The sequence below is a fragment of the Bos indicus x Bos taurus genome, chromosome 24 (assembly GCF_003369695.1).
Source record: "Bos indicus x Bos taurus breed Angus x Brahman F1 hybrid chromosome 24, Bos_hybrid_MaternalHap_v2.0, whole genome shotgun sequence".
Lineage (NCBI taxonomy): Eukaryota > Metazoa > Chordata > Mammalia > Artiodactyla > Bovidae > Bos > Bos indicus x Bos taurus.
Window position 1 is genome coordinate 14,573,380 of NC_040099.1, and position 144,179 is coordinate 14,717,558.

Consider the following 144,179-nt stretch of genomic DNA (forward strand, 5'->3'; position numbering starts at 1 on the left):
GCATCAGTTCTTCAGTGCTCAGCTTTCTTATGGTCCAATTCTCACATCTGTACATGACAACTGGAAAAACCATAGCTTTGACTACATGGCCCTTTGTTGGCAAAGTGATGTCTCTGCTTTTTAATACACTGTAAAGATTTGTCATAGTTTTTCTTCCAAAGAGCAAGTATCTTTTGGGGCTGCAGTCACTGTTCACAGTGACTTTGGAGCCAAAGAAAATAACACCTGCTACTGTTACCATTTTTTCTCCATCTATTAGCCATGCTCTTAGCTTCTTGAATGCAGAGTTTTAAGCCAGCTTTTTCACTCTCTTCTTTCACCTTAAGATGCTCTTCAGTTCCTCTTCACTTTTTCCCATAAGGGTGGTGTCATCTGCATATCTGATTGTTGATATTTGTCCTGGCAATCTTAATTCCAGCTTGTGATTCATCTAGCCTGACATCAGTCTGCATATAAGTTAAATAAGCAGGATATGATAATATATATCCTTAATGTATACCATTCCCAATTTTGAACCAGTTCTTTGTTCCATGTTCAGTTCTAAAGTTTGCTTCTTGACCTGCGTACAGGTTTCTCAGGAGGCAGGTAAGGTGGTCTGGTACTCCCATATCTTTAGGAATTTTCCACACTTTGCTGTGATCCACACAGTCAAAGTCTTTAGAGTAGTCACTGAAGCAGAAACAAATGTTTCTCTGGAATTCTCTTACTTTCCCCCTGACCTAACAAACGTTGGGAATTTGATCTCTGGTTCCTCTGCCTTTTCTAAATTCGGCTTGTACATCTGGAATTTCTCAGTTCACGTACTGTTGAAGCCTAACTTGAAGGATTTTTGAGCATTTCCTTGTTAGTGTGTAAAGTGAGAGCAATTGTGTGATAATTTGAACATTGTTTGGCATTGGCCTTGTTTGGGATTGGAATGAAAATTGACTTCTTGTGCCTTCTGCTGAGTTTTCCAAATTTGCTGACATATTGAATATAGCACTTTAATAGCATCATTTTTAGCATTTGAAATACCTCAGCTGGAATTCCATCAAGTCCACTAGCTTTGTTCATAGTAATGTGTTCTAAATCCCACTTGAATTCATACTCCAGGATGTCTAGTTCTTGGTGAGTGACCACACCACTGTAGTGATCTGGGTCAAGACTTTTTTTGAATAGTTCTGTGTATTCTTGCCAACTCTTCTTAATCTCTTCTGCTTCTGCTAGGTCCACACCATTTCTGTCCTTTATTGTGCCCATCTTTGCCTGAAATGTTCCCTCAATATCTCTAATTTCTTGGATAAAGCTCTGGTCTTTCCCATTCTATTGTTTCCCTCTATTTCTTTGCATTGCTCACTTAAGGAGGCTTTCTTATATCTCCTTGCTATTCTTTGGAATTCTGCATTCAGTTGGGTACACCTTTCCTTTTCTCCTTTGTCTTTTGTTTGTCTTCTTTCCCCAAGTATATGTAAGGTGTCCTCAGGCAACCATTTTGCCATCTTGTTTTTCTTTTTCTTGTGGATGGTTTTGGTCACTGCCTCCTCTACAACGTCATGAACATCTGTCCATAGTTCTTCAGGTACTCTGTCTATCAGATTTAATCCCTTGAATCTATTTGTCACTTCCACTGTATAGTCATAGGGGATTTGATTTAGGTCGTACCTGAATGGCCTAGTGTTTTTCTTTACTTTCTTCAATTTAAGTCTGAATTTGGCAATAAGGAGATCATGACCTGAGCCGTAGTCAGCTCCCAGTATTTTTTCTTTCCTTTCTTTCTTTTTTTTTTTTTTTTTTGCTGTGTAGAGCTTCTCCATGTTCAGCTGCAAAATATATAGTCTATCTGATTTTGGTATTGACCATCTGGTGATTTCCATGTATTGAGTCTTCTCTTGTGTTCTTGGAAGTGGGCCTTTGCTATGACCAGTTTGTTCTCTTGGCAAACTCCATTAGCCTTTGTCTCTTTCATCTTGTACTCCAAGGCCAAGCTTGCCTGTTACTCCAGGTATCCTTTGACTTCCTACTTTTGCCTTCCAGTCCTCTGTAATGAAAAGGACATCATTTCTGGTGTTAGTTCTAGAAGGTCTTGTAGGTCTTTGTAGAACCATTCAACTTTAGCTTCTTCGACATTAGTCATTGCGGCACAGACTTGAATTACTCTGATGTTGAATGGTTTGCCTGGGAAACGCATGGAGAGCATTCTGTCATTTTGCGATTGCACTCAAGTACTGCATTTCAGACTTTTGTTGATTATGCAGGGTATTCCATTTCTTCTAAGGGATTCTTGCCCACAGTAGTAGATATAATGGTCATCTGAATTAAGTTCTCTCTTTCCTGTCCATTTTATTTCACTGAATCCTAAAATGTTGATGCTCATTCTTGTCATTTCCTATTTGATCACATCTAATGTACCTTGATTCATGGACTTAACATTCTGTGTTCCTATACAGTATTATTCTTTTCAGCATAGAACTTTACTTTCACTACCAGGCACATCCTCACCTGGGCATCATTTCCACTTTGGCTCAGCCTCTTCATTCTCTCTGGAGTTATTTCTCCATTCCTCCCCAGTAACATATTGGACACCTGTCAACCTGGGGGGCTCATCTTCCAATGTCATATCCTTGACATTGTTTGTCAAATGTTTGTCTTTTCATACTGTTAATGTTTTGTCTTTTCATACCGTTCAGTATTCTTGTTCAAGGCAAGACTTCTGAAGTGGCTTGCCATTCCCTTCTCCAGCAGACCATATTTTGTCAACTCTTCACCATGACCTGTCTGTTCTGTGGATTGCTCTGCAGGACATGGCTCATAGTTTCATTGAGTTACACAAGGCTGTGAGCCATGTGATCATCTTGGTTAATTTTCTGTGATTACTGACATGGTTTTGAAATAATGGATTTAATATTTGGAAACATATCTGCTTAGCTTCAAAATTACTGATTTCTGCCATAATGTCTTTCCCCCTCCAACTCTGGACTCCCAAGTTATTGAGTGATGTTTATTTCCTAGCTTAAGTGCCTATAACATAATGAACACTGAATAAAGGGATGGATGGATTCATGGACAGAAGGGCAAATAGAAGGATACCTGATCAAAATCAATCCACTGTATTCCCTTTAGAGCACAGCCTGTTGGCCTTATGCCTTTCCTTAGAAAGACTGAAATCTCCATGAATTAATTTCTCATTACCCCATCTTTTTCCTTTTCCTGCATGGTTCCTGCAGTTCCTTGTCTTGAAACAGTGTGGATCATAACACATTGTGGGAATTGTCTGGCGATGAAGGTAATCCTCTATCTTTAACTACAAAGATCTGGCACTATAGACAATTCATGATTATCTTGACTAGAAAAACTTAAAAAAGTTAATCATGGTTAAGACATGTGGTATTTTTGATCAGCTAATATCCTTTAAGACAAACCCGAAGAGCAGGCCATAGGAGTAACTTTATTTTAATATATGAACAAATGGGCTTTACAGCCATACAGTGACAGCATACAGATCAATGCAATATTTTTGTTAGAATATTTAAAGTTATAAGAAGGAAAGAGAATATAAGTATAAGATATTCTAAAGTCTTTATATGTTGAATCGTGTTATAATTTTCTTATTTATTCTTTTACAACCAATGATAGAAGGTTTTATTATCCAACATCCCTAAGGTAAAAAGAACAGCTGTGATTTGCTGTCATCTACTGTACTCTTCTTGGCTATAATTGTGGCAGATGCCTTATGAACTTCTTTTCACTCAGCTGTCTAAAAAGGGAATGGTAGCAAAATATGATCTGAAAGGAGTTCCACTTCTGGTTGTACCTATGAAACTGTAAACTAAAAAACAGTATAAGAAGTATGTGATTATTATTATTATTATTTTTACTGAAATATTCACATACAATAAAATTCACCCATTTAGACTGTACAATTCAGTGACTTTTATTATATTCATATATCATGCAAAATAGTATGTCACAGGACATTTTCATCACCCTAAAAAGAAATTCTGTACCCATTAACAGATATTCCCCAATGACTCCTCCTCAGGTACTTGGTGACCACTAATCTACTTTCTGTCTCTATGGATTTTCTTCTTATGAACATTTTATATGAATGAAATCATACATCATGTGTAGGTTCATCCATGTTGTACCATGTATCAATAATAAGTCCATATTTATTGCCAAATATTATTCTGTTATATACACATACAACATTTTGTTTATCCATGCATTGATTAACAAGCATTTGTTTTTCTTTTTCCATATTGGGGCCATTATGAGTTAAGCTACTGTGAACATTTGTATACATATTTTTGTGTGAAAATGTGCTTTCAACTATCTTGGAAATACACCTGGAAGTGGAATTCCTGGGTCATAGGCTAACTCTAGATATATCTTTCTGAGTAACAGACATTCCATTTTCCATTGTGGCCACACCATTTTACATTCCTTCTGGCAACGAATGAGTGTTCCAATTTCTCCACATTTCACAAACATGTTATTGTCCATCTCTTTTGTTACAATCATACTAGTGAAAAAGTACCATATTATGCTTTTGGTATATATTTTTTTAATGATTAAAGATATTTAGCATCTTTTCATGCACTTGTTTCAATTTGCATATGTACTTTGGAAAAATGTCTTCGATTGTATTGCTAGATTTTTAGTTGGGTTATTTATCTTTTTATTGTATAAATAGTTTTAAACACTCTTTACACATTTTGGATTTAGATCATTATCAGGTATAGAATTAGTAAGTATCTTCTTAGATTCTTTGTACTGTCTTTTCACTTTATTAATGGTTTCTCTTGAGGCACAACACTTTTTCATTTTGGTGAAGTCCAGCTTATCTATAGGTTGCTTATGCTTTTAATGTCATATTTAAGAAGGTATTATACTCCAAGGTCATAAGGATTTACTCTTATATTTTCTTTTAGGAATTTTATAGTTTTAGCTCTTACATTTAGATTTACAATATATTTTGAGTTAATTTTTATGTATGCTGTGAGGTAGTAGGTCCAAGTTCATTTTGTAATTACTAAAAGCACTACTCTTTCCCAATTGAATTATCTTGAAAATCATTGGTGTTAAATGTAAGATATTATTTCTTACCATAAATGTAAGAGTTTGATTCCTTTCTGTTGATCTCTATGTGTACCTTCATGCCAGTAAAAACTCTAATTACCTTAACTTTGCAGTAAATTTTGAAATACCAAAGTGTGAGTCCTTCATTTTTTCTTCTTTATCAAAATCGTTTGAGAAATTTTGGGTCCTTGAACTTCCATGCTACTTTAAGGGCTATCTTGTTAATTTCTGCAAAGAAGTCAGCTGGGATTTTGATGAGGATTGCCTTGAAATTGTAGGTCAATTTGGGGAGTATTTTCATCTTATCAATATAAAATGATTAAATATTTCAATCCATGAACACAGGATGTCTCTTCATTTACTTAAAATTTATTTCAACATTGCTTTGCAGTTTTCAGTGTAAAAGTCTTACATTTCTTTTGATACATATTACTAAATATTTTAATGTTTTTAATGCTATTGTAAAAGGAATTTTTTTCTTAATTTATTTTTTGGTTTAGTCATTGCTAATGTACAGAAGTCCAATGGATTTTTGTATGTTTGTCTTGTGTCTGGAAAACTTGTTTAAAAAATGTTTAATTAATCTAAAAGGCACCCCCTCCACCCACTTTGGGTTCCTGAAGATTTTGTATATACAAGATTATGTCATCTCCAAATAAAGATAGTTTTGCCTCTTTCTTTCTAAACTGGATGCTCCCTCCCCCCTTTTTTTTTCTTGTCTAATTCCTCTGGCCAGTAGCTCCAATACAACATTGAACAGAGTGATGAGAGTGGACATCCTTATTTTGTTCCTGAACTTAAGGGATAAGCTGTCATGGTTCCATAATTACTATGATGTAATTGTGAGTTTTTGTACTCATACTTGATCAGATTGAGAAAGAACCCTTTTATTGTTATTTTATTGAGAGTTTTTACCACAAAAGGGTATTGGATTTTTATTAAATTCTTTTTTAGCAGTGATTGAGATTATCATGGATTGTCTTGTCTTTAACATGGTTGTATTAAACTGATTGATTTTCATATGATAAACTAATCTTACACTCTTGGGGAAAATTTCACTTGTTCATTGTGTAGGAGGCTTTCTGTAGGTTACTGGATTTGGTTTGTTAGCATTTTGTTGAAGATCTTTACATCTATATTTATAATGAATATTACTTTGTAGTTTTCTTTCTTTCTGATGTCTTTGTTTGGATTAGGTAGTAAGTAATACTAGCTTCATAGAAAGCATTGGTATGTTTTCCCTCCTCATGTTTTTGCAAGAGTTGGAATGGGCTGCTGTTAATTCTTTAAGTGAAGTGAAGTGAAAGTCGTTCAGTCATGTCTGACTTTTTGCAACCCCATGGACTACACAGTCCATGGAACTCTCCAAGGATTTGGTAGAATTCACCAGTGACACCATCTAGGCTTGGACTTAACTTACTTTGTGGGAAGTTGTTTGATTACTGATTCGATCTCTTTATTTACTATAAGTCTATTCAGATTTTTTTCTTAAATCAATTTTTATAGTTTGCTTCTTTCTATGAATTTGATCATTTATCTTCATAAAAAGATTTTTTAAATAAAATTCAACATATTATTCCATAATACATTTTTAATAATGAAATAATTCTGTCTACTTAATGAATCACAGCCTTGTTTTGGCTAAAGGCCTTGTCTAACTCAGTGAAGCTATGAGCCATGCCTTTCAGGGCCACCCAAGACACACAGGTCATAGTGAAGAGTTCTGACAAAATATGGTTCACTGAAGGAGGAAATGGCAAAAGACTCCAGTATTCTTGCCATGAGAACTCCATGAACAGTATGAAAGGCAATAAGATATGACACTGGAATAACATGCCAGGTTGGAAGGTGTCCAATATGCTACTAGGGAGGAGTGGAGGGCAATAACTAAGAGTTCCAGAAAGAATGAAGTGGTTCGGCCAAAGCAGAAATGATGGTCGGTTGTGGATGTGTTTGGTGGTGAAAATAAAGTCTGATGCTGTAAAGAACAGTATTGCATAGGAACCTTGAATAGGTCCATGCATAGGTCCATGGATCAAGGTAAACTGGATTCAGTCAAGCATGAGATGGCAAAAGTGAATATCGAAATCTTAGGAATCAGTGAACTTAAATGGACATAAATGGGCGAATGAAATTCAGATGACCATAACTACTACTGTGAACAAGAATCCTTTAGAAGAAATGGAGGAGCCCTCAGAGTTAACAAAAGCATCCAAAATGCAGTACTTGGAGGTAATCTCAAAAATGACGGAATGATCTCATTTCGCTACCAAGGCAAATCATGGAAAAACACATTAATTCAAGTCTATGCCCCAACAACTAATGTTAAAGATGCTGAAGCTGACTAATTCTATGAAGACCTACAAGACCTCATAGAACTAACACCACAAAAGATGTCCTTTTCATCATAGGGGTTTGGAATACAAAAGTAAGACAAGAAACACCTGAAGAACAGGCAAATGTGGCCTTGGAGTATGAAATGAAGCGGGGCAAAGGCTAACAGAGTTTTGTCAATAGAAAACACTGGTCATAGCAAGCACCCTTTCCAACAATACAAGAGACAATTCTACACATGGACATCACCAGATGGATTGACAGTGGCTCAAATCATGAGGTTCTTATTACAAAATTCAGGCTTCACTTAAAGAAGGTAGGGAAAAGCAATATGTCATTCACATATGACCTAAATCAAATTCCTTATGATTATACAGTGTAGTTGATGAATAGATTCAAGTGATTAGATCTGGTAGACAGAGCATCTAAAGACTAAGGATGAAGGTTCATAATTTACAAGAAGCAGTGACTGAAAATATCCTCAAGAAGAAGAAATGCAAGAAGGCAAATGGCTGTCTGAGGAGACTGTACAAGCAGGTGAGGAAAGAAGAGAAGCAAAAGGCAAGAGAGAAAGGGAAAGATACACCCAACTGAATGAAGAGTTCTTGAGAATAACAAGGAGAAATAAGACCTTTTTACAAAAACAGTTCAAGGACATAGAGGAAAACAATAGACTGAGAAAGACTAGAGATCTCTTCAAGAAAATTGGAGATATCAAGGGAACATTACGTGAAAGGATGGGCACAGCAAAGGACGGAAATGGTAAGGACCTAACAGAAGCAGAAGAGATTAAGAAGAGGTGGCAAAAATACACAGAAGAACTATACAGAAAAGGTCTCAATGACCTGGATAACTATGGTGATGTGGTCATTCACCTACAGCCAGACAATTTGAAGTGTGAACTCAAGTGAGCTGTAGAAAGCATTGCTATGAAGAAAGCTAGTGAAGGTGATGGGATTTCAGCTGAGCTATTTAAAATTCTAAAAGATGATGCTGTTAAAGTTTTGGACTCAACATGTTAGCAACTTTGAAAAACTCAACAGTCACAGGACTGGAAAAGGTCAGCTTTCATTCCAGTTTCCAAGAAGAGTAAGGCCAAACAATGTTTGAAATACATACAATTGTGCTCGTTTCACATGCTAGTAAGGTTATGTTAAAAAAAATTCTTCAAGCTAGTCCCCAGCAGAATGTGAACTGAGAACTCAGAGATGTACAACCTGGGTTTCAAAGAGGCAGAGATCAAATTGCTAGCATTCATTGATTCAGGGAGAAAGCAAGGGAATTCCAGAAAAACATCTATTTCTGTTTCACTGACTATGCTAAAGCTTCTTATTGTGTAGATCACAAAAATTATGGAAAATTCTTAAAGAGATGGGAATATCAGACCACCTTGCCTGCCTCCTGAGAAATCTGTATGCAGGTCAAAAAGCAACAGTTAAAAGTGGACATGGAACAACTGACTGTTTCCCAATTGGGAAAGGAGGATGGAAAAGCTGTATATTGTCACCCTGCTTATTTAACTTATCTGCAAAATGCTGGGCTGGATGAGTCACCAGCTGGAATTAAGATTGCTGGGAGAAATATCAATGCCTCAGATGTGCAAATAATACCACACTACACAGATGACACCACCCTTATGGCAGAAAGCAAAGAATTAAAGAGCCTCTTGATGAAGGTGAAAGAAGAGAGTGAAAAAGTTGGCTTAAAGCTCAACATTCAGAAAACTAAGATCATGGCATCTGGTCCTGTCACTTCATGGCCAATATATGTGGAAACAGTGGAAACAGTGTCAGACTTTATTTTTTTGGGCTCCAAAATCACTGCGGATGGTGATTGCAGCCATGAAATTAAAAGACACTTACTCCTTGAAAGGAAAGTTACAACCAACCTAGACAGCAAGACAGCATATTGAAAAACAGAGATATTACTTTTTCAACAAATGTCCATCTACTCAAGGCTATTTTTCCAGTGGTCATGTATGGATGTGAGAGTTGGACTATAGAGAAATCTGAGCACAGAAGAATTGATGCTTTTGAACTGTGATGTTGGAGAAGACTCTTGAGAGTCCCTTGGACTGTAAGGAGATCCAAACAGTCCATCCTAAAGGAAATCAGTCCTGAATATTCATTGGAAGGACTGATGTTGAAGCTGAAACTCTAATACTTTGGCCACCTGATGCGAAGAGCGAACTCATTTGAAAAGACCCTGATGCTGAGAAAGATTGAGGGCAGGAGGAGAAGGGGACGACAGAGAATGAGATGGTTGGATGGCATTACCGACTCAATGGACATGGGTTTGGGTGAACTCCAGGAGTTGGTGATGGACAGGGAGGTCTGGCATGCTGCGGTTCATGGAGTAGCAAAGAGTTGGATACCCCTGAGCAACTGAACTGAACCACACTAAGGGCAAAAAGTGAAGAAGAACTAAAGGACCTCTTGATGAGGGTGAAATAAGACAGTGAAAAAGCTGGCTTAAAACTCAATATTCAAAAAAACAGTAATTATGACATCTGGTCCCATCACTTCATGACAAATAAGAGGGGGAAAAAATGGAAGCAGTGACAGATTATTATTATTATTATTATTTGGTCTCCAAAATCACTTCAGATGGTGACTGAGGCCATGAAATTAAGAGATGCTTCCTCCTTAGAAGGAAAGCTATGACAAATCTAGACAGCATACTAAGAAGCAGAAACATCATTTTTCCAACAGAGATCCATATGGTAAAGCTATGCTTTTTCCAGTAGTCATGTACATATGTGAGAATTGGCCCATAAAGATGGCTGAGGGCTGAGGAATTGATGTTTTTGAATTGTGATGCTGGAGAATACTCTGGAGAGTCCCTTGTACAGCAAGAATATCTAACCATTCAATCCTAAAGGAAATCAGTACTGAATATTCATTGGAAAGCCTGATGCTGAAGTTGAAGCCCCAATACTTTGGCCACCAGATGTGAAGAGCCAACTCATTGGAACAGATCCTGATGCTGGGAAAGATTGAAGGTCAAAGGGGAAAGGGGCAGCAAAAGATAAAATGGGTAGATATCACCATCTATTCAAAGGACATGAATTTGAGCAGACTCTGGGATTTACTGAAAGACAGAGAAGCCTGGCATGCTGCAGTCCATGGGGTTGCAAAGAGTTGGTCATGACTTCACATGTTGTTGAAAAACAACAACAAACATTTTTTAAAGGTGGTAGTATCTGCTATTTTATTACTGACTTCAGCAACTTCAGTCTTCTCTCCTTATTGGTCAGTCTAAAGTTTTATCAATTTTGTTTATACTGATCATTTTTAAAGTTCATGAGCAGGAAATACAAGGACTCTGTTGAATAGTCTTTCTGACTGATAGACTCCAATATGTTGTTTTTTTTTTTAAATACAAATTTATTTATTTTAATTGGAGGCTTATTACTTACAATATTGTATTGGTTTTGCCATACATCAGCATGAATCTGCCACAGGTGTACATGTGTTCCCCATCCTGAACCCCCCTCCCACCTCCCTCCCCATACCATCCGTCTGCGTCATCCCAGTGCACCAGCCCCGAGCATCCTGTAGTTATCATCTTTAGCTAATTATTTTCCTAAAACAGCTCATTACTCATTATGGAAGCATTCTCTGGAAGTTAAGATGAAAACTTTCTAAAATGATACTTTCAATATACATTCCTTCTTTGGTGATAAACCTCAGAAAGTTCTATAAAATGGACTTCCTTATATTCATCCCCCCACAATCTAATTTTGTAAAGTATAAAATATTTTATGTCATCACAAAATGCTAACAACATGGTCTTTTCTTGATTATCTGTTATTCATAATTGGATCCACTTATGAAATGTGGAGTTGAATTACTTATTGTTTGTAGCACTAAAGACTTTAGTTGTGTTACCCTTCTGTCTTTTTTTTGTGGATTGAAGGGTCCCTAATCAGTCCAGTATCCCAGTCTATGCTATTGTATAAGGTCCTTAATCAGTTTATTAGATTATTTGAACCTTTTCCATTGATGTTTTCCCTCCTTTGAGGTGAAATGCCAGAATTTCATGCTGTATTCCAGGTGTGAATACACTACAGTTTTGTAACAAAAGAGGATAATCTTCCTTGTGTTGTGGAAAGGAGATTTCAAGCTATATGAAAATGGCAATTCATGAAGGTTTCAGGATGGTGGATTTGAAATATTTGGAAAGAAGAAATAAAAAATTTCCTATGTTATCCCAAGGACATAATGCCTCAAATAAAGACAAGAGAACACATCTTCCTCAAAATGGTTCTGTGACAAAGTTACACTTTTTTTTTGGTGGGGAGTTTCTATGGCCCACAAAGCCTCTTTCTTCTGTCTGAGATCAGAATCTATTTTGAAGTGTGCATGCTCCATCATTCATCTTAGCATTCTTATTTGTGTGACTTCTGCTGCTCAGTAGCCAAATGGAAGATTAATCACAGAATTAGCATTTTCAAATCGCCAACAACCTCTTTTGCAGATGTGCAGTTATATTACTAAAGTCTGTTGTTTTGCCCTACATTTATTGTTAATAATTAATGTACATTTCTGGGCAAAATTATGTGCTATCACCATCTGGTTAATTTAATATAAATAGTCAAATCTAAAGCACTTTATTAAATATGTTGGAAGTAATCATCATTACTATAATGTAGCAAGCATCATGTTTTTTCACTAAAAGATGTCAGAAAATAGAACAATTCACCATATGTCAGATTAGTTACTGTTACTACAAATTCATTTTTTAAAAAACCTCATTCCTTGTATTATGTAGTCAGTGTCAAAATTAAAAGAATGCAAAGTTCATAGATTAAATGGTAAGCTATATACAGTCTATTGAATTTTCAGTAAAGAGCTTGGGTAATAAAAGTAAATTATACCAAATAGGTTAAGAGAAATTATTTTCCAGGTCTTCATATTAGTCTTCCACTGAATATCAAATGAAAATTCTGGAGAGTAACAAGAATATAATTATTTGGTATTTTTCTTTTTGAAACTGTCAATGGAAAACAAATTATATGAGGCAATTGTTCCTTTCTTAATTTTCTGCCAATATAATGGAGAAAATATCATTTAGCCATTATACTGTGTGTCCCTCTTGATAAGCATTCCTCTGAAGATTGCAACTTAGAGCCCCACGTGGTTTTTAACACCACCTTGTGAATGTTCTACTTATGTAATAAACTCTCAATATTCACGTCAAAGGATACAGAGAAGTTTCGAGGGATTCCTCACCTCAAGGTTGATATCACTCACATATTGAAGACTGAGATTCTTTCAAATTGCGTGTTTCCATAATTTAAATATGCTTAAACACAGTCATCTCTTTCCCTCCCATTGGCTTCCCACTAAGGCCAGCCAAGGAGAAAACTGTGATGATGTAAGGTATTTCATTTTCGTTTGTGATATTCTTGTTTTCATATATTTCCCAGGTGAATGTCTTGCCATAAACAGTTCCCAGTTGATCATCTCTGAACTGTGAGTGGATGTGGGGTCTTCATGGTTTACATTAAGATGTTATCCTGTAGGGTCATGCATTGTAACAGTCAAAAGAATGTCCTAACTGGTCTACACTCATGACTGGAGCAGTCATTGGTTACAGGATCTCTGTGGTGAGAAATGAACACAAGTCACAGTGCCAGTCCTTGAGTAGAATGAAACAGAGATGATTTTTATTAACAGTATTGTACTCACTGTTGTTCAGTTGCTAAGTCACATACTGCTGCTGCTGCTAAGTCGATTCAGTCGTGTCCGACTCTGTGCGACCCCATAGACGGCAGCCCACCAGGCTCCCCCGTCCCTGGGATTCTCCAGGCAAGAACACTGGAGTGGGTTGCCATTTCCTTCTCCAATGCATGAAAGGGAAAAGTGAAAGTGAAGTTGCTCAGTTGTGTCCGACTCTTAGCAACCCCATGGACTGCAGCCCACCAGGCTCCTCTGTCCATGGGATTTTCCAGGCAACAGTACTGGAGTGGGGTGCCAACTCTTTGCAACCCCATGGAATGCAGCATGCCAGGCTCCTCTGTCCTCCACTATCTCCCTGAGTCTGCTTAAATTCATGTCCATTGAGTTGGTGATATTATCTAAACATTTCATCCTCTGCCACCTCCTTCTCCTTTGGCCTTCAACCTTTCCCAGGATCAGGGTCTTTCCCAATGAACTGGCACTTCACATCATGTAGCCAAATTACTGGAGCTTTAGCTTCAGCATCAGTCCTTCCAATGAATATTCAGGACTGATTTCTTTTAGGATTGACTGATTTAAATTCCTTGCTGTCCAAGAAACTCTGAAGAGTCTTCTCCAGCACCACAATTCAAAAATATCAATTATTTGGCACTCAAACTTCTTCATGGGGGCTCCCTGCTGGCTCAGCTGGTAAAGAATCCACCTGCATTGCAGGAGATCTGGGTTCCATCCCTGGGTCAGAAAGATCCTCTGGAGAAGGGAATGGCTACCCACTGCAATATTCTTGCCTGGAGAATTACATGGACAGAGGAGAGGATACTGCTGAACAGTCCATGGGGTCGCAAACAGCTGGACACGAATGAGTGAATGACACTTTCACTCTCACTTCACTATTATTTCTGGCCCAATTCTTGTGTCAATTGATTTTTTTCTCAGTTCACATACTGTTGAAGCCTAGCTTGAGGAATTATGAGCATAAACTTATTAGCGTATGAAATGCATGCAATTGTATGGTAGTTTGAACATTCTTTGGCATTGCTTTTCTTTGGGATTGAAATGAAAACTTACCTTTTCCAGTCCTGTGGCCACTGCTGAGTTTCCCAAGTTTGCTGGCATATTCAGTGCAGCACTTTCACAGCACCATCTTTTAGGATTTGAAATAGCTCAACTGGAATTCCATCACCTCCACTGGCTTTGTTTGTAGTGATGTTTCCTAAGGCCCACCTGACTTTACATTCCACGATGTCTGGCTCTAGTGAGAGATCACACCATTGTGGTTATCTGGATCATGAAGATCTTTTTTTGTATAGTACTTCTGTGTATTCTTGCCACCTCTTCTTAATAGCTTCTGCTTCTGTTAGGTCCATACAATTTCTGTCCTGTCCAAACAATTATTGTTCCCATCTTTGCATGAAATATTCCCTTGGTATCTCTAATTTTCTTGAAGAGATCTCTAGTCTTTCCCATTCTATTGTTTTCCTTTATTTCTTTGCATTGATCACTGAGGAAGGCTTTCTTATCTCTCCTTGCTTTTCTTTGGAACTCTGAATTCAAATGGGTATATCTTTCCTTTTCTCCTTTGCCTTTAGCTTCTTTTATTTTCTCAGCGATTTGTAAGGCCTCCTCAGGCAACTATTTTACATTCATTTTTCTTGGGGATGTTCTTGATCACTGCCTCTTGTACAATGTCACAAACTTCCATCCATAGTTCTTCAGGCACTCTATTAGATTGAATCCCTTGAATCTATTTGTCACTTCCACTGAATAATCATAAGGTATTTCATCTCCACCAGCTTTGTTCATCGTAATGCTTTCTGAGGCCCAAGTGAGTTCACATTCCAGGATGTCTGGCTTTATGTGAATGACCACATCATCATGGTTATCCAGGTCATTAAGACTTTCTTTTCTTTTTTAGTTCTTCTGTGTATTTTTGCCACCTCTTCTTAATCTCTTCTGTTTCTGCTAGGTCCTTACATTTTCTGTCCTTTATCTTGCCCATCCTTGCATTGAATGTTCCTTGGTATCTTCAATTTTCTTGAAGAGATCTCTAGTCTTTCTCATTCTATTATTTCCTCTATGTCTTTGCATTGTGGATTTTAGAAGGCCTTTTTATCTGTCTTTGCTATTCTCTGGAATATACCCAACTCTGCATTCAGTTGGGTATATCTTTCCCTTTCTACTTTGTCTTTCACTTCTCTCCTTTCTTCAGCTATTAATTAATATTTGTATAGCTTCCTCAGAAAGCCACTTTGCCTTCTTTCATTTCTTTTTCTTAGGGATAGTTTTGGTCATTGCCGCTATACAGTGTTATGAGCCTCCCCCCATAGTTCTTCTACCCGATCTAATCTCTTGAATCTATTCATCACCTCTACTGTATAATCACAAGGGATTTGATTTATGTCATATCTGAATGGCCTAATGGTTTTCCCTATTCTTTCAATGTGAGCCTGAAGTTTGCAATATGGAGCTCATCATCTGAGTCACTGTCATCTCCAGGTCTTGTTTTTGTTGACTGTAAAGAGCTTCTCCATCTTTGGCTGCAAAGAATGTAATTGATCTCATTTTGGGCTGTTGGAAAAGGGGATTTGCTATGACCAGTGGTTTCTCTTGAAAGTTCTGTTAGCCTTTGTCCTGCTTCATTTTATATTCCAAGATCATACCTGTCTGTTACTTTCACCACCAGAAATATGCACAATTGACTGTCATTTCTGCTTTAGCCCAGTTGTTTCATTCTTTCTGGAGCTATTAGTAATTGTCCTCCACTTTTCCCCAGTTGCTTATTGGACAGTTTTCAACTTGGGTGGGGGGGTTCATCTTCCAGCATCATATTTTCTTGCCTTTTCATACTGTTCATTTGATTTCAAGGTGAGAATCCTGGAATGAGTTGCCATTTCCTCCTCCAGTGGGCCACATTCTGTCAGAACTTTTTACTATGACCAGTCCATCTTGGGTTGCCTAGCATTGAATTACAGAAACCCTTTCGCCATGACAAGGCTGTGATCCATGACTGGGGTTAATAGTGTTAGCTCTAATCTTTTGAGCTTTAAGCATGAAGTCAGTGATATTTTAAGGATTTTCCATGGCTTATTCTTTTGAATGCTCATGACAAACCTGTGAGGAAGGTACCATTAATAATTCCAGTTTAAGTATTGGAGACTAAAGTCTAGAGGTACTAATTTACTTGTCCAAAGTCACAGAACATGGGATCTGAATTTAGGCAGATTGACTTCAGCACTGTCATTCATTACTCTCACCCTTAGTTGTAGGTTAGAATCACCTGGGTAGCTTTTAGAAATTACCTAACACTTGATTCTCTTCTAAGAATCAAATCAGTCTGAGGTGGGATCAGAAAACCGGTGCTTTGTGAAATCTGTTCAGTGTTTCTCCCACATGGCCAAAGTTGAGAACTCAGACTCCAGAGGCTATAATCTTAGGGGAGATTAACTTAGATCCAGATGCAGCTGGCAGCTGAGATGTTTATAATGTATGAGGTGCGGTGCTATGGGCATCACATGAATGACCTCTTCTACGTCTCACTGAGCACTGTGAATGAAGACAGACGTCGTTATCTCAGTGATTACGAGAAATTCTAAATGTAGGGAGATTAAGCTGCCTGAGATTGCCCAGCTAATAAGAAGTACACCCTGGATGTGAATGGAGTTCCTTTAACTTCTAAATCCAGATCTGTTTAAAGAATACTTAGTGATATAAAAAGTATATAATTAGTTATTAGTATTAGGACTATTAATTGTGTGGTACTGACTAGAGTGATGAGGAGTTCAGAGGAGCAACTGATGGTGACTCCATCAATCAGCAATGCTTGGTCGTAGGATGACTCAGAGAAAAGAAAAGGAAATGTTCACTTGCAAAGAGAGTCAGACTTCAGAACAGCTTACTAAATTAAAACAAAACAAGTATTTTAAAGATAAAAGCAACATGAAAAATTAGCGGTAATCACCACATTTACCTTGGAGTGATGTTGAAGAAACAGAACTCACCTCATATAATCATCATATTCACAAAGATATTCACTTACCTTTACACATCAGCATAGGGAAAGCAGGTTTTCTTTTTCTTTTATCTTGCTATAGAGTCACATTTATGGAAAATCTCAAAGACTTCTTTTATTTTGACCGTAACTGGATACCTTTTTTTCCCCTGACTATGGTATGTGAAATGCTAGGCCAAACAGGGTGCAGGGAGACATAACCAGTTTTTGCTTCCATTTTCACTCACTTCATGAGTGAGATTTTATGTTTTTCCTGGACTTTTAATATTTATAAATGAAATTCAAACTCCAAAAGCATTCAATTTAAGATTCTTCTTGGGCTCAGAACTTGCTCCATATACCTCAAATTATACCACTGATATCTTGACTAATAATTTGAGCACCAATTCCCATGGCTGTTTTCAGCATTTACTATCAAGCAGCCATGTTCTTTTCAAGGTCAAATTAGCATTCAGTTAATTCAGTGTTTTATTTATTCAAACAGTGTTTTATTTATTCAATTTTTTATTAAGTATCCATTATGTTTCAGGCACTATTTTAGGTACTGGGGACTATCAATAAACAAAATAAATTTCATGATTATATAGAACTTGCCTTTTGGTAGAACGAGGAAAGACATATTAAATAAATAAATAGACAATAAATCAGATGATAAGTTCAATGGAAATAAATGTAGCAGAAAAATAAGCATATGAATAAACAGAAATTGGGAGATAATATTTTGGGGATCATGATGTGAGTGGGATTCATTTTGATTTGGAGACAAGCCTGTGTGATTCCATTGTCTATGCCCCTAACTTCATAGTTTGTTTCTTTCTGTGTGTGCAGAGGATGGTGTCAAAAAACTGTCTTAGACTCGAACTAAGCAAGCATATCTCTGAATCAAGTTTTTATCCCTTTGGATACCTGATTCCATTCCATATTCTCTTTCCACACCTAAGGATGATTGCCTGCTTTGTTTCTCCATAAAGGCAGTTATTACTGGTCATTTGATTTAAATTTCTTATTCCAGAATTTTTGTGTTGGAAGGAATCTTTTAACTTTTCTAAACCTTAGTTTCAGCCTTTTAAAATCACAGTTTGGGTTAGCTGATCCAGATGGCTCCTTCAGGTTCTGAAAAATTATACATTTTATAGGTATACATTAATAAACATGAAATCATGCTATTAAATGTGAAGAGTGACGCAAAGTGCTTTTTTTCCCCAATAAGGGCAAGAATAGCTAGGCATTGGTGCTCAGTCATGTTAGAAGAGGAGGAGAAAAGGTTACACAGTATCTCATAATTCTGAGATGTGGTGTGTAATTATCCATTTGCAAAAGGCTTTCTTTATGTTCTCCTTCACTGGGAAAGTTAGAATAAAGTGAAAATAAAGTTCTGCAATTATGAAATCTGCTCACTTGGCTCTTTCTGCTCTTCAAAGTAAATTCTATGTTAATAGAGAAAAGTTAGTTAGTGTAACAAACCCCTAATTTGTTACCATTGCAATTGCTTTTTTGTTTCAGACCCATTAACATTTGTGTATGAATTTAACTGCTCAGTAAAATGTCAATCTCAGCCATGGTCTATCAAGTCATGGCACCAGCCTCCTGGGATAAGAATCTTTTAAATTGCCTCCAATATACTTAATTTTCTCTTAAAGGTTGCCCTCCTTTAAACCTTTAGAGATTTGTTTACCTGAGATTAAATGCTCTGGATATCATCTAGTAACTGTTCAATCAGTATTTACTAAGCACTATGTGCCTGTGTGGTTTATTCTAGGAGCAGAGCAGGGCACGCGTGAGGGGCTTGTGCTCCTACGAGGAAGACAGTCATTTTAAAAAGTTACTATAAAATATGCTACATATTATGATGGAAAAAATTGGATGCTATGGAAAATGGGTCTGTACTTAGCCTAGGGTCTGGGAAACTCTGGAGGAAGTGAAATTTAAGCTGGAATCTGGAGATGAATAGGAGCTAGCTAGATGAAGCCAGCATGTCTGTATTGCCTCCATGTATGCCTGTGTGACTTAGTGTGAGACAGGTCCAGTAGGGATGGATGCAAATAGGGAAACAGCCTGTGCAAAGGGAACAAAACATGGCAATATGAAGGAATCCAGCAGAACCAGCTACTGATGGGAGTTAAGATTGGAGAGTATAAAGGGAAGGAAAATAGGTGGGAGACGAGTTTGGGGAGGTGAGTGGGAGGAAAATGGGGAAAACTTTTTTAACATTTAAGTAGTTTTGTACTTAATCCTAAGAGCAACCATAAGAGGAAGGATACAATTAGATGTGAATTAAAGAACAGTCATTTAAGTTCTAACGTATATCGTGTTTTTGAAGGGAGAAGTTAAGGAGACAAGACACTGGTGTTATAGTTCAGGAGGTAATGGCATTTTTGAGGTAATGGCATTTTTGACTAGGGCATCGGCAGGAAATCTTGAGAGGAAAGAGTCAAGAATGACTCCCAGTTTTCTGGCTTGAGGTACTGGATAGATGGTGTGTCTATGGTGTTGCCACTTACTAATATGGGAAGCTGAGTCTGGATGAAATTTGACAGTCATTAGTATGTAGATACTCACCGTCTGCCAAGCACTCTGATTGTTCTGTTATGGGGTTCATCTTTGAATTGTTGATGTTTGTAGTATTTCTTATCTCTTTACTCTGGAAAGGGTTTCTTGAAGGCAGAAACCGCATTACTTACCTATTTATTGCTTCCCTCACAGTTGTCTTGGGCTTCCCTGGTGGCTCAGATGGTAAAGAATCTGCCTGCAACCCAGGGGTTTGATACCTGGATTGGAAAGATGCCCTGGAGAAGGGAATGGTCACCCAGTCCAGTATTCTTGCCTGGAGAATCCCACAGACAATGGAGCCTGGCTGGCTAGAGTGCATGGGTTCGCGAAGAGTCAGACACGACTGAGCAGCTAAGCATGCATGCACAGCATCTTACACGGTGCTTCGTGAAGGGACCACACTTGACTGTTTGCCTGGTGGAGTCTTCTACAATCATCTGACTCCCCTCACAGCCGAGTTGGTTGCAGCCCACTGAGTGGCCCCCTTGTTCTTCCTCCTGTCCTGAAGGGGCTCTCCTCTTTCCTTTCCTAGTTTAAACCCTGATTTCTTCTCAAAGTCTCCTTCTTCATAGTTTAAATAAAGCAGCATGATGTACAGAAGGATACTAAATTGGAGGAAGGGAAACATATGTGTCGGTAGCAGTTAAGTGTTTTTTGACTTGGGCAACCTTTAGTGTATCACATTCTTTCTCTGGGCCTCTACTTACCCATCCGATAAAGAAATAGTACCTAAGATTAAACAGACATAGAGAATAGACTTATGGACATGGGGAGAGGGGAGAAGAGGGTGAGCTGTATGGAAAGAGTAACATGGAAACTTATGTTATCATATGTAAAATGGATAGCCAACAGGAATTTTTCTGTATGGCTCAGGAAACTCAAACAGGAGCTGGGTTGGAATGGGGAGGGAGTTTCAAAAAGGAGGGGATATATGTATACCTATGGCTGATTCCTGTTGAGGTTTGACAGAAAGCAGCAAAATTCTGTAAAGCAATTATTCTTCAAATAAATTAAATTTTTTTAAAAAGAAATAGTACGTAAGATTGCTTCCAAGTACAATGAGTTTCAGGTTTTTCATATATTCACCTAATTTATCTTGTGGTTATTCTCTTATGTTCTGAACTGTGCATAGTGATGCTTATGTTCCTAAATGTATAGTTATTTATGCATGTTATGGATTTCCTCTGCTCAAATATCATTCAAAGCTCATCAAGAGTTTATTTTCTGGTACTACACACAGCCTTCCTTTCAATACAATGATAACCATAACAAGAGGTTCAATAAACACTTATTGAATGGAATAAGATAGGCATAAAGGTGTCAGAAACACACATATAATCATTCTGCACTGTTTGGTCACTGCTTTGCCTCACACAACCAAAACTCTATAAGGTGAAATGGAACAGGAGTTAAATTCTGCTGTTTTTCTCACACTTGCTCAAGGGAGAAAGTTAGATGATAATATCTTGAGGGTGCTACAGGAAGATTTCTCTAAGTCTTTTTTTTTAAATTAAGCAATGGAGGACTTTTTTCAAAAACAATAACTTCATGTCATATAATCTTGCAAAATATTTAACAATTAATGAAAGATAATTTGGTTGAAATAGTGATGGAAATTGGAGCCCTCTTACATAATTTCTCTTTTGTGTACCCCCTTTCTGGACATTTGGGCAGAATGCTTGGATTTCTGAATAGACTAGGTGGTCTATCTTTAAGTTTCTATTTGACTCCATACTTCATATCAGACAATGGCATGGCTTATTATTTTTCTCTTATCCCCAGGCTTATGCCAGAAGCTGTGAAAGCTTTCAGAGATGAAGAAAATGTATCCTTTGTCATCACTGAGAAAGATGACCTGCCCCACATGCATGAAGCAAGTAAAGGGCCTCAATATAACAGCCCTGTACATTTTTCTGTCTATGGAGGAGCTGAAGCAGGTGGTCCTCATAGTCTCCTCCAGTTTTCACATTCTATGATTCTAAGTGTTAATGATGTAGCCATGTGTGTTAAGTGATCTGAGCTCAGGAGTAATGCACTATATAAATTCAAGGACCATTACATGCATAATCACAGCTGCTAAGCAGGGACAAATTCCCTGTTTGCATGATAACCTCAAGAAATCCCAAGGGGAACACTTGAGACCAAAACACTAGTATATATATATTTTTTAAATATAAGAAAAGAAAGAAATGCTAATCCCAATGGCTCCCTAAGTTCTTCCTCAACATGTTGTTGCAAGCAAATCATTCATTTGTCATTTAGGAAAATATCCCAAATAACATTCTCCCCTGATTAAAATAAAACTTCCAGTGCTGGGCTGTGATGGTTGCCAGAAGTGTGTCTGGGTTAATTGCACACCTGCATTTTATTTCAAGTAAATTGCATGGAGCTCCCCTCTCTGTGCCTCTTACAAAGCAGGAGCCCACCTGTCTGGAGGCTCTTTGGGCAATGAAGGGCTGCAGAAAAAAAAAAAAAAAATTAGTCATCCTCTTTTCTTCCTTGTGACTTCTTTGACCTTGAGACTTCTAATGGCATTTCAGACAAAATGAACATAATCTAATGGACAGCGGGGAAGAGGGAATGGCTGGGTACATCTGTCGTATTACTGGGCTGTCTGAACAGTCAATGAAGCAGGGCCAAACCATAAGAGGCCTGTTCAGTTTAGCTCCAGGGTCTGCAGAGAAGGAGCACAATCATTTATCTTTATTTACTGAACTCTGCTTTCTGTTTAAGAAAAAAAAAATTGACAGGTTGACAAAAACCCACATTGGCGCTGCCTGCTGCCCAGAGATAAATGCTATTTGTGCTCTGGAGAGTCAAGGACAGCTCACGATGCCCTTTAGCTGGTTTCAGTGGGTGCCTATTACATGGAAACAAAAAATGCCAAGGCACCTGGATCTTCCTTCCCTATCAGCACACACACATCTTCCCGTCGAGGGATCCAGTAGATGAATCCACAAGAAAGAAGAAATAATGCGACCCATGATTCTCCCAAGCAAGCAATCTAAATTGGAAGAATTTAGGCAAGAGAACCAGGGACAAAGATGAGTGGGAAATGTTGACTATCTCACAGATTTCTATATGAGGAAATGGTTACAGACTGTCCATGGCAGCCATAGCAGATGCATTCTGACTTATATCAATAAAGGGAGATACAAACAATGTATATTCCAGCTGCAGAGAAAACTTTACTCTGAGCAGGAATTTAAGAATAGGATCTGAAAGTCCTATCCACCAATACCTACTCCTTGCTGGATTATGCTGATCATGTCACTGACACTTTTAAGGTAACACCTACTGCTTGCTGCTGCTACTGCTGCTGCTAAGTCGCTTCAGTTGTGTCAGACTCTGTGCGACACCATAGATGGCAGCCCACCAGGCTCCCCTGTCCCTGGGATTCTCCAGGCAAGAACACTGGAGTGGGTTGCCATTTCCTCCTCCAATGCATGAAAGTGAAAAGTCAAAGTGAAGTCGCTCAGTCGTGTCCGACTCCTAGCGACCCCATGGACTGCAGCCTACCAGGCTCCTCCATCCATGGGATTTTCCAGGCAAGAGTACTGGAGTGGGGTGCCATTGTCTCTATACTTTTATTAGAATAGTCATCACCAAAGTCAAATTCTTTTTCCTCAAGGAGTATCTAAAACTCTATTAGGAGTAAAAAAAATGTGAGAGCTTATTTTATTTTCCTTCTTTCTCTTATCTCATCTTTTAAAATTTCTATTTGTAAAGGTTTTATAATGTTCATGATGTAATCATGCAATAATATACAGATATAATTTATAAATATAAAAAAGAGATATGTGCTTGAAACTTTTATTTACAATTGGGAAGTGCAATTTTAAAAATCTGAGATCATTTTTTAAAATGCAATATGATCATTTACAGTAATTCCCATGCTAATTGCCCAGACTTGAGATGCCCTAACATACATGGAGTTATTTTTTCCAGAAATTCTGGAAAACAGTGAACTCATTATCTCCCCTAGTTCTTAAAATAAATAATGCTGCACATTGCAATTATTACGCCATTGGTAAACATCACTCTTAGTCTTTCTACCAAATAGTTGGAAGAGAGAGCAGTGCTATTAATATTATCAATAGTCAAGCTTTGAGATAGTTTCTGCACTTGTCACTTGTCTCATGATATTTACATAAACCCAATAAGTCCCTTAGGGCAGGAGTCCACAGTCAGTCCCCTGTTAGGAACTGGGTCTCAGAGCTGGAGGTAAGTGGCTGGTGAAGCTTCATCTGTGTTTACAGCAGCTCCCCATTGTTTGTATTATTAACACTGCCTGAGCTCCACTTCCTGTCAGATCAGCAGCAGGATTGGATTCTCACAGAAGCTTGAACCCTACTGTGAACTGGACGTGTGAGGGATCTATGTTGTGTACACTTTATAATAATCTAATGCTTGAAGATCTGATTCTGCATTGTTGTCAGTTGCAAGATTATTTCATTATATATCACAATGAAATAATAATAGAAATAAAGGGCACAATATATGTAATGTGCTTAAATCATCCTGAAACCATTCCTCCCTTCCACCCTGGTTCATGGATTTATTGTCTTCCACAAAACTGGTCCCTGGTGCCAAAAAGGTCAGGGACCACTGCCTTATGGGACAGGATTTGGGAGTATGATTGGAGGGCATATGGAGGAAAATATAGCAAAGACTTTGAGGCTGTGATTTCCTGCATTTGGGCCCAGAAGAGTGTCTAGGAGAGTAGCAGAGACCCTGCAAGCCACAGTAAAGCAGTTTGGGGAATTGAAAAGGGCAGTCCAAGAATAGACTCATCAGTTTTCATGCTCTTGACTAACTTCATTGCTCCATATTCTATGGGTTTGCTTTGACTACATCCAAAAAAAGCAAATGAGATGCAGATGTGTGCCTGTGAAGGGTCCTAATGTTTGGAAAGGAAGTGAAAATTTGACCAGAGGTAGAGCCAGTATTTTGGAGCCCACGCTAGCCAGGCTGCAAACTCCAGGGGGCCACAGTACTGAGGAGCCAAGGCACATTATTGGAGAGCTGGGATGTATGCAGGCAGGTGAGGATGGAAACTAGTGTCAGAGTAGGAAAGCTTGAAGAAGCTAGAAGAGACCCTACTGACAAAAAGCCATGATCTCATTACAGGAATGTTAATAATACAGACATCAGGGTATGGTTAGAATGAGAAGAGGCCACTCAGAAGGTGTGAATGGCAAGAGGTTAAATGACAGTGACGAGGAATACATTAGTTTTGGTTTCATACAACTGATCCTTGAATTCTCAGCAGTAGGACTTGAAGAAGAAAGCTGATACACTTGGCTCAAGACAAAATTGGAAGCTGTGGAGGCCAGCAGAGTGAGGAAAGCTCTCTTTCTGAAAGTCACGTTAATAATTTGTGAACTGTGGTGTCTGCTGGCCTGTAACATGTCCCTGTGTCAGGTTTTGTCATGTTCAGATAACTCTCCTTGACTGACGCAGCAGGATGGGGCCCCCAGAACCCGACCCTGCAAACCAGAGTCATTGAAGAAACAGTTTAATGAATCCAGTCTCAGATGCTGTGGATGTCACAAACTCCAGCAAGCCTGACTTCTCTTGCTCTGAGTTGTTTGCTAACATTGTTTACTAATTAATATTTTTACCCCCTTAATAAATAACTGCCAGGATATTTTTATTGCATTAACTAAAAAAGCAGTAAATTTGTTACAAAGAATGTAGCTTATATACATTTCATCCATTTATTTAATGATTTACATAAAAACAATTTGGGAGAATTGTAAAGAATATTTTCAGAAAATGTCTTAAGTCATTATTGTTTTCTATTCACTTTGTTATAATTGAATAATTCAATTCATAGCTGTTAAGAATAATTATTTTGAGATATTAAACATAATTATAATTTTCTTCCTTGCTGTTTATTTCTTATATTATTTATGTTGTTTTGTGCACTAGTATCCATAATGGCTGTCTACTTTTTATTCATTGAAATCAGTTCATGATATGAGTTTTTGTTTCTATTTAATTTAATAAGCACTGAACATTTAGCTCTATCATAGCATGCTATTAGATGCTGTAATAAAAGATGCTGGCATTGCAAGCTTTCAAACAGGATGGTCTAGAATACACCTTGGTATCAAACAAACAGCAATATCTCAGGGTTAAACAAACAACATGTTGTTTTCCTTTCATTTTAGAGCCCAATGCATGGCTTGGCAATTTTCCTTGGAGACAAGTTCTCCAGCACTTTTTGGGGTCTAGGATCTTTCCATCTCAAGGTTTCGCCGTCTTCTAACATAAGGTTTCTAAGGTCCATTTGGAGGGAAAGAAAGCTAAAGGATTGCATAGGATGGATTTTAGGAACAGACCTAGCGGTGGCTTTATCACTTCTACTGACACCTTATCAACTAGAAACTAATCACCTTTTCAACACATACTTCTAACTTTAAGTTTACCAACCTCTTTCTCCAGTGCAGTAAGTTCATTAGGTATGTCATCTGCATTCCCAAGTTATATAACAGATGACAGTTCTGTCAAGAGTTTTCCGTTGCATATCAGGCATAGCCATCTTCCAGCTTCTTATTTCATTTTTATCTCCTGTTATTAATTGGTTGCTATCTCAATGGCATATACTTTAGGTGTTTGTTACAGCAGTATCCATACCCATCTTCAATGAACCCTTTTCTATACTATTAAATATAGCTAAACTATGATGTAGTAATAAATAAAGTCTAGAATTAGAAAGCGAAGAAGAGTAAAAGTTAAAACCAGAAATGTCTGTAGGATCTAGATCATAGGTAAGTGAGAATAGATGTTATGTAGGATCTTAATCTGAGAGGGGCATGAGGGCATGAAAGAAGAAGAAACAGAGGCAGAGTACTCTCCTTTAGGAGATGACTGCTATCACCTAAGAAGGAATAGCAAGGCTCTAAACCAAGGTTCGGAGAAGGCAATGGCACCCCCCTCCAGTACTCTTGCCTGGAAAATCCCATGGATGGAGGAGCCTGGTAGGCTGCAGTCCATGGGGTCGCTAGAGTGGGACACGACTGAGCGACTTCCCTTTAACTTTTCACTTTCATGCATTGGAGAAGGAAATGGCAACCCACTCCAGTGTTCTTGCCTGGAGAATCCCAGGGATGGGGGAGCCTGGTGGGCTGCCGTCTATGGAGTCTCACAGAGTCGGACATGACTGAAGCGACTTAGCAGCAGCAGCAGCAAACCAAGGTTGTGTGGAAGAAATAGAAAAAATAAAAAAGGAAGCATCTGAGAGATGTCCTGAAGGAAGAACATCTGGCTTTGTAGAAAAGTAGTCAATCAAAGTCAAAGGCACATGTTCTCATTCCAGTTACTCAATTTACTACCTATTTAATTTCCTGTATCCTTTGTTGCCTCACTCTAAGACTAAATATGATCAAATCTGACCTATTTTATTTTGAAAATAATTTTTGAAAATAAAATGCTACTAAATACATGAGAATGTTTTACAAACTATAAAACTGAATGTAAATGTCAATTCATTAACTAAAAAGAAACAATAGAAATGGCTTTAAAAAGCAGTGTGCCTGGGTAACTATGAGAATGTTGCATCTCTAACAGAAACGACAGGAGGAAGAGACAAGTGAGGCATGATGATACCCTGGCTTTGCCTATGATAAAGTGCAGTTTTCATCCAGACCTTCAGTTACATACATCCAGCAACAGTCTAGCTTAGTTGGGTTCCCCAAAAGAATGTCCTAAGATGATGAATTCAATGCAAATGATTTATAAGGAAGAATCTAGTAAGGAAGTGTGTGCATTCTCAGTTGCTTAAGTTGTGTCTGACTCTTTGCAACCACATGGATCATAGCCCACCAGGCTCCTCTGTCCATGGGATTCTCCAGGCAAGAATACTGGAGTGGGTTGCCATGCCCTCTTCCAGGGGATCTTCCCTACCCAAGGATTGGACCGGAATCTCCTGCATTGCAGGTGGATTCTTTACTGCTGAGCCACAGGAGAAGCCCAGTAAGAAAGTGGAGGAAACAATTGAGGAAAAGGGAAAAAGCCATGCACAGCTGAGATTAGAGGCAGGGACATGTGAAGGGCAACCTCAGCCTGACCCAAGAAAGTTCTGCAGTGTAAGTCATGCCTCAGGGTTCATTCCACCTGAGGGTAGGAGGCTTTCATACTCCAGCAGGACCAAATGTCAGTTGTTGACTAAGAGCCTGGTAACAGCAACTTCCAGGCACTTCCTATGCTTACCTAGGCTGGTAATCTGCTCCAGGAGCCAAGGGTAGAAATCTGGCTAGAGAAGAGCTACAGATTTGGGCAATCAGAACCAAAAATAAAAAAGAGAGGAACCTAGAATCAGCAAAAGACTTCCAATAGGACTTGAGGGAAGCTTTCCAAGGGTAGATTTCAATTTTAGGAGAAAGGGTGAAATAAGAAATCTGTTTGTTTTGTTAGCATCCTATAAGCAATTAAAGTTAAGGGCTTTACATGTTAATGGGTTTTAAAGTATCTCTGAGCTTTTAATTATTATCTTTCTTTGCAATTTTTTTTTCTTTTTGTAAATTCTAATATTACTCCCAACCCCTGTTTTCTTCTCTTGTCCTTGGGGATCTGTGATGAAGAAATGGAATTGGGGAGATGCTGGAGAAAGGGTACAGACTTGCAATTAGAAGATGAGTACATTCTGGAGCTCTGGAGACAGCATGGTTCTCACAGTCGACAGCACTGTGCTGTATACATCAAAGCTGCCAAGAGTTTAAGACTTTAAATGATCTCACCACAAAAAACGAAATGATAACTATGTGAGGTGATAAAGGTGTTAGCTGTAGGACTATGGTGGTAAGCTTCTTGTGATAAATAAATGTATCAAATCAATACACTGTACACCCTAAACAATGTTATGTGCCAATTATATCTCAATAAAAAATAATAAAATACACAGTCACCCCCCCAAAAAACAAAACAAAACAAAACTGTGACTTGGGCAAAGCTATCTTCATTGCCTTACCTAACCTTTGGAAAGACCCTTCACCAACACTCAACTATTATGGGATGCCCCACTAGCCCATGTTCTCTTGAACACCCTGTCTTCTCTATTTGTGAGATTCTAATCATGAAGTTGTATGTACCTAACAGAGATTATGGAGAGGGCAATGGTACCCCACTCCAATACTCTTGCCTGGAAAATCCCATGGACGGAGGAGCCTGGTAGGCTGCAGACCATGGGGTTGCTAGAGTGGGACATGACAGAGCGACTTCACTTTCACTTTTTCCTTTCATGCATTGGAGAAGGAAATGGCAACCCACTCCAGTGTTCTTGCCTGGAGAATCCCAGGGACAGGGGAGCCTGGTGGGCCGCTGTCTATGGGGTCGCACAGAGTGGGACACGACTGAAGCGACTTAGCAGCAAGCAGCAGCAGCAACAGAGATTAAGCTCTTTTTATCCTCTCCTACCCCTCCTCCCTTTCCCTGCCCCTCTGAGGATATTACCATTTAATAGCAAATTTATTTCTCATGGTGAAATTCTAGGTAATATCAAAAGGCAAGTAGATTTTCAAAATTCTTATGTCTTTATTAGGTCATGACTTTTTATAGAATATCAGGATTGGAGGAGATTTAGCTTATTTCACCCTACACCCGCCTTGATTTATTTTATACATTTGATCCTCTAATAGTTTATTTTTAGGGAGTTTTTGTCGCTTCCCCATAACTTGGTACTAAAGAGCACTAAGTGAAGATTCTACTGAATTTTGAGAATAAATGTGAGGATGCTGATAAAGAGGGTACAGGGCTGAGCATGAAGAAGTGAACCTCAACTTTGCAGGAACTCCAGTTTCCTCACTGATAACACAGACTTCTTTGCTGTGCATTGCAAGCAGATCTTCTTCCATAGGCTGCTCTCTAAGCTCACAAATGAGGTTACATTTTTTTCCCCTCCCTGGGAAGTGAGGATTTATGTGGCAGAATTTTTACTTAGTAATTAATTTGGACCCCAACAGCGTGGAGATGGTGAGAAAGGGACCCTATTAAGACTTGATATTAAGTTAATAGCAGGTGACAGTGACTTCATCAAAACCCCTGTGCAAAACATCAAGTAGATGGAAATTTCAGTTCTGGTACATTACTCAGCTGAGTATCGTCAGACCTGCTTACAAGGGTCATAAAGATTATTTGTACATTAAAGAAGGGCCTGTCCATCAAGCTCAGTATGAAAGAGAAACAGGAAAATTACCATCACATAAACCACAGAAAATATAGTGGTACTTTTCCACTAATGAAACATTCAATACTTTGGAAATTCTCACTATTTTTTCCTTTGTTGAGATACACACACACACACACACACACACACACACACACACCCCCCCATACATTCTTGCCACAAGAATGAGTGAGAGTGTGCTAGAACAGATCATTTATGTATCTTACCTATGCACAGAAACCATTACAGGAAGATAGGGGACGACATCAGGGATTATGCCTTTGTGATTTAGACAATTGATAGCTAAACAGACGGCAAGGGTCACTTGATGAAATGTTAGCAAGGCTAAACAGCCTCTTTGGAATATTAACCTCCCTGTTTTTGTTTTGGCTGTGCTGCACGGCTTGTGGTATCTTATTAATAGTTCCTCAAACAAGGATTGAATGTGGCCCAAGGCAGCGAAGGTGCCAAATTCTAACCACTGGACCACCTAACTTCTCTGTTTTATCATTGGATAAAGTCATTGCATATAGGTCAGGGGTCAACAGACAAAGCAATTAGAAAAGATGTTTCGATATAGTTATCACAACATAGCAACCTTTTCCTTCAAATGAAGTTAAAGGACAAAAAGGTTATTTATTTATGTGTCCTGATACTGAGGATTTGGGGCAGTCACAGGATACTCTTTTCACTTTAAATTCTGAGCAGTTGCTTAGTGAGAAGACTGGACTATCTTCTACTCACTGAGGGTGAAAAGCCTTCCATTCAGCAACACTTCCATACTTTGTGAACAGGAAGCTTGGAAGTTTCTTGCAAGTGGTTTGCAACGGGAATATCTTTGTTTCTTACCTCTGTCCCTTGATACTTTCTACAAGCCAAAAGGATATTTCTGATTAATATGGTAATTAGATAGTTATTAAAAACAGTAATCATCTAGAAATTATTTGGTACCATAAACATCTCATATACAGAAAATATTCGAACATTTAAAATTTGAACATTACAATTGGCTTCATATGCAAGAAGCCAAAGGGGATATAAAGAATTTTTAAGTTCCCAAGAAAGCACTCACATTAAGAACAAGTTGTCTTCTTGATCAGGTTGGAAGTTAGTGCCACACACCCAATAGATTCCCCTTGTGGCCAGTAGCAATGAACCAATTTCTGTTAATGAAGAGCTCATGTTTATGGTTAATATAGAAGAAAATGTACTGAAGAGGGGAGCTCAGTCATTCACTGGAGATAGCTTAATTCTGGTAATTTCCAATTTCCAAGCTTGTTTTAATTTGTTATCAAAGTAATCACTCATTCCTGCTGGAGTCAGAAATAGCTTTTTGTTGCCTATAGCCTGGCAGATTATTCAGATGGAACCCCATTTTTTTAAAGCTCACCTGCTCAGCATCTGTGATATGTTCATAACTTCCAACAGGTATGTTTTCAGCATCAGACCCAGGCTGAAAAGAACTGAAGATACTTTACTGCAGTTTCTGAGCCAGGAAAAAATGTTCCATGACTCTAAATTCTGATTGAAGCTTACATACAAATAGCAGACCATGATGGGGAGGAGAGATGGGAGAATGGAGTACTCATGGGACTTCATCTTCTTTGCCAGCCTAATCCTGCATGCTTTCTCTCCACTTTGCCACAGGGCAAGTTTATCTGGATTTTGCTTCAAGCATGAGACTACTCTTGGGGGATTGCCCTTGGGTTTTCTGGTACTGGTTCATATTTCCTTTGATTCGCAGTATTCATTTACTCACAATGTCCAGGAGAGTGGTCAGCTAAGTGTGTTTGGCCAGCTGCAGACAAGCTTAGCAAATGATGCTGTGCAAATACTAAACACTATTTAGAAATTTAATGTTGAGGTCCACCCCAGATTATTCAGTTTACAAAGATGATTCCACCACCAGAAACATGGATATTATTTTACATTGTTTTATCAGAGCTAAACTAATGAAATAAATGTTCCTACTTGTCATAGTTTTCATAGACTGGGTTTGGGTACTGGAGTTGATGAGAAGAAGGATGCAGGGGACCTAAGTCTCGAGTGAAACAAGGGTACTTTATTTGCAGAAATGCATACTTCAGTTCAGTTCAGTTCAGTCGCTCAGTCGTGTCTGACTCTTTGCAACCCCATGAATCACAGCACGCCAGGCCTCTCTGTCCATCACCATCTCCGGAGTTCATTCAAACTCACATCCATCAAGTCAGTGATGCCATCCAGCCATCTCATCCTCTGTCGTCCCCTTTTCCTCCTGCCCCCAATCCCTCCCAGCATCAGAGTCTTTTCCAATGAGTCAACTCTTCGCATGAGGTGGCCAAAGTACTGGAGTTTCAGCTTTGGCATCACTCCTTCCAAAGAACACCCAGGGCTGATCTCCTTTAGAATGGACTGGTTGGATATCCTTGCAGTCCAAGGGACTCTCAAGAGTCTTCTCCAATACCACAGTCCCAAAGCATCTATTCTTGGGCTTATATATCTTCAATAAAATGATTACTCAGCCATTACAAAGAATGAAATTCCACCAGTTGCAACAAAATGGATAGTCCTAAAAGGTCACTGAAGGGAGTCACTGAAGGGAATCCAAGCAGGTGCTCTTTCCCATGATCTCAGTCCTGAGAACTGCGTGCAGCTCTGCTCATTCCTGTTCCAGGAACTGATAAGGAACAGAGAGTCCTTGAGAAACGGCACACAAAGGAAGAAAACAACATATTGGATCCCTTAAAGTTGAACATCCCCTGACACCTACTCAGTGCCTTAATTGTTTCTAAAACTATGGAGATAGAGGGCATGCAGGAATCATATGAAATTTTAGCTTCATACTGCATAGAGGGGCTCAGGGGCACTTCCACAGGGGGCCAAAAGCAGCCTTGCTTGATCTACTTAGCCACGCTTATACAGCTTGCTAAGATCACCATGAGGATTAGAACCATGATGTGTAACCAGGATTTCCTCTGGAGAAAAATGACAGCTGCAACAGAGATGGAGGGTGAGAGGAGACAAGGAATAGAAGGTTATCAGGGATGTGGCAGGAATTAAAGAGGAAGAGGGAAGGAAGGGAGAGGACATATTTGTCTCAAAGACTTCCCTTCGCAAGTTAGTCATCTTTGTCTAACTCTTGGAAGTGCCAAGTTTTAAATCAAAGTAGAAGAGTAAGATGGAGAAGGCAATGGCACCCCACTCCAGTACTCCTGCCTGGAAAATCCCATGGACGGAGGAGCCTGGAAGGCTGCAGTCCATGGGGTCGCTGAGGGTCAGACACGACTGAGTGACTTCACTTTCACTTTTCACTTTCATGCATTGGAGAAGGAAATGGCAACCCACTCTAGTGTTCTTGTCTGGAGAATCCCAGGGACGGGGAAGCCTTGTGGGCTGCCGTCTATGGGGTCACACAGAGTTGGACACGACTGAAGTGACTTAGCAAAGCAAAGAGGAGTAAGATAGTTAAAGGAGATAAAGCTAATTGTCCCTAAAACCACAACTTCAGGACACGTGTTCTGAATATATACAGAAACACAAACAATCCCAAACCACAGTTCCCTCATTGTCACTGAGTAGCTTCCAGGGATGATAATGAAGAATTGTCTCCTCTTTATTGCTTTGGCTGATGCTTGAGTCTGTGGCGCCAAGAATCTGGATCTCCCAGAGCCAGGCAGTAGAAAAACAATACATTAGCCTTAAATAATGGGATCTCTGATGCCCGGATTGCCACAGAGGAAGGGTTAACTGAGCCAGGGCTTTGTACAGCAGGAGCCTCCATATATAATCTCTTGTTTCTCTAGGCTGGGAGGGAGAGAAAGCAGCCTTAGGGGAGGAACACACAGAGGGCCCTAATCTTATGATAAAAATAATATGATTCCTCTACCTGCTATCTCTCCCCACCAGGTTTCTGCTTCCTTTGCAGAACACTAGTAATGCCCATAAATGTCGGTTAAAATAAAAATTTCTGTTCCATTAAACATATGAAAAATATGTTGCATTGAATACAGTTGGTTTGGGAAATCTGTTTTTATCCCTCCTAACCAATCGTCCATACTAACTGCTGCTGCCACAAGTGGCCGTGCTGGGTCTGGGGCTGGCTCTGATGCACGGTCAAGCTGACCACACACACAGTGTCCTGCGACTCCACAGGGCTCCACAGAGCTCTACAGTGAGCCCTGTGACTCTCACACTGGACTGACCCCGCCAGTGTTAGAGTACAGAGTATGGCCAACTGCTCTGAGAACATAGGTGAATTTATGCTCTGGAGGAAAAATATGGTCTGCTTCTATTTTCATTCTGAGAATCTTGAACTACAGTGGCGTGTCCTAAGCCAGGCCGGGACTCTCACAGCAGACTCTAGGGCTTCAAGGTTAGTTTGTGCTGGCTTATAATCCACATGCAGCCAAGTTGGCTGAGCTAATTCACTTGAGTGTAGCAGGTGATATGGGAATCTTTGCCTACCAACCATTTAAGAAATATTTCTTGTCTACCCACCACATGCAAAAGTCTGTCCTAAGGATACTGCTTAGTTACGAAGCATCTTCCAGGTGCCAGGAGCTTGCCGATGTGACCTCCTTCATGAGACAGTTATTATCTTTTCCTCCGTTTTTACAGCAAGGAATCTGAATCAGAACAGACACCTGGCTAGGGGCATGTCTTTTAATAAATGATGCTTTTCTCATTGAATGTCTCACCCCACTCCCAGACATGGCCCCTCAGCTATGGCAGTTCTACATTTTTCTGTCTTTTTGCTTCAGACCTGAGTACAAAGCATTTTCTTTCCATGGAATTCCTTTGGGCATACTCTCCCTCTTCTCTTTTCCTTAACTCTGATTCATTCTTTAAGATAAGATACCAAATTTAAGGCAACTTATTTCATTCAGGTTATTGTAATAGGGAGAACATGTCAGGCCTGAAGATGGAGGCATCTCAGCAGAGGCTTTGTCTTAGACTTTGAGAAAAAAAGGGTGGACAAATTCCAGATGGGATGATTTTACAGTTGGAATTGTTTTTGAAATCAGAAGTTCAAGTCAACTGAACATGAAATGTATCTAACTAATTTTGGGAGGATAATTTCTAATTTCAGCTACGAATTCATGAACAAAAGATGGGGAGTTGGAAAGTCTTTTTCAGCAGGTTCAGGTAAAAGAGGCAAGATTTGAATCTGACTTTGTCACAGGTAAAGAAGTGACTCACGTGCAGGTCTTATAGGGAGTTGTGATAAAGAGTGAACTGACCCATCGTATCTAAGCCCAGAGAGCATGCTTCTCCACGGTAAACCACTTACAAGAACACAGAAAAGTGGGGTGGGGGAGGAAGGGCATGAAAGGAGGAACAGCATGAAACATGCTGTTTTCATGACACATGGTCACATTTCAGGAACTGTCACCCCCAGGGTACCAGTCTGAATCAGGAACTTCCTCTCTTTCTTGCTTGAGGACACCGGATCACTGTTTATTATCTCACTCATCATTTTGTACTTTCTTACGTGTTTGCTTGACTGATTTTCCAGTTAACCATCAGCCTGAAGACAATGACTGTCTCCTTGCCTTTGTATCCTCATCCTGAGCCAGCTCAGTGCCTGGGCTACAGGAGGCACTGACTTCATTAACTGTGGACATAGAATGGGGAGACACCAACTGGGGCTGAGGGTTGTCTTCCAATATAAGAGGAAAGTATGAACAGAGACTCTGTGAATCAACCTGAATAGTGCAGAGGGGTCTAGTGAGAGATGAGCCCAGGATGCCCCAGAGCCCACAGTTTCTACCAGGGCCTCTCCAATTCATTCCAGAGTTGGGCAGAGGGTGCCCTTCAACACCCTTGGTGGCTCTTCCTGAAGCTCAGTCTTAAGTGATCTTGGGCTGTCACCTTCACCCTTCTCCTGTGGCTGATCTTCCTGCAATTCTGATGGCGTTGCTATCAGAAAAATTTTCCTGGCAATTCAGCAAAGGGAAGCGAAGGGCACTGTATTCTATCGGTAGCACAAGAGTCCCTTCTCTTCTTACTGCTTCCGCCTACAAATATTTATAGAGATCATTATGCCTCCCTTAGCTATCATTTATCCAAGCAGTAACAGCACTAGTCTTTCCATCTTGCTCATAAATCAACCCCTCCAGCCCCTGTAATCATCTCCCTGCTCCTCTATGAACTCTCCAAGGTCTGTTGACATCTTAATAAGATACCCAAAACTGAAGGCTCCTCTCCACCAGGGTACCAAAGCAGTTGCTTGCCTATTAGAGGGATGGCATATTCTAAAAAGACACCTTGGCCTTGTGGATGGAATTGTGGAGTTAAGCTCATTTCTCACATATGGCCACGTCTCCCCTTCACACTGTTTTCTGTATGATTGTTGCCTGTGCGCCCCTCTCCCAAACTTCAGTCTGGATGATCCAGCTCAGGTAGGCTTTGCTTTCAGCCTTTGCTACTCTGCTTCAGGACTCTACTTTCCAAATCTTATTTTCGCATTCTTTGGGCTTTTATAATGACCCCTAAAGTCTTCATTATGGTGTTCTAGCTCAACTCAAGCTTTCCTTCTCCTGCCCCCCATCAAAATATATCAACTGGGCTCTTTGTTGTTGTTCAGTTGCCCAGTAGTCTCTGACTCTTCATATACCACATGCCAGGCTTCCCTGTCCTTCACCATCTCTCAGAGTTTGCTAAAACTCATAGCCATTGAGTTGGTGATGCCATCCAACTATCTTGCCCTCTGTCATCCCCTTCTCCCCCTGTTCTCAATCTTTCCTAGCATCAGGGTCTTTTCTAATGAGTCAGTTCTTCGCATCAGGTGGCCAAAGTACTGGAGCTTCAGCTTCAGCATCAGTCCTTCCAGTGAATATTCAGGACTGATTTCCTTTAGGATTTAGTGATTTGATCTCTGTGCAGTCCAAGGGACTCTCAAGAGTCTTCTCCAACATCATAGTTCAAAACTATCAATTCTTCGATGCTCAGCCTTCTTTATGGCCCAACTCTTACATCCATACATGACCACTGGAAAAACCATAGCTTTGACTATTTGGAACTCTGTCAGCAAAGTAGTGTCTCTGTTTTTAAATATGCTGTCTAGGTTGGTCATAACTTTTCTTCCAAGGAGCAAGCATCTTTTAATTTCATGGCTGCAGTCATCATCTGCAGGGATTTGGAGCCCCAAGGAATAAAGTCTTTCACTGTTTCCATTGTTTCCTCATCTATTTGCCAGAAAGTGATGGGACTGGATGCCATGAATGTTTTTTGAACGGATGCCATGAGTTTTTTGCATGTTGAGTTTAAGACAACTTTTTCACTCTCTTCTTTCACCTTCATCAAGAGGCTCCATAATTCCTCTTCACTTTCTGCCATAAGGGTGGTGTCATCTGCGTATCTAAGGTTATTGATATTTCTCCCAGCAATCTTGATTCCAGCATGTGCTTCATCCAGCCCAGCATTTCACATTATGTACTCTGCATATGGGGCTTCGTTAGTGAGTCAGCTGGTAAAGAATTTTCCTGCAGTGTGGGAGACATGAGTTCAATCCCTGGGTCGGGAAGATCCCCTGGAGAAGAGAACGGCTGCCCACTCCAGTATTCTGGCCTAGAGAATTCCATGGACTGTATAGTCCGTGGGGTCACAAAGAGTCAAACACAACTGAGCAACTTTCACTTTCACTTTCAATCTGCATATAAGTTAAATAAGCAGGATGGCATTATACAGCCTGACGTACTCCTTTCCCAATTTGGAACCAGTCCATTGTTCCCTGTACAGTTCTAACTGTTGCTCCTTGACCTGCACACATGTTTCTTGGGAGTCAGCTAGAGTTGTTGTGTATTCCCATCTCTTTAAGAATTTTCCACAGTTTGTTGTGATCCACACAATCCAAGATTTTAGCATAGTCAATGAAACACAAGTGGATGTTTTTCTGGAATTCTCTTGCTATTTCTATGATCCAACGGATGTTGGCAATATGATTTCTGTTTCCTCTGCCTTTTCTAAATCCAGTTTGAACATTTGAGAGTTCTCAGTTCATATACTGCTGAAGCCTAGCTTAGAGATTTTGAGTATTACTTTGCTAGCTTGTGAAATGAGTGCAATTGTGTAGCAGTTTGAACGTTCGTTGGCACTGCCTTTCTTTGGGATTGAAATGAAAATTGTTTCCAGTCCTATGGCCACTGCTGAGTGCATATTGAGTGCAGCATTTTAACAGCGTCATCTTTAAGGATTTGAAATAGCTCAGCTGGAATTCCATCACCTCCACTAACTTTTTTTTGTAGTGATGCTTCCTAATGCACTTGACTTTGCATTCCAGGATGTCTGGCTCTAGATGAGTGATCATACCATCATGGTTATCTGTGTCATTAAGCTGTTTTTTGTATAGTTCTTCTGTGTATTCTTGCCACCTCCTCTTAATATCTTTTGCTTCTGTTAGTTCCTTATCATTTCTGTCCTTTATGGTAACCACCATTCATGAAATGTTTCCCTGGTATCTCTAATTTTCTTGAAGAGATCTCTAGTCTTTTTCATTTTTTGTTTTCCTCTATTTCTTTGTATTGTTCACTTAAGAAGGCTTTCTTATCTCTCCTTGCTATTCTTTGAAAGTCTGCATTCAGATGGGCATATCTTTCCAGTTTGGACAAACTTGATTCAAATCCTAGGCCTATCACAGTGGCTTGGTGAGTGACTTTGAACAAGTGGTTTAACTTCTCTGACCCTTAGCTATTTAATCTGTTATTAAAATAGGGATACATATTATATACAACTCATGGACTATTTTGAGAATTAAAGAAAAAGTATATGTTAATAATGGGCTTCCCAGGTGTCTCAATGGTAAAGAATTCAATTGCAAATGTAGGAGATGAAGGTTCAATCACTGGGTTGTGAAGATCCCCTGGAGGAAGAAACGGCAACCTACTCCATATTCTTGCCTGGGTAATCGACGAAAAGAAGAGCCTGGTGGACTATAGTTCATGAAGTCACAAAAGGATTGGACATGACTTAATGACTAAACAGCAAAGTGTTAACAATATCCAATTAATAGACACTGTTGTTATTGTCCTCTCTCTTCTGTTATCCTCTTTCTTTTTCAGGTCCTCCTGTTCTTATTTTCACATCCAATGGGGAAGAAAGGCTGATTGGACTTATTACTTTCTCATATTCATGATTTTTTAAAAATAATTAGGAAGACGGTGACAGAAAACCCACAGGAGGCATGTACTCAATGAGGAATTAAGTGACATTCCTTCTGAAGCAGCCATGATACTGTCCAGGAAAATTAAGGAAGAAATAGAATGTATTTGATGATATTAGAGAGCATTCAGCTATATGAATTAAGGAAGGTTATGTGAGAGGAGGGCTTCCCAGGTAATGCTAGTGGTAAACAACCTGCCTGCTAATATAAGAGACAGAATAGGTGTGGTTTTGACCCTTGGGTCTGGAAGATCCCTGGAGGAAGGCATGTTGGTCCAGTCCAGTAATCTGTCTGGAGAATACCGTGGACAGAGGAGCCTGGCTGGCCACAGTCCATGGGGCCACACAGAGTTGGACACAACTGAAGCAACTTAGCACACACGCACGCACTTGTGAGAGGTATATTTTAGGTATATCTGAATCTTATCAGTAAAACAGCTACCACAAGGTTGTTCAATTGTAGAAAATTATTTTGAGCAGCTAGTTAAAAAGATCTTGAAAAAACTCCAAAGCCAGGTATTAGCAGCTGTGCTAAGTCGCTTCAGTCATGTCCGACTCTCTGTGACCCTTTGGACTGTGTCCCGTAAGGTTCATATTTTCATGGGATTCTCCAAGCAAGAATACTGGAGTGGGTTGCTATTCCCTTCTCCAGGGGATCTTGCTGATCCCTAGATAGAACTTCCCTCTGTCTCCTGCATTGGCAGGCAGTTCTATACCACTAGCGCCATCTGCAGGTCAAAAAGCAATAGTTAGAACCGGACATGGAACAACGAACTGATTCAAAATTGGGAAAGAAGTACATCAAGGCTGTATATTGTCTTTCTGGTAATTTAACTTCTCTGCAGAGTGCATCATGGGAAATGCCGAGCTGGATGAATCACAAGCTGGAATCAAGATTGCCAGGAGAAATATCAACAACCTCAGATATGCAGATGACACCACCCTTATGGCAGAAAGTGAAGAGGAACTAAAGAGCCTCTTGATGAAGGTGAACGAGGAGAGTGAATAAGCTGGCCTAAAACTCAACATTCAAAAATCTAAGATCACGGCATCTGGTTCCACCACTTCATGGCAAATAGATGGGGGGGGGGGGGGGGAGGAAATGGAAACAGTGACAGAATTTATTTTCTTGGGCTCCAAAATCACTGTGGATGGTGACTGCAGTCACAAAATTAAAAGACATTTGTTCCTCGGAAGAAAAGCTATGACAAACCTAGACAATGTATTAAAAAGCAGAGACATCACTTTGCTGACAAAGTTCTGTTTAATCAAAGCTATGGTTTTTCCAGTAGTCATGCAAGGATGTGAGAGTTGGACCATAAAGAAGGCTGAGTGCTGGAGAAATGACTCTCTTAAACTGTGGTGCTGGAGAAGACTCTTGAGAGTTCCTTGGAATGAGAGGAAATCAAACCAGTCAATCTTAAAGAAAATCAACCCTGAATATTCATTGGAGGGACTGATACTGCAGCTGAAGCTCCAATATTTTGGCCACCTGATGTGAAGAGCCGTCTCATTGGAAAAGACCCTGATGCTAACAAAGATTGAAGGCAGGAAGAGAAGAGGTCAACAGGGGATGAGATGGTTGGATGGCATCATTGACTCTAGGGACATGAATTTGAGCAAACTCAAGGAGATAGTGAAGGAACATCAAACTCCAGGACTAGTGAAGGAGATAGGGAAGCCTTGTGTGCTGCAGCCTATGGGGTCTCAAAGAGTTGGACACAACTGAACAAGTGCCATCTGGAAAGCCCTATGAGCAACTGTAGGAAGATCCCATTACTCCAGGATTGGAGAGATCAAAGGAAATAATGTGTTAATAGAGTCCGGGGGCCAAGACTGCCTGGAAAGAATTGAAACTTTGAGAGATTCAATCATAAAGGAATAGGCAGCACTGCTCAAGATGCTTGACATAATAAGAGAGAAAGGATGCTTCTCCCAATTTCCTACTCTCCAGTTTCCCACCACTGGCTGAACTTAACCACAAACCATTTGGCAAAAACTGTGAATCAAACTCCATAATACAAAGCAAAGAAGCGTAAGGGCAGAGAATGGATCTGAGAGCAAACAGGTTAGTTGATAGCACAGCAAGAATCATTAACACATTATCTATAATGGAAGTTGATAAAAGCTGCCTAAAGGGTTCAGAAGACTAGACTAATGACTAAAGGTATCTCAAGCTCCATCTCCATCTCTGCTTCTGCCTCTGTGTCTATCACTGTCTTGCAGATTAAAGGAAATTTGCTCTCCCCTAAGGAAAAACAAGTCTTGCTTCTTAGTCTCAGGGGCCCAGTTAGGAGACAGAAACCATTTCAATTATTTTGAACTGGGTATTTTTATCCAGTTTTACTGAGCTATAATTGACACATTACATTGTATAAATTTAAGGTGTACAGAATGATGCTGTGATGCACATATATATTGCTAAACCAGTATCTCAGTATGTTTAGTTAAAATCCATCAACTCACAGAGTTGATTGTTTTTTCCTTGTGATGAGATCTTTTAGGATCTACTCCCAGAAACTTTCAAATGCACAATACATATTATTAAGGTGTGTGTGAATAGTTGATACTAAGTTAACTACTAAAAGAGATAAACAAGAGCTTAGAGGTAACAAAAGTAGCAGTACAGAAAATAGCTACAGCCAAAGATTGAAAAAAAAGTAAGCAAGAAGAAATTCAGAAGCACAAAGGAGGGCCCTTGAATCTAAGATCCAGCTCTAGAATCATTGTGCGTGTGTGTTAAATCACTTCAGTCATGTCTGACTCTGTGTGACCCTATGGACTGTAGCCTGCTAGGCTCCTTTGTCTCCATGGGATTCTCCAGGCAAGAATACTGGAGTGGGTTGTTATGCCCATGTAGTATTTATTCAGTTCAGTTAAGTCTCTAAGCCATGGCTGACTCTTTGTGACCCCATGGACTGCAGCACAGCAGGCTTCTCTGTCCTTCACCATTTCCCAGAGTTTGCTTAAACTCATGTCCATCGAGTCAACGATGCCATCCAACCATCTTATCCTCTGTAGTCCCCTTTTCCTTCAGTCTTCAATCTTTCCCAGCATCCGGGTCTTTTCTAATGAGTCAGTTCTTCGCATCAGGTGGCCAAAGTACAGTATCCGTCCTTCCAAAGAATATTCAGGACTGATTTCCTTCAGGATTGACTGGTTTGATCTCCTTGCAGTCCAAGGAACTCTCAAGAGTCTTCTCCAATACCACAGTTCAAAAGCATCAATTCTTTGACGTTCAGCTTTCTTTATGGTCCAACTCTAACATCCATAAATGACAACTGGAAAAACCCTAGCTCTGATTAGACAGACCTTGTCAGTGAAGTAATGTCTCTGCTTTTTTTTTTTTTTATTGAACTAAAAGAAAATTTATTTTTAGTTTTTTATGTCTTTGCTTTTTAATATGCTGTCTAGGTTTGTCATAGCTTTTCTTCCAAGGAGCAAATGTCTTTAAATTTCATGGCTATAGTCACCATCTTCACTGATTTTGGAGCCCAAGAAAATAAAGTCTTTCACTGTTTCCAATGTTTCCCCATCAATTTGCTATGAAGTGGTGGAACCAGAGGCCATGATCTTTGATTTCTGAATGCTGAGTTTTAAGCCAGCTTTTTCACTCTCCTCTTTTACTTTCATCAAGAGGCTCTTTAGTTCCTCTTTGCTTTCTGCCATGTGGATGGTGTCATCTGCATGTCTGAGGTTGTTGATATTTCTCCTGGCAATCTTGATTACACTTTGTGCTTCATCCAGCCTGGTATTTCACATGATATGCTCTGAATATAAGTTAAATAAACAGGGTGACAACATATAGCCTTGATGTACCCCTTTCCCAATTTGGAACCAGTTCCTTGTTCTATGTCTGGTTCTAACTGTTGCTTCTTGACCTGCATACAGATTTCTCAGAAGGAAGGTAAGGTGATCTGGTATTCCCATCTCTTTAAGAATTTTCCACAGTTTGTTGTGATCTACACAGTCAAAGGCTTCCAGTATCATAAAATAGAGCAAAAAGTTGTGCTTGAAGTCAAGAAGAAATTAGTTAATAATTGGCACACCTGTTATACCTTGGTGATACAGATTTTCATTGATGAAGTCCATGATTTTCCATTTTGCCATTTAAGCCCATATGCTAAGAGTTAAATTCAGGACACTTTCAAATCCATATGTTTGATTAAGGTTGGAAACATGGAAGCCCCAAGAGTGATTCTGGATATTCTATATGAACCTTGAAAGCCTCTACCAGATATGATCCACTACACTGAAAGGCTGCTAAATATGGAGTCTATCTTGACTGAATCAATAAAGGATCTTTGCTTCTGTAGGCAGATTGCTCTAGTAGGAATGTAAGGAATTGCTTCCTTCTCTTTGCTTATCTAAGTCAGAGCCTTACTTTAAGCTTCAATTGAAGTCACATCCCTCTCCCCAGTCTGACATCATCTTTTTCTTAATACAACTGTTTTTTTATGGTATTTTTTTCTTTTTTTCCATATCTCTCATTTAGGAAAACAAACAAAGACTAATTGTATGTGAGTGTGTCGTTTGGTTATGGTGGTGAGGTGGGTCTCATTTCTAAACAATGAGAGCGAAGTGGGTCACGGGGAAGACAGGAGCTATATCTACAGGACTGAAGATCAGCAAACCAACAGGAAGCAGACAGGAGAATGTGAGGTAAAAAATGGGGCACTGGAGAAATATTCTTGTCCCCTGTTCTGTCCCGGAATTGTTTGCATGTTGACCTCAAGAATGCACACAGTGCACCCACTGATTAGCAGTAAACTCCATTCAGGAAATTCTCCTTATTCCCAGCATCCCGTGAAATGCTAGTTCTCTTTGTACGGTTTGTTCTTGCTGAATGAGTATGGAAGATCTCTCAGGGCATCTCTTCACCATCTTTTCAGAGTTGCATTGTTCCCAGCACAATGCAATCTTTCCTTGCTTTTGTTCATTCCAGGTTTTCATTTTGAGAGCAGAAGCTGCTTCACTTTGTTGGACAGATTGTCTCTGACTAATACGTCTCAGCATCAGGATCAGCTTCTTTGTACTCACCCAGAATTTTAGGCTTTATTTTTCCAAAACTGAATGTACCAAGATGTACTTTCTCCAGTGCTGTTCATTATCTTTGCTATTTTGGTTTTTGCTCAGGATTATTCTTTGGAACAGTAGGTGGCAGTGATTGCCCCAGGCACTGTGTTACAGCACCCAGCACTACTATAACTTAGGGACGATGTGTTTAAAAATTAAAGAAAGCAAAGAATCCAGCTTGTACACTCTTAGTTTTCCTTGGCTCTCATATTTTCAGAGTTAACTATTATGTGACATTTATTAAAGAAACAACAGTAACAAATTCAACCTTAAGCTTTGGGTAAACAGGGACTATTTCTTATTGAATATCTACTATATTCTAGGAACTTTTTATATATTGACTGCATTTCATAAAAACTGGGCCAAATAGAAACTATCTGCTTCCATTCTACAGAAGAAGCTCAAAAGGTAAAATGATTGGCTCGATCACAAAAACTGTAAGAGAATAAGCACGTGGTCACTGTAGGAAGATAAGGGCCACAGGGAACAGAGTATTGGGAGACCATCCAGGAGGCAGATGGGCTCTGCATTCCATTCCTGAGTCCTGTTACCTCATGGCTGTTCTTGGTGATGTTTTTCCTTTGGGGAAAAGATTGGGAAGAGGGTCGTACAATGGAAACCAAGTAGCTAGTTATAGACAGGTGCTGGCCTATCATTTGAAGGAAGGATAGATCCTTTCCTTGTACTTCCAGAGGTCAGACAGGACCAAAGAATGCCTATCAAAGGAAGATTGATGTTGATATAGAATCAGCAAGTTCATTTGATAATTAGATCTGCTCTAAAATGGAACTGGTGTGTGGGGAACACCCAGCTCCCTGCCACTAGGAGTGCTGAGCAGAGTCCACACCTCTATGCCCCTTCCAGCTCTGACTGTGATAAATAATTCTGTATTCTCTCTTTAGCTCCATAATTCGGCTCTCAATGGGCAGCAATCACTGCTTTTAGTCATCAATTTTTTTCTTTTAGCTTACGGTCGAAACCCAGAGTGGAAACTCTAGGAGCCTCAATTCCTAGATGGATTTTGAATAGCTGAGTTTAAGAAAATCAATACACTAACGTGTGTTTCAGCAGAGCAAATACTCAAGGAAAGCACTACCAAGCTAGCATTTGTTAAATGAGTTGATAGTGTGTTTCTGGTCATGTTTGTGTCAAGTGGATGAAGAAATTATACAGGGTAAGTGATTTTAAACACTACAAATGGGCTAACACATGAGGCCGCATCTAAGGAGTACTAGCTATTGAAAAATGCAAGTAGCTTGTTGGGTAATTCCAGGCATCTTGAAATTTTTATTAATTTAAAAAAAATCAGTATTTTACTTTGCTGACTCAACCTGAATTTAGATTTCAATTAGTTTACAAACACTCAATTACTATAGCCAATCTAGAATTTAATTCCAAAGGATTTGGTCACAAGGAAACAAAATCCTGAGGGAAGATTCTAGAGTGACATTTTTCCCTCTCATCACTGAGGCAAAATTCTTTTTATTAATACCATTGGCTTTTGGTTATTTCTGACAGAAATAAATTTCACCAACTAAGACTTAAAAGACTGAAAAAGTGTGGTCATTTATTGCTTAAATTAACCCACCACTCTTCCCCGATTCCTTTCAACTCCATTTTCTGGGGAGTAGTCAAGGATTTATTCAAAATCATGCAATGCCTAAAATAATCATTATTCCCTCTATTATAGGTGGTATTATATCCGGGGCCCTCTCACTTCTAGGCATGTCTGTCAAAAGGACCATTTTTCAGGCTCACAGTTCCCAAGACTCTGTCACTTTCTTACTTACAGAGGCCCAAAATGGAAACTATTTTTCTTTTCATTATGAGCTGTCACTTTTTCATCTTGGCACTGCAGTGATAGACTTTCATTCATCTTCTATATTACCTTTCCTGAAACCTCTGACACGGACTGACACAATGCAAAATGCAGGAGATCTTGGAGCATACGTTGGCAATTTTGAGGGAAGGCAGCAGCTTGTCTCACTCCGTTATTTTAAATATATATTGAAAACGCTGAGATCCCTGATGTGGTAGACTGGAAATGCTAATGGGCCATGCTCTGTTTTTACCTGTCCTTATAATGCCTGCTCCCTCACCCCAAATCAAAGTGACGAGCTGGCAGAGGGCAGACGAGTTGCCAATACTTTACCATAGTGGAGGGCAAGAGTAGAAAGTTTGCTCTAAATCCATGAGGACATGAGACAGAGGAGGGAACAAGAGTTACATTTTCTCAATTTCTTCTGAGATTACTGAAGAGACCACTGATTGCGTGTCCATTTGGGCTATTCCAAAGACAAAATAAGTCTCTAGACAGATTCGCTTTGTTAGGTGAGATGACATAGGTTGTGAAAGTATTCACAGAAGAAGAAAAGAAAGTTTCTATTCACTTTCCAAGGGAGGAAATGGGCCCCACACATGGAGTTGGTGTCGACACTGAAGGGCTGGAGTTTGAGTCTTTTACTGAATTTCAAAGGGCGAGGTGTGGGGAAAGGGGTGGGTTCATGTCTGATCTGGCCCACAGCAGTATCCAGGCTGGTTGTTTCTCTATAGGATGTGACTTTTTGGAGAACAGACTCACAGTCTTCAGGAATTTTCCAGTTCTTGGGTGTCTTTTTTTTTTTTTTTTTTAAACTTTACATAATTGTATTAGTTTTGCCAAATATCAAAATGAATCCACCACAGGTATACATGTGTTCCCCATCCTGAACCCTCCTCCCTCCTCCCTCCCCATACCATCCCTCTGGGTCGTCCCAGTGCACTAGCCCCAAGCATCCGGTATCGTGCATCGAACCTGGACTGGCAACTCGTTTCTTACATGATATTTTACATGTTTCAATGCCATTCTCCCAAATCTTCCCACCCTCTCCCTCTCCCACAGAGTCCATAAGACTGTTCTATACATCAGTGTCTCTTTTGCTGTCTCGTACACAGGGTTATTGTTACCATCTTTCTAAATTCCATATATATGCGTTAGTATACTGTATTGGTGTTTTTCCTTCTGGCTTACTTCACTCTGTATAATAGGCTCCAGTTTCATCCACCTCATTAGAACTGATTCAAATGTATTCTTTTTAATGGCTGAGATACTCCATTGTGTATATGTACCATAGCTTTCTTATCCATTCATCTGCTGATGGACATCTAGGTTGCTTCCATGTCCTGGCTATTATAAACAGTGCTGCGATGAACATTGGGGTACACGTGTCTCTTTCCCTTCTGGTTTCCTCAGTGTGTATGCCCAGCAGTGGGATTGCTGGATCATAAGGCAGTTCTATTTCCAGTTTTTTGAGGAATCTCCACACTGTTCTCCATAGTGGCTGTACTAGTTTGCATTCCCACCAACAGTGTAAGAGGGTTCCCTTTTCTCCACACCCTCTCCAGCATTTATTATTTGTAGCCTTTTGGATCACAGCCATTCTGACTGGTGTGAAATGGTACCTCATAGTGGTTTAGTGGCCCTTATCAGATGCTCCTCTATTTTGAACAATGTTGAGTTTACACACTCCTTCTCACAACCCCAGATACTGAGCAGAAAGGCAGTGACATCTCACTGTTTTTCTGGGTCTCTGTTCTCAGTGGGATGGTTCCAGAAGCATTCCTCATATCACGGGAGACCCAAGACAGAGAGGGATGGAAAGAATAAGAGAAAGCCAGATCCCACTTATTCCTACTGCCCTCAAACCATGCTGAATTTTGATTCTGCATCTTATTCAGAAATATAAATATATAACATACCAACAAATTCTTGCCACGGTTGGATTCTGGAGAGTGTCAAAGGAAAAATACCTCACATTCTTGATATTCACATTTGTAAGGGGACATGGAGCTGGCTATAAGTGAAACTGTGAAAAAGACAGTTTTATATTCCCATTACATTTCCAGTTGGGCTTAGATATTTAGTGGATCAAAATGTTCATTGCTCAGCATTTTTCTGTAGCAAAACAAGCTGGATAGGAAACTCTTATGCTTTGTTTCAGGACCATGTCATCACAGCCCAGCACTGGTGAAGTGGGTCTCACATCTGCTCTTTGATTCTATGCTCTGTTTGACCATGCCCCTGTTACATAAAATCTCATTTGGGAGTCTCACTTTACTTTCTCAAACAGATGTTTTGTCCTCTAAGTAGATTACAAACTATTTCTAATTAGGGGTTGGGTCTTATTTAACATTATATTACCAGTGTTTGACATACTTCTTGCTTAATAAATGTCTGCTAATCAAATGCGTGTGTAGTAATAAATTCTGACCAGATTTATTGCTCGTTTATGTCTAGTTCTGACCTCAGCTATGAACTATTAGAGGTGTCTTCTTTTCACAGGTGAATGCTTTAAAACTATGAATTGGGTGGCGCTTTTTAATTCTCCATAGCTCTCTTCCTATGTTTAGTATTACCTAGCTGACTCACCTGAGCTTAGAGTTTGGGATTCTTCCATTCTGCCTTGGACTAACATTTTAACACCCCTTTTTTTCCTAGTGTCTTTTGGTCTCTTCTCATTGCTTTTACTTAAGGTACATTTGTTCTGAGCCTGACCAAGATTATTGACATTCTCCCACTCATATGAGGTTACAGTCAATGAGACCTGTCTTCAGTTAACTGTCACAGCCTCACCTAGAGAACCGAACCCACTCTACGCCTGAATGGGCAACCATCCTTTGTCTGTTTCTCAATCCAACTCTTAGGGTTAAGTATTGGTGCATTATGAATGTGAAGATAAGAGAGAGATTAATAATTAGAAGGGGACAGAAAAATTGCAGAAAGCTAAGTTTTACCTGGAATACTAAAGAACTGAAAATTTATTTTTAACGGGCAAGAGAACTTAATAAGATGGCTGAATACCAAATAATATACAGGAACTAACAATTCTTATATGTTTGATCAAGAATACGTATAACACCAAGTTAGAATATGCAGTGGAAGAAAAAATGTATAAGACCAATTTTTAAAACAATTTTATTGAGATATAATGATATACAATAAACACATATTTAAAGTATATAATTCGATATGATTGACATATGTGTATATATAAATAATTAAGATAATGAGCATATCTATCACTCCCAAAGGTTTTATCAGGAACATATCTATATAGTCAACATAATAGAACAAAATGGAATTCTATATAAAAACATAAGATATTTGTAAGGAAAAAGATAAGCTAATTAGAAAATTCAATTTATATGATAGATGAAAAGGCATATTACTTAATATATAAAGAGCATCTATAGATTAATAAGAAAAAATATAGTAATAAATATAAAAAGTGGGAAAACAGACCAATACATATTTTATAAAGAAAGAAATAGCTTTTTAACAAATATGCTCAACCTCATTAAAATAAGGAAAGTAAAAATAAAGCTATAACCGTTACAATTTTCCATCTAATAGGTTAAAAAACTAAAAAATATAAATAGTCCAGAATATTAATTATTATGAAGATAAAGCACCCTGATTCCATTATGAATGGCATAGGGCCTTTATGGAAGATATTTGTGAAATATCATTTAGTGAAAAGTCACATTCCATTTAAGCCAGAATGGAATTTCTTGGTGTTTATTCCACAGATATACTAGCACTTGTGCTAAATGATATAAATGCAAGAATATTTCTGCAAAATTGTTTTAAGTACAATATATTAAAACCTGATGCCCAAAATATTGGATTTGTTACATAAATGGTGGTATATCAGAAAGCAATTCCTTGAAGTTATTGACAGGCTAATACATGTATATGATACAAAATTCAAAAAATATGAAAGAATATACAGTATAAAAGAAACCTTTTTCATTTATACCCAAATCATATTGCTATTTTTCTCAGTGCAACTATTGCAACTGATTATATCCACTACTGGGGGCTTCCAGCAAGTGTCCTAGTGCCTCGCTATTTTTCCCCGTGAAGGACTCCTCTACTGGGCCATCTTGGTTCTCAGCTTCCCATCAGTATAGTTGAGGATTTGTTAGATCTATGTCATCATCTGAGTCTCTCCCTGCCCAATCCTACATTCTTTACTTTCTTCTGTCAGTGGTTTCTGTTCTCCACAGAAGCTAAGACTTCCCCTGCCTAATTTTCTTCTCTCCTCACTTTAAAAAAAAAAAAAATTCCAGAGAGTTAGTTTCATAATAAAATAATTTGTACTCCTAAGCCTATCAGCTTCCAAGAAGATTCCACTGTTACATATGGAAATTACAAAAAAGGAAGGAGATGTGATTTACCAATAATAGCTGAGAAATGGGAGAAAAGTGTGACATAAATGAGAGGGAAATTTCAAAGTACAGATGACAGTAACACTGACTACAACAGTTTCTTCTTCAAAGGTTGCTAGTGGCTCACAGTGACAGACTTTATTTTCTTGGGCTCCAAAATCACTGCAGATGTTGGCTGCAGTCATGAAATTAAAAGATGTTTGCTCCTTGGAAGAAAAGTTATGTCCAAACTAGACAGCATATTAAAAAGCAGAGACATTACTTTGCCAACAAAGGTCCATCTAGTCAAAGCCATGATTTTTCCAGTAGTCATGTGTGGATGTGAGAATTGGACTATAAAGAAAGCTGAGCACTGAAGAATTGATGCTTTTGAACTGTGGTGTTGGAGAAGACTCTTGAGAGTCCCTTGGACTGCCAGGAGACCCAACCAGTCAATCTTAAAGGAAATCAGTCCTGAATATTCATTGGAAGAACTGATGCTGAAGCTGAAGCTCCAAAACTTTGGCCACCTGATGAGAAGATCCAATTCATTGGAAAAGACCTGATACTGGGAAAGATGGCAGGCAGGAGGAGAAGGGGATGACAGAGGATAAGATGGTTGGATGGCATCACCGACTCAATAGACATGAGTTTGAGTAAACTCCAGGAGTTGGTGATGAACGTGGAAGCCTGATGTGCTGCAGTCCATGGGGTCTCAAAGAGTCGGACACGATTTAGTGGCTGAACTGAACTGAACTGAATTGAAGTGGCTCACTATCACCCACAAAATGGGAACAAACTCTTTTAAGTCTTCTCTATTATCTCTTTCTAAAATTTCTCTTTCACTTTCCTATATACAAACTAGTTGCATTACTGACTATACTATGTAGACATATAATTTTAGAATTGGAGAAATGTAGTTTATATTGTGTCCTTCCTCATTTTAGAGGTAAGAAAATGGATTTATAGTAAGTCAATTGGCCAAACTTTCCACCCTCTAAACATACACACACACACACACACACACTCACCAGATGAGCAAAAACTCATGTACATACATGCACACAATGCCTTTCCAAGAGTCTAAGACAATGCTAATTAGTGGAGATGTCTATGATGCTGGATGTGTTCTACATGGGCTCAGTTCATTATGGTCACCACCAGCCACATACGGCGTCTGAGCATTTGAAATGTGGCTAGTGAATTAGCCATGTGCGACTAGTGGCTATGATACTGAACAGTGTAAGTCTAAGATTTTATCTTATTCCGTCTATGATGCTTATTCCATTCCTTTTTGTCTTTCTAAATTCAACACATTATAAAGGTGTTTGTCCTAAGTCTAAGCAATTTTCCTTAATGAATCCTCCATTGGCTATTTTAGCTTACTTATAAATTTATATCCTCTATACTATCAGACTTGCCTCATAACTCACTTGCTAAAGAATCTGCCTGCAATGCAGGAGACCCGGGTTCAATTCCTGAGTTGGGAAGATCCCCCTGGAGAATGAAATGGCAACCCACTACAGTATTTTTGCCTGGAGAGTCCCATGGACAGAGGAGCCTGGCAGGCTACTATCCATGGGGTGACAAGTGTCAGACGTGACGTAGTGATGAAATCATCATATACTATTATCTTTGTTGATATAGTTTATCATTCAACACATGTTTAATGAGTACACATTGTGTTCAAAGTCTTACACAAGATGATTTTAAAAAGCTACTTGTATTGTCACTTACTTTTTAAAATTTATAATATAACTTCAGTTCAATTCAGTCACTCAGTCCTGCCCAACTCTTTGCGACCCCATGGACTGCAGCACACCAGGCTTCCCTGTCCATCACTAACTTCCAAGCTAGCTCAAACTCATTCTGTCGAGTTGGTGATACCATACAATCATCTCATCCTTTATCGTCCCCCTTCTCCTCCTGCCATCAATCTTTCCCAGCATCAGATCTTTTCCAATGAGTCAGTTCTTTGCATCAGGTGGCCAATTGGAGTTTCAGCTTCAGCATCAGTCCTTCCAAAAAATATTCAGGACTGATTTCCTTTAGGATTCACTGGTTGGGTCTCCTTGCAGTTCAAGGGACTCTCAAGAGTCTTTTCCAACACAGCAGTTTAAAAGCATCACTAATACAATTATGTAAAGTTTAAAAATAAAATAAAATTAAAAAAAAAAAAAAGCATCAATTCTTCAGTGTGCAACTTTCTTTATGGTCCAACTCTCACATCCATACATGACTACTGGAAAAAACATATCTTTGACTAGATGGACCTTTGTTGGCAAAGTAATGTCTCTGCTTTTTAATATAGTGTCTAGATTTGTCATAGCTTTTCTCCCAAAGAGCAAGCATGTTTTAATTTCATGGCTGCAGTCACTATCCACAGTGTCACTATTTCAATTTTTTCCCCATCTCTTTGCCATGAAGTAATGAAGTAATGGGACTGGATGCCATGATCTTAGTTTTTTAAATGTTGAGATTTAAGCCAGGTTTTTCACTCTCCTTTTTCATTTTCATCAAGAAGCTCTTTAGTTCCTCTTCACTTTATGCCATAAGAGTGGTGTCATCTGCATATCTGAGGTTATTGATATTTCTCCTGACAGTCTTGATTCCAGCTTGTGTTTAATCCAGCCTGGGATTTCGCATGATGTACTCTGCATATAAGTTAAATAAGCAGGGTGACAATACTCAGCCTTGACATAGTGCTTTCCCCATTTGTAGCCAGTCTGTATTTCCATATTCAGTTTTGACTGTTGCTTCTTGACCTTCATACATACATCTCAGGAGGCTAGAAAGGTGGTCTGGTATGCCCATCTCTTTAAGAATCTTCCAGTTTGTTGTGATGCACACAGTGAAAGTCTTTGGTATAGTCAGTAAAGCAGAAGTGAGTATATGTTTTTCTGGAACTCTCTTGCTTTTTCTATGATCCAATGGATATAGGCAATTTGATCTCTGGTTCCTCTGCCTTTTCTAAATCCAGCTTGAACACCTGAAGTTTTGGGTTCATGTACTGTTGAAGCCTCCTTCCTTGCAGAATTTTGAACATTACTTTATTAGTGTGTGAGATGAGTGCAATTTTGTGGTAGTTTGAACATTTTTTGGCATTGCCTTTATTTGGGATTGGAATGAAAACTGACCTTTTCCAGTCCTCAGTGGCCACTGCTGAGTTTTCCAAAATTGCTGGCATTTTGAGTGCAGCACTTTCACAGCATCATCTTTTAGGATTTGGTTACTGAATCTTGTTTTGATTTGTAATATGTCTCATAGGTATTCACCTTTCTTACACTACCAGGTTTTAGATCCCATTCAGATGGATATTGTGTCTAATGACAACCTGATTTACTAAAAAATATGCGTCTAGTATTAAATAACTATGTAAGTTTATGTGATAGATAATTATGCCCAGGGATATTAGTAACTTATTAACCAGGTAGGGAGGTAAGAGTGACTTTATAATGAATTGGAATAGAGAGAAGAACTATAATATTGACCAATTTATGGTCAAAAGTTTCAAGTTAAACTTTTACAGTAGATAGTTCAGAAGTCGAATTTACTAAATTTTATTTCAAAAGATCTTGGAAATACTAAAACATCTGTTTCTTTAAAATACATATTCCAGTTCCCTACCACTATTGAAAGGAAAGATTTTTCACTTAATTTCTTATTTGTAATTTCTTTCTACCTTAGAATTGTTAAGAAGATACAGTTTTCTCGCAGGCCCAACTGAGTCTGCGCCTCTGAGGACTACCCGAGTGCCTGAACCTGAGCGGCTTGGACCTGGGAGGTGCATGCAGCCCAGGGCCAGCCTCGGATTGTTCCCGGCGGAACAACCTAGAGTCCGAGCAGTGTGGACAGGGAGGCTACACGCGCCGTGAGCAGGGGCAGACCCAGGGTGGCTGAGGCACTGCGAGCCCACGCCAGTGTTATTTCTTTGCAGCATCCCTCCCTCCCTCCCCACAGCGCGACTGAACAAGTAAGCCTAAAAAAAAAAAAAAAAAAAAAAAAAGTGTCCTCCACCGTGCCCTTTGAGTCAGGGCGGAAACCAGATACTGAAGAGACTAGCAAACAGAAGAAGATATAACAGAGGGAAACGCCTTGGAAGCTATAGGCAATAGATCAAAACCCTGTGGTTACTACGGACTACATAGGAAGGGGCCTATAGATCTTGAGAAATATAAATCTGACCAAGGAACTAGCCAAAAATGAACTGAACCCACTCACCCACAAAAAAAAAAAAAAAAAAAAAAGTCCTAGATATATTTTTATTATTTTTACAATCATTCTTTCTTTTTTTTTTTTAATTAAAAAAAAAAAATTTTAAGTCCTCTATTGTTCCTTTAATTTTCACTTTTATAACCTATTACTTTGCCAAAAAAAAAAAAAAAAAAGACCCTATTTTTTTCTTCTTCAGCAAACTTCATATATATATATTTTATAATTTTTTGACCTTGTTTTTTTTGTTTGTTTGTTTTTGTTTTTTTCTTCTTTTCTTTAACATTGTATTTTTGAAATTCCAAACTCTACTCTAGATTTTTAATTTTTGCTTTTTGGTATATGTTATCAATTTTGTACCTATAGTTTTTTTTTTTATATAATTTCTGTGACTTTTTTTTTTTCTTCTTCTTCTCTGTTTCTTTCTCTTCTTCTTTTATATAACATTGTATATCTGAAATTCCAAACTTTACTCTAGATTTTTAATTTATGCTTTTTGGTATTTGATATCAATTTTGTACCTGTATTTTCTTTATAATTTTTGTGACATTGTTCGTATTTGTTTGTTTGTTTTCTCTCTTTATTTTTCTTCTTCTTCTTCTTCTTTTTTTTTTTTTTTTAAACATTGTATTTTTGAAATTCCAAACTCTACTCTAGATTCTTAATTTTTGCTTTCTGGTATTAGTTATCAATTTTGTACCTGTACTTTCTTTATAATTTTCGCGACCTTGTTTGTTTTTGTTTGTTCGTTTTTTCTCTCTTTCTTTTCCTTCTTCTTTTCTTTAACATCGTATTTTTGAAATTCCAAACTCTACTCCAGATTTTTAATTTTCGCTTTCTGGTATTAGTTATCAAATTTGTACCTGTACTTTCTTTATAATTTTCGCGACCTTGTTTGTTTTTGTTTGTTCGTTCTTTCTCTCTTTCTTTTCCTTCTTCTTTTCTTTAACATCGTATTTTTGAAATTCCAAACTCTACTCTAGATTTTTAATTTTTGCTTTTATGTATTTGTTACCAATTTTGTACCTTTAAGGACCCAATCTTCAGGACCCATTTTTCACTAGGGAGTGAGATTACTGGCTTGACTGCTCTCTCTCCCTTTGGACCCTCCTTTTTCTCCACCAGGTCGCCTGTGTCTCCTCCCTAACCCCTCTCTACTCTACCCAACTCTGTGAATTTCTGTGTGTTCCAGACGGTGGAGAACACTTAGGGAACTGATTACTGGCTGGATCTGTCTCCCTCCTTTTCATTTCCCCCTTTTATCCTTCTGGCCACCTCTGTTACCTTCCTCCTTCTTCTCTTCTCTGTATAACCCCGTGAACATCTCTGAGTGGTCCAGTTGTGGAGTGCACATAAGGAAGTGACTACTGGCTAGCCCACTCTCTCCACTATTGATTCACCTCATCTCATTTGGGTCACCTCTAACTCCCTCCTCCCTCTTCTCTTCTCCATGTAACCCTGTGAACCTCTCTGAGTGACCCTCACTGTAGAGAAACTTATCATCTTTAATGTAGATGTTTTATCAATGGTGCTGTATAGAAGGAGAAGTTTTGAAACTACTGTAAAAATAAGACCGATAATCGGAAGCAGGAGACTTAAGTCCAAACCCTGACTCCAGGGAACTCCTGACTCCAGGAACATTCATTCACAGGAGCTCATCAAATGCCTCCATACCGACACTGAAACCAAGCACCACACAAGGGCCAATAAGTTCCAGGGCAAGACATACCAAGCAAATTCTCCAGCAACAAAGGAACACAGCCCTGAGCTTCAAGATACAGGCTGCCCAAAGTCACCCCAAAACTATAGACATCTCATAACTCATTACTGGACATTTCATTGCACTCCAGAGAGAAGAAATACAACTCCACCCACCAGAACACCGACACAAGCTTTCCTAACCAGGAAACCTTGACAAGCCACCTGTACAAACCCACACACAGCGAGGAAACACCACAATAAAGAGAACTCCACAAACTGCCAGAATACAGAAAGGACACCCCAAACTCAGCAATTTAAACAAGATGAAGAGACAGAGGAATACTCAGCAGATAAAGGAACAGGATAAATGCCCACCAAACCAAACAAAAGAGGAAGAGATAGGGAATCTACCTGATAAAGAATTCCGAATAATGATAGTGAAATTGATCCAAAATCTTGAAACTAAAATGGAATCACAGATAAATAGCCTGGAGACAAGGATTGAGAAGATGCAAGAAAGGTTTAACAAGGACCTAGAAGAAATAAAAAAGAGTCAATATATAATGAATAATGCAATAAGTGAAATTAAAAACACTCTGGAGGCAACAAATAGTAGAATAACAGAGGCAGAAGACAGGATTAGTGAATTAGAAGATAGAATGGTAGAAATAAATGAATCAGAGAGGATAAAAGAAAAACGAATTAAAAGAAATGAGGACAATCTCAGAGACCTCCAGGACAATATTAAACGCTACAACATTCGAATCATAGGGGTTCCAGAAGAAGAAGACAAAAAGAAAGACCATGAGAAAATACTTGAGGAGATAATAGTGGAAAACTTCCCTAAAATGGGGAAGGAAATAATCACCCAAGTCCAAGAAACCCAGAGAGTCCCAAACAGGATAAACCCAAGGCGAAACACCCCAAGACACATATTAATCAAATTAACAAAGATCAAACACAAAGAACAAATATTAAAAGCAGCAAGGGAAAAACAACAAATAACACACAAGGGAATTCCCATAAGGATAACAGCTGATCTTTCAATAGAAACTCTTCAAGCCAGGAGGGAATGGCAAGACATACTTAAAATGATGAAAGAAAATAACCTACAGCCCAGATTATTGTACCCAGCAAGGATCTCATTCAAGTATGAAGGAGAAATCAAAAGCTTTTCAGACAAGCAAAAGCTGAGAGAATTCTGCACCACCAAACCAGCTCTCCAACAAATACTAAAGGATATTCTCTAGACAGGAAACACAAAAACGGTGTATAAACTCGAACCCAAAACAATAAAGTAAATGGCAACGGGAACATACTTATCAGTAATTACCTTAAACGTAAATGGGTTGAATGCCCCAACCAAAAGACAAAGACTGGCTGAATGGATACAAAAACAAGACCCCTACATATGTTGTCTACAAGAGACCCACCTCAAAACAGGAGACACATACAGACTGAAAGTGAAGGGCTGGAAAAAGATTTTCCATGCAAATAGGGACCAAAAGAAAGCAGGAGTAGCAATACTCATATCAGATAAAATAGACTTTAAAACAAAGGCTGTGAAAAGAGACAAAGAAGGTCACTACATAATGATCAAAGGATCAATCCAAGAAGAAGATATAACAATTATAAATATATATGCACCCAACACGGGAGCACCACAGTACGTAAGACAAGTGCTAACAAGTATGAAAGGAGAAATTAATAATAACACAATAATAGTGGGAGACTTTAATACCCCACTCACACCTATGGATAGATCAACTAAACAGAAAATTAACAAGGAAACACAAACTTTAAACGATACAATAGACCAGTTAGACCTAATTGATATCTATAGGTCATTTCATCCCAAAACAATGAATTTCACCTTTTTCTCAAGCGCACATGGAACCTTCTCCAGGATAGATCACATCCTGGGCCATAAAGCTAGCCTTGGTAAATTCAAAAAGATAGAAATCATTCCAAGCATTTTTTCTGACCACAATGCAGTAAGATTAGATCTCAATTACAGGAGAAAAACTATTAAAAATTCCAACATATGGAGGATGAACAACACGCTGCTGAATAACCAACAAATCACAGAAGAAATCAAAAAAGAAATCAAAATTTGCATAGAAACGAATGAAAATGAAAACACAACAACCCAAAACCTGTGGGACACGGTAAAAGCAGTCCTAAGGGGAAAGTTCATAGCAATACAGGCACACCTCAAGAAACAAGAAAAAAGTCAAATAAATAACCTAACTCTACACCTAAAGCAACTAGAAAAGGAAGAAATGAAGAACCCCAGGGTTAGTAGAAGGAAAGAAATCTTAAAAATTAGAGCAGAAATAAATGCAAAAGAAACAAAAGAGACCATAGCAAAAATCAACAAAGCCAAAAGCTGGTTCTTTGAAAGGATAAATAAAATTGACAAACCATTAGCCAGACTCATCAAGAAACAAAGGGAGAAAAATCAAATCAACAAAATTAGAAACGAAAATGGAGAGATCACAACAGACAACACAGAAATACAAAGGATCATAAGAGACTACTATCAACAATTATATGCCAATAAAATGGACAACGTGGAAGAAATGGACAAATTCTTAGAAAAGTACAACTTTCCAAAACTGGACCAGGAAGAAATAGAAAATCTTAACAGACCCATCACAAGCATGGAAATTGAAACTGTAATCAAAAATCTTCCAGCAAACAAAAGCCCCGGTCCAGACGGCTTCACAGCTGAATTCTACCAAAAATTTAGAGAAGAGCTAACACCTATCCTGCTCAAACTCTTCCAGAAAATTGCAGAGGAAGGTAAACTTCCAAACTCATTCTATGAGGCCACCATCACCCTAATACCAAAACCTGACAAAGATCCCACAAAAAAAGAAAACTACAGGCCAATATCACTGATGAACATAGATGCAAAAATCCTTAACAAAATTCTAGCAATCAGAATCCAACAACACATTAAAAAGATCATACACCATGATCAAGTGGGCTTTATCCCAGGGATGCAAGGATTCTTCAATATCCGCAAATCAATCAATGTAATACACCACATTAACAAATTGAAAAATAAAAACCATATGATTATCTCAATAGATGCAGAGAAAGCCTTTGACAAAATTCAACATCCATTTATGATAAAAACTCTCCAGAAAGCAGGAATAGAAGGAACATACCTCAACATAATAAAAGCTATATATGACAAACCCACTGCAAACATTATCCTCAATGGTGAAAAATTGAAAACATTTCCTCTAAAGTCAGGAACAAGACAAGGGTGCCCACTTTCACCATTACTATTCAACATAGTTTTGGAAGTTTTGGCCACAGCAATCAGAGCAGAAAAAGAAATAAAAGGAATCCAAATTGGAAAAGAAGAAGTAAAACTCTCACTATTTGCAGATGACATGATCCTCTACATAGAAAACCCTAAAGAGTCCACCAGAAAATTACTAGAAATAATCAATGACTACAGTAAAGTTGCAGGATATAAAATCAACACACAGAAATCCCTTGCATTCCTATACACTAATAATGAGAAAACAGAAAGAGAAATTAAGGAAACAATTCCATTCACCATTGCAACAGAAAGAATAAAATACTTAGGAATATATCTACCTAAAGAAACTAAAGACCTATATATAGAAAACTATAAAACACTGGTGAAAGAAATCAAAGAGGACACTAATAGATGGAGAAATATACCATGTTCATGGATTGGAAGAATCAATATAGTGAAAATGAGTATACTACCCAAAGCGATTTATAGATTCAACGCAATCCCTATCAAGCTACCAACAGTATTCTTCACAGAGCTAGAACAAATAATTTCACAATTTGTATGGAAATACAAAAAACCTCGAATAGCCAAAGCGATCTTGAGAAAGAAGAATGGAACTGGAGGAATCAACCTACCTGACTTCAGGCTCTACTACAAAGCCACAGTTATCAAGACAGTATGGTACTGGCACAAAGACAGAAATATTGATCAATGGAATAAAATAGAAAGCCCAGAGATAAATCCACGCACATATGGACACCTTATCTTCGACAAAGGAGGCAAGAATATACAATGGATTAAAGACAATCTCTTTAACAAGTGGTGCTGGGAAATCTGGTCAGCCACTTGTAAAAGAATGAAACTGGACCACTTTCTAACACCATACACAAAAATAAACTCAAAATGGACTAAAGATCTAAACGTAAGACCAGAAACTATAAAACTCCTAGAGGAGAACATAGGCAAAACACTCTCCGACATACATCACAGCAGGATCCTCTATGACCCACCTCCCAGAATATTGGAAATAAAAGCAAAAATAAACAAATGGGACCTAATTAACCTTAAAAGCTTCTGCACATCAAAGGAAACTATTAGCAAGGTGAAAAGACAGCCTTCAGAATGGGAGAAAATAATAGCAAATGAAGCAACCGACAAACAACTAATCTCAAAAATATACAAGCAACTCCTACAGCTCAACTCCAGAAAAATAAACGACCCAATCAAAAAATGGGCCAAAGAACTAAATAGACATTTCTCCAAAAAAGACATACAGATGGCTAACAAACACATGAAAAGATGCTCAACATCACTCATTATCAGAGAAATGCAAATCAAAACCACTATGAGGTACCATTTCACACCAGTCAGAATGGCTGCGATCCAAAAGTCTACAAATAATAAATGCTGGAGAGGGTGTGGAGAAAAGGGAAACCTCTTACACTGTTGGTGGGAATGCAAACTAGTACAGCCACTATGGAGAACAGTGTGGAGATTCCTTAAAAAACTGGAAATAGAACTGCCTTATGACCCAGCAATCCCACTGCTGGGCATACACACTGAGGAAACCAGAAGGGAAAGAGACACGTGTACCCCAATGTTCATCGCAGCACTGTTTATAATAGCCAAGACATGGAAGCAACCTAGATGTCCATCAGCAGATGAATGGATAAGAAAGCTGTGGTACATATACACAATGGAGTATTACTCAGCCATTAAAAAGAATACATTTGAATCAGTTCTAATGAGGTGGATGAAACTGGAGCCTATTATACAGAGTGAAGTAAGCCAGAAGGAAAAACACCAATACAGTATACTAACGCATATATATGGAATTTAGAAAGATGGTAACAATAACCCTGTGTACGAGACAGCAAAAGAGACACTGATGTATAGAACAGTCTTATGGACTCTGTGGGAGAGGGAGAGGGTGGGAAGATTTGGGAGAATGACATTGTAACATGTAAAATATCATGTAAGAAACGAGTTGCCAGTCCAGGTTCGATGCACGATACTGGATGCTTGGGGCTAGTGCACTGGGACGACCCAGAGGGAGGGTATGGGGAGGGAGGAGGGAGGAGGGGTCAGGATGGGGAACACATGTATACCTGTGGTGGATTCATTTTGATATTTGGCAAAACTAATACAATTATGTAAAGTTTAAAAATAAAATAAAATTAAAAAAAGAAAAAATAAAAAAAAAATAAAAAAAATAAAAAAAAAAATAAAAAGAAAAAAAAAAAAGAAGATACAGTTTTCTTATTGACTGTATAGTGTTCCAATTATTGTATTTTTAGTGGAAATCAGTGGATGAATGGTTTCAATTCCAAAAAGTGTCTGCAGTCTGTCTGATTCCACAAAATTGGAGGGATCTAGTTAACTTAGTTAGGCCCTGTGCTTTGTATTCATTAATATTTCTTTCTTTTTCAGTCTGAGCTCCATAATTACAGTCTGATGAGTTTTAAGTGTTCAGCTCTATTTTTGAATTTAACACATGATTTGGCAGTTTGCACAGGGATTGACAGACACTTTAAATATATCAATAGAAATCTATTTTTTTAAAGGAATAGATTAATTTGCCTGCAGTAAAAATGTCCTTTCTGCAGTATCAAAAGCCACTGGAAGATTGAGGATAAGTGGCTAAATAATTTATCTGTTCACTGACAGGAGTTAAATAGTTAGGATGCTTTAAATAAAAGAGGCCTGCATCTGCTCTTCTCATTATCTGGCCGAGTCAGAAGAGAATGAACTCCGAGAGAAGTCCCTGTTTGGCAGGAAACATTCTTTCCTTTACCATGCATTCTTCCTTTAGGGCAACTCAAGTCTCACTTCTTTAGGAATCTTTATTTGTTCATTCACTTCATACAAACTTATTTCTCTGAATTCCTATATTGTATATGGTTCTTTCTATACAGTCAGGTGCCACCTTTAATTTCCTTTTCATCCTCCCATTCTCCTTCCTGCCTTTTCTCCTTCCCTCCTTCCATTTCTCTCTTCCTCCTTCTGTCCTCTCTCCCTTCCCTGTTCCCTCTTTCTTTCTTTCTTCCATTCCTTTACCTGAAATTCCAGTTTAATGGTTTTCTCCCAAAGAGGCAGGAAAGCATGCATCTGTTGTCTGCCTAATATGGTATAAGTAGAGAAGAGATACTAACATTTTGTACTGATTTAAAGAATGCTCAAACTACCACACAATTGCACTCATCTCACATGCTAGTAAAGTATGCTCAAAATTCTCCAAGCCAGGCTTCAGCAATATGTGAACCGTGAACTTCCAGATGTTCAAGCTGGTTTTAGAAAAGGCAAAGGAACCAGAGGTCAAATTGCCAACATCTGCTGGATCATCAAAAAAGAAAGAGAGTTCCAGAAAAACATCTATTTCTGCTTTAATGACTATGCCAAAGCCTTTGACTGTGTGGATCATAATAAACTGTGGAAAATTCTGAAAGAGATGGGAATACCAGACCACCTGACCTGCCTCTTGAGAAACCTATATGCATGTCAGGAAGCAACAGTTAGAACTGGACATGGAACAACAGACCGGTTCCAAATAGGAAAAGGAGTACATTGAGGTTGCATATTGTCACCCTGCTTATTTAACTTATATGCAGAGTACAACATGAGAAACGCTGGGCTGGAATCAAGCTGGGCACAAGCTGGAATCAAGATTGCCAGAAGAAATATCAATAACCTCAGATATACAGATGATACCACCCTTATGGCAGAAAGTGAAGAAAAACTAAAAAGAGCCAGTTGATGAAAGTGAAAGAGGAGAGTGAAAAAGTTGGCTTAAAGCTCAACATTCAGAAAACAAAGATCATGGCATTCAGTCCCATCACTTCATGGCAAATAGATGGGGAAACAGTGTCAGATTTTATTTTTTGGGCTCCAAAATCACTGCAGATGGTGATTGCATCCATGAAATTAAAACACTCTTACTGCTTGGAAGGAAAGTTATGACCAACCTAGATAGCATATTGAAAAGCAGAGATATTACTTTGCCAACAAAGGTCTGTCTAGTCAAGGCTATGGTTTTTCCAGTGGTCATGTATGGATGTGAGAGTTGGACTGTGAAGAAAGCTGAGTGCCGAAGAACTGATGCTTTTGAACTGTGGTGTTGGAGAAGACTCTTGAGAGTCCCTTGGACTGCAAGGAGATCCAACCAATCCATCCTAAAGGAGATCTGTCCTTGGTGTTCACTGGAAGATCTGATGTTGAAGCTGAAACTCCAATACTTTGGCCACCTCATGTGAAGAGTTGACTCATTTGAAAGACCCTGATGCTGGGAAAGATTGAGGGAAAGAGGAGAAGGGGACGACAGGGGATGAGACGGTTGGATGGCATCACCGACTCGATGGACATGGGTTTGGGTGAACTCCGGGGGTTGGTGATGGACAGGGAGGCCTGGTGTGCTGCAGTTTCTGGAGTCACAAAGAGTCGGACACAACTGAGCAACTAAACTGAACTGAATGAATGAATTGGTTGTTCTTAGAAATCTCTCAAGGGCTTCTCTGGTGGCCCAGTGGTAAAGAATCCACCTGCCAATGCAGAAGATGCGAGAGAAACGAGTTCAATCCCTGGGTCGAGAAGATTCCCTGGAGAAAGAAATGGCAACCCACTCCATTATTCTTGCCTAGGAAAGCCGTGGACAGAGAAGCCTGGCAGGCTACAGTCCACGGGGTTACAAAGAATTGGCCATGACTAAGCAACTGAGCACAGGAACCTCTCAAATCTTTGGAGTGTCTGTGCCTCATCATGTCCATGTATATGCATCACTTTAAGTAAAAATTCATATTCTGATGGTGTATCTACTCTTGTATTGGTTAGCAAGGCCAAAAGGTCTGTTATTTTTTTTTTTCCTGTAACATGTCTCTAGTAGTGCTTAGTTATCTTTAACTTCATTGAAACAATTTTGTTAGATTGTATTATGACAGCTGTTGTATCAGCATGCATTTAAAAAGTAAAAATTGGTGAGTTTTTGTGTATCATTTTAATATTGAAGATAGAAAAAAGCAACTTTTCCCACATATTATGCTTTATTATTTCAAGAAAAGTAAAAACACAACTGAAGCACAAAGATTTGTGCAGTGTGTGGAGAAGGTGCTGTGGCTGATTGCATGTGTCAAAGTGGTTTACAAAGTTTCATGCTGGAGATTTCTTGCTGGGTGATGCTCCACAGTTTGGTAGACCAGTTGAAGTTGATAGCGGTCAAATCAAGAAATTAATTGAGAACAATCAATGTTATACAATGCTGGAGATAGCTGACATACTCAAAATATTCAAAGCAAGCACTGAAAATCATTTGCACCAGATTGGTTATGTTTATCACATTGATGTTTGCATTCCACATAACCTTCTTGACTGCATTTCCATGTGGTAGTCTCTATTTAAATATAGCAAAAATGATCTGTTTTTAAAACAAATTGACATGTGGTGAAAATTGGATACTGTTTAAAAATGTGGAATAGAAGAGATCATGGGGCAAGCAAAATGAACCACCACCAGCTTACACCAAAGGCTGGTCTTCATCTAGAGAAAGTAATGTTGTATATATGGTGGAGTTGCTGCTGCTGCTGCTATGTAGCCTTCTATTATGAGCTCCTCTGGAAAGTTAAGCAATTAATTCTAAAAAGTACCACTCACAATTAGACGAACTTAAAGCAGCACTTGACAAAAAGTATTTGGAATTAGACAACAGAAAACACATGATTTTCCTTCAGGATAATGTGATCACATTTTTTGATGATAGGTAAAAACTCATACAGCTTGGCTTGGAAGTTCTGAATCATCTGCCATTTTCACCAGACACTGTACCTTTGGATGTCCATTTATTTTGGTCTTTATAAAATTCTCTTAATGGAAAAATTTTGCATTCCCTGGAAGACTGTAAAAGGCATGAGAAATAGTGCTTTGCTTAAAAAAATAAAAAGTTTTGGAAAAGCGGAATTATGAAGTTACCTGAAAAAGTGGCAGAAGATTGTGGAACAAAATGGTGAATACATTGTTCAATCAAGTTCTTGGTGAAAATTAAAAATGTCTTTTATTTTTATTTATAAACTGACAAACTTTTAAGCCAATTCAATAAATACGTGACTCACAGGTAAACAGCTGAAGGCAATTGCTTCCAGATGGTTACCAGACGAAAGCATTACCTGTTAGTAAACCAGTGACAGATCAAGGCTAATTTCTCAGAAAAAGTGATTAACTCCCAGGAATCTTGGTGAAGTATTTTAAGAGAATAAATATTCCTCTTCATTCTCTCCTATAATAATCTTTGTCCATGCACAAACACACACACTAACAGAAGCCCACATCTTTTCAGGGCCTCTGTGGAATCATATTCACTTTTCAGGGTTACTGATTGAAGCAACACATATCCAAAGATTCACCAGCAGAAACCAGATTATCTGTACTTTAAAGCAGTAAGAATAAAAATAAGCAAGTAAAATAAAGCAATAAAGGTTACATACAGTCCTCCATTTGAATGGATATAGAGAATCCAATATTTTCATCCTATGGGTATTGATCATATATAAGGATTTTTCATAGGCTAGCACACGAAGTGCAAGATGGCAGAGTAGAGGAATGTGTACTCATCTTCTGTGAGTACACCAAAATTGCAACTAGCTGCTGAGCAATGATTGACAGGATAATTTTGGAACCCACCACAAAAAGATACTCCATGACCAAGGGCAAAGGAGAAGCCACAAAAAGACAGTAAGAGGGCTGCAATTACATTTAAAACCAAACCTCATTCCCACCAGAGGTGCTTGGAGGGCACTAAACAAAACCGTGTGCACACCAGGACTGAGGGAAAGGAGCAGTGACCCCCACAAGAGACTGAGTCAGACCTGCCTTTGAGTGTCTGAGGGTCTCCTGAGGAGGCATGAGTCTGCCATGGCCTGCCACGTGGAGACAGGCTCTGACAACAGCAGACCTGGGAGGTTTAGTGTGTGGCACGAGTCCTCTTGAAGGAGGTTGCCATTAGCTCCACTATAGAGCCTCCGGTGGGTGACTCACAAACTGGAGAACAATTATACCAAAGAAGTTCACACACTGCTGTGGAAGTTCTAGGCCCCACGACAGACTTCACAACCTGGGAATACAGCGAATGGACTGAGAACCCCCAGGCAATCTGACTTTGAAAGTTAGCAGGATTTGATTGCAGAACATCCACAGAACTGAGGAAACAGACTCTTGGAGGGCACAAACAAAACCTTGTGTGCACCAGAATCCAGGAGAAAGGAGCAGTGACCCCACAAGAGACTGAGCCAGACTTGCCTGTGTGCGCTTAGGGAGTCTCTGGGGAAGGTATGGGTTGACAGTGGCCTGCTGTGGGGTCAGCAGCGCTGACTATGACAGTCCTGTGAGGCCCAGTGTGTTGAAGGAGGCTGTCATTACTGCCATTGCCCCTACCATAGATTGGCCTCAGGCCAAACTACACAGACGGAACACAGCCCCACCCATCAGCAGAAAAGAAACAATTAACACAGTTAATACAATCACCAAGGACATAGAAGAAATAAAGAATAAGCAGAGACGAATAACACAATTACTGAAATTAAAAATGCTCTGAAGTGAAAGTGTTAGTCACTCAGTTGTGTCCAACTCTGTGATTCCATTGTCTGTAGCCCATCAGGCTCCTCTGTCTGTGGAATTCTCCAGGCAAGAATACTGGAGTGGTAGCCATTCCCTTCTCCAGGGGATCGAACCCAGGTGTCCCACACTGCAGGTGGAGTCTTTACTGACTGAGCCACCAGGGAGGTGTGTGTATGTGTCCTATTATTTCTGTAATTATCTGCTTGATCTCCTCCCTCTAGAACACAGACACAAGGCACCCCTAATAAGAATCAATACAAACCACTCAACCAACCTCTCCCTCCAAGGGCAAAAACCAAAAATGCTCTAGAAGAAACCAATAGCAGAATAACTGAGGCAGAATAATGGATAAGTGAGCTGGAATATAGAATGATGGAAATAACTGCTGAAGAGCAGAATAAAGGGAAAAGAATTGAGGATAGCCTCAGAGGCCTTTGGGACAATATTAAACATACCAACATTCGAGTTATAGGGATCCCAGAGGAAGAAGAAAAAAACAAAGTCATTGAGAAAATTTTTGAAGAAATTATAATTGAAAACTTCCCCCATATGGGAAAGGAAATAGTCAACCTAGTCCAACAAGTAAAAAGAGTCCCTTGCAGGATAAACCCAAGGAGAAACACATTAAGACACATATTAATCAAGCTAACAGAGATTAAACAGAGAGAAAGAATACTAAAAGATGATGCTGTAAAAGTGCTGCACTCAATATGCCAGTAAATTTGGAAAACTTAGCAGTGGCCACAGGACTGGAAAAAGTCAGTTTTCATTCCAATTCCAAAGAAAAGCAATGCCAAAGAATGCTGAAACTACTGCACAATTGCACTAATTTCACATGCTAGCGAAGTAATGCTCAAATCCTTCAAGATAGGCTTCAATAATATATGAAATGAGAACTTCTAGATGTACAAGTTGGATTTAGAAAAGGCAGAGGAAACAGAGATCAAATTGACAACATTTGTTGGATCATAGAAAAACACAAGGGGAGGAGCCAGGATGGCGGAGGAGTAGGACGGGGAGAACACTTTCTCCCCCACAAATTCATCAAAAGAGCATTTAAACGTCGAGTAGATTCCACAAAACAACTTCTGGATGCCGGCAGAGGACATCGGGCACCCAGAAAAGCAATCCAACTCTTCGAAAGGAGGTAGGAAAAAATATAAAAGACAAAAAAAGAGTCAAAAGAGGGAGGGACGGAGTTCCGTCCCGGGAAGGGAGTCTTAAAAAGAGAGAAGTTTCCAAACACCAGGAAACCTTCTCACTGCCGAATCTGTGCCGAGCTTTGGAAGCACAGAGGGCAACATAACAGGAAGTAAAAATAAATAAACAATTAAAACTTGAAGATTGCGAGTCCTACGGTAACTCCCCCAGCGGAGAAGCAGCGCAGACGCCTGCACGCGCCATTAGCAAGCGGGGGCTGGGCAGGGAGGCACAGCGCGGGCTGCATTGCTTAGAGTAAGAATCTGGCCTGAATACCCTGAACACTATCTGAGCGAAATAATTTGGGCTAGCAAACCAGACTGTGGGATATCTACCATGCGAAAAGCCAGCCCTAACCTAAGACCGCCAGGCCCGCGCACGGAACAAAGAATTGAACAGAGATAGCCGGCTGCAGACCTTCCCCCTCCGGTGACAGGCAGCCAGAGCCGGAAGGGGGCAATCGCAGCCCCAGAGAGACATTGTCTATAAAACTGTAAGCAGGCTTCTTTACTAACTAAAACTTTTTGGGGGTCTGGACGGTTAACATCTGCCTGAGAAGGTGCGCCGGTTTTACACCCAGATAACCGAGTGGCAGGGAGGCGATAAGTCGCAGCATTGGCGCTCGCCAAACACCTCATCACTTGAGCTGCTCGGACCTGGGAAGAGCACAAAACTCAGGCCCAACTGAGTCTGCGCCTCTGAGGACTACCCGAGTGCCTGAACCTGAGTGGCTTGGACCTGGGAGGTACATGCAACCCAGGGCCAGCCTCGGATTGTTCCAGGCGGAACAACCTAGAGCCCGAGCAGTGTGGGCAGGGAGGCTACACGCGCCGTGAGCGGGGGCAGACCCAGTGTGGCTGAGGCACTGCGAGCGCACGCCAGTGTTATTTGTTTGCAGCATCCCTCCCTCCCTCCCCACAGCGCGACTGAACAAAGAGAAGAAATACAGCTCCACCCATCAGAACACCGACACAAGCTTCCCTAACCAGGAAACCTTGACAAGCCACCTGTACAAACCCACACACAGCGAGGAAAAGCCAATAAAGAGAACTCCACAAACTGCCAGAATACAGAAAGGACACCCCAAACTCAGCAATTTAAACAAGATGAAGAGACAGAGGAATAGCCAGCAGATAAAGGAACAGGATAAATGCCCACCAAACCAAACAAAAGAGGAAGAGATAGGGAATCTACCTGATAAAGAATTCCGAATAATGATAGTGAAATTGATCAAAAATCTTGAAATTAAAATGGAATCACAGATGAATAGCTTGGAGATGGGGATTGAGAGGATGCAAGAAAGGTTTAACAAGGACCTAGAAGAAATAAAAAAGAGTCAATATATAATGAATAATGCAATAAATGAAATTAAAAACACTCTGGAGGCAACAAATAGTAGAATAATAGAGGCAGAAGATAGGATTAGTGAATTAGAAGATAGAATGGTAGAAATACATGAATCAGAGAGAATAAAAGAAAAACGAATTAAAAGAAATGAGGACAATCTCAGAGACCTCCAGGACAATATTAAACACTACAACATTCGAATCATAGGGGTTCCAGAAGAAGAAGACAAAAAGAAAGACCATGAGAAAATACTTGAGGAGATAATAGTTGAAAACTTCCCTAAACTGGAGAAGGAAATAATCACCCAAGTCCAAGAAACCCAGAGAATCCCAAACAGGATAAACCCAAGGCGAAACACCCCAAGACACATATTAATCAAATTAACAAAGATCAAACACAAAGAACAAATATTAAAAGCAGCAAGGGAAAAACAACAAATAACACACAAGGGAATTCCCATAAGGATAACAGCTGATCTTTCAATAGAAACTCTTCAAGCCAGGAGGGAATGGCAAGACATATTTAAAATGATGAAAGAAAATAACCTACAGCCCAGATTATTGTACCCAGCAAGGATTTCATTCAAGTATGAAGGAGAAATCAAAAGCTTCTCAGACAAGCAAAAGCTGAGAGAATTCTGCACCACCAAACCAGCTCTCCAACAAATACTAAAGGATATTCTCTAGACAGGAAACACAAAAATGGTGTATAAATTCGAACCCCAAACAATAAAGTAAATGGCAACAGGATCATACTTATCAGTAATTACCTTAAACGTAAATGGGTTGAATGCCCCAACCAAAAGACAAAGACTGGCTGAATGGATACAAAAACAAGACCCCTACATATGTTGTCTACAGGAGACCCACCTCAAAACAGGGGACACATACAGACTGAAAGTGAAGGGCTGGAAAAAGATTTTCCATGCAAATAGGGACCAAAAGAAAGCAGGAGTAGCAATACTCATATCAGATAAAATAGACTTTAAAACAAAGGCTGTGAAAAGAGACAAAGAAGGTCACTACATAATGATCAAAGGATCGATCCAAGAAGAAGATATAACAATTATAAATATATATGCACCCAACACGGGAGCACCGCAGTATGTAAGACAAATGCTAACAAGTATGAAAGGAGAAATTAACAATAACACAATAATAGTGGGAGACTTTAATACCCCACTCACACCTATGGATAGATCAACTAAACAGAAAATTAACAAGGAAACACAAACTTTAAATGATACAATAGACCAGTTAGACCTAATTGATATCTATAGGACATTTCATCCCAAAACAATGAATTTCACCTTTTTCTCAAGCGCACATGGAACCTTCTCCAGGATAGATCACATCCTGGGCCATAAAGCTAGCCTTGGTAAATTCAAAAAAATAGAAATCATTCCAAGCATCTTTTCTGACCACAATGCAGTAAGATTAGATCTCAATTACAGGATAAAAACTATTAAAAATTCCAACATATGGAGGATGAACAACACCCTGCTGAATAACCAACAAATCACAGAAGAAATAAAAAAAGAAATCAAAATTTGCATAGAAACGAATGAAAATGAAAACACAACAACCCAAAACCTGTGGGACACAGTAAAAGCAGTCCTAAGGGGAAAGTTCATAGCAATACAGGCACACCTCAAGAAACAAGAAAAAAGTCAAATAAATAACCTAACTCTACACCTAAATCAACTAGAAAAGGAAGAAATGAAGAACCCTAGGGTTAGTAGAAGGAAAGAAATCTTAAAAATTAGAGCAGAAATAAATGCAAAAGAAACAAAAGAGACCATAGCAAAAATCAACAAAGCCAAAAGCTGGTTCTTTGAAAGGATAAATAAAATTGATAAACCATTAGCCAGACTCATCAAGAAACAAAGGGAGAAAAATCAAATCAATAAAATTAGAAACGAAAATGGAGAGATCACAACAGACAACACAGAAATACAAAGGATCATAAGAGACTATTATCAACAATTATATGCCAATAAAATGGACAACGAGGAAGAAATGGACAAATTCTTAGAAAAGTACAACTTTCTAAAACTCGACCAGGAAGAAATAGAAAACCTTAGCAGACCCATCACAAGCACGGAAATTGAAACTGTAATCAAAAATCTTCCAGCAAACAAAAGCCCAGGTCCAGATGGCTTCACAGCTGAATTCTACCAAAAATTTAGAGAAGAGCTAACACCTATCCTACTCAAACTCTTCCAGAAAATTGCAGAGGAAGGTAAACTTCCAAACTCATTCTATGAGGCCACCATCACCCTAATACCAAAACCTGACAAAGATCCCACAAAAAAAGAAAACTACAGGCCAATATCACTGATGAATATAGATGCAAAAATCCTAAACAAAATTCTAGCAATCAGAATCCAACAACACATTAAAAAGATCATACACCATGACCAAGTGGGCTTTATCCCAGGGATGCAAGGATTCTTCAATATCCACAAATCAATCAATGTAATACACCACATTAACAAATTGAAAAACAAAAACCATATGATTATCTCAATAGATGCAGAGAAAGCCTTTGACAAAATTCAACACCCATTTATGATAAAAACTCTCCAGAAAGCAGGAATAGAAGGAACATACCTCAACATAATAAAAGCTATATATGACAAACCCACAGCAAACATTATCCTCAATGGTGAAAAATTGAAAGCATTTCCTCTAAAGTCAGGAACAAGACAAGGGTGCCCACTTTCACCATTACTATTCAACATAGTTTTGGAAGTTTTGGCCACAGCAATCAGAGCAGAAAAAGAAATAAAAGGAATCCAAATTGGAAAAGAAGAAGTAAAACTCTCACTATTTGCAGATGACATGATCCTCTACATAGAAAACCCGAAAGATTCCACCAGAAAATTACTAGAACTAATCAATGATTATAGTAAAGTTGCAGGATATAAAATCAACACACAGAAATCCCTTGCATTCCTATACACTAATAATGAGAAAACAGAAAGAGAAATTAAGGAAACAATTCCATTCACCATTGCAACGGAAAGAATAAAATACTTAGGAATATATCTACCTAAAGAAACTAAAGACCTATATATAGAAAACTATAAAACACTGGTGAAAGAAATCAAAGAGGACACTAATAGATGGAGAAATATACCATGTTCATGGATTGGAAGAATCAATATAGTGAAAATGAGTATACTACCCAAAGCAATTTATAGATTCAATGCAATCCCTATCAAGCTACCAACAGTATTCTTCACAGAGCTAGAACAAATAATTTCACAATTTGTATGGAAATACAAAAAACCTCGAATAGCCAAAGCGATCTTGAGAAAGAAAAATGGAACTGGAGGAATCAACCTACCTGACTTCAGGCTCTACTACAAAGCCACAGTTATCCAGACAGTATGGTACTGGCACAAAGACAGAAATATAGATCAATGGAACAAAATAGAAAGCCCAGAGATAAATCCACGCACATATGGACACCTTATCTTTGACAAAGGAGGCAAGAATATACAATGGATTAAAGACAATCTCTTTAACAAGTGGTGCTGGGAAATCTGGTCAACCACTTGTAAAAGAATGAAACTAGAACACTTTCTAACACCATATACAAAAATAAACTCAAAATGGATTAAAGATCTCAATGTAAGACCAGAAACTATAAAACTCCTAGAGGAGAACATAGGCAAAACACTCGCTGACATACATCACAGCAGGATCCTCTATGACCCACCTCCCTGAATATTGGAAATAAAACCAAAAATAAACAAATGGGACCTAATTAAACTTAAAAGCTTCTGCACATCAAAGGAAACTATTAGCAAGGTGAAAAGACAGCCTTCAGAATGGGAGAAAATAATAGCAAATGAAGCAACCGACAAACAACTAATCTCAAAAATATACAAGCAACTCCTACAGCTCAACTCCAGAAAAATAAATGACCCAATCAAAAAATGGGCCAAAGAACTAAATAGACATTTCTCCAAAGAAGACATACAGATGGCTAACAAACACATGAAAAGATGCTCAACATCACTCATTATCAGAGAAATGCAAATCAAAACCACTATGAGATACCATTTCACACCAGTCAGAATGGCTGCGATCCAAAAGTCTACAAATAATAAATGCTGGAGAGGGTGTGGAGAAAAGGGAACCCTCTTACACTGTTGGTGGAAAGGCAAACTAGTACAGCCACTATGGAGAACAGTGTGGAGATTCCTTAAAAAACTGGAAATAGAACTGCCTTATGATCCAGCAATCCCACTGCTGGGCATACACACTGAGGAAACCAGAAGGGAAAGAGACATGTGTACCCCAATGTTCATTGCAGCACTGTTTATAATAGCCAGGACATGGAAGCAACCTAGATGTCCATCAGCAGATGAATGGATAAGAAAGCTATGGTACATATACACAATGGAGTATTACTCAGCCATTAAAAAGAATACATTTGAATCAGTTCTAATGAGGTGGATGAAACTGGAGCCTATTATACAGAGTGAAGTAAGCCAGAAGGACAAACACCAATACAGTATACTAACGCATATATATGGAATTTAGAAAGATGGTAACGATAACCCTGTATACGAGACAGCAAAAGAGACACTGATGTATAGAACAGGCTTATGGACTCTGTGGGAGAGGGAGAGGGTGGGAAGATTTGGGAGAATGGCATTGAAACATGTGAAATGTCATGTATGAAACGAGATGCCAGTCCAGGTTCAATGCATGATGCTGGATGCTTGGGGCTGGTACACTGGGACGACCCAGAGGGATGGTATGGGGAGGGAGGAGGGAGGAGGGTTCAGGATGGGTTCTTATATTTGTAAGGAATATATTAAATTTAAAAAAAAAAAAAACAAGCACACACACACACACAAAAATTATTTTGGTTCCTAATAATGCCATTTTTCTCATCTCATGGCTACTGAGAGTCTGCAGCAGCAGGAGACACTCATAAGCTGTAGATGAGTCAAGGGAAGAAGCAAAAACATTATTTACTCTGAAAAAACCAGAATGGTGATGTATCTGCTTAAAGATTATTATTTTTTTTTTCTTCACATGTCAACTAGCTTATCACTGTGACTAGAAAACCCTTTCTCTTTTCATTATGAGACACTGCCTTCTCATTTGGAGAGAAGACTTAGGCCAGAGACCTGGTAATGCTCCTAGAATGTAGCATTAGCCTAATTAATGACCATTATTTTCTCACCTTAAACAAATATACTGCATTTCATCTTTTGGGAAGAGACAAAGACTTATTTTACATGCAAATCTTGATGGATTTAAAATACTTTTCCCAAATGTATACTCAACTTTTATCTCTTCAATAAGACTAAATCTCTTTAAAGAAGATAAAAAGCATGGGGATATTCTGTAGAAAAGAATGAGATTGGAGGTAAAGGGAAAAAATGCCAAGTAAATCTGTGGATTCTTTGCCTCCCACAAGAATGCAAAGATATAGCTTTTCCTATGATTACAATTAATGTACATTGTATCATTAACTGTGTGGCAATTCACTGAATTTATTCCATCTTTTCACCATGCAGTTGGGTGGGTAAAATAAAAGAAACACCAAAGTATAGTCATTTATTCAAAGAACTTAAGGAATAAACAAACAATTTTTTTAATATAAAATTAAGCTAAGTTTGAGTAGATGAGCACAAGGGAAGAGTTCTAACAAATTCCCAGATCACAGAGACTATAAAATTTTCCAGAGTTACATAGTAAAGGAGACCTGAAGGATGAATAGGAGTAATCTGCAAGCGAAGCAGGAAAAATTCATCCAAACAGAAGATTGGCATGTGCAAAACCCAACAATAAGAGTATAGTGTAGTCTTCCAGGATTTCTTGATGCAAATGTACAAAGACATGTAAACTTCTTGTTTCCTCAAAAGGTAGCAACATGTGCACATCATTCTCACCCTTCCTTTGTTAAATTAACCATATATTCTGGACATCTGCCTGTACAGGTTCATTAATTTCCAACTTCTTAGGAGCCCACTGTGTGGATACAGCTGAATCTAAGTAGCTAACTACCCCGATTGATCACTTGCATGATTTCGGATTTTTGCTATTGCAAACATGTTACTCTGAATAAAATAACAATGCTTTCCCAGTTCCTCACTATCTTTACATGCTTATTCAACACCATATAAAATTGTTCCTTTACATTTAGCCAAATTGTAATTTTCTGGCTTGAGATACCTTGTATGTTACCTTGTATGTAAAATTTTCATAAATATTTGGGTCTCTTTGTGAACTTTCTATCTTGTTTCCTTACTTTGGTTTTCTATTCATTTGCCAGCATTACATTTTAAAATTGTTGAGTCTTTATAGTACTTTAATATCTCTTAAATTGTATGTCCTTCTTTCCTTTTTACTTCCAGTAGTATTAAAGCCATACTTACTTGTTCATATATTATATAAAATTAGAGGGATGGTATGGGGAGGGAGGAGGGAGGAGGGTTCAGGATGGGGAGCACACATATACCTGTGATGGATTCATTTTGATATTTGGCAAAACTAATACAATTATGTAAAGTTTAAAAATAAAATAAAATTTAAAAAAAAAGAAAAAAAAGAAAAAGAAAAACACAAGAGAATTCTTGAGAAACATCTACTTTTGCTTTATTGACTACGCTAAACCTTTTGACTGTGTGGATCACAACAACGTTTGGAAAGTTCTTCAAGAGATGAGAACACCAGCTCACCTTACCTGCTTCCTGAGAAACCTATATGCAGGTCAAGAAGCAACAGTTATAATAAGACATGGAACAACAAACTGGTTCAAAATTGGGAATGGAGTACATCAAGACTGTATATTGTCACTTTAATTATTTAACTTCTATGTAGAGTACATCACGTGAAATGCTGGGCTGGGTGAATCACAAGCTGGAATCAAGATTGCTGGGAGAAATGTCAATAACCTAAGATATGCAGATGACACCATCCATGTGCAGAAAATGAAGAGGAATTAAGGAGCCTCTTGATGAAGGTGAAAGAGGAAAGTGGAAAAAGTTGGCTTAAATTTCAACATTCAAAAAACGAAGATCATGGCATCTGTTCCATCACGTCATGCAAATATTTGGGGAAACAGTGGAAACAGTGACAGACCTTATTCTCCTGGGCTTCAAAATCACTGCAGATGGTGACTGCAGCCATGAAATTAAAAGACACTTGCTCCCTGGAAGTAAAGCTATGACAAACCTAGAGAGTGTATTGAAAAGCAGAGTCATTACTTTGCCTACCAAGGTCCATATAGTCAAAACTATGGTTTTTCTAGTAGTCATGTATGGATGTGAGATCTGGACAATTAAAAAGGCTGAACATCAAAGAATTGATGCCTTTGAATTGTGGTGCTGGAGAAGACTCTTGAAAGTCCCTTGAACAGCAAGGAAATCAAACCAGTCAATCCTAAAGGAAATCAAACCTGAATTGAGATTGGAAGGACTGATGCTCTAGCTGAAGCTCCAATAATTTGGCCAGCTGATGTGAAGAACTGACTCATTGGATAAGACCCTGATGATGAGAAAGAGTGAAGGCAGGAGGAGAAGGGGACAATAGAGGGTGAGATAGTTGGATGGCATCACCAACTCAACGGACATGAGTTTAAGGAAACCCCGGGAGTTGGTGAAGGACAGTGAAGCCTGATGTGCTGCAGCTGATGAGGGTGCAAAGAATTAGACATCTATTTCTGCTTTATTGACTATGCCAAAGTCTTTGTATGGATCACAATAAACTGTGGAAAATTCTGAAAGAGATGGAAATACCAGACCACCTGACCTGCCTCTTGAGAAACCTGTATGCAAGTCAGGAAGCAACAGTTAGAACTGGACATGGAACAACAGACTGGTTCCAAATACGAAAAGGAGTACATCAAGGCTGTATATTGTCACCCTGCTTATTTAACTTATATGCAGAGTACATCATGAGAAATGCTGGGCTGGAAGAAGCACAAGCTGGAATCAAGATTGCTAGGAGAAATATCAATAACAGATATGCAGATGACACCACCCTTATGGCAGAAAGTGAAGAGGAACTAAAAAGACTCTTGATGAGAGTGAAAGAGGAGAGTGAAAAAGTTGGCTTAAAGCTCAACATTCAGAAAACAAAGATCATGGGGTTCTGGTCCCATCACTTCATGGCAAATAGATGGGGAAACAGTGGAAACAGTGTCAGACTTTATTTTTGGGGGGCTCCAAAATCACTGCAAATGGTGACTGCAACCATGAAATTAAAAGACGCTTACTCCTTGGAAGGAAAGTTATGACCAACCTAGACAGCATATTGGAAAGCAGAGACATTACTTTGCCAAAAAAGGTCCGTCTAGTCAAGGCTGTGGTTTTTCCAGTGGTCATGTATGGATGTGAGAGTTGGACTGTGAAGAAAGCTGAGTGCCGAAGAATTGATGCTTTTGAACTGTGGTGTTGGAGAAGACTCTTGAGAGTCCCTTGGACTGCAAGGAGATCCAACCAGTCCATCCTAAAGGAGGTCAGTCCTGGGTGTTCATTGGAAATACTGATGCTGAAGCTGAAACTCCAATCCTTTGGCCACCTGATGCCAAGAGTTGACTCATTTGAAAAGACCCTGATGCTGGGAGGGATTGGGGGTAGGAGGAGAAGGGGATGGCAGAGGATGAGATTGTTGGATGGCATCAGTGACTCGATGGACATGAGTTTGGGTGAACTCTGGGAGTTGATGATGGACAGGGAAGCCTGGCATGCTTCGATTCATGGAGTCACAAAGAGTCGGACATGACTGAGGGACTGAACTGAACTGAACTGAACTGAGTGACTAAACATGTGCTGTCTTCTGTCTAGAATGTCCAGTTTGTGGAATCTTCAGGAGTAGAAGGAGAGGAAGGCATATCTATCACCTCAGCTAAAGCAGTGGAACCAGCCCCAGTGTCCATGCAGTGACTGACAGGATAGCCTCAGATCCCAGTGCTTTAACCACATTTAAGTGACTAAAAGTTAGCTTACAGTAAGATGATAATATTAGTAATGTTTTTCATTTATCAAAGTCCATGAACATTTTCTTTGGAAAACCCCCACTCATGCCTGCTGCTGCTGCTGCTGCTGCGAAGTTGCTTCAGTTGTGTCCAACTCTGTGCGACCCCATAGATGGCAGCCCACCAGGCTCCCCCGTCCCTGGGATTCTCCAGGGAAGAACACTGGAGTGGGCTGCCATTTCCTTCTCCAATGCATGAAAGTGAAAAGTGAAAGTGAAGTCACTCAGTCGTGTTCAACTCTTAGCGACCCCATGGACTGCAGCCTAACAGGCTCCTCCGTCCATGGGATTTTCCAAGCAAGAGTACTGGAGTGGGGTGCCATTGCCTTCTCCGACCTGTATCTTTAGGGATTTGGAAATCAGTCTGTGACTGTGATTCTCAAATATTAGTGTAAATCGGAATCACCTGTGACTGTAGCTTTGTAGTATAGTCTTAAGTCAGGTAGCCTAATTCCTCCAGCTCTGTCTTTCTTTCTCAAGATTGCTTTGGCTATCCAGGGTCTTTTGTGTCTCCATACACATTTTAAAATAATTTGTTCTAGTTATGTGAAAAACATCGTTAGTAATTTGTTAGGTTTTGCATTGAATCTGTGGATTGCCTTGGGTTAGTATAGTCATTTTGACAATATTGATTCTTCCAATCTATGATTGTGGTGTATCTTTCCACCTGTGCCTTCAACTTCTTTCATCAGCATCTTATAGTTTTCAAAATACAGGTCTTTTGTCTCTTTAGGTTTATTCCTAGGTATTCTATACTATAGAGCTATAGTCATCAATATATTATGGGATTGCACAAAATAGATATATAGAACAATATAGAAGGCTCAGAAATAAACCAATTATTTATCTATGATAAAAAGATCTATATATAAATACAAATATATATTTGTGAAAAATAAATATCTATGATAAAAATTAAATATCATTTATAAATTATTTATCTAAATAAATCAGTTATTTATCTACAACAAAGGAGGCAAGACTACACAACTGGAAAGAGTCTCTTCAACAAATGCTGTTGGGAAAATTGGAGAGCTACATGTAAAATATAAAGTTAGATCATTCTTTAACACCATACACAGAAATAAGCCCCAAATGGATTAAAGACATAAATGTGAGACAGGACACTAAAAAAGTCCTAGAGGACAACATAGAACACTCTCTGATATAGATTGGAGCAATATCCTTTTCGATATATCTCGCAGAATGGAAATGCAACCATAAATAAACAAATGGGACCTATTTAAATTCAAAAGCTTTTTCTCAGCAAAGCATATGATAAACAAAACTAAAAGACAACCCTCAGAGTGGGAGAAAATATTTGCAAATGATGTGACCAACAAGTAATAGTGTCCAAAACTTGCAAACAGCTCATGAGGCTTAGCATCATTAAAAAAAATGCAACCCAATCAAAACAATGGGCAGATCAAAATAGACATTTCTTCAAAGAAGACAGATGGCCAAAAGGCACATGAAAAGATGCTCAACATCATTAATTATTAGAGAAATGCAAATCAAAACTACAGTGAGATATCACCTCATGCCAATCAAAATGGTCATCATAAAAAATGCACAAACAATAAATGCTGGAGAGGGGATGGAGAGAAATGAATCCTTCTACACTGTTGATGGGAATGTAAATTGGTGCAGTCACTATGGATAACAAGTATGGCGGCTCCTTTAAAAAAAAAAAAGAAGAAAACAACTAAAAATAGAGCTACCATATGACCCTGCAATCTCACTCTTGGGCATATAACCAGAGAAAAGTATGGCCCAAAAGGATACATGCACCCTAATTTTCATTGAAGCACTGTTTACAATAGCCAAGATATGGAAGCAACCTAAATGTCCATCAACAGAGGAATGAATAAATAAAATGTGGTACATATATTGTTGGAATATATTAGAATATTATTCAGCAATTTAAAAGAATGAAATAATGTCATTTTCAGCAAAAAAAATAGACCTAGAGATTGTTATACTAAGTGAAGTAAGCCAGATAGAGAAGGAGAGATATCATATGACATCTCTTATAGGTAGAATATAAAAAGAAATTATACAAATGAACTTATTTATGAAACATAAACAGATTCACAGACTTAAAGAGAGAACTTACACTTGCCAGGGGGCAAAGAGTGAGGGGAAGATATAGAGAGTTTGGGATCAACGTGTATACTTTGCTGTATTTAAAACGGATAACCAACAAGGATCTACTGTATAGCACATGAAACTCTGGTTGATGTTATATGGCAGCCTGGATGGGAGGGAAGTCTGGGGGAGAATGGACACATGTATATGTACAGCGAAGTCCCTTCAGCTGTCCACCTGGAACTATAACTACATTGTTAATTGTTAATCAGCTATAGTCCAATATAAAATTGAAAGTTTTTTTTTTCCAGAATCACCTGTAAGGATCCTTGAACCACAGAAAGCTGGGTCACATGGCTGTAATCTCTGTTTCTTTAAGTCTGGGATGCAGCCTGATAATTCTGCTTTCCAAGGGACCCCAGATGATGCTGATGTTTCTGGCTTAGGAACTCCACTTTCAGAACAATATGGACCAAAATTCATCTGTGATTATTATTTCCAGGTGATAGAAGTTACAAACCATCCAAATATTCATTGATAACTTACTATTTCCGAAGTAGAAGTAGTACGGCAAATTTAGTTTTCAATGGCCACATTATCTTGTTGAGAAAACATATTTTTAAAGACAAGAAATTTTTTTTTTTAAATCAGGAATTAAGTCACATGGCACATGTTCTCCTGCTGTAAATGAGAGCATGGAGTTCTTGAAGGCTAGAAATCAGAGTGGCGACAGGCCAGAGAATCATCAGACTTGCACAGTGAACAGAACATGTGCGTCCTGAGGAGTAGGGGACACAAGGAGTGTTAATGCTCAGAAGTAGTGTCCAAGGAACACAGCAAACTCCCTCTATGTACAAACTCTCTATGGAAAAAAAGGGAACATTTCTTAACTTCAGGAGAATCTAGGAGAGCAAAGGCAGTGAAGGAAAATTAGTGAACTTTTGGAAAATGGATAGTTATATGTCCCTTGAAAATAGTGTTTAACTTTCTTGAAAGCAAAGTCCCACTGACCAAAGATAAAACTTTTAAATCAAAATATCTTTAGAATATTGACCATGTTAACTGCTAAGTCGCTGCTCTTTAGAGAAGCACCTTAGTAAATGAAGACCAACTGGGTTTTCTCCTCAATTCCCTTCACAACCACTGAATAAATGAAAGAATGAGTGAATCTCCTCATGGATGAGGGCAAATATCTGCTGATTCCAGCATGTTCTTGCCTATGATTAGGTAGGGAAAATAAGTGAGCATGGAGGTCAGTGGGATCACAGAGGCAATGTTTCCACAGAAAATATTAACAAAAATTGAAAGGTGCTGGGTGGTTATTCATTTGTTTCCAGAATATTAGAACTTAAGGAGACCTTAGGAATGACCTAGACTAAAAAGTTTCTCTTGCAAGTTCAGTTCAGTTGCTCAGTTGTGTCCGACTCTTTGCAACCCCACGGACTGCAGCACACCAAGGCCTCCCTGTCCATCACCAGCTCCCGGAGTTTACTCAAACTCATGTCCATTGAGTCGGTGACGCCATCCAACCATCTCATCCTGTCACCCCCTTTACCTCCTGCCCTCAATCTTTCCCAGCATCAGTGTCTTTTTCAGTGAGTCAGTTCTTCATATCAGGTGACCAAAGTATTGAAATTCCAGCTTCAGCATCAGTCCTTCAAGTGAATATTCAGGACTGATTTCCTTTAGGATGAACTGGTTGGATCTCCTTGCTGTCCAAAGGACTCTCTTGCAAGTTAGGGAAATAGAATTTTAAAGAAGTGAATGATTTGTCAAAGATGTTGCAACTCATTTATGATCTGAGTTCTGTTCATGTTTATCCTGGTACTATTCTCACCACTGCCTTGAGTCTTAAAATCAACTCCAGTTCAAACATTTTTCCATCCATAATGTGATTTGTATTCTCTTACAATTTTTTAAAAATGAGGGCTTTTGTAGAGTTGAACAATTAACTGTTTTATTTACATAATTATCCTTAACTATAATTCTTTCAAACATATTCCTGAGGAGCCCAACTGAGAAAGGTGCTGCTGGTAGGCAGCTTTTGAAGCTGGACAGTTATTCAGAAATTCATGCTGAAAGCTCCTGTAGTTATTACCTGGCATGTTCAAGCAGAAAAGCATTCTGGGTTACCAAGGCTCCCTGCATGTTTATAGCTTCAGCTACAGCAGAGCGGGTCCTTGTAAATGTCACAGGAGATAATAATTGCAATGGAAAAGAAAGAAAATGTTTGGAGCTTATGAGGAAAGACCAAACCGTTCCCAATCACAGGACTGGAGAGGTCAAGAAAACATCCCTAGGGCAAGGGAGATGAAACTTCCCCACAGTCAAGAAATTAATGCTGACACCTAGTCAGCTAAGTAAAGTGCATAGCGGAAAGAGCTGGCCTGGCTGTGTTTTGGCTTATGGATAGAGCTGTGTGTGTACAGTCCAAAGAGAAACAAGTGTAAAGATCATCTTGTCACTGTAAATAAAAATCACCCTGCTGCCCAAGGGACCCAGAGCTCAGTTACCGTCTGGTCAATCCCAGCCAGGCCATCATTGTGTGTTATTGATGATAAAACAGGAAGAGGGTCATTCTCGCTGTAGAGCGGGAAGGGGTGGCTATGGCACTAATGTCCAATTAAGCTAATGAACATAAAATTTGGCTCTGTGAGGGCATTTCTTACCATGCTCTGAATTAGATTTTGAGGGTAAAATAAAATATAATAAAAATCTTTTCTTCATCACCATTTTTCTTTGGCTATGGTTTTAGGAATAAGCATGACAGAACCATAAGTATTCTGTTTTATTAAGCAACCCATATGCACTGAATCTATGTTAAAAACAAGGTTGAAATTCTGGAAGGACATAAGGTCACTGTGATCCCTGTCCTTTAGGGAGGTTACAATCTCAGATGGAGAAATTCAGAATGTGTTTACCCGATTTTAGGCTGACTCTATAAAGCTAGGATGAAGAGCAACCCAGCTAGGGTCTAAAGAGAAGAAAACCTCTGAAAAGTGTCAGCCCAGACCATGCTATCAATGTCCTCTTTCAAGTGTCCTTAGAGTATTTCCCTCACTAGGTAAGCAGCTCTGCCCCATGGTGAGAGTTATTTCAAAACTGGTATGATGTCTCTGAGGTCCAGCAACAATGCAGGGCTGGGAAGGGAAGAAATAGAAAACAAACAGAACAAAGTCCAAAGCCCAGTGACATGCTGGGCTGGGGCAAGAATAAAACAGAAAACAAAACAGATCAAAACTGTTTGGTAGGCAGAATAATAGTCCTCCCATTATTGGTCCTATGAAAAGATGTTCATATATATATATTTTAAACAAACATTTATCTGTTAAGAGTCAGTAGGGAAAACTAGTTAATCCCTAGAATATGTGGATATATAATATTATAATGGAAAATCCCATGGATGAAAGAGCCTGGTGGGCTGCAGTCCATGGGGTCGCTAAGAGTCAGACATGACTGAGTGACTTCACTTTCACTTTTCACTTGCATGCATTGGAGAAGGAAATGGCAACCCACTCCAGTGTTCTTTCCTGGAGAATCCCAGGGACGGGGGAGCCTGGTGGGCTGCCGTCTATGGGGTTGCGCAGAGTCGGACATGACTGAAGCAACTTGGCAGTAGCAGCAGTACATTATGTGAAGTAAAGTCTCTCAGTTGTGTCTGACTCTTTGCAACGCCATGGATGGTAGCCCACCAGGCTCCTATGTCCATGGGATTTTCCAGGCAAGAATATTGGAGTGGGTTGCCATTTCCTTCTCTGGGATATCTTCCCAATCCAGGGACTGAACCCATGTCTCTTCAGCCTCCTTCATTGGGAGGTGGATTCTTTACCATGAGCCACCTGGGAAGCTTCAAGCAAACATAAATGCCTATGGAAGAAATGTATGTCTAGACTTATGGCATCAATTCAATTGTCATTTCATGTAACCTCATCTAAATTAATTCTAAAACTTTATGTTAATGCTTCCCTAAAAACTCATTCCTCTCTTCTCCAGTGGACCCAGAAACAGGAAGCAAGAGTAGGGGAAGGGTTGGCTCATTCGTTCTTTTGACTCTATTAAAAGTTGACAAAGGATAATTCATCCCAATGATAAAACAGCTACAGACAGGTGTGTCTGGAATTATACTGAGCCCCCATAACCTGGCTCTGTAGTCTGAGGAAATGTGAGACAGACAAGTTTTTAGAAACAGCTTAAACTGAACTGCATATTGACCACTGGTTAGAAACAAATGTGCACATACAAAAGCTTGTAATTTAATGTTTAAATGTGTCAATGTTTAATGTTTTTTTGTACTTTAATGTTTAAAAAATTCTTTCATCTACAGCACCTCATTTGAACTCTATCAAATGGGCTTCCCAGGTGGTGCTAGTGGTAAAGAACCTGCCTGCCAATGCAGAAGATGCAAGAGACACCAATTCCATCTCTGGGTCAGGAAGACCCTAGGAGTAGGAAATGGCAGCCCACTCCAGTATTCATGTCTGGAGAATTCCATGGATAGAGGAGCCTGGCAGGCTACAGTCCAGGGGCTGCAAAGAGTCAGACATGACTGAGCGACTGAGCACTGATCCATTATATGGATGCTCTTGTCTCCACTTTAGAGATGAAGAAATGGGATTAGAGCATTGGAATACCTTGAACATGGCCTCTCAGACACTAAGACTTAGAGGGGGATTTGCTTTGGTGTTAAAGTTTATGTTCTTCCTTTGCCACATTGCCTCAAGTCTTCTAATTCCCAATACAGTGAACCTGAATGGTTTATAAGCACTAAGTATTAATACTCCTCAATATGACTAGATTAATGCCGCTTTTCGAAAAACCTAAAGTTCGTATTTTCCTAGAAAGATACAGGGAGTTAAAAATTACTTGGAAAGAGCAGAAAGGACCCTCAAGGATGAAGGTGACTTTTGGAACTACATTTTCCAACTAAGGTATCTTTATAACCACAAAGAGCAGATAAATGTTTTTCCTTTCCTTGGCTTATGCAGACCAACCTCAGATCACTCTACAGCTCCACTCTTCCACTAGTTGCAGAATACTTTTATTAGTTCAGTGTGAGAAAATATTCTGATTCTGCAGGCAGAAGAGGAGGCAGTTTCACACATCTCAAGTGCTCCCTAGGACTAATTCTACCTCCCTTTCCACCTATCCAGGCCATTTGCAGTTTATTTCATGTCTCTTATAACTGCACAGTGAGTGCCAGGCACGAATGCCACACACCACAGCCATCATAATGGATGGTCAGCTCTTGATGACTGTTGCCTAACAGCAGTACCTGCAAGCTGTCTTTGCACTTCTTGTAGGCTTCATTGTGACAAAACAAACTAGCAACACACTATGTTCTCCTGATGTAGTAGAAATCTGACCCAAACAAACAGTTCCTGTATTACAATTGAGAATATAACAACTAAGGCTATAACTTGGTCCAGTGAGTTGTGTTTAATGTCATCTGTCATCTAATAATGAGAGAAAAAGTATAATGTATTGTTCTTAAGGATATGATGGTACTCATTTATTTTTAATAGTCTTTTTTTTGGTCATGAAGCAATAGAGAAAACTAGTTAAGACTTTGTTCTGCGTCCTTGTTCTATTATGAAAAATTGTGTGACTTTGGTTAAGTTTTTTACTTAAATGCTTCATCTTTTTTTCCAGATTATTAATTTTATTTTATTTTAAAAAATATTTATTTTTTATTGAAGGATAATTGCTTTACAGAATTTTGTTGTTTTCTGTCAAACCTCAACATGAATCAGCCATATTTATACATATATCCCCCGCACCTTTTGAACCTCCCTCCCATCTCCCTCCCCATCCCATCCCTCTAGATTGATACAGAGACCCTGTTTGAGTTTCCTGAGCCACACAGCAAATTCCCATTGGCTCTCTATTTTACATATGGTAAGTAGGCTGCAGTCCATGGGGTCGCAGAGTCGGACACTACCGAAGCGACTTAGCAGCAGCAGCAATGTAAGTTTCCGTGTTACTCTTTCCATACATCTCACCCTCCCCTCCCCTCTCCCCATGTCAATAAGTCTATCCTCTATGTCTGTTTCTCCATTGCTGACCTGTAAATAAATTCTTCAGTATCACATTTCTAGATTTTCTGTATATGTGTTAGAATACAATATTTATCTTTCTCTTTCTGACTTACTTCAGTCTGTATAATAGGCTCTAGGTTCATCTACCTCATTAGAACTGACTCAAAGATGTTCCTTTTTATGGCTGAGTATTGTGTATATATACCAAAATTTCTTTATCCATTCATCTGTTGATGGACATCTAGGTTGCTTTCATGTTCTAGCTCTTGTAAATAGTGCTTCAGTGAACAATGGAATACATGTAGTCTTTTTCAGTTTTGATTTCCTCAGGATATATGCCTAGGAGTGGGATTTCTGGATCATGAGGTGGTTTTATTCCTAGTTTTTTTAAGGAATCTCCATACTGTCTTCCATAGTGGCTGTATCAATTTACATTCCCACCAATAAGGCAAGAGCGTTCCCTTTTCTCCACACCCCTTCCAGCATTTATTGTTTGTAGACTTTTTGATGATGGCCATTCTGACCAGTGTGAGGTGATATCTCATTGTAGTTCTGATTTGCATTTCTCTAATAACAAGCAATGTTGAGCATCTTTTCATGTGTTTGTTAGTCATCTGTATGTCTTCTTTGGAGAAATGTCTGCTTAGGTCTTTTGTCCATTTTCTGATTGACCTGTTTGCTTTTCTGGTATTGAGTTGTATGAGCTGCTTGTCTATTTTGGAGATTAATCCTTTGTCAATTGTTTAATTTGCTATTATTTTCTGCCATTCTGAAGGTTGTCTTTTCACCTTGCTTATAGTTTCCTTTGTCGTACAAAAGCTTTTATGTTTAATCAGGTCCCACTTCTTTATTTTTGTTTTTATTTCCATTACTCTAGGAGGTGGGTCATAGAGGATCTTGCTTTGATTTATGTCATTGAGTGTTCTGCCTATGTTTTCCTCTAAGAGTTTTATAGTTTTTGGTCTTACATTTAGATCTTTAATCCATTTTGAGTTTGTTAGTGTGTATGGTGTTAGGAAGTGTTCTAATTTCATTCTTTTACATGTAGCTGTCCAGTTTATCCAGCACCATTTATTGAAGAGACTGTCTTTGCCCCATTGTATATTATTTCTTCTTTTGTAAAAATAAGGTATCCATAGGTGCATGGATTTATTTCTAGGCTTTCTATCTTGTTCCATTGGTCTATACTTCTGTTTTTGTGCCAGTACCATATTGTCTTGATGACTGTAGCTATGTAGTATATTCTGAAGTCAGGAAGGTTGATTCCTCCAGCTCCACTCTTCTTTCTCAAGACTTCTTTGGCTATTTGGGATCTTTTGTGTTTCCAAATGAATTGTGAATTTTTTTGTTCTAGTTCTGTGAAAAATGCCATTGGTAATTGAATCTGTAGATTGCATTTGGTAGCGTAGTCATTTTCACAATATCAATTCTTCCTACCCAGGAACATGGAATATTTCTCCATCTGTTTATGTCATCTTTAATTTCTTTCATTAGCATCTTATAATTTTCTGTGTACAGTTCTTTTGTCTCCTTAGGTAAGTTTATTCCTAGATACTTTATTCTTTTTGTTGCAACAATGGTGAATGGGATTGATTCATTAATTTCTCTCTCTGAGTTTTCATTGTTAGTATATAGAAATGCAAGTGATTTCTGTGTATTGATTTTTTATCTTGCAACTGTTAAATTCACCAACTAGCTCTAGTAATTTTCTGATACTGTCTTTAGGGTTTTCTATGTACAGTATCATGTCATCTGCAAACAGTGAGAGCTTTACTTCTTCTCTTCAAATCTGGATTCCTTTGATTTATTTATTTATTTTTCTTCTCTGATTTCTGTAGCTAGGACTTCCAAAACTACGTTGAATAATATTGGTGACAGTGGACACTCTTGTCTTATTCCTCATCTTAGGGAGAATGCTTTCAGTTTTTCACCATTCAGAATAACGTTTGCTGTAGGCTTATCATATATGACCTTTATTATGTTGAAGTAGTTTCCTCCTATGCCCATTTTTGGAAGAGTTTTAATCATAAATTGGTGCTGAATTTTGTCAAAGGCTTTTGCTGCATCTATTGAAATTTTCATATTGGTTTTAATTTATCAATTTGTTAATATGGTGTATCACATTGACTGATTTGTGTATATTGAAGAATCCTTGCATTCCTGGAATAAACCCAACTTGATCATGGTGTATGAGCTTTTTGATGTGTTACTGAATTATGTTTGCTAAAATTTTGTTGAGGATTTTTGCATCTATGTTCATTGGTGATATTGGCCTGTGGTTTTCTGTTTTGTGAGTTGTCTTTGTCTGGTTTTGGTATTAGGGTGATGGTGGCCTCATAGAATGAATTTGGAAGTGTTCCTATCTCTGCAATTTTTTGAAAGAGTTTTAGAAGGATAGTCATTAGCTCTTCACTAAATGTTTGATAGAATTCTCCTGTGAAGTGATCTGGTCCTTGGCTTTTGTTTTTGGAGAGATTTTTTAATCACAGCTTCAATTTCAGTGCTTGTAATTGGGTTGGTCATAATTTCTATTTCTTACTGGTTCTGTCTTGGAAAATGGAACTTTTCTAAGAATCTGTCCCATTCTTCTAGGTAATCCAATTTTTGCCATATAGTTGTTCATAATAGTCCCTTATAATCCTTTGTATTTCTGCATTGTCTGTTAGAATCTCTCCTTTTTTTATTTCTAATTTTGTTGATTGATTTTTCTTTCATTTTTTCTTGATGAGTCTGGCTAAATGTTTGTCAATTTTGTTTATCTTCTCAAAGAACCAGCTTTTAGTTTTATTAATCTTTACTATTCTTTATTTGCATTTATTTCTGCTTGTATCTATGATTTCTTTCCTTCTATTAATTCATTGTTGTTGCCGTTCTTCTTACAGTTGTTTTAGGTGTAAAGTTAGGTTGTCTATTCGACCTTTTTCTTGTTTCTTGAGGTAGGATTGTACTGCTATAAACTTCCCTCTTAGAACTGCTTTTGCTACATCCCATAGGTTTTGAGTTGTTGTGTTTTCATTGTCATTTTTTTCTAGAATTTTTTTGATTTCCCTTTTGATTTATTCAGTAACCTGTTGGTTATTTAGAAATGTATTATTTAATCTCCAAGTGTTTGTGTTTTTTACAGCTTTTTTTCTTGTAATTGATTTCTAGTCTTGTAGTGTTGTGGTTAGAGAAGACTCTTGATATGATTTCAATTTTCTTAAATTTACTGAGACTTGATTTGTGACCCAACGTATGGTCTATCCTGGAGAATGTTCCATGTGCACTTGAGAAGAAGGTGTATTCTTCTGCATTTGGATGGAATGTCCTGAAGATATCAGTGAGATCCATCTCATCTGATGTATCTTTTAAGACTTGGGTTTCCTTATTAATTTTGTTTTGATGATCTGTCCATTGGTCTGAGTGGGCTGTTTAATCCTCCTGCTATTATTGTGTTACTGTCAATTTCCCCTTATGTCTGTTAGTGTTTGTCTTATGTACTGAGGTCTTATGTATTCTATGTTGGGTGCATAGATATTTACAATTGTTATATCTTCCTCTTGGATTGATCCCTTGATCATTATATAGTGTCCTTCCTTATCTCTTATAATATTATTTATTTTAATATCTATTTTGTCAATATGAAGATTGCTACTCCAGCTTTCTTTTGCTTCCCATTTGCATGGAAAATATTTTTCCATCCTCTCACTTTCAGTTTGTTTGTGTCTTAAGGTCTGAACAGCATATGTATGGGTCTTGTTTTTTTATCCATTCAGCCAGTCTGTCTTTTGGTTGGAGCATTTAATCCATTTACGCTTAAAGTAATTATTGATATATATGTTCCTGTTGTCATTTTCTTAATTGTTTGGGATTGATTTTGTAGATCTTTTTCTTCTCTTGTTATTTCTTACTATATAAGTCCTTTTAATATTTGTTGCAAAGCTGGTTTGGTGGTTCTGAATTCTCTTAACTTTTGCTTGTCTGAAAAGCTTTGTATTTCTCCATCAATCTTGAATGAGATCTTTTCCAGGTACAGTAATCTTGGTTGTAGATTTTTCCCTTTCAGTACTTTAAATATATCTTGCCATTCCTTTCTGGCCTGCAGTTTCTACTGGAAGATCAGCTGTTAAGCATGTGGGATTTCCCTTGTATGTTACTTGTTGCTTCTCCCTTGCTGCTTTTAATATTCTTTCTTTGTGTTTAGTCTTTGTTAGTTTGATTAGTATGTGTCTTGGCGTGTTTCTCCTTGGGTTTATTCTGTATGGGACTATTTGCACCTCTTAGAATTGATTGACTATTTCCTTTTCTATGTTAGGGAAATTTTCAAGTATAATCTCTTCAAAATTTTTCTCGTACTCTTTTTCTCTTCTTCTTCTGAGATTCCAATAATTCGAATGTGATGTGGTGTGGTGATATTGTCCCAGAGGTCTCTGAGATTATCCTCAGTTCTTTTCATTCTTTTTACTTTATTCTGCTCTTCAGAAGTTATTTCCACCATTTTATCTTACAGTTCACTGATTGATTCTTCCATTTCAGATATTTTGCTATAGATCCCTTCTAGAGTGTTTTTCATTTAAGTAATTGTGTTGTTTGTCTCTGTATGTTTGTTTATTCTTTAATTCTTCTAGGTGTTTGTTAGTTGATTCTTGCATTTTCTCCATTTTGCTTTCAAAGTTTTTGATCATGTTTACTATGATTACTCTGATTTCTTTTCAGGTAGTTGGCCTATTTCCTCTTCATTTATTTGGACTTCCATGTTTCTAGTTTGTTCCTTCATTCGTGTAATATATGTCTTCCTTTTCATTATTTTTTTTAACTTATTGTGTGTGAGGTCTCCTTTTCCCAACTTTTTCAAGGTTGAATTCTTTCTTCCTTTTGCTTTCTGCCCTCCTAAGGTTGGTCCAGTGCTTTGTGTAAGCTTTGTATAGGGTGAGATTTGTGCTGAGTTCCCCTCACTCTCCCAATGGGCAAGGCTGAGTGAGGTGATAATTCTCTCTGCTAATGATTGGTTTTGTATTTTTGTTTTGTTTGTTGTTTAGATGAGGTGTCCTGCACAGGGTGCTATTTGTGGTTGGGTGATGCTGGGTCTTGTGTTCAAGTGGTTTCCTTTGTGGGAGTTCTCACTATTTGATACTCCCCAGGGTTAGTTCTAACTGTTGCAACAGTTAGAACTGGACATGGAACAACAGACTGATTCCAAATAGGAAAAGGAGTACGTCAAGGCTGTATATTGTCACCCTGCTTATTTAACTTCTATGCAGAGTACATCATGAGAAATGCTGGGCTGGAAGAAGCACAAGCTGGAATCAAGATTCCTGGGAGAAATATCAATAACCTCAGATATGCAGATGACACAACTTTTATGGCAGAAAGTGAAGAGGAACTAAAAAGCCTCTTGATGAAAGCTCAACATTCAGAAAATGAAGATCATGGCACCTGGTCCCATCACTTCATGGCAAATAGATGGGGAAACAGTGGAAACAGTGGCAGACTTTATTTTTTTTTGGGGGGGGGCTCCAAAATCACTGCAAATGGTGACTGCAGCCATGAAATTAAAAGATGCTTACTTCTTGGAAGAAAAGTTATGACCAACCTAGATAACATATTCAAAAGCAGAGACATTACTTTGCCAACAAAGGTCCGTCTAGTCAAGGCTATGGTTTTTCCAGTGGTCATGTATGGATGTGAGAGTTGGACTGTGAAGAAAGCTGAGCACCGAAGAATTGACACTTTTGAACTGTGGTGTTGGAGAAGACTCTTGAGAGTCCTTTGGACTGCAAGGAGATCCAACCAGTCCATTCTGAAGGAGATCGGTCCTGGGTGTTCTTTGGAAGGAATGATGCTAAAGCTGAAACTCCAGTACTTTGGCCACCTCATGCGAAGAGTTGACTGATCGGAAAAGCCTCTGATGCTGGGAGGGATTGGGGGCAGGAGGAGAAGGGGACGACGGAGGATGAGATGGCGGGATGGCATCACTGACTCAATGGACGTGAGTCTTGAGTGAACTCCGGGAGTTGGTGATGGACAGGGAGGCCTGGTGTGCTGTGATTCATGGGGTCACAAAGAGTCGGACATGACAGCCACTGAACTGAACTGAACTGAACTGAGGGTTAGTTCTTTGGTAGTCCAGGGTCTTGGAGTCAGTGCTTCCACTCCAAAGGCTCAAGGCTTGATCTCTTCACCTAGGACTGATGAGATGAAAATGATCTCTTTGTTTTTCAGACCTCCTGTTGTAGTTATTCCAAAATCTGGTCGACTACATCTTCAGTTTCTCTGCATCCATCATGCCTCAGGAGCCACAGTTCCTCTATAAATGTTTGATCTTGAATTACTTCAGCTATAGAAGAGAGATAATTATGTCAAAAACCTTATCAGGTTAAGGTGAGGGTTAAATGATCTCCTATGTATCAAGTATTTAGAAGAGAATCAGGCATATAGTAAGTGCTCAGTAAATGTAAGCCATAAACAGCATTTTTCACTGGGTCTCCACTAAGTACTCAGGTCTCTGATGGACATTGAGGAGAAATGAATGAAGGAGACAAGAAACTTATATCTCAGTTCTTATTTCTGTACACACATTCTTTGAAAAGCTCCCCAGTGACCATTACATTTATTCTGAATCCCTGTAGCCCAGGTTCCATCTCTAGCACTCTTCATCACCAGGACTCTCTTATTACCTTATGCTCTACCTAAATTAGACAAATCTACATGCTTTATAATGCTTCTTATCCTCTTATTTCTAGAGCACTGTACCTGCAATTCGCTTTAATGTAAATGTTGTCTTTACCAGCTGCCCTTATTGAAATATTATCAGAATGGGCCATTTCAAAAATATCTCTTCCTGGAGGCATTTCCAGATGTCTCTCCTTTATATTCTACACCCTCAGAATTAGTCTCCCCTCTCAGACTCCTTTGACAGGTTTTATTTGCCTTTTTGTGGTATATGTCACTTTCTACTTGGAAATAACATTTTTGAGCCCTTGGTTTTTCTCTGTTCCTGGGTTCTATGCCACTTAGGGAAGAATCTATGACTAATCCTTCTTTAGAGCTCCCACAGTGTCTAATTCATAGCCTGGTACATCAAGGTGCTCCATAAATATTTAGTCATTAAATATTTATTGAAATAATAAATGATGAAAATATTCATAACACTAAACTCTCTCTCTATATGTGATTACATGTGTGTACTAACACTAAACGATATGATAGATTTTTAGATATGGTTTATACAAATCACACAGATATACACATACGTACCTAAATTGACACATTGTATTTTAACAATGACTAAACACTTCCTGAATAACTACATTTCTATAACATAGAATTAATGTTAATGTTTTCAAGCATCTTCAGCTCTGACCAACCTCTTGCTGGCCTATAACCATTCGGATTGCCATGGCTATATAACTGGAGGAAAGGAGATTTCTGAAGATAAGGAGTCCCTTCTGTGACTGAATCCCAAGTTATATGGATCTGTATCTCCACCAGAGAGTAGGAATAAGGAAAAATAATCCAGGTCTGAAATTTTGAAGTGTGAGCTGGGGAAAAGAAAAGGACAAATCCAAGCAAGGTATAAACCAACAAATAAGTTAGAAGAGAAGACTAGATGAACAAGGGCCGGTGAAGTTGATAGTTTACACAGCTTCTCAGCCTATGTCAGCTGTCTGAAGCATTTTGTTTTGTTTATTCTTCAACAGTCATCAAGATCCCAGCTTCTCCTTCTTGCTGAAAATAATTTTAGAAGATGAAATCTGTCCCCAGGCTCTGCTTATGACAGAGTTACCATAGAGTAATCAACAAATACTGCTGTTTTTTGAAGCAACTTGGAATATTATTCATGTCACTGTAATGTCTCCACTTAGCCAGGATGGCAATTCATTTTAATACTTTTGTCTGAAAAGAAAAATGATTTTGATTTTTCTGATCACACATGAGTTCAACTATGTATCAATTTATTTTTAAGTTCTATATTTGTATTCCCGATATAAGTGCTAACATAAAATCAAAGAGAGAAAAAATATCCAAGCAAAAGAGCAAGTGGCAAATAGAGGCAGAAATGAAAAGTTCAAGTCTAAACAACTTATCTTCAGAATCTGAGCAAATGGTTGGATATTATAATGAATCATTAAATGCATCACCGACTCGATGGAAGTGAGTCTGAGTGAACTCCAGGAGTTGGTGATGGACAGGGAGGCCTGATGTGCTGCGATTCATGGGGTCACAAAGAGTCGGACACGACTGAGCGACTGAACTGAACTGAACTGAACTGAATATTTATAATATTGATTGCTTTATGAATACCCCCACATTCTTTCATTCCCTTTTCATTGTTACAGCTATTATTAGACTTTTTTCCTCTCTTTAGAATGGGTAGAATTTCATGAATATGAAGTCTGTAGGAAGGTAATTCAGAATTGGAACAGAGAGTCAATAAAGTGCACAAGGCCAGCTTCCTTCCAAGTCGTGACTCTGTCTTCCAGAGAGACCGAAGAAGAACTCTCTGGATTCTCATTAGTCAATCAGTTTGCCCTTGTGTTTGCAGATAATTATTTCACACATTCCCCATTGCTTTGTTGAATTGACACTGATCATTATGAAATGTTCCTCTTTACTGTTAATGATACTCCTGTCTGGATGTATACTTTGATATTAATAGAACAACATTTGCTTTACAAATTTAAAAACAAAAAGTTTAAAAATTAAAGCATCACAATTAAATTTTGAGGCCTCCTGTGTGCCCTGCCTTCAAGACATTCTCATCCCACCTGCCCAGAACCACCAATTTGATTGTTTTTTTATTCTCTCTTGTGGTTCTCTGTGTTGTTGTGTGGCAATTTTAGATTATTACTAAATAATATATTGTTTCAGTCAGTTCACTTGTTCAATCTTTCCCAGCATCAGGGTCTTTTTCAAATGAGTCAGTTCTTAACATCAGGTGGCCAAAGTATTGGAGTTTCAGTATCAGCATCAGTCCTTCCAGTGAACATTCTGGACTGATTTCCTTTAGGATGGACTGGTTGGATCTCCTTGCAGTCCAAGGGACTCTCAAGAGTCTTCTCCAACATCACAGTTCAAAAGCATCAATTCTTTGGTGCTCAGCTTTCTTTATATTTCAACTCTCACATCCATACATGACTACTGGAAAAACCATAGATTTGACTAGATGGACCTTTGTTGGCAAAGTAATGTCTCTGCTTTTTAATATGTTGTCTAGGTTGGGCCTAACTTTTCTTCCAAGGAGCAAGTGTCTTTTAATTTCATAGCTGCAGTCACCATCTGCAGTCATTCTGGAGCCCCCAAAATTAAAGTCTGTCACTGTTTCCATTGTTTACCCCTCTGTTTGCCATGAAGTGACGGGATCAGTTGCCATGATCTTAGCTTTCTGAATGTTGAGTTTTAAGCCAATTTTTTCACTCTCCTTTTTCAGTTTCATCAAGAGGCTCTTTAGTTCTTCTTCGCTATCTGACATAAGTGTGGTGTCATCTCCATATCTGAGGTTACTGATGTTTCTTCTGGCAGTCTTGATTCAAGCTTGTGCTTCATCCAGTCCAGCATTTCTCATGATGTACTCTGCATATAAGTTAAATAAGCAAGGTGACAATATACAGCCTTTATGTATTCTTTTCCCGATTTAGAACCAGTCTGTTGTTACATGTCCAGTTCTCACTGTTGCTTCTTGACCTGCACACAGATTTCGCAGGAGGCAGGTCAGGTGGTCTGGTATTCCCATCTCTTTAAGAATTTTCTAGTTTGTTTAGTTTTCTATAATTTTGATTTTTATAACTGTAATAATATTATTGATTACACATCTACAATTTGCTATTGTTAATCATACATACCTTCTAAAGTTTCATACATGTTTTTCAATTTTATTGCTATATGCTTATAGACATTCTAATAGGGATGTAGTAATATCCCATTGTGGTTTGAATTTGTATTTCCTTAATGATTATTAGGGCTTCCCTGGTAGCTATCAATTTAATAAAAATATTTTTTCTGCTTTACTGCTAGGCAATTTTATTGCTTAGATTTTTGCTTTTTGAAGCAGTGCTACTATTAGCATTCTTTCATAAAAAAACATTTTTTTCCCATTTTACTTTTTAATTGAAGAATAATTGCTTTACAGAATCTTGTTATTTTCTGTCAAACACCAACAAGAATCAGCCATAGGTACACCCATATCACCTCTCTCCCTAACCTCCCTCTCATCTCCCTCCCCATCCCAAACTTCTAGATTGTCACAGAACCCCTGTTTGAGTACCCTGAGTCATACAGCAAATTCCCACTGGGAATCTATTTTACATATGGTATTGTAAGTTCTCATGTTACTCTCTCCATACTTGATATAAGATAAATATTTTATGCACATATTTAAAGCTTACAGTTTCATATATTTTGGTAAATGTTTACATTCATAAAGCCATCATCACAGTCAAGATTAGGAAACTATTTTACCACTCTCAATAGCTTTCTAGTGCCCCTTGGCAGGCTTTTCCTTCTATCCCGTCTTTTAACACCCCCCTGTCATGAGAGAAGCTCTTGTCTGCTTTCTATCACAATAGATTAGTTTACATTTTCTAGAATTTTGTATAAATGGGATCATAAATTACATACCTTTTTTTTTGTCTATCTTCTTTCACTGTGCCTTACTATTTTGAAGTTCATTCATGCTGTCATGTGTAACAACAGCTCACTTCTTTTATATTGCTGAGTAATGTTCCATTAGCATAAGTCACAATTCGTTTATCCATTCACCTTTGATGAGCGTTTGTGTCATTTCCGGTTTTTGGTTATTACTCATATATCCACTATGAATGCTTATATTCAAGTCTTTCTGTAGACATGTGTATTGTTTTTTTATGTGGTAAATATCTATAAATGAAATAGAGATATCATATAGTAGGTGTATATTTCACTTCTTTTGAAATCATAAACTCTTTCCAAAGTGGTTTTTATTATTTTACATTCTCCTCAGAAGTATTTTATGGTTACTCTGCCTTCTCAGCAAAACTTGCTATATGAAATATTTTTAATTATAGACATTCTAATAGGGATGCAATAATAAATCATTTTGGTTTGAATTTGTATTTCCTTAATGACTAATAGGACTTCCCTGGTAGATCAGCTGGTAGGGAATCCGCCTGCAGTACAGGAGACCCCAGTTTGATTCCTGAGTTGGGAAGATCTACTGGAGAAGGGATAGGCTACTCACTCCAGTGTTCTTGGGCTTCCCTGGTGTCTCAGATGGTAAAAAATCCACCTGTAATGTGGGAGACCTGGGTTCGATCCCTGGGTTGGAAAGATTCCCTGGAGGAGGGCATCCCAACCCACTCCAGTATTCTTGCCTGTAGAATCCACATGGACAGAGGAACCTGACAGGCTGCAGTCCATGGGGTCACAAAGAGTCAGACACGACTAAGTGACTAAGCACAGCGCAGATTAATAATATAGAGTGTCTTTTCATGTGATTTTTCTTTCTTTCTTTTTGACAATAGATGTATCTTTGGTGAAATATTTGTTGAAATCATTTGCCTTACATTTTTATTGAGTTTTTTTTTTTTATTATTGAACTTTGAGAGTTCTTTATAAATTCTGGATTTAAATGTTTTGTCAGATATGTGATATGCAGGTACTCTCTTTGTAGCTTGTTTTTTTCATTTTCTTAATAGTGTATTTCACAGAGGAGAAAATTGAATTTTGATAAAGTCAAATTAATCCTTTTTTTTTTTTTTTAATGAATAGTACAATCGTGGTTGTAAACAAAGATATCATTGTTTAAATCAAGGTCACAAAGACTCTTCTCTTATGTCTCTTATAGACATTTTTAGATTTTACCTGTAGGCCCATGATTCATTTTCAGTTAATTTTTATGCATGGTGTGATACCTTTTTAGTTTTTTAAAAAGTTTTTATGCAAATGAATATCCAATTGTTTCAATACCATTTGTTAAGAAGCTTCCCCTGTTCACAATAGCTAGGACATGGAAGCAACCTAGATGTCCATTGGCAGGTGAATGGATAAAGAAATTGTGGTACGTATACACAATGGAATATTACTCAGGTATAAAAATATTACTCATTCGTTTGAGTCAGTCTAATGAGGTGGATGAAACTGGAGCCTATTATACAGAGTGAAGTAGGTCAGAAAGAGAAACACCAATACACTATACTAACAATATAGTACACAGTATACTAACGCGTATATATGGTGTTTATAGAGACAGTAACAATGACCTTATACACAAGACAACGAAAGAGACACAGATGTAAAGAACAGACTTTTGGACTCTGTAGGAGAAGGTAAGGGTGGGATGATCTGAGAGAATAGCATTGAAACATGCATATTACCATATGTAAAATAGATGACTGGTGCAAGTTCAATACATGATTCAGGGCACTCAAAGCCTGTGCTCTGGGACAACCCAGAGGGATGGGGGTGATAACGAGCTGAGATGGGGGTTCAGGATGGGAGGACATATGTGCAGCCGTTGCTGACTCATGTCAATGTATGGCAAAACCCACCACAATATTGTAAAGTAATTATCCTCCAGTTGAAATAAATAAATTAATTTAAAAAAGATATTTCCCCTAAAATGTCTTTGAGACTGTTGAGAACTGATTAAACGGACGTGTGAGAGTCTAATACATTACACTCCATGTAATCATGGATTTACTTTTTAGCTATATCTCTTTGTATGTTTTGTTTCTTTGGATGTTTTTAATTTGATGGGGATTACAATATATTTCCTTAACTAGTCAGAATCTACTTAGGGTTATCATTACACCACCACAAGAAAAACATAGGAATCTTACAATTTTATTATTTAATTTATTCCATCCCTCACTCCATGCTGTGGTAATGGTGGTGGTCTAGTCAGTGAATTGTATTTGACTCTTTGAAACCCCATGGACTGTAACCTGCCAGGCTCCTCTGTACATGGGCTTGCCCAGACAAGAATACTGGAGTGGATTGCCATTTCCTTCTCCAGGGGATCTTAGCAAGAAACTTCTCTGTTTGATCTCTTCCTCCCTAAACTGCAATAGAGAAAGATCTCACAATTCAAAACCCTAATGAATGTGGGACTCCTCTCTTGTGTTCTCTTTCTCTTAAGTATTACCATCTGCCTTTTCTTTTACCTATTACTTGAAAACAATGGACTTATATATTTTGATGAATTTTATAATAGTTTATGATAGGTGGACATACTTTCATTTTTAAGGAAATGTTAGTTGAAAGCTAGAAAGAAATGTTTCAGCATAATGATATTTAAGGCTATTCAGGGAGGTAAATAAGGGGGAAAATTTTATTGTAAAGATTTCTTTGCATAACATTAAGAAGACAATTGTTTAAGGGTGACTGATGGCAAAAATATTACAAATAGTTGAATGATAACTATTCATGCCTGTTTGTGGCTGTCAAATTATAAAAGGGGGAAAGGGTTAAAAAAAAAAAAAACCTAGGAGTAGGGAAATTTGTACAATTATGACTTTAATAATTTTTGGCAGTGACAAAAGAAAACAGAATTAATCAGAAAACCTGGTTTGCAGTCCCTGTTGGTCTAATAACCCTGGGTGAGGCAATTAACTTCTCTAAGTTTTGTCTCCCAAACTCAGATATACTAATACTTATTTACACCATTAGGAATTGTGAAAGAGTCAAAGGAGGTAGGGAATGTAGACACTTCAAATTCTGAAATTGTCTAGAAATAAATTCTCATCTTATTATCAGTAGTCTGCAGAAATCACCACACATTGATTTTTCCATTGGTTTCATTACAATATGGATATGATCACTGCTATATGGATTATTAAAGGATTAGAAATAGTTTGTCCATCAGAACCCTAGGGACACACTAGAGTCCTTTTTATAAATTAAAGCTTGTTAGGGTTATCCATTTGAACATTATTCTGAACCATTTTTGACCTTTTTAAAGGAATTTATTTTTGGAGATCATACACACACACACACACACACACACACACACACACATATATATATATAGCTTGGGCTTCCCTGGTAGTTCAGCTGGCAGAGAATCTGCCTGCAATTCAGGAGACCCTGGTTCAATTCCTGGGTCTGGAAGACCCTCTGGAGAAGGGATAGGCTATCCACTTTCTTGGGCTTCCCTGGTGGCTCAGATGGTAAAGAATCCACCTGCAATGCAGGAGACCTGGGTTCAATCCCTGGGTTGGGAAGATTCCCTGGAGGGGTGCATGTCAACCCACTCCAGTATTCTTGCCTGGACAACCCCATGGATGGAGGAGCCCCATGGAAAGGACTGAGTGACTAAGCACAGCACAGCATGTGTATAGTTTAGTTGCTAAGTGGTGTCTGACTCTTTGCATCGTGATGGATGCAGGGCTCCTTTGCCCATGGGATTTCCCAGGCAAGAATCCTGGAGTGAGTTGCCATTTCTAGAAATGTCTTCAGCTATAGGTTTGTGTAAAAATCGGCCTATTGTTCTGTGTGTGGGAAACATTTTGAAACGTTAGCTTTTGCCTGTGTCATACATGGCAAACAGCTGGAAGTAGTCAGTTGTCTACTTGACACCTCTGGTTTCATCATTTATTTTTATTAGACTTTTTGTTTGAGGTGCATTGAGTACATACTTTATCTCAAATATGTTTAGACAGACAAGAGAGAAAAGCCAGGAGCTAATTCCCTGGTTTGTGAAAGTTAATCAGCCAACCTGAGTGGTGACTGATAGAGATTCCGGGTATAGGTGATACAGGCTAGATGCCTGTCACTTTACCTTTTCAGTAAGATGTAATTTTATAAATCCTTGTGTAGGGTTTATGTATTTCATTTATCTTTGATTCCACTAACTCTGAAGCAAAAGGAGAGTTATTCCTAGTCTATAGGAGAATATGCAGAAGCAGTTGCTACTAAGTCTTTAGGAAAACTATAAAAATATTAATACTTATTTTATAAAGAAGGAAGATTTTTTTGAAGTAGGAAGTGGCAACCCACTCCAGTGTTCTTGCCTGAAAAATTCCAAGGACAGAGGAGCCGGGTGGGATACAGTGTATGGGGTCACAAAGAGTCAGATATTACCAAGCGACTAAGCACACACACAGAGTTGTCTTACCAGCAGCACATGCCCAGAGAGTTCCCCTAGCAAATATCTTGCAAATAGCTGGTGCTCAAAACATGTTTCATGGTTGAGAAAAGATGCTCAACACCACTATTTATTAGAGAAATGCAAGTCAAAACTATAATGAGTTATCACCTTACACTGGTTAGACTGGCCATCATCAAAAACTACACACAACAAATGCTGTAGATGGCGTGGAAAAAAGGGACCCTCCTTCATTCTTGGTGGGAAAGGGTTGATACAACCACTATGGACAGTAGTATGGGGGTTCCTTAAAAAGCTAAAAATAGAGCTACTATATGACGCAGAAATCCACTACTGGGTATATACCCAGAGAAAACCATAACTCAAAAAGAAACATGCACCTCAGTGCTCACTGCAGCACTATCTACAGCAGCTAGGACATGGAGACAGCCTAAATGTCCATCAGCAGAGGAATGAATAAAGAAAATGTGGAATATTACTCAGCCATAAAAGGAAACTGTGTCATTTGCAGAGATGTGCATGGACCCAGAGACTGTCAAACAGAGTGAGGTAAGTCAGAAAGAAGAAAATATTGTATATTAATGCATATATGTGGAATCTAGTAAATGGTAAAGATGGTCTTATTTGCAAAGTAGAAATATACACACAAACATAGTGAAAAAATGTGTGGATGCCAAGAAGGGAAGAAGCGGTGGGATGAACTGGGAGATTGGGATGGACATATACACAATACTGGGAGAAGGCGATGGCACCCCACTCCAGTACTCTTGCCTGGAAAAATCCCATGGACGGAGGAGCCTGGTAGGCTGTAGTCCATGGGGTCGCTAAGAGTTGGACACGACTGAGCGCCTTCACTTTCACTTTTCACTTTCATGCATTGGAGAAGGAAATGGCAATCCACTCCAGTATTCTTTCCTGGAGGGCTGCCGTCTTTGGGGTCGCACAGAGTCGGACAGGACTGACGCGACTTAGCAGCATACACAATACCATGTATAAAATAGATAACTAGTGAGAACCTACTGTGTAGCAAAGGGAACTCTATTTCGTGCTCAGTAGTGACCTAAGTGGGGAGGAAATCCAAAACAGAGGGGGTGTATATATACATACAGCTGCTTCACTTTGCTGTATGGCAGAAACTGACACAGCAGTGTAACGTTAACTCTACTCCAATAAATAAGTAAACAATATTTCATGATTGAGATAGGTTCAGTTCACGTTGTCTATACAAAATTTAGAATAAATAGATTTTCTTTATCTTTTTTAAAATTTTATTTTAATTTTTAACTTTACAATATTGTACTGGTTTTGCCATATATCAAAATGAATCCACCACAGGTATACATGTGTTCCCCATCCTGAACCCTCCTCCCTCTTCCCTCCCCATACCATCCCTCTGGGTCATCCCAGTGCACCAGCCCCAAACATCCAGTATCGTGCATCGAACCTGGATGGCGACTTGTTTCATATATGATATTATACATGTTTCAATGCCATTCTCCCAAATCATCCTACCCTCTCCCTGTCCCACAGAGTCCAAAAGACTGTTCTATACATCAGTGTCTCTTTTGCTATCTCGTATACATGGTTATTGTTACCATCTTTCTAAATTCCATATATATGCGTTAGTATACTGTATTGGTGTTTTTCTTTCTGGCTTACTTCACTGTTGGGGGCCAGAGTGAGGTACTCCGTGCGTGACAAAGGTCATGAGGAAGGAGGCTCGACATACGCAAAGGCGGGATCGAGCCTCAGGAGTCCCCCTGGAAATCCTCGAGCGTCTACCCCCATAACCAGAGCCTGCCTACTTTACTACTTTGTGCTCTTACCTACACCTCTGACTTTACGGGGGGCTGTCCCCCACGACCTTTTTCGGAGAAGGAGTTAACCTAGAGATCCAGTTAATAATAATTCCTGGGCGTGATAAGACTGTTTTAACCTACAAACTCCTCTGAAGGTTCTCTAGCCTGCCTGACAGGCTTGTCCGGCCACATGTGATTGCTCACAGCCTCCCAACCGTGAGAGGCACGAGATGCTTTAAACCTTCTAAAAACAGGTTCCTTAGAAAAGTTAGAAAACTATTAGTATAAGTATAATGGGCTGATTAGAAATTGTATTGGTGAAGGGTTTTTCATTTGTTGAGCCAATGTTTGTTGCTAAGTCTCCATATCCCCTGCCCTTACACACATTAATGAATATATAGAATTAACCTTTAATATTAATCACGTTAGACCTTAGGCTAAGTAAATTCTTTCCTTAACTAAAACCCACTACACCCTCACCCTGTAGGAATGTAACTTTATTTGGGTGGCGTCTGTTTTGAGAATAATCAGCCCTGGAGAAATAAGTGTCCTGATTGACTGACCGCTGTCACAAGGAGAGGGTCGTAAATTGTTAGCAGGCCCCCCTGGCCAGAAGATGATGTAACACCCCTAAGACCTCTGTATACCTTTGTATGAAGCACCTGACTTTGATAAAAGTCAGGACTGCTGACCCCGCGTGACTTTTGCATAACATCTCAGTGTATAAAAGTAGACCATGGAAAATAAAGAATTGGGATCAGTTTCTCGAAATACTGGTCTCCCCATGTCGCTCTCTCTCCCACTCTGGCTGAGTCTCCATCTGGAGCATGGAACCCGCCATGCTTACTAATTATGCCCGGGCTTCTAAGATCCAACCGGGGAGGCCTCAGCGTCTCCTCTCCTTCGGGAGAACGGAAGGACGCCTGTGGCCTACGTAAGTGGTGCAAACTTCTTGTCTTGAAGTTTTATTGGTCTCCAGCGTAAACCAAGCCACTCAGCCTCTTTTCTCCACTGAATTTTCCTACTGAGCTATCCTCATCCTATTACTCTTTATATCTTTAATTAATATCTAATTGAAGCTATTGTATCCTGATCCTCGCCTATGCCATCTCTCCTTCGAATACCCTGGATCAGCCGGGGCTGGTCCCCAGCAGGTGGCGCCTGTATAATAGGCTCCAGTTTCATCCACCTCATTAGAACTGATGCAAATGTATTCTTTTTAAGGGCTGAGTAATACTCCATTTTAAGACCAGAAACTATAAAACTCCTAGAGGAGAACATAGGCAAAAAACTCTCCAACATACATCACGGCAGGATCCTCTATGACCCACCTCCCAGAATATTGGAAATAAAAGCAAAAATAAACAAATGGGATCTAATTAAACTTAAAAAGCTTCTGCACAACAAAGGAAATTATAAGCAAGGTGAAAAGACATCCTTCATAATGGGAGAAAATAATAGCAAATGAAGCAACTGACAAACAACTAATCTCAAAAATATACAAGCAACTCCTACAGCTCAATTCCAGAAAAATAAATGACCCAATCAAAAAATGGGCCAAAGAACTAAATAGACATTTCTCCAAAGAAGACATACAGATGACTAACAAGCACATGAAAAGATGCTCAACATCACTCATTATCAGAGAAATGCAAATCAAAACCACTATGAGGTACCATTTCACACCAGTCAGAATGGCTGCGATCCAAAAGTCTACAAGCAATAAATGCTGGAGACGGTGTGGAGAAAAGGGAACCCTCTTACACTGTTGGTGGAAATGCAAACTAATACAGCCACTATGGAGAAGAGTGTGGAGATTCCTTAAAAAACTGGAAATAGAACTGCCTTATGGAATTGCTGGGCATACATACTGAGGAAACCAGAAGGGAAAGAGACACGTGTACCCTGATGTTCATTGTAGCACTGTTTGTAATAGCCAGGACATGGAAGCAACCTAGATATCCATCAGCAGATGAATGGATAAGAAAGCTGTGGTACATATACACAATGGATTTTCTTTATTTTGACAGAAAATATTTGGCATAAATTAACCAATGTCTAAATATTATAACATAGTATGAAAATTGTCACATCTACACAGAAGGTGACAATTTGCTTTCTTGTGTAAGGTAGCGTGGTTAAGATTTGGTGGACTGAAGTGAAATTTGGATGTGTAGCAGCAGGTTACGCCTGTTCCCCCACTCCTAGCTCTCAGTGTAGCCATCTGTTTTCATGCATTGATATTCTTGAGGGCATGTGCTTTGGGGACTGAGAAGGAAGCTGGAATGAGGGCACCCTGCTGTCTATTGGGATGCTTTAGCAAAAGATGCTTCAAACTAGGGCACCAGCTTTGCTACCTCATTCCCTTGTGGTTCAGATGGTAAACAATCAGCCTTCACTGCAGGAGACCCAGGTTCAATCCCTAGGTTAGGAAGATCCTCTAGAGAAGGGAATGGCAACCCACTCCAGTATTCTTGCCTGGAGAATCCCATGGACAGAGGAGCCTGACCGGCTACAGTCCATGGGGTTGCGAAGAGTTGCATGTGACTGAATGACTAACACTTTTGTGAGGTTAGGGTGAGCAAACTGGGCTGCGGAGAGAAACAGTCTTTCCCTGTTTCAGGGGATGACATGGTCACGTTCAGGAGGACCTGGGGATAAGTGAGGCAGTGTGGCAGGGAGTCAGCAGTCTCTGAAGACATCATCAGCTGTGGTGGTGGAGAAACGCTGTTCCCAATGTCCAGGTCAGTGAACCCCTTCAAAGAGCCGAGAGAGAAAGGGCAGTGTGCATTCATTCCTGAACAAACATGAGCTGAGGCTCACCCTGGGGCCTCTGAGAAGTAACTGAGATGATTGTAGACCTTGGGGTGTGGGCCAGGGGAATGAAGAATGCGAATGCAGTTTTCAGGTATGGCTGCAGGCCAAAAAATTTGTATTATTAATATTAATATGACCTCATTTTATCCACAGACTGCAGAGACTAAGAAATTCAGGTTACACATAGTGTATTTATTTTCAAAGCATTTTCCTCATTATATTCTTCTCTGAGCCTTGTGAGTAGGGCCATCCTGTAGGTATATGGAGCCAAGACCAAATCTCACCGTGTTAGTCTTTTGTCTCCAAGTGTCTCAAGATAAATCAGGTTACAGTGGATATCAAGAGAATCCTTGAGAGAATAAAAGTTACAACAGGCACATTATGGAAGAGGTGGGCACTCAGTCTTCTGCTTGCTCTGCTCAGATAGTGCTTGCAAGGGTTGCGAAGGGTAAGAGTGTGTGGGAAACATGGGTTCAGTCTGAGTGTCAGCTGTGTGAACTGCTGGATCCAGGCATGTGGGGTGTGATTGAAAAACTATGGAGGGTTCCTCCAGGAAGTTTTTAGGAGGGTGTTTTCACCACAATAATATCATTCTGTGATACATCTCCCCTACATTCATATGCTGAACTCCCAACACCTAGTACCTCAGACAATATATGGACATTAGGTCTTCGAAGAGGCAATTAAGTTAAAATGAGGGTATTAAGTTACAGTCCTGCTCCAATAGGATGAAGTCCTTACAAGAAGAGTAGGAGACACTTGGAGTGTATGTGCAGCTGAGGGATGAGGCAGCAAAAGGGTGGCCATCTCAAGAAAAAGAGGGAAGCCTCAGAGGGAAATATCTCTACCAACACCCTGATCTTGGATGTCCTAGACTCTGGAACTGTGAAGAATGAATTTCTGTTCTTTAAGCCATTAGACTAGGGCTTCCCAGATGGTTCTAGTAGTAAAGAATCCTCCTGCCAATGCAGGAGACACAAGAGATGTGGGTTCGATCCCCTGGGTTGGGAAAATCCCCTGGAGGAGGAAATGGGAACCATCCCAGTATTTTTGCTTGGAAAATTCCATGGACAAAGGAGCCTAGAGGTCTACAGTCCATGGGGACTCAAAGAGTCAGACATGGTTGAGCACACATGCATTCAGGCCATTAGTCTATGTTATTTTTCTGTGGTTGCCCTTGTGAATTAATGCACTCCATAATGAGAAAGATGTTTTCTGTCCTGTTTCCTGCTGTATGCCTGACACCTATGAAAGTCCCTGGCACATGTTAAGCACACAAGATCCCTTTGCTGAGTGGATGAATGAAAGACGGGATGAAGCACCTGCTGGTAATCTTTCATATCAAGAAGTTATTAGTGCCAGGACGAGGTGCCTGTTTTGAATGTCTGTTTCTTAATTTTTTCTAGCCTGAAATCAAAGTTAGTACTGCTCAATTTAAAGTCTTCCTGACCTGAATTTTCACTTATACAGTGTTAACTTTCAATGTCCTTCTCTATAAGTACTTCACGTCAGTGATTTGCCTGATTATTCCCAACACACAGTGATGGTCACATCATTGCCCAGATACACATGCCTTAATTCACGTTCCACCAGCTTCCTCATAATCTTGGTGTCTCTTCTGATTATAACCTTCCTGTTCTGGAATCCTGTGACACTTACTACCTATATTCTTCACCTGAAGACAGCACCTGCTACCTATGTTAACATTTATCTTATTATATCACTCTACTTCTTAATATGCATAAGACCTAACATAATCAACATTTAGATTCAGAAGTAATCATGACGATGTTAGATTCTGAAGCAATCATGATAGTGATGGTGGTGGCGACAAAGAAGAAAAGTCTCCTGACACAGCTCTGAGAACAAAATAGCCCTGACCACACTATTCTACCATGTCATCTGCAAGAGGAGGTTGAGCTAAATTTTTCAATAATAGCAATGGTGGCCACATGACCATCAGATATCATTATGAGCCTCCATACCGGCCTCGTACACTGGTACAGCATCTTTAACCATCTCCAGGCAACCCAAAGGAGTCAAAAAACCATTTCCCCATGGAGAAGGCACCTGAAAGTCCTAAATTAGGGCTTATGGTGAAAGGGACCTCTGTCTGGCAGTAAACCAACAGTGAATATACAAAGCTGGGCTTGCAGGCTATTAAGATGATAATTGCTCATAGAACTGCTAGAGCATGGCATCTTTTCAGACGAGTCTACCTGAGAAATCAGCTCCAGCACACTTGAAGAGTGACTGAAATAAATTAGGAGATGGGAAAGATTCAGACTGCATGTAGCTTAGACGAGTCAGGGGAAGTGAATCAGATAAATACATTAACACACACACTTAGTGATGGATGAGGCAGATGACATTTTATCCTCCTTTAAACTGACTGATGAAGATCAGACAAATTAGAAATAGCTGTGGACAAGTTCAAGAATGTCCTTTTAGTGTGTACTGAAAAGGAATCTTAAGGAGTAGAGATGTGAAGTAGTTCTGGAAAATGGGGTAATGGAAAGAATATTTCAAGAGTCACATCCCCATGCCCAAGTGTTATGAACTTTAAGAAGTTTTAAGTGCAATGTCTTGAAATATGATATAATATTTTCAAAGGCTGTCAGGGCAAAAAAAAAGAGCAAAATTAAAAGCTATTTTTATGGAACTTGAACATTGTAGATACTAAGTAATAGTGTATAGCCTTACAGATGCTAGTGTCCTTAGTCTAATCATAAAATACAAAGTTACTAATTTAAGCCATAAATTTAAATCATGAACCACAATCCCCCTAGGTACTATGGATACTAACATTCACTCACTGTTTTTAGTCTATATTTTTGATGTGGCCAGTGATTATTAGATGTCAATATTTGCAGAAAAAATTGTGTATTATTTACTTAGATTTTGACTATATTTAGATCATAGAGGGATTCTTTTTTTTTTTTTTTTTTTTACGATTTATTTATCAATGCTGTTGTGGGTCCTTGTTGCTGCATGAGGGCTTTCTATAGTTGCAGTGAGTGGGGGGCTGCTCTCTACTGTGGTGCACAGGCATCTCATTGCAGTGGTTTCTCTTGTTGTGGAGCACAGACTCTACCTGTGCAGGCTTCAGTAGCTGCAGGGTGTAGACTCAGTAGTTGTAGTCACAGGCTTTAGAGCACAGGCTCTGTAGTTGTGGCACATGGGCTTAATTCCTTCAAGGCATGTGGGATCTTCCTGAACCAGGGATTGAACCAGCAGATTCTTAACCACTGGACCACTGGGGAAGTCTCAGAGGGCTTTTGATTCTAATTTCAGTTTTCACATCCAGTAGACAAAAATCCACCCCTTGGCTTGGGTGGTGCCTATAAGGGGGAAGAAGGGCTTTCCTCCAGGTAGATATAGGTGAATTTATGTTTTTCTGATGTATGTTTGTTTCATCTTATCCTGGAAATTTGGAAAGCTGAGAGATGCAATAAGGCAGCCAACAGGGAAAGAAGTGAACTTGAAATATGAGCTCATGGCAGTGTGCATTTTGAAAGTGAATTAATTTTGAGAAACTAATGGTAATGTAAGTTAACCTTTAAGTGGAGAGGGGAAAAGTGTGAACGTTGGAGGGCACTGGCATTTCCTCTTCTCTGATTTGTTATGGCTTGATGAAGAAGATCTTTGCATTGCTTAGTCATAATGAACTTTACTATTATGGATAGTCAGATAAAAGAGGGTCATTAGCAATGAACATGCATTCTGTCCAGCCTAAACAATCACATTCATATGGGAAAGTGATTTTTAAGTTCAAAGATGGAAAAAGTAGAATCACAAATCATCTTGAATGTACTGCTGTATAATATAAAAATATGTGGAGACTGTGCATGAAATAAACAGAAGCAATCCTATCTCTGCTTTCCAAACTTACCATACCATTTTCCAAAACAAGCCCTCTGTTAGATTAATTAAAATCTGAAACTTATGTCCTTCAGTTGCAGCTTTGTTGAAAAAGGCTACCAGGAAATGCTTCTGAATGTGTGACAGTATCATTCTCCCATTCTACAGAATTACAATGTCCAAATTCCTTTGTATTTCTTCCAGCCAACATTTAACAATGTGATAATTAATGGAGATTTCATTAGCTTGACTGTAAGATTTTTGAGCGTATACATCATAACTGGACACTGTAATTTATTTACTAAAATAAATTTATTAGACAGAAAAAATAATTGTTTAATGTTCTTCCATCTAAGTTTTTTTTTTTTTTTTTTTTTTAACTTTTAAACAACTATTTCTACCAGCTGTGATTGGAGAAAATTTGTTTAGAGTTTTACAATAGGAAAACTTTTACTAGGGAGGTAAGTTTATTTCTTGACTCACAAATTCATGTGATATAGACACTTCTTCTTTATACAAAATCCAAATTCTTAATGAACATCTCATGGCGTTATGTATCAGTTTTGTCTGGCAAGGAGTCATAAATCAGAAAATAAACTATGGATTATTACTACTTATCTGGAACAAATTCAGAGCATACCAGATTGAAAAAAGGGTTCAACATTGCAGAGATGTAGATGTGAGCAGTGACATGATGAGTGTGGAGGGTACTGTTGAGTGTTTAGGGGTGTTGGAGGAGCAGTGAATTCCATGCAGTTTTGTGTTCCTGCTACACAAGAGTAGTGTCAGGGAAACTTGAACCATGAGACTTGAATGTAAGCAGGAGTCAAATCCTGAGGGGCCAGGGTGGCCCACTGAGCAGAGAATTCACGGTAGCAGTAGGGAAGAGGGTCAGTGTCAGGTTGGCATTTTATTAAGACTGCCACTCTCTGTGATGGAGATTTGGGTCTTGTTTTCTCAGTGGAGGAATATACCCACAATGCATTAGCTGTAAATCCACTTAGATACAAAGTCCATTCACCTAGGCTATTAGGACTTGTGACTAATATTATATATCCTGGGCAGACCTATGACTACATGATAAAAGATGATATATTCTCGAATCATTCAAATTGATCGACTAATTACTGAAGATCATCTTGATGTTTTCTCTGTCACAAGTTTGGGAGAAAAGGAATAGATATACTTGGGAGAACTGCTAAAAACCATAAAAGAAACTTGTATCTCAAATGCATTTGAGGCTCATATTTTGAAGATGAAGAGATAATGGGCAGTAAGACAAAGAAACAATCAAAAAATGTCTCCCTCTTTTTTTGTATTCATTAGCAAATACATCGATAAATAGATCAACCAATCAATTAATCAATCTATCCTTATTGCTTTTCTAATTAAAAGTTAATTTTGATTTACTTATGTATCTATCACTATTATTTAGGCAGGAGGCGTATGAAAGAAATTTAAAATATTGACCAGAAATGTGAGATGTGGCAGCTGGCTTGGAAATAAATCAATTAAAGCTTCATAACTATGTAGCCAGTGGCACCTGTCCTAAGCCACAGTAATCCTCTGGATGTCAAAGTGGGAGACTGGAAGAAATAGTTGTTACAACTTGCTGCAGGAGTTTTCTTTCATTGGTTGGCCAGAAAATACTCTCTGATACTAATGATTATAAAGTGTTTGAGAAAACAGGGAAGTACAAGAGAGGTCTGAGACACAGCAAAGCTGATTCAGACCCATGATCTGGAGTCTGGGCTTGGGATAATCTACAGAGTACAGACATGATTTTGCTCAAATGTCATATTGACAATTTGGGGATTCATCAACTGGGGAGGTCATTAGATGTTCCCTTTACTGTGCTATTCTCTTTTAGACATGCAGTGGGTGACCAGCTTTACAGAACAGAGATGCTTGGTCATATTGTTGAGATACAGGCCTGGGAACAGGAGCTATAGCTCACCTTTTGACCACCAAGGTTGGTAATTGCTTCCAGAGGGGCCTGTTCTTCTCCGGTGAGTTGGAAGGCAGCAACACAGTTACTCATCAACCATCTGTATTCTAAGGTGAGCGAACCATGCTGTCCATACCAGTGTCCAGCATTTGGATGACAGATGAACCCTCTTATCTGGAAGTGATTTAGCAGGTAGGATATAAGGTGGAAATCAAAGCTAGCCCAAACCCAGATTCCTGAGTGATAACAGCCTGAAGGGCCATTTTGGCATTCTAATGTTTCCTGCCAGATGCTGTGCGGTATTACACGATGTCTCAGCCTGTGCTCTACCACATGCCAGCTGATGTGTTGCGTGTTGTGGGGGGTGGGGAGGGGGCTGGACAGTATGAGACAGGATCAGGTTCCAAACACAAATTTCCTAGATTGCCTAGCTGGTGTGAATAGAGCAAAGATAAAACTACCTGTGATTCATTCATATATTCTTTCATTCACTCCTTCATTTAGGTTGGTATCTTTGTTTTACTGGAATTTGCAGTGCTGAATTTCAAGTTAAAAAAGTAATATAAATGAAAGAATCAATAGCCAACTTCTATTGTTCTAATCATCATGTACTGTCCTATGTACTCTTATTTTTAATCTTTGACATTATTTCTATTTAACATGTAAAGATTCATTACTAAGTGGGAATGTTTATTTAATTGGTGATAGGCTACACAGCCTATCATCTCATCATTATTTTTTCTTATTTGCCAAACATCATTCTTTTTCTTATTCTCTAAAGCATGGTGGGAGTCAAAGAAGAAAGATTGCTGCCACTACCACTAAAACAAAAATAACTGTTGTGTGTTCTGAGTGTCACGATACCAAAGACTTGGAATTGTGCACTTCGGCTGATATTTGAGTTTTTTTTCCCCTGAATAAATTTCAAGAATCTGTTGGAACTAATTAAAGTCACCTAATTACAGGTAGTGACAGTCCACGCTTGTTCCAATATTGGCCAAAACGTATTTATATAAAGGAGTCTTAAAGAGTACATATCCTTCTGAATATCTTCTTGCTTCTGAGAAAACTGGAGATGACACATCCACACCCTGCTCTTAGCTGGCTCCCTGTGACAGGTGCAGTCCACTTACTTTGACTATGAAGTGCCATGCATGCTCGCTCTCTCTCCCCTCTCTCTGTGCTGTGGTCAGTATATGGTGGCTATTTAAATTTTTGTAGAGATGGCATCTGAAATATACAAGTATTTATTTCTCTGTAGAAATGGATGTGTGGATAGTTTTCTATCCTGTACCTACAACTTCATAGAGCTATCTGAGAGAGACTTTCAAATCCTGCCTCTGTTTCACTGTATGCTTCATCCATCTAACCTCGGTAAGTGATGACAGATAGTATTTAAAAAAAAATCTCCCAAATGTTTCAACAGAAAAATCAAACAATTATTTGTTTGGGCTTCACTGTTGATTTCTGGAAGGTGGCATGAACCTCACTTGTCGACTTTTCATTTCAGATTTGTTTTTGTTAACTCTTAATGCCATTGTTTCATCTCTGTCTTACTCTGTTTGGCCACACGCTTTCTGCTTGAATTCAAACTGTTTATCAAATGTGATAACGGGCAGAAAGACACAGCATGAGACGTTAGCCTCCTTGTCTTTCAGCATTTTCCCTTGGATGTAATTTTCCTAATACTAATGCAACCATACATTTGACCCACAAATCCCAAAGCCCTTCAGAAAGGGCAGCTGTATCTTCATCACAAGCATGTCATCTCATTCTGTGGTTCCAGTAATCTTCATTTTAGGGGCACAGGTTCATTCTAAGGATGCAGAACTGGAAAAAGCTTGACCATATATTTCTAAGAGGAGAAACTTGCATTTCACTTATGACCTTTTCTGCTAACCCTGGGCTGCCGTGGGATGAGCCTGGACCTTGCCCCAAATGCCTCTGAGGAATCAGGCTATGTCACTTTGCATCTCTCAAACCATCTCTTCTTTTGTGCTGTTACATCTAGCAGCTCTTTTCCCAGCACTGTCATCAACCACCTTCATCCTCTCTTTTCCAATTTTTTACAAGTCAAACTTTCTTTAAAGAGTGTGGATCATCCAGAAGTTGGAGGACAAACGTGGAGTGCCTGAGGTTTCAGGCCCTTCCTGTGTCTGGCAGACACCCTCTTTGGCCTTGTGCAGGTCATTCCTGTTCTCTCCACTTCTGTTTTCCCATCTGTTAAAAGGTGGATAATAATATTTGCCTCACTGGGGTGTATTTATGCTTAATTACTGTAATTGCTTGTAAACAATTTGCTATCCCGGGATAAAACATATGACTGAAGAACAAAACTCACAGGAGAAAATTTAATTTCTCTTTATTTTTAAACGTTATTAGGCAGTTATTTCAACAGTGCACACAGCAACCCCTCAAGACAAGAAATAATATGGTGACACGAAAAGATGTCTGGTTCTGGAGGTCAGCTTTCTTCTCTACTTCCAGCCCAAAATTCTGTGTGATTTTCAAGCATCTCTGGGCTTAAGACATTTATTTCCAAAGGTTTGGTAACATTTTCCAAATTTATCTTAGATAGATGTGAAGAGTATCACAGTTAACAACTGCTGTGAAGAAAGATTTAGAAAAGTAAAAGATGTACAGAAAGCACTTACACTCAACCATTTCATAGCAAAATAAATCCTAGGACTAATGTTGTAATGAGAAAAAAGGGTGCTAGGCATATGAGATATTTTATACAAAAATATTATATGTGCAATTGTCCCTCCATATCTGTGATTCCACATTCACAGATTATTGAAAATAATTTTGAAAAAAAATTACAGAAAGTTCCATAGAACAGTACTTGAATTTTCTCTGCACAGGCAACTATTTTCATAGCATTCTCATTGTCTTTATAACTACTTAATAACAGTCACGTTGTATTCAGTATTATAAGTAATGTAGAGACGATTTAAAGTACAGGAGGAGGATGTTCTCAAGTTATATGCAAATACTACACCATTTTATATAAGGGACTTAACTATCTGTGGATTTTGGCATCTGTGGGGATCCTGAAACCAATCCCCTACAAACACAGAGCAGTGATTATACATATATAAACATTTTCCTAAAAGAAAATGGAAGTTATTAGGAAAAACTGAAAAACAGAAAGCTTCATGTATGCCACTGGATCCAGTGTTACCATAAGCTATAGGGTATGAATCCCTTGAATCTGTCTCTCCCACTCACATAGGACAAACTCAGCTTTGAACACAGCAACACAAACTATGTCAAAAGATGTCTGAACACCCTATTCCAGGCCCCTGTTATCTCCCCTATTCAACTTGAATTTTTCATGAAACTCTACCATCAGAAATCTCCTTTTGGTATCCTCACAATGCAGAATTTACTCTAAAAAGTTCATTGAATTTACTACTTTCAGGTTCTTAACTCCAAGGGGCATGAATGGGCTAGAATGCATGACTATACACATGGGAAGTTCTGGGGAAGGATGAGGGAAAGAAGATCCCAAAGGGTAGATGGAGATAGGGTGGAACTGGGAAGGGTAAGTAGAGGGCAGAATGCTGCAGGATAGAAATATTCTAACACTAATCCTATGATGATATATAAATAGATAAATAGATACTCTTTTCACTGTATATTGTTCATGCTAGAGTTAATGGAGTTTAACTCATCATGTCAAATGAGTTTGATTTAACATTGTATCGGAAAAGAGGGCAGGTGGTGGTTTGGGGAACAAATTATTACAACTGTTTAAAAATTTCATCCTGTATTGTTGTTGATGTAGTTCAGTCACTAAGTCTGTCCAATTTCTTGCAACCCCATGGACTGCAGCTTGGCAGGCTCTTCTCCCAGTGTTTGCTCAAAATCAAGTCCACTGAATCAGTGATGCTATCTAACCATCTTATCCTCTGCTGCCCCTTTCTCCTTTTGTCTTCAATCTTTCCCAACATTAGGGTCGTTTCCAAGGAGTCAGCTCTTTGCATTGGGTGATCAAAGTATTGGAGTTTCAGCTTCAGCATCAGATCTTCCAATGAATATTCAGAACCAATTTTCTTCCCAGAGCGTACTCAAACTCATGTCCATTGAGTCGGTGATGCCATCCAACCCTCTAATCCTCTGTCGTCCCCTTCTCCTCCTTCCTTCAATCTTTCCCAGCATCGGGTTTTTTTTTTTTTTTTCCAGTGAATCATTTCTTCATATCAGGTGGCCAAAGTATTGGAGGTTCAGCTTCAGCATCAGTCCTTCCAATGAGTATTGAGGACTGATTTCCTCCAGGATGGACTAGTTGGATCCCCTTGCTGGCCAAAGGACTCTCAAGAGTCTTCTCCAAAACCACAGTTCAAAAGTATCAATTCTTTGGTGCTCAGCTTTCTTTATAGTCCAACTCTCACATCCATACATGACTACTGGAAAAACCATAGCTTTTACTAGATGGACCTTTGTTGATGAAGTAATGTCTCTGCTTTTTAATATGCTGTCTAAGTTGGTCATAGCTTTTCTTCCAAGGAGCAAGCGTCTTTTAATTCCATGGCTGCTGTCATCATCTGCAGTGATCTTGGAGCACCCTCCCCCAAATAAAGTCTCTCACTGTTTCCATTATCTCCCCATCTAATTGCCATGATGTGATGGGACCAGATGCCATGATCTTAGTTTTCTGAATGTTGAGTTTTAAGCCAGCTTTTTCACTCTCCTATTTCAGTTTCATCAAGAGGCTCTTTACTTCTTCACTTTCTGCTATAAGGGTGGTGTCATCTGCATATCTGAGTTATTGATATTTCTCCCAGAAATCTTGATTCCCGCTTGTACTTCATCCAGCTTGGCATTTCCCATGATGTACTCAAGTTAAATAAGCAGGGTGACAATAAACAGCTTTGACATATTCCTTTCCCAATTTGGAACCAGTATGCCTTTCCATGTCCAGTTCTAACTGTTGCTTCCTGACCTGCATACAGTTTTCTCAGGAGGCAGGTAAGGTGGTCTGGTATTCCCATCATTTTAAGAATTTTCCATAGTTTGTTGTAATCTATGCAGTCAAAGGTATTGGCATACTCAATAAAGCAAAAGTAGATATATTTCTGGAACTCTCCTGCTTTTTTGATTATCCAGCAGATGTTGGCAATTTGATCTCTGGTTCCTCTGCCTTTTCTAAATCTAGCTTGAATATCTGGAAGTTCATGATTCACATACTGTTGAAGCCTGGCTTGGAGAATTTTGAGCATTACTTTGCTAGTATGTGAGATGAGTGCAATTGTGTGGTAGTTAGAACATTCTTTGGTATTGGAATGAAAACTGTTCTTTTCCAGTCCTGTGGCCACTGCTGAGTTTTCCAACTTCACTTGCATTTTGAGTGCAACACTTTCACAGCATCATCTTTCAGGATTTTAAATAGCTCAACTGGAATTTCATCACCTCCTCTAACTTTGTTCATAGTGATACTTCTGAAGGCCCACTTGACTTTGCATTCCAGGATATCTGTGACTGAGACACTCAAACACAGTTCTGGCTCAGTCTTTGTGGGGTGTCTGGGTCCTTGGGTACGCAAGGTTTGTTTGAGCCCTCCGAGCCTTCCCATCAGGAAGCTTCCATAAGCTTCTTATCTTTATCCATAAGAGGGCCAACAGAATGAAAACCACAATCACAGAAAACTAATCAATCTGATCACATGGACCATAGCCTTGTCTAACTCAATGAAACGATAAGCCTTGCCTTGTAGAGCCACCCAAGACAGGTGGGTCATGGTGGAGAGTTCTGACAAAATACTGTCCACTGGAGAAGGGAATGGAAAACCACTTCAGTATTCTTGCCTTGAGAATCCTATGAACATTATGAAAAGGCAAACAGATAGGACACTGAAAGAGGAACTCCCCAGGTTGGTAGGTGCCCAAGATGCTACTAGAGATAAGTGAAGAAATAACTCCAGAAAGAATGAAGAGATGGAGCCAAAGCAACAACACCCAGTTGTGGATGTGACTGGTGATGATAGTAAAGTCCGATGCTGTAAAGAACAATATTGCATAGGAACCTGGAATGTTAGGTCCGTGAATCGAGGCAAATTGGAAGTGGTCAAACAGGTGATGACAAGAGTGAATATTGACATTTTAGGAATAAGTGAACTAAAATGGACTGGGATGGGTGAATTTAACTCAGATGACCATTGTATCTACTACTGTGGGCAAGAATCCCTTAGAAGAAATGGAGTAGCCATCATAGTAAAAAAAAAAAAAAAAAAAAGAGTCTGAAATGCAGTACTTGGATGCAATCTCACATTCATACATGACTACTGAAAAAATGATAGCTTTGATTATACTGACATTGTCAGAAAAGTGATGTGCTGTTTAAGTATATCATAGCTTTCCTTCCAAGAAACAAGTGTCTTTTAATTTCATGGCTGCAGGTACTGTCGGCAGTGATTTTGGAGCTTAAGAGAAGATTTGTCACCGCTTCCACTTTTTTGCCTTCTATTTGCCATGAAGTGATGGGATTGGATGTCATGGTCTTAGTTTTGTGAATGATGAGTTTTCAGCCTGCTTTTTCACTCCCCTCCTTCACGCTCATCAAGACTCTTTAGTTTCTCTTCACTTTCTGCTATTAGAGTAGTATCATCTGCAAATCTGAAGTTGCTGATATTTCTCCCAACCATCTTTATTTCAGCTTGTGATGCATTCAGCCCAGCATTTCACATGATATACTCTACATAAAAGCTAAAGTTAAATAAACAGGGTGACAATATACAGCCTTGTGGTACTTTCTCAATTTTGAACCAGTCTGTTGTTCCATGTCCAATTCTAACTGCTGTTTCTTGACCCACATACAGGTTCTCAGGAGACAGGTAAGGTGGTCTGGTATCCCTATCTCTTTAAGAATTTTCCACAGTTTGTTGTGATCCACACAGTCAAAAGCTTTAGTGTAGTCACTGAAACAGAAGTGGATGGTTTTCTGGAATTCTCTTGTTTTTTCTATGATCCAGAGGATGTTGGCAATTTGATATCTGGTTCCTCTGCCTTTTCTAAATACAGCTTGTACATCTGAAAGTACTCAGTGCACATACTGTTGAAGCCTGGCTTGAAGGATTTTGAGCATAAACTTGCTAGCATGTGAAATGAGTGCAAATGTATGGTAGTTTAAACATTCTTTGACATTAACCTTCTTTGGGATTGGAATGAAGACTAACCTTTTCCAGTCTTGTGGGCACTTCTGAGTTTTCCAAATTTTCTGGCATATTGAGTGTAGCACTTCCACAGCATCGTCTTTAAGACTTGAAATAGCTCAGCTGGAATTCCATCACATCCACTAGCTTTGTTCATAGTAACTCTTTCTAAGATCTCTTGACTTCACACTCCAGGATGTCTGTGAGTGGCCACACCATCCTGGTTCAGTTCAGTTTTGTCTCTCAGCCATGTCCAACTCTTTGTGATCTCATGGACTGCAGCATGCCAGGCTTCCCTGTCCATCACAAACTCCAGGAGCTTGTGCAAACTCATGTCCATCAAGTCAGTGATGCCATTTGTTAATTCTTGCCACCTCTTCTTAATCTCTTCTGATTCTGTTAGGTCTTTACACTTTCTGTCCTTTATCCCACCCATCCTTGCATGAAATTGATACCTCCGATTTTATTGAAAAGACTTATAGTCTTTCCCATTCTATTATTTTCTTCTATGTCTTTGCACTGTTCATGTAAGAAGGCCTTCTTGTCTCTCCTTCATGTTCTTTGGAACTCTGCTTTAAGTTGGATATATTTTTCCTTTTCTCCTTTGCCTTTAGCTTATCGTCTTTTCTCAGCTATTTGCAAAGACTCCTCAGATAACCATTTTGCCTTCTTGCATTTCTTTTTTGGGGGATGGTTTTGGTCACCACTGGCTCAGAGGGTAAAGCGTCTGCCTGCAGTGAGGGAGACCTAGGTTCAATCCTGAGTCAGAAAAATCCCTTGGAGAAGGAAATGGCAACCCACTCCAGTACTCTTGCATTGAAAATTTCATGGGCGGAGGAGGCTGGTACCCTATAGTCCATGGGATCGCAAAGTGTCACACACAACTGAGAAACTTCATTTCATTTTTCTTATACAATGTCACAAAGTTCTGTCCCTAGTTCTTCAGGCTCTCTATCAGATCTAATCCCTTTAATCTATTTGTCACCTCCACTATATAATAATAAGGGATTTAAATTAGGTCATAACTGAGTGACCTATTGGTGACCTATTGGTTTTCCCTACTTTTTTCAATTTTGGCTTGAATTTTGCAATACAGAGCTCATGATCTGAGCCACAGTCCACTCTAGGTCTTATTTTTGTTGACTGCAGAGCTTGTCCATCTTCAATTTCAAAGAATATAATCAGTCTTATTTTGGTATTGATGATATTTTGGTATTTGGTGATATTCTTGTGTAGAGTCATTTCTTGTATTGTTGGAAGTGGGTATTTGTTATGACCAGTGTGCCCTTCACAAAACTCTGTTAGCCTTTTCCCTGTTTCATTTTGTACTCTAAGGCCAAATTTGCCTGTTACTCCAGGTATCTCTTGACTTCCTACTTTTGCATTCCAATCCCCTATGATGAAATGCACATCATTTTTGGTGTTAGTGGACTGCAGCCTACCAGGCTCCTCCATCCATGGGATTTTCCAGGCAAGAGTACTGGAGTGGGGTGCCATTGCTTTCTCTGAAAAGGTCTTTTAGGTCTTCATAAACTTGGTCAACTTCAGCTTCTTTGACATCGTTGTTTGGGGCATAGACTTGGATTACTGTGATATTGAATGATTTGCCTTGGAAAGAATTCGAGATCATTCTGTTGTTTTTGAGACTGTAGACAAATACTGCATTTCAAACTCTTTTGTTGACTATGAAGGCTACTCCATTTCTTCTAAGGGATTCTTGCCCACAGAAGTAGATATAATGTCATCTGAATTAAATTCTTTCATTTAAGAATTTAGATGTCAGTGTCCACTCTTGCCGTGTCATGCTTGGCCAAACCAATTTACCTTGATTCATCGACCTAACATTTCAGGTTCCTATGCAATATTGTTCTTTAGAGCATCAGACTTTACGTTCACCACTACTGAGCATTATTTCCACTTTGGCCCGGTTGCTTAATTTATTCTGGAGATATTAGTAATTGCCCTCCACCCTTCCCCAGCAGCATATTGAACAATTTCCATTCTGAGGAGGCTCACCTTCCAGTGTCATATCTTTTTGCTTTCTCGTACTGTTCATGGGATTCTCCTGGCAATAATATTGGAGTGGTTTGCTATTTCCTCCTCCAGTGAACCACGTTTTGTCAGAATATTTCTCCATGACCTATCCATCTTGGGTGGTCCTGCAAAGCATAGTCCATAGCTTCATTGAGTTCAGTTCAGTTCAGTCGCTCAGTCATGTCCAACTCTTTGTGACCCCATGAATCGCAGCACGCCAGGCCTCCCTGTCCATCACCAACTCCCAGAGTTCACTCAGACTCACGTGCATTGAGTCAGTGATGCCATCTAGCCATCTCATCCTCTGTCGTCCCCTTCTCCTCCTGCCCCCAATCCTTTCCAACATCAGAGTCTTTTCCAATGAGTCAGCTCTTCGCATGAGGTGGCCAAAGTACTGGAGTTTCAGCTTTAGCATCATTCCTTCCAAAGAAATCCCAGGGCTGATCTCCTTCAGAATGGACTGGTTGGATCTCCTTGCAGTCTAAGGGACTCTCAAAAGTCTTCTCCAACACCACAGTTCAGAATCATCAATTCTTCTGTGCTCAGCTTTCTTCACAGTCCAACTCTCACATCCATACATGACCACAGGAAAAACCATACCCTTGACTAGATGAACCTTTGTTGGCAAAGTAATGTCTCTGCTTTTGAATATGCTATCTAGGTTGGTCATAACTTTCCTTCCAAGGAGTAAGCGTCTTTTAATTTCAAGGCTGCAGTCACCATCTGCAGTGATTTTGGAGCCCCCAAAAATGAAGTCTGACACTGTTTCCCCATCTATTTCCCATGAAGTGGTGGGACCGGAGGCCATGATCTTCGTTTTCTGAATGTTGAGCTTTAAGCCAATTTTTTCAATCTCCACTTTCCTTTCATCAAGAGGCTTTTTAGTTCCTCTTCACTTTCTGCCATATGAGTGGTGTCATCTGCATATCTGAGGTTACTGATATTTCTCCCAGCAATCTTGATTCCATCTTGTGCTTCTTCCAGCCCAGCATTTCTCATGATGTACTCTGCAGATACTCGATGTACTCTTTTTCCTATTTAGCAAGCCCCTTCACCACGACAAATCTGTGGTCCAAGAAATGTATCTTAGTAATTGTATATTAATGGATACCCCACTCTGTTAAGTACATACATACTTCAGATGCTATCTCTATGAGAGAAGAAATTAGACCACATTGGACAAGATTTAGTCTTATTTCTTATCTAGTAAAGCTGTCTACATTGTCCAGAATTGGAAGAATGTATTGATATAAGGCTGTTGGCTTGTAGAGAATGCTTCTTCACTGAAATGAGTTTGTCACTAGGAGACAGAGAATCTTGGAATGTGATCCTGAAAATACTCTTCATTGCATCCAGGAGAGGGATTCAAAGTCTTATGGAGAAAAAGAGAGGTGTAGCTTACCCATGGTGTATGTGGTCTGTGGATGGTAGAAGTGTTCCTGAAGTGCTTTAGTTTATTTCTACCATGTGAACAAAGGTTAGCACCAAACAGTATGAGCATGGCCAAGGTGAGCCCTGTGAAAGCCAACCTGGATGAGCAGAGTAAATCAGCATGGAGTTCATTTCTTCTACCGATTGTGTGTTTTACTGTATAACTGAAAGCTTCTGGTGAGGCCCAGACAAAGCCTATATCGATTCCTCACTCCTCTTCTCTATTTTGCATGCTCTTCCCTGAGACCATTATCTAAAACACTGTCTGCAATTAATCTTCAAGGCAGCATGTAATCAGCCAAACACTACAAGACCAGGGTTTCAAACAGTCCCAAATTCTGAGGTTTGGGACACATGATAGGGGAGACTAGGTCAAGAGTTAGCTAAGTGGTCAAGCTTCTTGGGCAAAGTAGATTATTATGCGTGATGAGTCTGGACATGAAAACATGAGGACGTGGGATATGAGTGAATGTATTTCTTTATAATGTATCTGTCCGCGGAGGCGGGGGAAGGAGGAGGGGCTGGAAGGTGAAAGCGTCCAGATGCTGGCGCGCAGTAAAGCATTTCTGGCTGTTAGTTCCAGTAGGTCATTACTGCATTAATTTGGTGTTTAATTAAATGCCTGTGCAACAGACCATTTATTTGTTATCTAATATTAGCTTTAGTTCTTATCAATTAAATGCTAGCTGAGGGCTTGATTCACTTACATTTTATGTTCCCTTATACTCCTTTTAGAAACAACAGCCAAACCCAACAAAGCCTCACTGTGTCTGCAAAGATTTATACACACAGATTTCAGTGTGAGGAATACAATATGCTGGTGAATTAGGTGAGGGTAAAGGAAATAAAAGGAAGATGTCATTTCATTTTGAGAAAGCAATTACCCAAATGCATAGGCTATGGTCTCGCTTTCCCCTCCCTCTGTCTTCTGTGTGATAGGAGATATTAAGGGGTGGGTGGGGGGGCAGAAGCTGAAAGGAAATATTCCCTATCCTGTGTTGACATGTTTTCTCCTCCACCTGCATTCTACCTTCCCTTGTACTGAAGGCAAAAGTCGCTGGCTTTCCTGTGGCTAGATTTCTCATTCCCTTGTGTATACCTGAGCTTTTAGTGATATTTGTTTATACCATGAAAGGCTCCAATGCTAGGGGCTTGTGTACTTACTGTCAAGTCAATCAAGGTGTGCTTCAACTGAAACATTATTTTGGACAAAAGGAGAGCAAAAAGGCCAGAAAAGGTGAAAAAGAGAGAAATTCTGCAGCACAAGGGAAATGTTGGAATATTACTTAAGCCAGTTTTTCCCATCGGTGTGTCATTTGCATATCACCATCAACATTTTTCCCATGCCTACTGCCCCATACCATGCATCTATCATTTATTTTGGAGAAGGCAATGGCACCCCACTCCAGTAGTCTTGCCTGGAAAATCCCATGGATGGAGGAGCCTGGTAGGCTGCAGTCCATGGGGTCACTAAGAGTCGGACACGACGGAGTGACTTCACTTTCACTTTTCACTTTCATGCATTGGAGAAGGAAATGGCAACCCACTCCAGTGTTCTTGCCTGGAGAATCCCAAGGATGGCAGAGCCTGGCGATCTGCCGTCTATGGGGTCGCACAGAGTCGGACCCAACCTAAGCAACTTAGCAGCTGCAGCATCATTTATTTAACTTTTTCTCCAAGCCTATCCATTCTTTTTAAGTTAGAAGTTTAAAAGAAAACTTGACTTCACTATCTCAATTACATGACTGGTGTTACTTTCTATAAGAAGGCAATGAGTATGAAAATAAATACAATTAAATAATGTTACTACTTAATGGGAAAATAGCACTACCTGTCGAAAGCTCTGAGCTTCAAGTCTGACTTTTTTTGCCAAAAAAGGAAAAAAAAAAGTGTTAAAGAGATGTTAAAAATGTAAAGTTCCAGACAGAATTTATCCTTGGCATTATCAGAAGGATGAAAGGAAAATTGAAAAGGGAATAACTTTCTCATTATGTTGTTTAATTTTATTTGCCAAACTTGTGCATTATCTAAAATTATCTGCAACATTCCATACTTGAAGAAATACAGCTCTAAGTCACAGAGTTCCATTCTAAATTTATTAGAAGTTTTTGGAAAAACTTAAGAATGATTTGGGATGGAGCAACTGGAGGGGATGAATAGGAGACTTTGGGAACCGATAGACCTTTTTTCAGGAGCCTGTCAAACAGTGGTACTGCACAATGGGGTTTCTAGTGGTTCAGTCCAGTAACTCAGTCGTGTCCTGCTCTTCACAACCCCATGGACTGCAGCATCCCAGGCCTCACTGTCCATCATCAATTCCTGGACTTTACTCAAACTCATGTTCTTTGAGTCAGTCATACCATCCAACCATCTCATCCTCTGTCATCCTCTTCTCATCCCGACTTTCCCAGCATCAGGGTCTTTTCAAATGAGTCAGTACTTTGCATCAGGTGGCCTCCCTCAGTGACCAGCTCTCCATCCCCAGGCCCTCTTGCCCCATCTGGGAGAATCCCTCCTTTATCTTCTGTCTTCAGCCTATTCATCGTAGGGGACTGAGATGCAAAAGTAGGAAGTCAAGAGATACCTGGAGTTACAAGCAAGTTTGGCCTTGGAGTACAAAATGAAGCAAGGCAAGGTTAATAGAGTTTTGCCAAGAGAATACACTGGTCACAGCAAACACCGTCTGCCAACAACACAAGAGCTGATTCTACACATGGACAATACCAGATGGTCAATAATAAAATCAGATTGGTTATATTTTTTGCAGCTGAAGATGGACAAGCTCTATACAGTCAGGAAAAACAAGACCAGGAGTTGACTGTGGCTCAGATCATGAACTTCTTATTACAAAATTCAGACTTGAACTGAAGAAAGTAGGGACGACAGCTAAGCCATTTAGGTATGACCTAAATTGAAACCCTTATGATTATACACTGGAAATGACAAATAGATTTAAGGGATTAGATCTGATGGAGTGCCTGAAGAACTACGGATGGAGGTTTGTAACATTGTACAGGAGGTGGTGATCAAAACCATCCCCAAGGAAAAAAAACACAAAAAGGCAAAATAGTGGTATGAGGAGGCCTTACAAATAGCTGAGAACAGAAGAGAAGTGAAAGGCAAAGATGAGAAGGAAAGACATACTCATCTGAATGCAGAGTTTCAAAGAATGACAAGGAGAGCTAAGAAAGCCTTTTTAAGTGAATAATGCAAAGAAATAGAGGGAAGCAATAGAATGGGAAAGACTATCAATCTGTTCAAGAAAACTAGAGATATCAAGGGAACATTTCATGCAAAGATGGGCACAATGAAGGACAGAAATGATATGAACCTAATAGAAGCATAAGATATTAAGAAGAGGTGGCAAGAATACACAGAACTGTACACAAAATACCTTCATGACCCAGAAAACCATGATGGTGTGATCACTCACCCAGAGCCAGACATCCTGGAATGGAAGTAATATGGATCTTAAAAGGCATTACTATGAATAAAGCTAGTGGAGGTGATGGAATTCCAGTTGAGCTATTTCAAATCCCAAAAGATGATGCTGTAAAAGTGATGCACTCAATATACCAGCAAATTTGGAAAACTCAGCAGTGCCCACAGGATGGGAAAAGGTCAGTTTTTGTTCCAGTTCCAAAGAAAGGCAATGCCAAAGAATGTTCAAACTGCCAAACAATTGCACTCAGTTCACATGCTAGCAAGGTTATGCTCAGAATCCTTCCAGCTAGGCTTCAACAGTATGTGAACCGAGAACTTCCAGATGTACAAGTTGGATTTAGAAAAGGGAGAGGAACCAGAGGTCAAATTGCCAACATCTGCTTCATCATAGAAAAAGCAAGAGAATTCCAGAAAAAAAAAATTTATTTCTGCTTCACTGACTACGCTGAAGTCTCCATTTAAACATCATTCCTTTTGGTGTCCTTTCTGTGAAAATTTGTCTATCTTTATCATCAAAGGTAATTCAAGCCACAGTTAGTCATACATTTTATTATTCACAACTGGTTGAGATCATGTATGATAACAGAATCAGTGCATTTTGAAGAAGGAACACGTGTAGAGCATAAAGAAGTCTTGAGAGTGTAGGCATTTTGGGGCATCCCAGGAGGCCCCATGTAGGGCTCTGTTCCCCTCCTACCCATCTGCACTTGAAAGACAGCTTCCCAAGTCTCCGTGTACATGGATCCCTAATGGGTCTCTTCTTAGGTCTTGATTGTCTATGTCTCATGACCTAATCTACTCTGAGGCACATTGTTGGCAAGATACAACTGACATGTGAGTTATCTTCTAATCTGTCATTCTGACTTCTAATTTTTATATCACATGACAAAGTTTCAGTTCAGGAGACTGAAGGGGTCCTAGAAGGTAGAGCCAGAAACATGTCCCCAGTTCCCATTTAAGTGGCATAAACACTAGTCAGAATGACTCTACTGAAAACTAGATACCAAAGGAAAACAGCAACAGGTTATAATCCAAACATGACATCCACTTTAGAGAGATTTGAAACAAACAAAAAGGTCTCCCAACAGGCCATAAGAGCACAACTTTGGATAAGGACAAGCAGATACAGGTAAAATTTGGGTGAAGAAACTGATTGGTAAGTAGTGAGCATCAAGAAATCATTTCTCAGCAGTGTGCAAATCTGTAGTCCTTGGGTTAGAGTTTCAAATGGCTGCTCTTGTGAGTAAGAGAAATTGTCCAGAAACTGTGGTCCTAAAGGAGTCAGAGGAATGGATATGCAATCATGCCTGAGGTTCACTGATGAGAACCAGGCACAAGACTTGATAGCAAATATTATACATGTTTGGAATTCCCACTGGGCACTGGAACAGGATGTGTCCACGGGGAGGGGCAATAAAAGGAGGAGAGTGTCAAGACTGAGATGAGGCAAGACACTGAACCAACCACCCAACGTCAAATCCTGCACTGACATGGATCTCCTCCCCTTGGGATGGAACAAGAGCATGTATTTAGGAGAACTATGACTGAGACCCTGGAAAAAAACTCTGATGCTGGGAAAGATTGAGGGAAGGAGGAGAAGGGGGCAACAGAGGACGGCATCATTGACTCAATGGACATGATTTTGAGCAAACTCCGGGAGATAGTGAAGGACAGGAAAGCCTGACATGCTACAGTCCATAGGTTCACAGAGAGTCCCACAAGACTGAGTGACTGTACAACAACATATGACTGAGACAGAGGTAAGTTTTAAAGGAGAACAGGAAGAGAGGTATCTGTAAGCCTATAACTGATTGGTTAGGTTCCAGACTGAAGGACTAGACTCTTAGAAACGTCATCAAGAAAGAATAAGCTTGGCCAGTTCCCTGCCACCAACTTCTTCTCCTTTCCCACAATGCACAGCTTAAAGGATTTCCCAATAATGTGTTTTGCTTTGTTTTTATTGAAGTATAGTCAGTTTATAATGTGTTATTTTCAAGTGTACAGCAAAATGATTCAGTTATATATGTGTGTGTGTGTATGTATATATATATATATATATGACTGAATATATATGTCTGGGTTTCCCAGGTGGTGGTAGTAGTAAAGAATCCATCTGCCAATGCAGGAGACACAGACATGGGTTTGATCCCTGAGTCAGGAAGAAACCCTGGAGGAGGGCATGGTGACCCACTGCAGTATTCTTGCCTGGAGAATCACGGCCCCTAGGGTCACAAAGAGTTGGACATGATTGAAGTGACTTAGCAGACAGGCAGGCATATATATATTCTTTCCTTGCACATCTTTGGATTGAATTCTCCATCACTGACTCAGTGACTCCATTGATTATCCTTAGCTACATCCCCCAGTCTGGCGATTTCCAGTTGCAACAGATACAGAAAGCTTGATCTCCACACAAAGTACAAACAGGCCTAATTGTTCCAGCTCTGCTGTCTTACAGGCTGCTCTGAAGATCTAGTGAAACAGAAGTGGGAAAGTACTTCGTAAAGTTAAAAGTGCTTTACAATTCCAAGGATGTTCCTCCCTGGGAGTTACTTAATCATCAAATGTCTGCCTCGCTCTGCATATGTGGACTTAACTGCAGGCGTGGTTTCCTCTGCACGGGACGAGCTTCTCTGCTGCCCTGGGAGGAAGCTCTCTCCTCCTGAACTACTGACAGGGCCTCAGTGGCACTGGGGGTAGCAGGTGGCTCTCTGATAATGTCGGCTCCAGTAGAGGTACAGGAAAACAGAGCAGCTGAAGACTGAAATCTGAGCGATAACAGGAAATGAAAAATGAGGCAAAGTTATATCTTCTGTTCCCTCATAAAGGCTCCTGTGACAAATGGAATCACAGGCATCACACAAACTGCCTTGCTGAGCTGCTGAATGCCCAGCTATCTTGACGGCAAATATCCTTCCTCTAGCTATCTGTGGGAAAATAATAAGCAAATGGTGTATGGGGTGGGGTGGAAAGAGAGAGAGGGAGAGTGGGGTTTTGCTGTTAATCAACAACTATCTCTACTACCTACAGCATTAAAAAATGGCAATCTGTACCTCTACAGTGAAATTTAGATATTTAACTAACATTTGTGATCTTGTTAAAATAGTGCTACTAATGCATGTCAGTATTTGCCAAATTGGTTTTTCTGGGTGAAATACAAAATGCAAGAGTGTGAATTCAACCATAAGTGACCATACAAACACATTTTCATGTCCCAAAGTCCATTGTCAAAGCCAGCACTTAGCTAAAGAGGCTAATGTTTAGTCTTCTGAATAATGGTATGAACATGTACTTCGTTCATATATTTCACAGTTAACACAAGGTTTGAAATTTATCTTTTCCATCCACATGATACAAATAAAAATGCATAAATGTTCAGCCAAGAAAAAATAATCTCTTTAGCTTTCAATTAATTTGAAACTAAATCATGATGCAATTGTTTGCCTGACAGATGCTAGATGTTCAATAAATATTTGTTATATAGCTGAATGAATATACTCTAAGAAGGGCATGAAATCAAAGTAAATTCTGTTCACCCCTTATATCTGTATCCAGAAAAATCATGTCAAAGTGAATACTTAGAATTTTGAAAGAGAGACACATGTATAAGCAGGACTGTAATTGAGGGAGGTAGAAATAAAAGGGCAGGAAGCCATTCCATGCCTTTGCCAAGGGAGTGAGGAGGGTTACTATCAGACCTCTTCAAGCATCACTTAGTAAACTGCTTACCCAGCTGGATGTGTACCTGAATTGACATACAGGAATTTGGGTTATGGAACACTTCCAAAAGAGCCTATATGATGCATTGATCCTCTGTCCTGCAGAGCGGAAACACATCTGGGTCTCTGCAGGGATAACTCCATCTGAGCTCAGTAAAGCACCTGAAATACAGAGCTGCTCCAGTTTATCATAGTTCATTATCAGCTCCACAACTGTCTGAATCAGAAGGCTCTGAGTCACAGAACAATTGAAAGGGCTGGAAAAATAGACCAACAATTTGGAATATAGAATATTTAGACTGAATAAAATTCTCACGTCTTTGGGGAGATTTAACAAACTCCAGTCTAGTTAGTCCCTAATTTGTCTACAACTGTTAAACAGAAGGCAAAAGAAACAGACAAAAAAAAAAAAAAAAAAAAACTGATTGCCTCATTTTATACATTTTTCAACTTTTCAAGTGTCCTTCTTTGCTTTTTGAAAGAAGGCACACATATATTTTAAAGATGCTCCCTCAGTACCTTGCCTTAAACAAGATTAGACCTCCATTTTATGTTTCAGGAAAAGAAAGGTAGTTATTTCAGGAAAAAATATTAGGACGATATCTCCCATAGCTTAATTGGACCAATGGAGAAGGAAATGGCAACCCACTCCAGTGTTCTTGCCTGGAGAATCCCAGGGACGGCAGAGCCTGGTGGGCTGCCGTCTATGGGGTCGCACAGAGTCGGACACGACTGAAGTGACTTAGCAGCAGCAAGTTTCTCAAAGACAGACACTTGAAAAGGCATATGAGGCTGTGTCCACTCACATGAGCAAATAAAAGAATGTGTTTGGATGAATGATTCATGTACTATCCTCTACCTAATAGTACAAAATATATCATTACAGTTTTTGGAAGCTGTGCCGCTCTCTGTCTTGCATGTGGTATTTATTTAAAAGCTTCAGGGATCTCAAAAAGTGTTGAAAAGAATGCATTCTTATTGATTATTCTTTGGAAGAAATTAAGCAAGTCTTCAGTGTGTCTCCAAAGAAATAAGTGCTGTGGGTGCCTGAAAGACACCAGACTGAGAGCCTCTTCAGATTCTGCTCAGTACCCAAATCCTTGCCTACTAAAGAGCAAGCTAGAACCTTGACACAGCATTTATTTTAAAGCAAAAGACTGGACCTCATTTCTAGAAATCTCTATCTGATTCTGGCTTGGGTTTTTCTCTTGTACCCTGTCCACAAAGTGTGGATTATCCTTTAGGTATTGTTATGATGCACAAATGCATGGCAGATAATTATGAAATTGAAATCTCTGGATATGAGGTCCAACAATCAAGACTAAACAAGCTCCCTAAATGATACCTTGCACAATGCAGTATGAGAGTCGGTAATAGCTTCTGAAAGTGAATCTGGATTTTAGTAGGTTCAGCAGTTATTTCTGACAATGTGGACAACTGAGGAAAAGGAATGCAGTACCTCCCTGATAACCAGCCTTACAAGGCAGATGGACTCCTCCTTCCAGTGGGCTGAATAGTGACTCTGAAAAGGTGTGTCCTGTCCGAATCCCCAGAATCTGTAAACAGTATCACATATGGGCAAAGATATAATTAAGGATCTTGAAATGACAATATTATTTGGATTATCCAGATGGGCCCTAAATGCCATCACATGCCTTTTTTTTTTTTATTTTATTTTATTTTTAAACTTTACATAATTGTATTAGTTTTGCCAAATATCAAAATGAATCCATAACAGGTATACATGTGCTCCCCATCCTGAACCCTCCTGCCTCCCCATACCATCCCTCTGGGTCGTCCCAGTGCACTAGCCCCAAGCATCCATATCGTGCATTGAACCTGGACTGGCATCTCGTTTCATACATGATATTTTACATGTTTCAATGCCATTCTCCCAAATCTTCCCACCCTCTCCCTCTCCCACAGAGTCCATAAAACTATTCCATACATCAGTGTCTCTTTTGCTGTCTCGTACACAGCATAATCTTTCTAAATTCCATATATATGCGTTAGTATACTGTATTGGTGTTTTTCCTTCTGGCTTACTTCACTCTGTTACCATATTTCTAAATTCCATATATATGCGTTAGTATACTGTATTGGTGTTTTTCCTTCTGGCTTACTTCACTCTGTATAATAGGCTCCAGTTTCATCCACCTCATTAGAACTGATTCAAATGTATTCTTTTTAATGGCTGAGTAATACTCCATTGTGTATATGTACCACAGCTTTCTTATCCATTCACCTGCTGATGGACATCTAGGTTGCTTCCATGTCCTGGCTATTATAAACAGCACTGCGATGAACATTGGGGTACACGTGTCTCTTTCCCTTGTCCTTAGAGAGAGAGGAAAAAGGAAATAATACAAATAACACAGATACATATAAGAGAGGGTGATATGAAGGCAGAGGAAAGAGAGAAATGGCCACTAACCAAGAAATGTTGACAGCTGCCAGAAACTGGAAGAGGCAAGGGACAAATTCTTCTCTGCAGTCTCCAATAGACATGCAGCTCTGTTGAAGCCTTGAGTCAGGCTCCAGAGTTGGTCTCCAGAACTGGGAGAACAAATTCTACCACTTTAACCCCCCAGTTTGTGGTAGTTTGTTTAGGCAGCCACAGGAGACTAAGACATAATTCTTGCTATTTAAATCAAATTGCTATTAAAACAAAAATTCCTTAGAACTCACATTTCAATTTTTAAAAATGCCATTAAGCACCTATCAAATACCAGTGTTGTGACATTGTTTGAAAGCATATACCTGGCCTTGTGGGATCAAGTTTCCCCACTTGAACACAGTCCCACAAGGTGGAAAATCTTGTTTTTTTTTTTCCCCCAACACATATGAGGCCCTTATAAATTTTATCTGTATGAATAGATGAAGCAAAAAAAGCAATTAATACTTAACTACACATTATAAAAAGTAGGGAATAAGAGGATAAAATGTAAATTATTATATTCTTGGCTGGAAAATTCCATGGACAGAGGAGCCTGGCGGGCAGTCCATGAAGTTGCGAGAGATGACCATGATTTAGTGACTAAACCACCACAATGGTAAACAGTTTGGTTCTAGTTTTGAGTCCTTTGCTTATAAGATATGTTGTCACTGAGTAAGTTACTTTATATCTGTGTCTTTATTTTCTCATTAATGCATTATTTATAGGTTTGTTGAGTATTAAATAAGATAATCCATTGAAAATACTTAGCTGAGTATAGCACAATATACAATATGTTAACGTTATTTTTATATTTTAATGAGGAGAAGCCTCCAAGGAGGTGATGGTTAAGGCCTGATGGATGAAAAGAAGCAGATTTCTGGAAGGCTACATCCAGCTAAAGAAATGGTTGATGTGGAGAGCTTAGGTGGGGAAGAGTTTTATATATTTGAGAAACCAGATGGTGAGCTACTTGATAAAGCCTTGCAAGGAGGTGGGTGGCAGCATGAAATGGAACTGGAATAGGAAGAAGGGCAGGAAGGGACATGGTGTGGGGTTTGTGTTCAATCCAAAGTGCAGTGGGAAGTTATGGAAAACTTTTGAGCTGGAGAGTTATACAGCTAATATTAAGTCACTTTGACTTCTTTTATAAAGAAAGAGCAAATTTGAAGGACAAAGCAAATGAGGACATGTGTGAAGAAGTTCTTGCAGTAGCTGAAGGGGAAGTGGTGATTTATAGAATTAGGATGCTGGTGGTGGGAAGGCGAGAACCCAAGTAGTTGAGGTATAATTTGATGGCAACAGAGAAAGGACTTGCTGATGGATCAGATGTGGATTCGCAGGAGCAGGAGAAAAGAAGTTACACCCTAAGGTTCTGGCTTGAGAAATGTGTAGATGGTGATGTTGTTTATTAATTTGAGAAGCCTGAGGAAAAAAGTGGGTTTTAAGATAAAATCAAGAATTCTGTTTTGGACATGTCAAAGAGGCAGTTGGATATAGAAGAGTGAAGCTCAGAGGAGTTCATATCAAGACTATAAATTTAGGAGGTATCAAAATATAAATGTCCATTGAAGCAGTGGGAATAAAGGAAGAGAATGTAGAAAAAGAAAATGGTAGGGGAAACCCCAAATGATTTCCAGCATTCACTTCTCAAGGAGAGAAAGATACGACCACGAAAATGACAGAGAAAGAGCAGCCAAGCTGAGAGAGGAAAATGAGGGGAGGATGATGTCATGGAGGAAGGAGAACAGGAAGAAGGAGCTGGGTTCACTGCTGCTGAAATGTGGAGCGGTTTCAGTGCAGTGATGGGAGGGAGCCAGACTGGAGTGAACTGTTAAGTGATAAAGAGCTGAGGAAATAGAGGCAGTGTGTCAGGTGATTCAGTTACCAGAGGATAAAGCAGAGGAATCGGACTATAGCCAGTGGAAAACTACAAGTTCATGGGATGTTATATGTCATGTCATCTTATGTGTAAGAGACATCATGGTCATGAGCTAATGATGCTTTTGAACTGTGGTGTTAGAGAAGACTCTTGAGAGTCCCTTGGACTGCAAGGAGATCCAACCAGTCAATCCTAAAGGAAATCAGTCCTGAATATTCATTGGAAGGACTGATGTTGAAGCTGAAACTCCATTATTACTTTGGCCACCTGATGTGAAGAACTGACTCATTGGAAAAGACCCTGATGCTGGGAAAGATTGAAGGCAGGAGGAGAAGGGGATGACAGAGGATGAGATAGTTGGATGGCATCACTGATGTGATGGACAGGAGTTTGAGTAAACTCTGGGAGTTGGGGATGGACAGGGAAGCCTGGCGTGCCGCAGTCCATGGGGTCGCAAAGAGCTGGACATGACTGAGTCACTGAACTGAACTGAAGTGAAACAATTTGGTGAGAAGAAAGAGGTTGATGATGTAGGAGAGAAAATAGACAAGTGAGAATGTAAAGTCTTTGAGAAGGTGAGGGGAACTGTGATGCAAAGCACATGTGGAGAGTCCTTTGAACAGAGGAGCGATAACTTAGCCACCTGAGACAGAATGGGAAGAAGGATGTTTCCACATGTAGGTTAAGAGATGTTGGATAGGGGAGGATGTGGACACTCCAGAGTGGTGGCCTCCGATTTGCTCAATAAAGTATAGAATGAGATTTTCCTAGTGAGGAGTGGTTAAAGAAAAAAATGAAGTAGTATTTGATGAGAATGAAAAAGTGAACATTGTGGAGAAGTACACTAAGATTGTCAGGTAAGGCTGGGTGTCTATTTGAGGCTGGATATCATGAATTCATGGTGACTTGTCCTACAGATTGTATAATCCATAAGAGTAAATACAAAGATTATTAGGTTTTTCCAGGGTTGGAGAATTGGCAGAAAAATGTGAATGAGAGAAAATTGAAGTAATAGAGTTGAAGATGTTTGGATGGAGATAAGTATGATGAGAAAACATAAAATATATGAAAATTTAGAAGAAAAGTAGAGACAGGGGGAGATGATAGAAAGGAAGCCAAGAGATTACACAGCTGAATAAAACAGACTCACTGTTTTCAAAGGACATTTTATCAGAGGAGTTAGTTGGAGAGGAGGTTAGACTAGAGGGTGGGATCCCCTACTTAGTGATTTAGAAGTTTGCATTTTTGTTAATGACAAGGTCCAGAGATGAGCCATGACAGTGTGTGGTTGAGAAGAAGTAAAGGGAAAGGGCACAGGAGATGATGGGGTCAAGGATCTGAGAGTTGGATGGGTCTTATATGTCAGTACTGCAGCTTAAGAGAATGCTGGCAGAAATTGGGACAGAGAGGAAGACCATTGCCCAGGTCTTAAGGTCATTCACAAATGACAGGCAACGACCAGGAGGTGGCAGGAAATGATAATGGGAGAGTAAAAGGATTGTGTAGCTAGGTGTTATAATCTGTTATAAGAATGAGGAACATAATTGCCTAGAGTGGAATTCATTCCTCATACCTCTCCTCTCTTGTGTCACTCAGGTTTGGAATGTATGGGGGATAAATGTCCTTCTCGTAAGAAGGTCAAAGTGTTTATAATCCTCAGATTCTAACAGTACTAGAAGTGGTCTTGGTAGGGTGGTCCTGAGGAGTTTACACAGGGTGATAGAAAAAAAGAAAAATGCAAGCTGGATGATGGGCTTCAGGTTCTATTTGATCTAGTTAGGCAGAAAAGCAATGGGCACTGCAAGTGGGGATAGGAATATGTTTGATAAAGTCTCCTTGGGTCAGAGAGATAAGCAAAGCAGTACATGGACTTTTATAAAGTCTCTGATCTATACATTTCCTACTGGAACCTTTTTGTCAGATTCAGGATATAGCACCTGGATGAAGGAACGCCTGGTTAAGATGCTACTTCTGACCATTTGGTTGTGAAGCCAAATGTTGAACATTTTGGTGGGATTATCTAGAGCCCTGGAGATGGAGAGGGTTGAGTATATGGCATCAAACTAAAAAGTCTGCAGCTTGTGTCTGCTGTTCTTCACTGTGTTCTTGACTATCCCCCTTCTCAACTTCAAAGGCACTGTAACCAAAGTGAGCAAAGGCCTCTGGAGCCAGGTAACCGAGTTCAGATCCTGTCCTGCTACTTACTAATTGTGTGAGTTGTAGGAAGTTACTTACTTTCCCTCTAAGAGTCTTCAGTAAAGGGGGACAATACTATCTACTTCTTAGGAAATGTTGTTCAGTCACTCAGTCATGTCTGACTCTTTGCCACCCCATGGACTGCAGCATGCCAGGCTTGCCTGTTCTTTACTGCCTCTGGGAGTTTAATCAAACTCATGTCCATTGAGTCAGTGATGCCATATCCTAGGAGATATGTGAGTCTTAAATTATTTACTATATGTGAAAAGCTTATAACTGTGCATGCATGGAGTAAGTACCATGTAAATATTTATTATTATTATTTTTCTCCCAGATTCACTCTGTGACTGAAACAGAAACTAGTCTCTGGATTCAATTACATCTTTGGTTTTCAAACTCAGTTTCTTAAAAGCTTAAAAGGGTCTCTACAATTTTAATTAAAATATATATTAAATTTATCTTTACTTTTTAAAACTTGTAACAAAATGAATGTAAACTCAAATGTCCTATATATATTACATTTTATATATTAGTACCTTTATTGTTTTAGCTGCCAGATTAACTTATTTTTGTGTAGATCTGAAAATGAACTCTCCCATTGTCTCTTTTTAATTAAAAATCATGTTTCAGGGCTACAAGATAAATTATTAAAACCCATTATATTTTATATATATGAAATAGGATTTTTTTTTGATTCAATGCATTTGAAACAAATGCAGAAAAAAATTATGTGAAGCTGAGGCTATTATGAGACTGCAGCCATATTGCATATTTTTGTGGTATTGAAGTAATTTTTCATTGTTTTCATTAACTGACTTAAATAAGTAAATGTCACAAATTTATATTCACACAATAAACTAGCATTAGCATACTACCTTATTTTTACTTTTGGATTCTATACAAGACTGTATTTGAGAAAAATTCAATTGCTTAAACAAGCAAAAATATTTGGAAATATTAGGTCACTGTTCTAGTCACCATCTCAGGGGGACTGAAAACATTGACATATATATATATATATATATATATATATATATATATATGCCAAATTTATACTCAAAATGCAAGCTCCTAGTGAAATTCAGTTTCAAGGGACCTCTGTGAGATGTCTGATTTACTTTCTTGTTCTAGGAATTGGTTTTTAATTCAAATTTGAATCTTTGTAGCAGGTGGAAGGAGAAGGCAATGGCACCCCACTCCAGTACTCTTGCCTGGAAAATCCCATGGATGGAGGAGCCTGGTGGGCTGCAGTCCATGGGGTTGCGAAGAGTCGGACACGACTGAGCGACTTCCCTTTAACTTTTCACTTTCATGCATTGGAGAAGGAAATGGCAACCCACTCCAGTGTTCTTGCCTGGAGAATCCCAGGGACGGGGGAGCCTGGTGGGCTGCCGTCTATGGGATCGCACAGAGTTGGACACAACTGAAGCAACTTAGCAGCAGCAGCAGTAGCAGCAGGTGGAAAGAACTTTCTGGATGAGAAGAATAAACATTACCTGACAGTAGCCTACCTACCCAGGAGATAAAGCAGTACGGCTTCTATTTACCATGACAACTTGAATGTGGATGAGCAGCCTGAAATACTTGAACAAGAGCTTGCAGTCTTGGTAGAGATAGTGTTCTCCATATGATCATGTTGACTTTTCTAAGTAGAGGCATATCAGAAACTGCCTAGCACAATAGTGAGGAGGGCTGGTTCTGCCACTCCCTAGCCCTGTGACCTTAGTACACCTTAAGTTTTTCATCTGCAAAATGGGGACAGTGGTAATAGCTACAGACTATTATTGTTCAATGAGTTAAATAAAGTAATCTGTGTAAATGATTTATCCCAGGAGATGGTACACAGGTGCTCAATCAATGTTGGTTAGGATTATTACCACATGCACGATTTAGTAGCTACTGGGTACTTATCTCGGAGAAGGCAATGGCACCCCACTCCAGTACTCTTGCCTGGAAAATCCCGTGGATGGAGGAGACTGGTAGGCTGCAGTCCATGGGGTCGCTAAGAGTCGGATATGACTGAGCGACTTCACTTTCACTTTTCACTCTCATGCATTGGAGAAGGAAATGGCAACCCACTCCAGTGTTCTTGCCTGGAGAATCCCAGGGACGGTGGGCTGCCGTCTATGGGGTCACACAAAGTCGGACACGACTGAAGTGTCTTAGCAGCAGCAGGGTACTTATCTGTGTCTGAATTTGAATCCTGGGTGAGCCACTCAATATCTAAAAGATCTTGGAAAAGGTACACTTCCTCTCTAAGCCTCAGTACCAGTATCATAAGGTTATTGTCAGTAGAAGGTGAATTAATACATATAAGAAATCTAGAATATTGTTTGGTCCCTAATAAACACTCAGCAAATGTTAGTCATCACCATTATCATCATCATCACCATCATCATCAAATCCTCTGTTATCAAAGATCATCTGGTCTGTACTCTTCACTACATCCAACTGTGGTGCTGGAGAAGATGCTTAAGAGTCCCTTGTACTGACAGGAGATCAAACCAGTCAACCCTAAAGGAAATCAACCCTGAATATTCATTGGAAAAATTGGTGCTGAAGTTGAACCTTCAATACTTTGCCCACCTAATACGAAGAGCCGACTAGTTGGAAAAGACCCTGATGCTGGGGAAAATCAAAGGCAAGAGGAGAAAGAGAAGACAGAGGATGAGATGGTTGGATGGCATCACTGACTCAATGGACGTGAGTTTGAGCAAACTCTGGGAGATGGTGAAGGATAGGGAAGCCTGGTGTGCTACAGACCATCGAGTGGGAAAGAGTTGGGCATGACTGAATGACTGAACAACAACTTCACTGCATACCTGTTATTCCTTTGAGTTATTTTTTATTCATCTGTTAAATGGTAATAATAACTTGGATCTACTTAAATGACTAGGCTTTTATTTGTTTTAAGTTCAACTTCCATAATAGCTATAACCACACATTAAACAATTTTTTTAAAAGATAATGCCAATATGGTACAATGGAAGTGAGAATGTTAGTCCCTCAGTCATATCCCACTCTTTGCGACTCCATGGACTATAGCTAGTCAGGCTCCTCTGTCCATGGAATTCTCCAGCAAAAATACTGGAGTGCGTAGCCATTCCCTTCTCCAGGGGTTCTTCCCAAACCTAGGGATCAAACCCGAGTCTCCCACATCACAGGCAGATTCTTTATCATCTAACCTACCAGGGAAGTCCATGGTACAATGCTCTTACCTAAAAGCATTTATTTCTTTTGAATATAGGGATGCCTTTCAGCTATTCAACTTGACCATTCAATAGGATACACAATTTATTCTGTTATTACAACAAATATCAAACATATAACAAAAGTAGTGAGAGCAGAATGATGGACCCCATGTAGCCATCACTCAGTTTCAAAAACATGGCCAGTATTTGTCATCTCTACACCTATTCATCCCTCACTTTTGTGTTATCTTGGAGTGTAAGAATTTTCATCAAAAGCACAATTATTTTTGGTGCAATAATAAATCTAAACTTTAGACCTTATCACCAATATGACGAATTTCTAATTTCTAATGTGTGAATCTTAGTCGTTGAGATTTCATAGGCAACAGAATAATTCTTACAGTGGGGAATTTTGTTGTTGAATACTAAACCACTTTTCTAAGGTCCAATGACTGTTTTACTGCTGTCTCCTATAGATGCTGCCAGACTTCGGGGTTTGGGGAGACATCTCTTATAGCTTCCAAAAAGCCCAGTTAGAACTCACTGTGCAACCTCCAAAGGATGATTCACAGGAGTCACCTGATCAGGAGACTATCCCAGACTCACTGTCGTGGGAAAATGTTAAGGGCAGCTCTTGAAGAAAGTCTGGCCAAGCACAGAAATTAGATATTTATGACTGCCTTCCTCCACCATCACATGAGTGGTTATTACACAAGCAAGTCTCTGATCATTGAGTGAAGTTGGAGGAATGGAGACAATCATGGCTGTGCACAGTTAACGTCTTTTCTGCTTCTGGCCCTGTAAATTTTATTAGGATAGAATTTCACACATTTTTCCAGAAATATCCTACCCAAGCCTTTCTCTTGCTACTTCCTGGCCTTCCTCTTATTTCTCTGGCTCTCAAATCATGCTCTCTACATCCAACAATAGAGATTGAATTTGCTGACATTTTTAGAAAAGGGTCTGATTACCCTGACTCCATCTTTCCTCTTCATTCATTCAGAAGCAGCCCACACCTTACCTTTGTATTCAAGTCAACGACATCAGAGAGGAAGGGGCATGGGTTCTAGGCAAAGGGAACATTTTGAAAAGGCAACGACTGGGCAGATTTCATTCGAATAGCTAAAGGCACTTCAGAAGGTTGGGGTTACATGGGAAAGGGGTGCTGAGTGACAAACATCTAGTACTAGCCTAAGGAGATTGGCTGGAGACAAATTTTACAGGACTTCAGAAACCTTCAGAGTTCTAGCAATTCTTTTATATATTTATTTATTTTAATGGAGGGAAAATTGCTTTACAATGTTGTATTGGTTTCTGCCATATAACAACGTGAGTCAGTCATAATTTTATACACACACAGACACCCCTCTTGAGCCTCCTGAACCTCTTTCATCTTACCTATCTAGGTCATCAGAGAGTGCCAGGCTGGGCTCCCTGTGTTATATAGCAACTTCCCCCTAGCTATCTGTTTTACAAATGATAGTGTAAACAAGTCAATGCTATATTCTTACTTCTGTATTTATTCTAAAGACAACAAGAAGTTCCCAATTTCCTCCATAAACATTACAGAGAAATGTGAGGAAGAATGGCCTTACACTATTGCTTGATACTTGTGCTTTTGGGTTTTTCCTGGTGGCTCAGATGGTAAAGAAACTGCCTACAATGTAGGAGATCCGGGTTCAATCCCTGAATCAGAAAGATCTCCTGGAGAAGGAAATGGCTACCCACTCCAGTCTTCTTGCCTGGAGTATTCTATGGACAGAGGAGCCTGGTGGGCTACAATCCATGGGGTTGCAAAGAATCGGACATGACTAACATTTTCACACTTCCACTTTTGCTTTTTGAGAATAGCAGCTCATAAAGTTAAACAGTTTGGGCCCATTTGTGTAGATATCCTTTGTCCCTTTCTTCTTTCTCCTCCCTCCTCCTTCCTTCCTTCTTTCCACTTTTTCTCCCTACCCTTTCTGCCTCCTTCATCCCCTTTCTTTCTCCCTCTGACTTTCCCTTTATTTCTTTTCTTTCTTCCCTACTTCTTCCTACCTCACCACCTCTTCTCTCCTTTCATTGTTTTTCATAGCCAGCTACTAAACAAGCAGCCTCTCCTGCCTCCTTGGGGAATGTGTACAGCTTTTCTCTGCAATCCTGAGGCCTCACTGTCTGTTCCTCCCTCCCTGTTGGCTGAAGCTGCATTTTTATCAGCCCTGCAATTCTTGGCAAAGAAGCCAATAAAATGGAGATAACAAGTCCCAAATCTCCGTCTGCAGGGAAGTTTTGCCTTGTCAATGAGAAATTAAAAAATAATGGCTAGGGCCTTGACAACACTGGCTGTAGCCAAATTTAAAAAGTCCAGATCAGACCACTGGGGCTTTTCTTCTTTACTTTTAAGGCTTTTTTTTCCTTTCTTTTTCTGACGGGGGAGCTTTTTTACTCTAATCCTCCATAAGGCCTTGAATTTCCCTCATTAAGTTCTATGGTTTGGAAATGAAAATATAAAAGTAGGCACATGGTTATTGATTCCTGAGTTTAATCACTGAGGAGTCCCCTTTGAGGTCATCAGATTACAATTAGATTGCAGTTTGTCAAAGCAAATAGAATGGTTACATCCTAGACTCAAACATGTAAGAGCTTTCTGTTTCCCAATTCTCTTCCAGGGACTGCTGACTACTTTTCCCACTGAATTTAAGCTTCTCCAGAGTACTAGGTCTCCAGATTAGCATTTTCAACTCACCTGCTTACTCTCTGGATGGTAAAATGTCATCTCCTCTAACAAGTGCTGGGCCCCTCACTATTATGCAAGTATTTAGAGGGTGAAGACACTTCAAACCCATTTATATCCCCAAATATTTTTACTTCTTTTCTAAATTTTGAAAGTGACAGGCTGGCTCTTAAAGAACACACTTGGATTCTTTTTTTAAATAGAATATAGTTGAATTGATTTACAATACTATATTAGTTTCAGGTATATGGCATAATGATTCAGTTTTGGGAGTATTTTGCAGGTTGTATTCTATTATTAATTATTACAAGATATTGGGCATAATCCCATGGATAATCAGTAAATCCTTATTGCTTATATATTTTATGTATAGTTGATTGTATCTATTAACTCCATACCCCTAATTTGTCCCTTCTGCATTCTTTGTCCCCTTTGGTAATTATTTATGTGGGATCTAAAAACAAATATAATACAAATAAATCTATATACAAATCAGAAACAGACTCACAGACATAGAAAACAAATGTATGTTGCTTTCTTTAATGACTATAAATGAATCTAGGTGACAAGATATCCTGAGGAAATAATGATAGGTGAAGTAAATACATATTTTATATTTGAGGATGGGGATTTTAAATTTTATTTCTTTGCATTTGTCAAAAAGCCTGATATGCAGTGAGTCGGTGGTGGTGGTTTAGTTGCTAAGTCATGTCTGACTCTTGTGATCCCATGGACTGTAGCCTGTCAGGCTTCTCTGTCCATAGGATTCTCTAGGCAAAGAATACTGGAGTGGGTTGCCATTTCCTTCTCCATGCAATGAGTTATCTCCTTTTAAGTCCCAGATCCCTCTGGTCCGTAATTCAGCATTCTAGCACACAACACTCTCACTTGCTTCTCTACTTCACAGATAGGCCAAGTGAGAAATGGGATGAGTAAGGAAGCTGTGATTAGGCACATTGAGGGAACAATGGGGATGAAAGACCACAGGACACTCCCAGCTTGGCTAATGAGATACCACTACCAGTCAGTTCCACCTGCCCAGGCAAGAAGGCAAACCCCAGTGGGAGGCCAGAGCTTGAAATACTTTCAAGAGAAGCTAAAAATCTTGATTACTAGTATATGAAATCTCTCAGTGTTTCAATAGTGGCTCTTTTTTTTCAACACCATACAGGCCAAACAAAACATACTTGTAGGTAAGATCTATGAGCTTCGTTAGCAAGCTTTGTTTATAATCATTCATTTATCACCAAATTGTCTATATTGTTATTTAAATATTTCCTGTATTGAAATATCCTCTCTCATAATAAGTCCCTTAAAAGTAGAAAATGTGTTTTCCTCTTATACTTCCCAGAACATCTCTTGTAGGATTGGACCCAGAATTGACTCCCTGTTAAAACATAATGAAACAGTAAAAAACACAACAAACTGTGGAAATAGGTGCCTGGAGGAAGTACACAATTAAGTGATCTTCGTGTGGTACACTGAAAGAGGGGTGGTAAGACTCTGATTTTCTATAACATTTCAGTTCAGTTCAGTCGCTAAGTGGTGACTGACTTTTGTGATCCCATGGACTACAACACGTCAGGCTTCCCTGTCCATCACCAACTCTTGGAGTTTACTCAAACTCATGTCCATTGAGTCAGTGATGCCATCCAACTTTCTCATCCTCTGTCATCCCCTTCTCCTCCTGCCTTCAATCTTTCCCAGCATCAGGATCTTTTCAAATGAGTTAGTTCTTTGCATCAGGTTGCCAAAGTATTTGAGTTTCAGCTTTAACATCAGTCCTTCCAATGAATATCTGGGACTAATTTCCTTTAGGA